The 139361-nt window shown below is 45.9% G+C and overlaps 4 protein-coding genes and 1 long non-coding RNA gene across 9 annotated transcripts in view; 4 read left to right on the top strand and 1 right to left on the bottom strand.

Moving 5' to 3' along the window:
* The first annotated feature begins 22934 nt into the window (after positions 1–22934).
* Positions 22935–48002, top strand: LOC120398950 (carboxymethylenebutenolidase homolog). Its single transcript, XM_039526755.1, has 6 exons — positions 22935–23069; positions 34473–34695; positions 35600–35707; positions 41062–41204; positions 42798–42889; positions 47762–48002. Exons 2-6 carry the CDS (start codon positions 34481–34483, stop codon positions 47939–47941), a joined length of 738 nt encoding a protein of 245 aa, XP_039382689.1. The 5' UTR covers positions 22935–23069; positions 34473–34480; the 3' UTR covers positions 47942–48002.
* A 1435-nt stretch (positions 48003–49437) lies between these two features.
* LOC120396659 (carboxymethylenebutenolidase homolog) lies at positions 49438–78032 on the top strand. Of its 4 annotated transcripts, none has more exons than XM_039521684.1 (6): positions 49438–49559; positions 63933–64155; positions 66153–66260; positions 69782–69924; positions 70475–70566; positions 76921–78032. In XM_039521684.1, exons 2-6 carry the CDS (start codon positions 63941–63943, stop codon positions 77098–77100), a joined length of 738 nt encoding a protein of 245 aa, XP_039377618.1. In that variant the 5' UTR covers positions 49438–49559; positions 63933–63940; the 3' UTR covers positions 77101–78032. The 4 variants fall into 4 exon arrangements, with proteins under 4 accessions (XP_039377618.1, XP_039377617.1, XP_039377615.1 ...); XM_039521683.1 differs by lacking the exon at positions 49438–49559 and adding an exon at positions 50653–50701; XM_039521681.1 differs by lacking the exon at positions 49438–49559 and adding an exon at positions 56034–56197.
* Positions 78033–85063: 7031 nt separating this feature from the next.
* Positions 85064–95924, top strand: LOC120398619 (carboxymethylenebutenolidase homolog). 2 transcript variants are annotated; one of them, XM_039526158.1, is made up of 6 exons: positions 85064–85230; positions 87393–87607; positions 90840–90947; positions 91972–92114; positions 93250–93341; positions 95687–95924. In XM_039526158.1, the coding sequence occupies exons 2-6, from the start codon at positions 87393–87395 to the stop codon at positions 95864–95866; spliced, it is 738 nt and encodes a 245-aa protein (XP_039382092.1). In that variant the 5' UTR covers positions 85064–85230; the 3' UTR covers positions 95867–95924. The 2 variants fall into 2 exon arrangements, with proteins under 2 accessions (XP_039382092.1, XP_039382093.1); XM_039526159.1 differs by lacking the exon at positions 85064–85230 and adding an exon at positions 86284–86589.
* A 30746-nt stretch (positions 95925–126670) lies between these two features.
* LOC120399352 lies at positions 126671–127546 on the bottom strand. Its single transcript, XR_005595104.1, has 2 exons — positions 127413–127546; positions 126671–126713 (listed from the first exon to the last, which is right to left on the bottom strand). It is a non-coding gene; the product is annotated as an uncharacterized LOC120399352 (long non-coding RNA).
* A 3951-nt stretch (positions 127547–131497) lies between these two features.
* LOC120397284 (serine/threonine-protein kinase SBK2-like) overlaps positions 131498–139361 on the top strand; it is a 12354-nt gene continuing 4490 nt past the window's right edge. Inside the window, exon 1 of the mRNA XM_039522980.1 lies at positions 131498–131605. Within this exon, the coding sequence (XP_039378914.1) occupies positions 131498–131605 (108 nt within the window). The remainder of the gene's footprint in view (positions 131606–139361) is intronic.

Here is a 139361-nt window from a genome sequence, read left to right as displayed (position 1 = left end):
CCAGAAGAGACCGTCCAGCTGGGATCCCTGCAGGACTGATAGGGCCTCGCGCAGAGGTCATGGTGAGGATTGAAGGGGCGGAGTGTAAAGCCGTGCTTGACACTGGATCTCAAGTGACTATTATATTTCAGTCATTCTACCAACAGATGCTTAGGCACCTGCCTATACAGCCACTGACTGGCATTGGTCTGTGTGGCCTCAGCATGGATGAATACCCTATCAAGGGTATGTCATAGTGCACCTTGAATTCCCAGAGGAGGTTGCTGGGGTAAGGGAAGAGGTAGACACAGCTGCCTTAATATGCCCTGACCCTAAAGGGACCTCTGATGTGTCTGTGCTGATAGGGACCAACTCCAGTCTCTTCAAGGTGCTTATGGATTACTGCAGACGACGGGCTGGGGACCAGTACCTGAGTACCCTGATGATCCATACGCTTTGTGCTGAAGCCTATAGGAAGATTGAGAGTGCTAAAAAGGAGACATCTGAGCTACCAATTGGGGCACTGAAGTACATGGGCACAACCCCCTTAGTAGTACCTGCAAGGACAGAGCAAGAGGTGCTTGTCATGATTACCAGGCTGAAAGGCAGTAAAGGGGCATTAGCAATGATAGAGCAGCCAGTTGAAGGAGAGCTCCCGGAAGGAGTGCTGGTCCCCAGTGGAGTCATAACCCTACCTGCTGAAGCCCAGGAAAAGGTGACTATACTGATTGCTAATGAAACAAGTCGAGATGTTGTTGTGAAGCAAGGACAAAAGATAGCAGACCTCTTCGAGCCTGAATCAATTGTGAAATCCCAGTGCGAGACTCAAGTTCCAACAATAGACCCAGCAAAGTTTGACTTTGGAGATTCACCATTGTCGGAGGAGTGGAAAGATCGCCTGAGGAGGAAACTTTGTGAAAGGCCCAAGGTGTTCTCACTGCATGAGTGGGATGTGGGATGTGCAAAAGGAGTAGAGCACAACATCAGACTACATGACTCCCGACCTTTCAGAGAGAGATCTAGGAGGCTTGCTCTCTCCGAGATGGAAGATGTGCGACAACATCTTCAAGAGCTGGCTGCAAATGGCATCATTACAGAGTCCCGCAGCTCATACGCCTCACCCATTGTGGTGGTCCGTAAAAAGAATGGGAAAATCCGGATGTGTATTGACTACCGCACCCTAAACCGCCGTACTGTGGTTGACCAGTACACAATGCCTCGAGTCCAAGATGCTTTAGACTGTTTGCTGGGAAGCCAGTGGTTCTCTGTGTTGGATCTTCGGAGTGGATACTACCAGATCCCTCTGGGTGAAGAAGATAAGGAAAAGACAGCCTTCATCTGCCCATTAGGGTTTTATCAGTTCGAACGCATGCCCCAGGGGATTTCTGGAGCACCTGCCACATTTCAGCGTCTTATGGAGAAAGTTGTGGGAGACATGAATTTACTGCAAGTGTTAGTTTATTTGGATGACTTGATTGTGTTTGGAAGAACTTTGGAAGAGCATGAAGAAAGACTTCTTAAAGTGCTTGATAGGTTGGAGGATTATGGTTTGAAGCTTTCAACTGACAAATGCCAGTTCTGCAGGACCTCGGTGAAGTATGTGGGCCACATCGTGTCCCAAGAGGGTGTGAGTACTGATCCTGATAAAATAGAAGCACTCACTACATGGCCACGTCCAAGCAACTACAGAGAACTCAAGACTTTCCTTGGGTTTAGTGGCTACTACCGTAGATTTGTGAAAAACTATGCTACAATTGTAAAACCCCTCAATGATCTTACCAGGGGATATCAGTCCAGCAAGAACAAATCTAAGACCAAGAATAAAGGGCCTTCTGTGCACAGACACTATGGCCCCTTCGAACCCTTTGGGCCACGGTGGAATGAGAGATGTGAAAGGGCTTTTCGAGAAATCATTACTTGCCTAACTCATGCCCCTGTCCTAGTCTTTGCTGACCCAAGCAAGCCATTCATCCTGCATACTGATGCCAGTTTGGAGGGTCTGGGAGCAGTACTGTACCAGGAGGTGGAAGGCACACGTAAACCTGTAGCCTTTGCCAGCCAAGGACTGTCTGATAGTGAAACACGCTATCCCACTCACAAGCTGGAGTTCTTGGCCTTGAAATGGGCCATCACTGAGAAATTTCGAGACTACTTGTATGGTGCTCAGTTCCAGGTGTGGACAGACAACAACCCACTGACTTATGTATTAACAAGTGCTAAACTGGATGCTACAGGGCAAAGATGGGTGGCCGCTTTGGCTAGCTATGACTTCAGCATTCAATACCGATCAGGGAGAAGCAATGTAGATGCAGATGCATTGTCCAGGCGTCCACAAGCACCAGGAGTTGATGTGATACCCACGGATGGAGTGAGAGCTATTTGCAGCGTGAATCGCAGAGGGCTGGAGGCCCATGAGAGCCTTCATGGATGCGTTGCTGAAGCTCTGGGCCTGCCCCCTGAATGCGTGCCTTCTGCTTCGGTGAACTATATTGCTTTGGACCAATCTCCCTTGCCCGTGCTCAATGCGGCTGACTGGCAGGAAGCCCAGCTGCAAGATATTGACATTCGTGATACACTACTTGCCAAAAGGGAGGGGCGAGGCCCAGCTGCGGTTGTCCCACCTACCCCAGAGGGCAAACTACTATTGAGAGAATGGACCAAGCTAAAACTGATTCAGGGAGTGCTACACCGCGTGATCACAGATCCTCTACAAAGGCAACGGAACCAACTAGTGCTGCCGAAAGAGTACAGAGGCCTGGCCATGAGGGCCCTGCATGATGACTTTGGACATTTAGGGATGGAGAGGACCCTGGAACTTACCCGCAGTAGGTTCTATTGGCCCCGGATGGCTGAAGATGTTCGCAGAAAATGTGAGACCTGCGCTCGATGTGTTCAAAGGAAAACTCTGCCCACGAGGGCTGCATATCTGAAGAACATCACCAGCAATAAACCTCTGGAGCTGGTATGCATTGATTTCTTGTCTTTAGAAGTGGACAAGAGGAATATTGGGAACATTCTAGTAGTGACCGACCATTACACGCGATATGCGCAGGCATATCCCACACGTGATCAGAAGGCCACCACTGTCGCTCGAGTACTATGGGAAAAATATTTCTCAGTTTATGGATTCCCAGCCCGGATACACTCGGATCAGGGACGAGACTTTGAGAGTCACCTTCTGAAGGAGGTGCTGAGGATAGCAGGAATTAAAAAGTCGAGGACAACGCCTTATCACCCGCAGGGTGACCCTCAGCCAGAGAGGTTCAACCGAACCCTGTTAGATATGTTAGGGACTTTGCGGCCAGAGCAGAAGGCAACCTGGAGCCAACATGTTGCATTTCTGGTGCACGCCTACAACGCCACCAAGAACGATGCTACGGGAGTCACCCCATATCTCTTGATGTTTGGGCGAGAACCAAGATTACCCATAGACCTGTGCTTTGGTGTATCAGAGGATGGCGATAGCTATGAAACCCATCAGCAATATGTATCCCGACTACGAGAAAAGCTGCGGGATGCTTACCACTTAGCTACATCTGCAGCTCGGAAGAATGCAGACCGCAACAAACATCGATATGATTCTAGAGTACGTCTGCAAGAGCTCCAGCCAGGGGACAGAGTCCTGCTGCGAAATTTGGGTATTGCTGGCAAACACAAGATAGCTGACAGATGGAAAGCAATACCTTACTTGGTGATGGAAAAGCTAGGAGACCTGCCGGTCTACAAGATCAAACCTGAAGAGGGTCCAGGGCAGACAAAGACCGTGCATAGAAACCTTTTGCTCCCGGTGGGGGAATTGGTAGGCAGCCCTTATGAGATGGACCACAACAGGGCAATTGGGCAGAACGAAGGTGCTGTACCAAAGCCACCTCCCAACGTGGACAGCCGGCCTCCTGCAGCTAACCTACCCCTACTCAGCACATCTGAGAGTGAGTCTGAGGAGGAAGACACAACCATGGTGTATCCTAGGATGAAGACAAGATTGCAGTCTCGATCAGCTGAATCAAAAGAGACTACCTCCTCTTCCGCCCTAAACCCCATGGCAGAAGTATTTAGGCCCATTCCTGACACTCCTGAGCCACTGGTGGAACCCCCGTGTAATGACTTACACAGATTATTGGACAGTGGCGAAATACAGATGGAAGATGTCCCAAGCACCTTCGATCCTCCACGGTTAGAACTAGAAATGCAGGGGCCTATGCCAGTATCCGAGGGGAACTCACAGGAAACCTCCCCATCCGTCACTCAAGAGGATGTCCCCCCTACCACAGCAACAGAGATTCTCCATAGGCGAGACAGAGTAATAAGACCAGTGAAACGGCTAACTTACGATGCACCTGGGGTGATTAGTGAGGAGCCAATACATTTAGCACACAGGTTTGTGAAAGCTAAAGTGGGCTATCTGAGGCCCTTTGGAGGACCAGTAAGTTGGTATAGTAGGGAATGTGATTTGTCGGGACGACAAATTCTCGGCTGGGGGGAGGATGTAAGCAGAGTCAGGATGAGATCTACCCTGACATCTGGTGGTACATTATGAGGAGTGGGCAAAGGAATTTTAGGAATGTGCATTTGCATTGGAAAACCCACTCCTCTTAGCATAACACACAGCAGCATGGGATGGTTATTTTCACACTGTGGAATCCCCAATTTCTTTGTTATTGGGGCAGGAAGGAAAAAAAGGGGCTGTTACCTTAATTATGTGAATGAGGAACTATGAGACTGCTTTATGACAGAAATGACTCAACCTACATTAAATAGTACTTGCTAGCCAAGGGACATGGGTTCCAAAACCCAGTGAAGAGAGAGAGGGTGGGGACTGGTGTGTGTACCTGATGGTATGGGCCCCTTTTGAGGGCCTGGAACACCAATTGCACTTCCTCCTCTCTCCACTGTTAAAGAGCAGAGCTAATTTTTGAATCCTTTAGGAGTCTATCTAGAGGTTGCTGACCTGAATTCACATTGGGCCATGTGGCACTGGGGCTCTCCTACTACAAGTTGAAATCACTAAGAGCTGAAGTCACTAAAAGAACTAAGCTTACTGAGCGGAAATCACTGAGTTAAGTAGTAGGAGAGCCTGAAGATCTATCACCAAGCAGCTGGCAGAGTGGAGCAGTCTGCAGCACGTTGGAGCAGCCCATGGAACAGTGAGCAGTGTGGAGCGGTTTGTGGGGGACGGCTGACGTGGTTCACGGGTCTGCTGGAGGAGCAGCACAGCTGGTGGTGTGGAGCCAGTCCTGGTGAAGGCTGCAGCAGAACTCCACGGAGAAGCGGGGCAGTCGGCCCTGGCCCACGTAAGGTGTCCCTTAGCACCCTGTGTGTGCGACCCCTCCCCCCATTTCCACCTGGGGGGGGGAGGGAACTCTGCAGATAAACTTTTGAACTCTGGGGTGGCACTGACCAGAGACTGAGACTTTTGGGTTGTTGGACTTTGGGGTGATTGGACTTAAGACCCTAAGGACAGTGCCAAATGTACTTGGAGGGGGGTTTTGCTTCTGGTTTGTTCCTCTTTTATTAAAAGGATTTTGCTACACTCAGACTTCGTGCTTGCGAGTGGGGAAGTATTGCCTCCTGGAGGCGCCCGGGGGGGTGGTAGGTAATTGTCCCAGGTCACTGGGTGGGGGCTCGAGCCGGTTTTGCATTGCGTTATTGAAACGGAACCCCTGGATACTGAACCCGGCCCTTGTTGCTGCCAACTCAGAGGGGCAGAAGGGTTACATATGGAAACTGCCTAGCATGTATTGTACACCATCTACATTTACAATAGACTCAGAGGCACTAGTACAGGCATTCCAAGCACTAGGCCCAGTATTTCTGCTCCTTGCTGGTTCTCAGTAGAAACTCAAATACACATCTAGTAAAGGAGGATTTACCAAAACTTGCAGAAAAAGAGTTGGCATGTGCCCTATATATAAAGTTGTAGTATCTAATTACAGGATGGAAAGACCAGAATTCCTAACTAAGCCCCTAGAGGGCAGTAGGAGGAAAGATTAGAGCAGTCTGAACCCTGGTATGTGTTTGCTGAGACAGTTGACTTGTCCTGCATTGCTTGCTCAGAACAAGGAAAGTGCCAATCCATGCTTTCTCTGATACGTGTATGAAAGGGAAAGTATTAAGCACTAGCATTCCTGCACTCTTAACAAAGTACCAGTAATATGCATGTATCCTGCTCTCTGGATCCCCCGAAACATGCAAGGAAGGGAGAAAAACAATTGAAAGACTCAGTTCCTCCCCAAAACACATGGGAAAAGCAGTAGCAAATCCACATGCTTCCTAACAGCAAGATATATGGAAGATAAAAGCCCACCATTTTCCACCAGCATAGCCTGAGAGGTAATGCTTTCTGTCACAGGACATACTGTCCCTTTAAGAGCAGGACTGGCCAGCACAGCCCTACTGCATATAGGGCAAGCATGATGGGAAGAGAGGTATTGAGGCTGCCAAATACATAATGGTGTCCAGCTGCACAGCCACTGCACTGTGGGCAGCCAGTCACAAGTACAGTAACTAATTCAGATTACATGGCAGAGAGGAAGAAATGTCAAGAAAAGTCTGAGATTGCTACAGATTTTGAATTCCATATTGAGATGAGCATCTCATAAGCAATCTGTTACACTGATAAAATATTGAAGCATTCTAATGCAAACACTGTTATCATCCTTCCTTCTGTTCTTCCAATTTGTCTGGTATTTTCTTCCCACCCAGTTTTAGTTCCTTAATAAGTCATTACCTATTGCTTCTAAATCACTTGATGCCACCTGAATTTTCTGTTATGGAGCTGACATTTCTCACTTATATTGATAAGAGGTTAGAAATAGCTCTCAGAATGGGTTTTTTCCATTTTTCTTCCTTCCACCTGTACCTTCTCTGTTCTGTGTTTTCATCTCTTCCCTTCCATTTTTGCCTGTTGTGCTTGATTTGGAATGGAAGTGAATTTTGCTGTTGATTTCACTAGGAGCAGGACTGGGTCTTTTCTTCATCCCTTGAGTTGTTTCTCTTCTCTATTATCTGTGACTGTTACTTCATCTTCTACTAATTTCTCTCTTCAGTCAGTTTTCACTTTTTGCTTCTGTTGCACTTGATTCCACTAGAGCATGGTGTGCAATAACTTTTAAAGGGAAACCTTTGTCTTCCTTGCAAACAACCCTTTATTGCAAATTGTAACTACTGTAATTTTCCTTCTAGATGCAGAATCTGCCCAAGAGTCACAAGCTAGCAGGGGAATTTCAAATATCACAGTGCTGGGGACAAGCCTGTGTCATGCATATTAGCTGTCTGAACTCAACATTTCTGACCTCCTCATCCATGCCCAGCCTGTATTACAATAGTGCTTTAGATTTGAAGGGACTGTAGCTAACCTGCATCAAAGGACTCCAAAACAATATTCCTTAGACAGAAACAATATAAAAATATAGCTCTGCATTATAAGCGTAGGGTATGTCTCACACTGGTCTGGTGAGGCTTGAATAACATTTAAGTGCTTTGAAGTGTATAAATGGCAAACATGGTGTATAGTTACTATTGTTGGCCAACAGGAATTATTGCCACATTTAAAAAGAAACTCAGTAGAGCTACAAAACTTATTTTGGCATTACTTGCCTGTGTTTGCAGGACTCTGGTCTTGGTTAGTTATTGTCTTGCCCTCTAGTGGCTAGTCTAAACAAGACAAAGAGAATATAAATCCCAAATTTCTCTCTCTCATGGTAGAGGACAGAAGTCTGAAGCAGAATATCATTAATTCCAATTCCCACAGTGCATATGTGTGGCTTAAACCATATCTGACTTGGACATATATGCAGCCATAGCTTATACACACATGCAAAGAAATAAACTAAAATAATGAATACTGTAACTTCCAAAGAGTGGCAATATAACATTTCAATTGTATAAGTAATTTGTAGCAAGGTTGTATGCAGTGTTGTTGTAACCATGTTGGTCCCAGACAGGGTGACAAGGTGGGTGAGGTAAAAAAAAACTTATTGGATCAAATTTTGTTGGTGAATTGGTAAGCTCAAAAACTTGTCTCTTACTAACAGAAGCTGGGCCAATAAAAGGTATTACCTCACCCACCTTATCTCTCTTGTAGTAATGTTAGTAATACATGGCAAAAAAATTACTAAGTAGAAGTTTCTTGTAAATAAAGATAATACAAGATTTTGGTTACTAAGGAAAAACAATACTAAAATTATTAATTTAAAAATAATAAGAAATTTGGTTTTTTAAGGTCCTGATCCTGAACACACTTAAGAACATGATGAATATTATGTACTTATATAGTAGAACTGAGTGAATAATTTATTTTTTTCAATTTAGTGGCTAAACTGGCAAAAAAATGGTAAGTTTTTAACCAAAACTGATTTTGTTTTTGTTTTACCCAATGAAATGAAAAACTGGGGGGGGGGGGGGAAAATCATTTGGGTCAAATGAAATGTTTTGAATGTCAATTTTCATCTACTTTTCAACATTTTTGTTTTCATTTTTTTAGCCGAAACTATTTGTTGAATTTGACCCTACTTTGTGAATAATTTTTGGTGCCCCACAAAATGCATTTTTCTGAAAATGTACTATTTGCAAAAATATGTTGGCCATGTAGTACTGTTGCCCTTTTGCTGAACACTAGCAGATTGAGGTCTTGCAGGTCAGCTTTTCTTTGTTGAAGACAAAATTGGTGATGCAGAACAAAGATCTCTTGTAGTGTAACTGACTTCTTTACAAATATAACCCTGGAACAGAAATGGTCAAGACACCACAAAGGCAGTTCCTTCTTGCAGAAACCTCAGCTAAGACACCACTGTCCAGTCTCCAAGAAGCTTCTTTCTTGATCCTGGTTTCTCTTGGGCCTTGTATAGACTAGGATTTTAAGGTGGGATGTTAGCAAATGTTGGCATCACACGTGCTAACATCCCACCTCTAAGTCCTAATGTAGACTAAGCCTTGGGCTTTCCTGTTTACCACACTGTACTCTTCTAGCTTTGGCCCCTGAGTTTTTCACCTTGGTAACCTCCAATGCAAAACTCTTTATCTCGGATAATATGGTCTGGTAAGGTGAGCCTGGGAGTTGATTCTCTTTTGTGCATCTGCTCTGAAACACAAATGAACCTTAGGGCTTGTCTACACAATCTTTAGTCTACACCAGCGGGATGTAAATTCTAGTGTGCACTACTAGCATGTTGCATACTAACTGGCCTGTGTGAACCTCGCTAGTATGCACTAAAAGCAGGACTACATTCATGAGTTCTAGGGAATTTCTGATGTGCACCAGCAGGGTCCATATTGGCCAGTTTGTGCACTATGTGCTCGTGAGGACTAACATTTACACCCCTCTGATGTGGACTAATGCACCTAGTAGACAAACTCTTAAAACAGGTTTAACTGCCCACTTAGACAAAGGACAGTAATTTAACCCATGCAATCCCCTTTTAACAAGTCTGGGTGAAATGAATGCATTGAGTTTCCTTTAACTCTTGCCATGGAGAATTTCATTCTGAGTGCTTATAATATGCATGGCATTAGCACCTGTTGCCATAACATGAACCATTACCATTATAATTGACTTGCAGAATAGTCAAATCATTTACCACACCTAGTTAAACTGCTTACTGGACATTTATTTTAATGAAAAACAGCATCTCTCAGCATAACTTGCTGTATTTTGCAATATGTCAGCAAATAATCAGAGAACCCAAATCTTGCAAGTGCTGTAACTCCTAACTATATTTGCTACATAGTCATCTGTTAAGATCAATGGATATGACAGATGTGTCACACACTTCATAAAACCTTAAATTTCTCATAACTCTTGGCAATGACTCAGGTAAAAAGGCTGACATATTACAGAGCTTAACTTCCTTGTGCACTCTTTAATTATAGGCGGTGCAGGTGGAGACGCTTATAGTTAAGATTTCCCAACACTTCCCAGCAGGGGCGGCTCTAGGCATTTTGCCGCCCCAAGCACGGCAGGCAGGCTGCCTTCGGCGGCTTGCCTGTGGGAGGTCCCCGGTCCCGCGAATTCGTCGGCAGCCTGCGGGAGGTCCGCTGCAGCTGCGGGACCAGCAGACCCTCCTCAGGCTTGCTGCCCCAAGCACGTGCTTGGCGTGCTAGTGCCTGGAGCCGCCCCTGCTTCCCAGGATACAATCCTGTTTCAGTAGTTTATAACAGTGCCAGACTTAAAATGTTTGAGCTGAAACGTTCTATGCCAGGTGTCTTCTAGGGCTGTAATCTTTTGAAAAGTTTCAGATAGAGCAGTTCATTTGTTTCTGAAAATGAAGTTAAAGAAAAATCTTATTTTGCCCATATTAGAAAAAACTCTGACGATCATCTTTTGAGGAGAAGCTCTAACATCTCTGTCCTTTGGAGCAGGGATTTAAAACTTGGTGGGAGGCCCAGGAGATGTGTTAGGGATGTGTCTTTCACCATCCCTGTGAAAATTCACCCAAATAAGCTCATGCTTAAATAAATTTGTTAGTCTTTAAGGTGCCACAAGTACTCCTGTTTTTTTTTTTTTTTTTTTTTTTTTTGCGGATACAGACTAACACGGCTGCTACTCTGAAACCAAATAAGTGGGTGAATAATGGCAGTTTGCACAAACTCAGTAGCAATTTGTTAGTTTGGCAGCCAACATCTCAGAAGATTCTATCTGTACTGGGCATGTTCCTTCCCCTCACAGTCCCTATGTGAGACTCAGACTGCACTTGTGCCATCCCCACAGAGTGACTGAGCATGCTCCAACCCAAGGCTGCAGGGGCTGAGCAGCACTTTCCCTGCAGTTATTCCTCCTAGCTTCCCAGAGGGTGCTATAGGTATGTCTACACTGCACCCTTCTTATGGCAGGGTGTAGAGAACATACACTGCATGCCCCGCTAGCATGGGTATCAATAGCAGTGTAGTTAGTCACAGAGTAAGGACATGCCTAAATCCTGTGGGTATGTACCCTACTCGCCCAAGCAATGCCTCCCCTATCTACTGCTGTTTTTAGCAGTGTAGTGTCCTGCTGCCGCCTCTCTTTCCTTGTCTCAGGGAATAGCTCCATCAGCAGGAATAGATTCTGGCAGTGGGAAGGCAACAGGGAAAGACACTGGCAGCTCCCTGTTGCTGGAGCCTCTCTCTTTCACAGGGAGACGCCAGCCGCAGGGAAAGGCTTTGTCAGTGGAGAGGCAGTGGGGAAAGGCAGCAACCTACTGCTGAGCCTTTCCCTGCTGCCTCCCCACTGCCAGATCTTTGATTGGCACATGTAGCCACAGACCACAGTGTGGATGCAGCCTGCTTTTCACTGAATATGCCACCACAAAAGGCACGCAGCGTAGTGTAGCCTATGGCACGAGGCAACAGAACTGAGAGCAGGGAGACTGTCTGTCCGGTGAGCTCAATGCTGCTGTTGCTGGTGCCCACCCAGCAGGCTTCACTTCAGTGCAGAGGGATGAGAAATTGGGGAAGAGGGGATATAAGCTGGGGAGATGGTTAGGAGCAGGAGACAATAAGAGGACAAGGATGGGAGCACAGGGAGGCAACAGATGGGGGAGATAGATATGAATAAAGGAGGGAGAAAGGCAGGAGAAGTGAGAGGAGCAGGAGCTGTGGAGGGGTCAGGAGGAAAGAGAAAGTGTGGTGGGGGGATTTGCAGAGCCAAGGGGAACTGCAGCCAAGGAGGTAACGGGCAGGAATTGGAGACAGGGAGAGTTGGTTGTGAGGGATGGGGCAGAAGGGTCTGTAAACAGAAACTGGACTTGAACACATTCCTGAATCTCAACAATCCTTTTCTGTCTAGCAAATAGCTGTGAAATCCAATGGCAAAGTGTCTCATTACCCACTAGTGGCTGGTCTACATAGAGGATAACAGTCTACTACTGCTACTGGTTACTCTGTTAGCTGAAGTAGCAGTAATCTGTGCTGTGACTTTAAAAAGCTCAACCCTGCTGATAACCTGTGAAGGGAGCTCAATATGATTCCACATGATGGAATTCTTGTTTCAATTTTTAAGATTTAAAAAACCCTAGGAAATTGCATTAAAGAAAGCTATGTTGCACCTTAATGATCTCTTAAAATCAAACACTCAAAATTTAGAAATTGCCTGTGAAACCTTAATTCAGCCCTCTTTTGAGTATGCATTATGATACAGTCTTTATTTAGATGATCACATATGATTTTCCCACAGCACCCCTGCCTCATTCAGTGCAAAGGATTGATGGTGCTCACTGAATGGGTAAGCTATTTATCTTTATCATCTTTCAGTGCATTTCTATACACCATCCAAACCCTACTCTGAATATTATTAATTTCTCATGGGCATTTTTATGATGTGCTTGTGGTATCGTAAGGTAAATCTATACTGTAGCTGGAGGTATAATTCGCAGTTCAAGTAGACATACCCTCATTAGGTCTGACTGAGCCAGCATGCGAAAAATAGAAATGTAGCCACGGCAGCATGAGTAGTGAGAGGGACTAGCTGCCACAAGTAGGTACCTTTGGTGTCAAACAGGCAGTGGCGACTCCAGGCACCAGTGCTCCAAGTGCTTGCTTGAGGCGGCAAGCCCCGGGGAGCGCCCTGCTGGTCCCTGCGAGGGTAGCAGTCAGGCAGCCTTCGGCAGTGCGCCTGCAGGAGGTCCACCGGTCCTACGGATTTGATGGCAATTTGGCACTGGGTACGCTGAAACTGCGGGGCCGGCGGACCTCCTGCAGGCAAGCCGCGGAAGGCAGCCTGCCTGCTGTGCTTGGGGCAGCAAAAAAGCCAGAGCCGCCCCTTCAAACAGGATTGTTTCCAGGGTGTCTAGCCCTTCCTGCTGCTCCCACTCTGTGAAAGTGCACTAGCTGGGAGACATACACCTATAGTTCTTCACAAACATTAACAAATTTATCTTCACAGCACCCCTGTGAGGTGAAATGATACTATAGTCCCCACTTTAAATATGGGCAGCTAAAGCACAGAGATTAAAGACAATTGTTAAAAATGTCAGTATAGGATGACTAATTTGAGAAGTCTATAGCTTGTTTTTCCCCCCCACAGTTCTTACTATTTTATGTGTGCTGAGAACAGAGCTCCCACTGAACTCAGCTGGAGTTGAGTGCTCAGCACTTTGACAAATCAGACCCCAAGAGTCTCAAGCTGGGTACCCAGCAAGTGAGGAACATAATGGCCACCTGGGAATATTTTGGATCATGACTTGCCCAGCATTACATGGGAACTCTGAGGCAGAGGGATAGACAGAGTCAATTCTCCAGTGCAGCATTCAACTGCCTTAATCATGAAACCATCCTTTCACTTCCTGCAGTCATAGAATCATAGAATATTAGGGTTGGAAGAGACCTCAGGGGGTCATCTAGTCCAATCCCCTCGGGCCACTCCCATTGCGCCTCATTGCCCCCAACCGGCCCCTCGCTCTGCGGACCGCCCCCCATCACATGCCCTATTTCCCCAATGGGGGCCCACAAATATGTTTGGCGCCAGGCCCACAAAAAGTTAATCTGGCCCTGCTCCCAGCCTCTTGTATACAGCCATCTGAGGTCTGATTGGGGCATGGCCCAGCTGCGGCTGCTTCCCCAATCAGCCTAGTAGCCAGTGATGAGCTGCCAAAATCTTAGGAACCGGTTCCTTACTGGGTCTTCGGCGGCACGGCTCCGGCGGCTGAAGGACCCACCACCGAAGACCCGGTAGGGAACCGCCCAGTGAGTACACCCCCCACCCACATCCTGCCCCAGAAACCACAACCCATAACCCCCCCTGCCCTGCTCCTTGTCCCCTGACCACTCCTTCCCAAGACCCCCAACCCTAACTCCCCCCCAGGACCCCACCCCCTGCCAAACTTGCCCCGCTCCCTGTCCCCTGACTGCCCCGACTCCATCCACCACCATCCCAACAGACCCCAGGAACTCCCACGCAGCGCCTACCCAACCCCCCCTTCCCCATCCCCTGTCTGCCCCCCCAGAACCTCTGCCCGAACAACCCCTCCTCCCCCGCCCCAGTCCCGGCCCTGGCCCTGGCTTCTTACCCCTGCCGGGGTCGGGACCGGCGCTGGAGCTGCAGCCGCGGGGCCCAACTCCCCGGGCTGGGCCGACACCGGGACCGGAGCCGGAGCCGCGGGGCCCGACTCCCCAGCCCGGGCCGGCACCGGGACCGGAGCCGGAGCCGCAGCCGCGGGGCCCAAGCTGAGCCGGGTCCGAGCCGCGCAGGCGGGACCAGCCCGAGCAGGGGGTGCTTGGCTGGGACCGGGCTGGGGCGCTCCGCCAGGACCAGGAGGAGCCGTCCCGCCCCCTCCCCCACACGCCTGGCTTATCTGCCTGCTCCTTTTTTCAGGCTTCCCGCGAACATTTGATTCGCGGGAAGCAGGGGAAGGGGAGGAGAAGGAGGGCAGAGAGTTCAGGGGAGAGGGGGAGGTGAGCTGGGGCCGAGGCCGGGCAGACAGCTGCCCGAGCCTTTGTTAAATTTAAAAGCTTTTTAGAATCGGTTGTCCTGGAACAACCGGTTCTAAAAAGGCTTCTAAATTTAACAACCGGTTCACGCGAACCGGCTGGAGCTCACCACTGCTAGTAGCTGCTATCCCTGCCACAGCCCTCTCCCAGGGCTGGTTTAAGCCCTTCAGGGCAGGAGTGGGGTAACCACCCCACCACATCACCATATTTGGTGTTGCAAAGGAATTTTTCCCCAGGTCAGATTGGCAGACACTGGGAGTTTTTTGTCTTCCTCTACAGAATGGGGCATGGGTCTCTTGCAGGTTTAAGCTAGTGTAAATGGTGAAGTCATTAAACATGATTTGAGGAGTTCAGTAACTCAGCAGAGGTCTACTACAGGAGTGGGTGGGATTCTGTGGCCTGTAATGTGCAGGAGGTCAGACTAGATGATTATGATGGTCCCTTCTGACCTTAGTCTATGAGCTTTTTATTACAATCTCATTTTGGGGGAAGTCTGCAGCCTTCTCTGTGCCTATGACCTGAAATACAGAATACAATAAGAAGTAACTTTGTCTAGCTCCTGGCGTCAGGTAAGTAAAAGGTACCAATTTAGGCCAAGTGTGAGTACTGTAGCTCCACCAACCTCCCCCTAACCCAAGGTAGCAAATGCCATGACAATTGTTAAATAAATTGCAAGTAACTTTATTATTGTACATAAAATCAGTGCTAAACAACTGAGTTACTAAATCTTAATTACTGAATGGACATGTTCTTTTATGACTTCTAAAATTAAATTACTAGCTTTATTCTAGCCCCAAATAAACCTCACCGGAATATAATTTACAAGCAGTCTTTAAGCACTCGGTGTTGCAATGGGTTGGGCATGCCCCAAGAAAGAATATATACTGATTTTTCAGGTAAGTTAGTAGAACTTGTAGGAGTGCTACATGTTAAGAAGGCCATAGTACCTAAGAAAACCATCCAATCCATCAGACATACAAAACCACCCACAACATCATGAAACCTAGCCATAAAATAGCTCTGTGCATAACAGAGATTTAAACTAAGTTATGCTCTCAGTAATTGAATTTCCTCCTAAAAATGACCCCAACAGGGGAAATGGGCCTTCTGTCCTTTGCTTCTCTGTGATTTTATAAAGGCCCTTTTTGGTAGGGCAGCATGTGCTTGTTTGGCATAGACTGGGATTTGACACTGATGGCTTTGACTGGGATAAATCCCTACCACAGACAAGCCTTTAGCAACCAATCCTGCAATCATATGTTTACATGAGTAACTATAAACACAAGTAGGTCCATTGAACTCAGAGGTATTACTCGTGGGCATAAAGCTACTCCCATGCAGTATTTGCAGGATAGGAATCTAAAGCTGAGCAATTAAGGGAAGAAGGGCTTTTTCTCAGACTGTTCAAAACTTTTCAACACCTGCTTAACATAGACGTCTGTTATTCTGATTATTTATTAGATACTGGAGTTTGTCAACAACCTGACCCCTTCGGTTAGGATACAAAAGACTGAAAGTTCATTTAGGAGATGGAAGACCAATAGGTAATCAAGAGTAAGGGGAAAGTCTGGGCAGGCCTTAGAATTAGCCCATATCTTAACCATTGGTGTAGTTGCACTAGTCGAAACCCCTTGCATACGCAAGGAAAGCCATGAATTGCATTTGTGGATCTTGCTTCTGCTGGAAACCAGGGTAAACTCCACCAGTGCAAATGTCAGCTCTCTCTCTGAGCTGTAGTAGCTACCAATGACCAGACTTGAGGCTAATTCTGAGTGCGGACAAGGCCTCAGTTAAAGGACATGAAACTTTGCATCCCAGCTGACAAATCATGCAAACTCTCCAAAATTTAAGGGAAGCCTCAAACACGCAATCCAATGTCTTTTTGGGGTCCCTGAATACCATATAAGCTCTTCCTCAGAGTTCTCCTCTCAGGAATCTTAGATTTAGCAGAAGGAGCTGAGGAGTTGAGGCCATATGACTGTTATAACCTGGGCTTTGAATGATCATTGCCTCAAGAAGGTACTAGTTTGTCCTTTCTGGGCTCTGCTTTCCAGAAGATTCTGAAACTCTGGTACCAGGCAATGCATCCTCCAAGTGTGAAACTGCAGAGGCAACACTCCCAAAGAACCACTGCTCTCTCCCTCTGGTAATTTAAAGCCCCACTCTTGAGAGGACAACAAGAGTTAAATTTAAGGCAATGTGGTTGTAATTGTTGTAACTGAAGGTGGAATTTTCTCTGCTGTTGTTCCATCAATAGTAATGTTTGAACAGGAAAGAACCCAGGGACCTGAGTAAATTTCCAGGGCTGGCAGTTGTAACAAGGCTCCCAGTTATCCTCTCAATGACTACTGCAACTCAGGGCCTGTCTACACTTAAAATGCTACAGTGATGCAGCTGCGCCGTTGTAGCACTTCAGTGTAGAAGTGTCCAATGGGAGGGATTCTCCCTTTGGTGTAGTTAATCCACCTCCCCAAGAAGTGGTAGCTTGGTTGCTGGAAGAATTCTTCTGCCGACCTAGCACTGGTTTACACTGTGGGTTAGCTTGGCACAGCTACGACTCTTTCATACCCCTACTGTACCAATGTAAAATCCTAGGGTAGACCAGGCCTCAAAGTAGTTCAGTTCACAAGTTAACTGCCCTTCTCTACCACACACACATTTTAAAGGTACTCCAAAGGTGACATGGCTGTGGGTGTGTTTGAATTATAAGAAGGCCTGAATTATTTCATTTTTTTATTTGTAAACACTACTGTTTCCTGCGTGTTTTTTGGATCAGAAATTCATCTACCTTGCCTGGAAGAGTTATTGGTGACAGACGAAATAGTGAAAGGATGACATCCTGGGAGGGAATAGATTGAAAGCTGAATAACAGAGAAGGGAAGGGATTTTTAGTCACTTTTGGGTGTAGTATTTATTTTTTCAGTTTGTTTTGTATAAAATGACAAAAAGCTGGGAAGAAATAAAATGACAGGTAAGTGACATAATAGGCATATGACATGCAAAAATATGTTAAAAGACATTTGTTTAGATTGCAGAATCAAGCACTAATGGGTTTCAAAATGCCTGTAAAAAGGTTGCCCATGCAGACAGTTCTGGTCCCTTGTGCATTTTCCTGTTTGTGTTTAGAGGACCAACGATCACCACTTCCGATCTTGGTTGTGGGTGTCTATTCTAAACCATGGAGCTACTACCATTGTTGACTGTATAAAAAACTCTTTCTAATGTTGACAAGCTGCCTTTTGTTCACAATAACCTCATCTTAAAAGGCTGTGCTATTTTTTTATCAAACTTAAAAAAAAAAATCCAACCTGAAGCGGACACCAAGCACAGTCATTTCGGCACCAAAGGTTAGTTTGGCAAATTGGTGAGCTACTGAATAATCTGGAAAATACCTGCAAAGCATTAGATAACTTTAATAAACATAATTACATATGCCCCCTGAAGTATTAAAATTGTCCTGCTGCTTGGTTGTCATTAGTTACACCTCCTCCCCTTGCATAAAGGTGAGAGTTCACAATACGCATCCTCTGAGAGTCCCAAAACATCCTTTGGCAAAACTACACTGTTGACTCATATTTAGCTTGTGATCCACTATGATCTGCAGATCCCTTTCTGCAGGACTCCTTCCTAGGCAGCCATTTCCCATTTTGTATGTGTGCAACTGATTGTACTTTCCTAAGTGGAGTACTTTGCAGTTTGTCCTTATTGAATTTTCTCCTGTTTACTTCAGACCATTGCTCCAGTTTGTCCAGATCATTTTGAATTTTAATCATATCCTCCAAAGCACTTGCAACCCCTTCCAGCTTGGTATCATTCACAAACTTTATAAGTGTACTCTTTATATCATTATCCAAATCATTTATGAAGATATTGAACAGAACAGGACCCAGGAACGATCCCTGCGGGACCCCACTTGATATGTCCTTCCAGCTTGACTGTGAACCACTGATAATTACACTCTGGGAACGATTTTCCAACCAATTATGCACCCACATTATAGTAGCTCCATCTAGACCAGGGATAGGTAAACTTTTTGGCCCGAGGGCCACATCTGGGTATAAAAATTGTATGGCAGGCCATGAATGCTCACAAAATTGGGGGTCAGGGTCTGGGAGGGGGTGAGGGCTCCGGCTGGGAGTGTGGGCTCTGGGGTGGGGCTGGAGATGAGTGGCTTGGGGTGCAGGAGGGTTCTCCGGGCTGGGACCGAGGGGTTCGCAGGGCGGGAGGGGATCAGGGGTGCAGGATCTGGGTAGCACTTACCTCAAGCAGCTCCTGGAAGCAGCAGCATGTTCCTTCTCCAGCTCCTATGCAGAGGCATGGCCAGGGGGTTCTACGCGCTGCCCCATCCACAGGCACCACTCCCGCAGCTCCCAGAAGCAGCGGCATGCCCCCTCCTATGTGGAGGCATGGTGCCAGCCAGGCGGCTCTGCATGCTGCCCTGTCCGCAGGCACAGCCCCTGCAGCTCCCATTGGCCGCAGTTCTTGGCCAATGGGAACGGGGGGGGGGCAGCGCTTAGGGCTGGGCAGCATGCGGAGAGACCTCTGGCTGCCCCTATGTGTAGGAGCTGTGTGGCAAGCCCCTGACCCCGCTACCCAGCTGAAGCACGGCAAGCCCTTGATCCTGCTGCCCGGTGGGATCTTGGAGGCCAGATTAAAAGGCCTGACAGGACAGATGCGGCTCATGGGTCGTAGTTTGCCCTCCCCTGACCTAGACTGTACTTTGCTACTTTATTTATGAGAAGGTCATATGAGACCATATCAAAAGCTTTATTAAAGTCAAGATATACCACATCTACTGCTTCACCCCCATCCACAAGGCTTGTTACCCTGTCAAAGAAAGCTATTAGGTTGGTTTGACATGATTTGTTCTTGACAAATCAATGTTGTCTGTTACTTATCTTATTATCTGCTAGGTATTTGCAAATTGGTTGCTTGATTATTTGTTCCATTATCTTTCCTGGTGCTGAACTTAAACTGAGTGGTCTGTAATTCCCTGAGTTGTCCTTAGTCCCATTTTTATAGATTGGCACTATATTTGCCCTTTTCCAGTCGTCTGGAATCTCTCCCGACTTCCATGACTTTTCAAGGATAATCGCTAATGGCTCAGATATCTCTTCAGTCAGCTCCTTGAGTATTCTAGGATGTATTTCATCAGGCCCTGCTGACTTGAAGACATCTAACTCGTTTCAGTAATTTTTAACTTCTTCTTTCCCTATTTTAGTCTCAGACCTTACCTCATTTTCAGTGGTGTTCACTATGTTAGATGTCCAATCCGTACTAAACTTTTTGGTGAAAACTGAAACAAAAAAGTCATTTAGCACTTCTGCCATTTCCACATTTTCTGTTATTGTCTTTCTCTCTACATTGAGTAATGGTCCTACCCTGTTCTTGGTCTTCCTCTTGCTTCTAATGTATTTGTAGAAAATTTTCTTGTTACTGTTTGTCTTTAGCTAGTTTAATCTTATTTTGTGCCTTGGCAATTCTTATTTTGTCCCTACCTGCTTGTGTTGTTTGTTTATATTCATCCTTCGTAATGTGACCTAGTTTGCACTTTTTGTAGGACTCTTTTTTGAGTTTCAGATCATTGAAGATCTCCTAGTTTACAGTTTGAATAGTATTTATACTATTTATAGTAACAGCATTTAGTGTAAATTAAACTTGACATGCATAAATTAGTTCCATCCCCCCAGACTCCTGGTAAATTGGCAGTGCAGTTCTTATACCTGAAAAGTTAATGGGTTATTTTGGAATGGTAAGGGCTGAAACAACTCCCAGTTACCTTAGTCTTGCTTTGTGTGTATTTTCCTATTCATGAACAAGGTAGATTAATATTGACTGAAAGGTAGTCTGAAAACAAACTCTGGCCTGGCAACCAGACCAAGTGTGTCTCAATAGCTCAAGAACTTGGGTCTTGCACAGAGAAACCCTAACCTTCCCCCTCACCCCCGATTAGCAACTGAGGGCATAGTGTGGGTATCTGTGAAATAGTTCACAGTTGCCCTAAGGCATTAACGGCTTCAGGCTTTTGCTATTGTTTTACATAGGGATTTGGGTAGTAACATTTGAAAACATTTCTTGAAATTAGCTCGTCATACTATCATATTGGGGTCATAATCTATGTGGTAGGAGACCGGGGAACAAGTCCATCCCCCAGCTATATTACTATTAAGTCTTAGTTATTGCAGTTACTGATGCTGATAGCATATGACGAGTTGCTGGAGTATACATAGCAACAATGGAGGGGGGAACCAAGTCTGTCTAAGGCACATTTAGGCCCAGGGCTAAAACTAATGGACAGTCCTAATGTGGGCTTGATCATCCTCATCACTTGGCATTTTTACATGACAGGCCATAGCATTCTACTTGGTCTGGGAAAAGTAACCAGTTAGGCCCAGGTGGGGCTCTTTTGGGTGTAGAGGATATGGCACCACCTGTCATCCCTACACGGGATAAAGCAGATAAGATCACTGCACCTGAAGAGACATTCTCATCTGGGAATGATGCATTTCCAAATCTTTCTTCTGAGAGGGAGGATGGTGAGACTCCCATGGTGCCAATTAATCATGAGGCAGGGGAGCATTCAGGAGCAAGAGAGAATTAATTGGTAAAGCCAGTGAAATAAGAAGGGCCATAAATATTGTCACAATTTCTGGAGATTTCTATAATGCTGTCTCCAAAGGCAACCAGCACCTGTCGAATATAGCACCTGGTAAATGGCAGAAGCCAAAATCATGGGTGTGTGGGAGTATTTTTCCACTGACAGTGGAACTACCTGTGCATCTTATCTGATGTATCAACAGACAGTGTAACATGAAACTGGCACCCTTTATTCCTCACACACCCAAGCGTACTTCCTTTTGGAAAACCACACCCATGGTACCTCATTTGTGGGGAATGACGTGAAATACAATGTATCACTGTGGATCTTCAAGAAAAGAAAGGGTGAACAGCACCACATCTCAGGTGGAGGAGAGCCTGTCATCAGAGCATGTCTGAACAAATGAAGCCCTTAGCTTTCCTCTCTCCCCAGAAGCCTGGGGAAAGAGGTGGAGTTTGCCGAGTGCCTTGAAAAAAACAGATACGGCAGCTAGAATTCTGCATATTGTATCAGCACTATGGTTCTCATAGACCACTCCATTCCAGCTGAATAGATTCAACTTCTGAGTGTCAGACAGTGGGAACCCCTTGGCAGCATGACCCCAGATGTAGAGCTCCTTGCCAGAGAAGGTCAGACTGACTGCAAACGTGATGGTGTTGAGATCAAAGTGTAAAATATACCTTTTCAATAAGATCTCCTTCTTCTCCCCCCCCCCCCCCCCCGCCTCTCCTTTCCAACAACAGAATCTTAGGATCTTAGAATGTAAAAACAAAAACAAACAAACAAGCAAACAAACATCATGCAAAGTCACTCTCCTGCCAGGGAAAAGAGAGAAGTGCCTTTTGTTTCTCATATTGTGCACCTACTTTTCTTCCACACTTAGGTACCATGGTGCTACAAGCAAAATAAAATTGAAAAATAAAAATAGCTGTGTGGTTCTTAAACCATGGCGTGTGTGTCTGGCCCACTGGAGCTCAGTAAAGCATTGCTCATGATTTGTGGAGCGCTGCTGGGTCCAGTGGTACTGGCTGTCTTCATTTCTAGCTGCCACATTGCACTAAAGAATCTAAAAATACATGAAATAGTTTCCTAATATTACTTTTCCATACATTACACTTGCAGCAACCGCAGTAGTTGTTTATGTGATCATAGCTGGGAGGGAACGTGGTCTACAGGATTCTGAATGGGAGGGGAGATGCTCCATGCAACAATCTGCTCATGAAGATTTGGCCTAATCTACAAAAAGATTTGGAAAGCTCTGATCTCCCTAGAAAAGATATGCCTGATTGACCATTGTTCTGCACCTTAACTAGTCATTTATACCAGTGCAAAGTGGGTATAAAATGCTTCCATACTGATTTTGCAGCATCCTGTATTAACATGCAGGGTGTAAATGATAACACATAGTAAAGGGCCACAATGAAATGGACCTGAGGTGAGCACTGTGATGCCCTCTAGGCTTTCTACCTATATGTGTCCACCTAGGGTCAGAAAGACAGCAGAAGGTATTCTGCACAAGCAGAGTGACCTCTGATAAAGATACTGTATAAGATCCCGAGTCTCTCTGATGTGCTGTGAGATGTGTCCATGAGGAGCATGCTGGTAGTAACCAGGTTATTCCATTAGTCTGCCTGCTGCAAAAAAGAAAACTATTGCTGAATAGTACAAGGAAAATAACAATGTCAGAGTCACCCTGCCAGAATAAATGCTGTGTGCAAGGGCAGATAATTACCACATCCAAGAAATATTTGAGTGTGAGACAATATAGGAAGGGGAATGTTCAGTACATGCAGTTTAGCTGACTCCAACCTGTCTAAAAAAAGTTAAAGGCAGTGTGAGCAACAAATGAATAGGAATCCAGACAGCTCCACCTTGCTTCATGAAGGTGTGTCTCCTCCCTCTTTGTGTCTGGGTTACTAGGGTGCTGGGTTCTCAGCCGCCTCCTCCAAATTTCACAGGAGAGCTGCAGCGTGCTAGAAGCAGCAACAACGCATTGGCAGCTGGTTTTTCTCCTGTTTTATTTGGAGACATTGAGCAGGTTTCTAGCTTAAGAGAAGAAGGGAGTGATCTACTCTTTGGGATCGAACTGCAGGTAATGCACAGAAAATCCTTCCACTAAGAATGTGTTGAGAGCAGAGAAATGCAGCAGCTGCTCCAACTGCAGGACAGGTCTAATGGGGATGGGGGGCACATTTGAAACCATTGAGAGGTTGGAAATGTCTCCTTGAAAATGACCAAAATACTGGACAAAATCACCACTGTAAAATAAGATTTTTACTTCTCTTGCTGTAAGCAGTGAGGGTTGGACAGGTGATCCAGAGTAATGGAGACAGCCCTTCAAGGGGTGTTTGACTCATTCTGGGGAAAGGGCTGAGTTTCATTTTGAATTATGCTCTGTAGGCTGGGGTGTAAATTTATGTCTATATACTCCCCTAACCCACAGCAGATTTCCCATTGATGTCAATGGCTGGGTTTGCACATAGATCAAGGGTAGAATGTGACTTTATTGAGTAGTGAAATGGCTAGGTTTTTTTCTAATAATAATTTAATAGTTCTTCAGCACTATTACATTAATTTAGTTGAAATATATGGGCCCAATGAATCAAAGAGGTTAACATGACTCTGTCAGTGTCCAACATTAAATAGTGTTAAAGAAGGTCTGGGATTTGGTATACAAAGATCTCAGCCTGCTTAGTACCATGGCAAGGATGCCATTAAAAACTCTTTTAGTCTTTTATTAAAGATACAGAAAAGGAGGAAAAACAGTTAAAGTATTTGAAATGTAAAGTATTCAATAAGACTTTCACTTTACCAATACCCCTGTTTCCCTTACCTTTAGCTGGAGAGAGTCTTCAGTAGGAAAAAAGCCTTTGTTTGACAGTCTCCTAGATGGTAATAGCTGTCATTTTTGGGGAAAAGAGAAGAAGTTAGTTGTTATTGCTGTTGCTAAAGTCCAATCCCATTTCTTAGGCTATGTCTATGCTATAAGGTAGTGGTATGATTCCCCTGCTCAGGTGCACATATTTGCGGTAGCTTGGTGAGAACTAATGTCAATATAAACAGAAGTGTAGCTGCAGTAGTATGGGTAGCAGCAGTGGAGGAGCCATACCATTTTCAGGGGGGTTTGTACTCAGCATGGCTCAGCCATGCCTCTATTGCTCCTACCTGGGCTGCCATGGCCACATAGCTACTTATACTTGCAGTAGCTGGATGAGAGCTGGGACAAGCATGTGTACATAAGCAGGGGAATCACACCTCTACCTCACAGAGTAGACACAGCCTCAGCCAGCTAGTGCCGTGGTAGCCAGTTCCTGACCCCAGTCATTTTTTTTCAGACTCCCCAAAAGGGAGTGATGGGTGGAATAGCCCATCCCTTCATTATTGTGTCCACCAGTTAGGCCTAATTTCTGACGAACCAATTTTGGTTCACTGATTTTTGGTCCCACATTTCACTTGTTTACCAGGCATGATCTTAACACAGTCCTTGAATTATAGATTCATCGATTACAAGGCCAGAAGGGCCCATTGTGATCATCCAGCCTGACCTCCCATACAACACAGGCCGTAGAACTCCCCCAAAATAATTCTTAGAGCATAGCTTTTAGAACAACAGCCAGGAGCAGGCTGGGGGTTGGGGTGCAGGGTCTGGCCAGGAGTTAGAATGAGGGATGGGGCTCAGGGTTGGGGCAGGAGGTTTAGGTGTGGAGCGCTTACCTGGGACAGTCCCCATTTGGTGCGAGGGGTGCATGTGGGAATGTGGGGGCGCGTGTAGGAGCTCCCATTTGGTGCTCAGGGTGGGGGTGGGGATGTGGGGGGTGCAAGAGTCAGGGCATGGGGTGTGGCGGGGTTGGATATGATTGAGGGTGCAGGAGTCAGAACAGGGGCTGGAGGTGTATGAGGAGGTGCAGGGGTCAGGGCAGAGGACTGGGTGTGTGTGTGGAGGGTGCAGGGGTCAGGGCAGAGGGTTGGAGAGTACGGGGGGTGCAGAGCAGAATGCTGAGTGTGTGTGTGGGGGGGTAAGGGCAGAGGGCTGGGGTGCTTGGCTCATGGGGGTGCTCCCAGCCCCCTGCCATGAGCGCCTCACGGCAGGGGGCTGGAGGTGATATGCCCCGTTCCCACCCCTTTCCCCAAGGCCCTGTCCCCACCTCTTCTCTGCCTCCTCCCTGGAGTAGTGAGCATGCTGCAGCTCCACTTCTCCCCCTCCCTGTTGCAAGGGTGATCAGCTGATCGGTGCAGGGAAGGAGAGGAGGAGGGGCAGGAAAGCAGCACTCTGGGGGAAGAAGCGGGGGAGGGGGGAGCTTGGTTGCTAGCAGGACCAAGCTTCTGCCTCCATCCAGCCGCTGTTCTGGGGTTTCGGCTGCCAGCTCCTGCCAGCCAGGGTCTCAGCCCGCTGCCAGCCGGCAGCAGGTGCTGAGTGGGACCAGCGGCGGGACCACGGCTGGAAAGAGACCAGCAGCGGGAACCCCAGAGCAGGGGCAGGCTGAGCGGCTCAGCCTGCCCCTGCTTTGGGGTTTCGGCCGCCGGCTCCTGCCAGCCGGGGTCTCAGCCCACTGCTGGCCTGAGGTTCCTTCACCCCGGCCAGCAGCGGGTGCTGAGTGGGACTGGCAGTGAGACCCAGCTGGCAGGAGCTGGCAGCAGAAACCCCAAAGCGGCAGCAGGCAGAGCGGCTCAGCCCGCCACCATGTGCCATGAAAAATTGGCTCATGTGCCACCTTTGGCACGCGTGCTGTAGGTTGCCGACCCCTGGGTTAAAGGCTAGTTACTTTCCAGAAGGCTCTTAAACACAACACTACAGTGATTGAGTTGCAGTTCTCACAGGAGAATATTTTAAACCAAATACCAAGAAAATTCCACATTTTAAAGTTGAGGAAAAACTTGAGTGTTCTGAGGTATATCAGGGCCACTGCAGGCAGGAAAGGAAAATAAACAGGTACAGGCGCTCTGGGCAGCTCTGCCTCTTGAAAAAAAAGTTGGAGGGTCCAATCTTCCAGTCCTTAATCAGGCAGAACTCCTTTTGCCGTCAGTGCCTCCACTGAGAGGTATTAATATGTGCTCCATAACTATACACTTCATACTTAAATATCAGAGTAATCTTATCCAGGGCTACACATTTTATACACATTGGCTCAGGGACTATATTTTCTGGCATATTCTGAACAGTGCTGAGCACACAGATGGTGCCCAGTGAATAACACAAATTATGACAATAATCATCGACTTTATGGACTCTGTGGATGAGATTTCTGTTCTTTTCTCTGTAATTGGCCTGAATACATCTGAAACCCTAAGAATGTGAGGCATAAACATATATGATACTCATGCGACACTTTCTCATTCGTTCCTTTTCTCAAACTCAGAACAAAAAATGACAAAACAAAATGATTTTCAATTAAAATGTAAAATTTCATAGAAGCCATTGTTCTACAACCCAGCCTGGGGGCAGAACCTGCCACCTCTTGGGAATTAAGTGATCTCTTCTCATCTGACTCTCATTCTTGCTCTTTCTTCATCCTTCCTGACCTTTGTGTTGCTTTTCATGCTATCAACCATGACATTCTTCCCAATCACCTGGGACCCATTGCTGGAGTCTCAGAGAACTGGCCTTCTTGGTTTTGCTCCCATCTATCAGAGTCCTCTCTTTTTTGCAGCATGCAGTAGATAGGCTGGTCCAGTGGATAGGGAGCTAGCCCTGAGAGACCTGTATCCCTCCCACCCTCCCACCCCCCCCGCTCCCTGAAACTTCCTGTATGACCTTGGTCAGTCCCTTAGGGACAGAGTTTCAAAGCATTTTAGGTACCCAAAGATGCAACTAGGTATCTAGTGGGGTTTACAAAGAACCTAACCTTCTAGGTGCTTTGAAAATCCCAGTAGGTGCCTAAATACCTTTGAAAATCTGGCCTTTAGTCTGTGTGTGCCTCAGTGCCCCATCTGTATAACGGGGATAACAGCACTGTTCTAGGTTACAGAGGGGCTGTGAGGAGAAATAGGTTAGACATTGTGAAGCACCAGTGATTTCCCTACACCTCCCTGGGTGGGTGTACATCCTCCTTGAATTTCCCCAACACCTCTCCAGTTTTTTGAACTAGTTACATGCCAAAGCTGGTGGCTGAACTTTGCGACTTTGTCCTCACCCACAACTATTTCACATTTGGGGACAATATATACCTTCAAGTCAGCGGCACTGCTATGGGTACCTGCATGGCCCCACAGTATGCCAACATTTTTATGGCTGATTTAGAACAATGATTCCTTAGCTCTCATCTCCTAATGCCCCTACTCTACTTGCGCTACATTGATACATCTTCATCATCTGGACCCATGGAAAAGAAGCCCTTGAGGAATTCCACCATGATTTCAACAATTTCCATCCCACCATCAACCTCAGCCTAGACCAGTCCACACAAGTGGTCCATTTTCTTGACACTATTGTGCTAATAAGCGATGGTCACATAAACACCACCCTATACCGGAAACCTACTGACCACTATATTTACCTACATGTCTCCAGCTTCCATCCAGGACACACCACACGATCCATTGTCTACAGCCAAGCTTTAAGATACAACTGCATTTGCTCCAATCCCTCAGACAGAGACAAACACCTACAAGATCTCTATCAAGCATTTTTAAAACTACAATACCCACCTGCTGAAGTGAAAAAACAGATTGACAGAGCCAGAAGAGTACCCAGAAGTCACCTACTACAAGACAGGCCCAACATAGAAAATAACAGAATGCCACTAGCCATTACCTTCATCACCCAACTAAAACCTTTCCAGTGCATCATCAAAGATTTACAACCTATCCTGAAAGATGATCCCTCACTCTCCCAGATCTTGGGAGACAGGCCTGTCCTCACTTACAGACAGCCCCCCAACCTGAAGCACATACTCACCAGCAACCACACACCACAGAACACAAACGCTAACCCAGGAACCTATCCTTGCCACAAAGCCCGATGCCAGCTCTGTCCACATATCTATTCAAGTGACGTCATAATAGGACCCAATCACATTAGCCACACCATCAGGGGCTCGTTTACCTGCACATCTACCAATGTGATATATGCCATCATGTGCCAGCAATGCCCCTCTGCCATGTACATTGGTCAAACCAGTCAGTCTCTATGCAAAAGAATAAATGGACAAAAATCTGACAGCAGGAATCATAACATTCAAAAACCAGTAGGAGAACACTTCAACCTCTCTGGCCATTCAGTAACAGATTTAAAGGTGGCAATTTTGCAACAGAAAAGCTTCAAAAACAGACTCCAACTAGAAACTGCTGAACTTGAATTAATATGAAAACTAGATACAATCAATTTAGGCTTAAATAGAGACTGGGAATGGCTGAGCCATTACTCACATTGAATCTATTTCCCCATGTTAAACCTTCTGAAAAAGCTGTCTAAATTCTGTAGAGAATCCTGTGGAAATGATGCTATGCAGCATAAGTGAGCAGAATGAGCTTCAGATGCAAGACTTCTTCTTGAAGAAGACTTGCATCACCAGAAAAGCTCATGCTGCAGAGAACTCTGTCTGTCATTAAGGTGCCACAGGATTCTTTTGTTGCTTTACAGTATCCTCACACCTTCTTGTCAAACTGTCTTAAATGGGCTATCTTGATTATCACTACAAAAATTTTTTCTCTCCTGCTGACAATAGCACATCTTAATTAATTAGCCTCTTAGAGTTGGTTGAGCAACTCCCACATTTTCATGTTCTCTGTATGTATATATATCTCCTCACTATAAGTTCCATTCTATGCATCCGATGAAGTGGGCCCATGAAAACTTATGCTCAAATACATTTGTTAGTCTCTAGGGAGCCACAAGTACTCCTGTTCTTTTTGCGGATACAGACTAACACACCTGCTACTCTGAAACATGCCAATTTAGTGCCTGTTTGGAAATTTGAATTGAAATTGAAACATTAATACACACTTTAAAAGCATGTACAGTGTATGATAAAATACGTGTATCTGAAAGTATAATAGATTTGAAAAGTATGAACATAGACTAACTTCCTTATACAGCTGTTGTTTTTTATGACAATGTCAGTGCATTCATTTTGGTGACGTTGGCCAACCTAATAATTTCAAATGATGATTTGTAAGCAAAGTCTAAATGAGCTCTCCCTTACAGCTAATGATGAGGTAGAGGGAAAGGCTTCAGGACCAGATTGTATTTACATTCACACCTAAACTACCTAGGTATCCAGCAAACAGAGCTGTGTTGCTCAAGTGACAGATTTTGCCTGGAGTTGGGTTACAAATCACTTGATGCGGGGGGTGGGGTTGAGAATGAAATGTTGTTGTTCTTATTGTATGAGTAAAGGGCAGTTGAACTGTACTTAGCCTGTGCTGATTGAGGGCATCAAGAGAGAGGGTGGGGACCTATCCCTCTCCACTGTTTAAAGACAGAGCTGATTAGGCTCCACAGATAGTGTTTTGTTCTGTTAAGTGACAACTCAGGGCCGGCTCTAACATTTTTGCCACCCCAAGCGAAAACAAAGAGTGCCGCGCCGCCCCGCCCCCGAGCACCGCGCCGCCCCGCCCCCCAAGCATCACGTCGCCCAAGTCCCTGCCCCCCGAGCGTCACGTTGCCCCAGTCCCCACCCCTGAGCGTCGCGTCGCCCAAGTCCCTGCCCCCTGAGCGTCGCGTCGTGCCGCTCAAGTCCCCGCCCCCCCGAGTGCCGTGCCACTGAAGCCCACCCCTGCCGAGCGCTGCGTCGCCCAAGTCCCCGCCCCCCCAGCACGGTGCCACTCCTCCCAAGCCCCGCCTCCCCCCAGCGCCGCCCGCCCGAACCAAAAAAAATCCAAAAACAAACCCCAAGTGTCACCCCGTCTCTAGGGGTCGCCCCAAGCATGTGCTTGGTAGGCTGGTGTCTGGAGCCGGCCCTGTGACCACTGCAGCTGAAATCACTGATAATCAGGTCTAAGTGCTTAGTCCTGCTGTGGGACAGTGTGGGCACAGTGTTTTTGTGTAAAAGACAGCCCAGACTGCACTAGCAGCGAGGTTCCCCCACTGAGAGCTCAGCTGAAATCACTGAGAGCTGGGTGGAACCTCAAGAGACCAACTCACAGAGGTCACAGTGGCAGGTGGCAGCAGAAGGTGACTGCGCAGGGCCATTGGCAACAGAGTGGTGGAGTGAATGGTAGCACAATGAACAACCGTGGCCAGAGTGAACAGTGAGCAGCTGGAGGAACGAGCAAGGTGCCTTCTTGCCCCCCACCTGGGAGGTGTACTCACGTGAAAGCACCTCTGAACTCTGTGTCTTCACTGACCAAAGACACCACCAGTGAGTGGGGTGCAGTGGAGGGAAAAGTGAGGGGCATGTTAAAGGAACATTTGTTTGTTGGACTATATTTTGGTGACTTTGCTCCAGAATTCTAGATTTGTGACTGGGAATGGAAACTCCTGTTCTTTTAAAAAAAGCAGACAGAATGTTGGGAATCATTGACTGCCACTGCACATTCAGTGGATGTTTTCAGAGAACTATCCACAATGACGCCAAGATCTTTCTTGAGTGTTAACAGCTAACTCAGACTCCTTCATTTTGTATGTATAGTTGAGATTGTTTTCCAATGTGCATTACTTTGCATTTATCAACATTGAATTTCATCTGCCATTTATGTTGCCCAGTCACCCACTTTTGTGAGATCCCTTTGTAACACTTTGCAGTTTGCCTGGGACTTAACTATCTTGAGTAGTTTTGTATCATCTGCAAATTTTGCCACCTCATTGTTTACCCATTTTTCCAGATCATTTATGAATATGTTGAACAGTAATGGTCGCAGTACCGACCCCTCAGGGATACCACTATTTATCTCTCTCCATTCTGACAACTGATAATTTATTCTTACCCTTTGTTTCCCATCTTTTAACCAGTTACTGATCCATGAAAGGACCTTCCCTCTTATCTCATGATGGCTTACTTTTCAAAAGTCAATTTAAATTAAATACTTTTTTTTTAATTTATATTTTTTTAGAAATCTAGACCTGTTAAGTGTTTTGGTGTAACTTGCATTATTCTTATGTTAAATTTGCATCATCCTAACAAAGCATTGACTTTATTCATATCTATTTTATATATCTCATTGGTCCTGACACCCCCCCTGTAAATTTGAACCCCCCTGCCCCCATTTCAATTCCTGGGGAAACCACTGTGAAGCATTCAAATACTATGGTGATGGGGCCACATAAGTACCACAGATAGAATGGGAACTTCTCTATGCCACTCCTAGCCCTTCTCTGGGTTTTGGCCCCTTCTTTTCACCCATCCCCCTCACATTTCCCTCTATTCTGAATGTAAACTTGGCTCAGAAGCCTTGGCTGTATTTCTTCTGAGTCCCGTGCATTCTCTCTTCAGCACACACACACCTGCCCTGCAGAGGAATTCCTGTTTTACAGGCTTATCTAAGGACTTTCATTTCATAAGATCCTTAATTTAATTACCAGCCCTGTTTTCTCTTAATCATGCTACCTCTGTTTGTAAACAAAATACTGACTCCCTGCCCTAGGAGCACAAACTGGGAGCAGCACCTCTCCTCTGCAGATGTCAAATTCCACACTCAGGCTGCTCTGTAGTTAAGAGCTTTGCCTGGGGCTAGGATGTAGAGCTCCTGTACAAAACCTTCGGGGGTGGGGTAGAGCCCCCGTCTTCCCTAAATGGCACCCCTGAGTTGAATGCTGCTCTGAAGAACTGGTGGGGGCATCTTTTGTCTTAATCCCTCTGAGCTTCCATTCCCCAGCTGTAAATTGGGGCTAATAATACCACCTCACCTCATAGAGGTGTTGAGAAAATAAATGTTTATGAAGCGTTCAGTTACTATAGTGATAAACAACACAAATAAGCCCATGAGGAAATTAATAATTCTGTATTCAGAGAGGGTTTGTTTTGAATAACATGCAGTAAATAAGTTCTGGGGTCATGCATTGAACAGTGAGGAGAAAACACAATAATGAGTAGCTGTTCAGTAAGCACCATTCATCCTGTGCACTGAATGAGGCAGGCGGGGTCCTGTAGAAAAAATGGGATGTGATAGCTCAGTGGTTTGAGTATTAGCCTGTTAAAGCCAGGGCTATGAGCTCAATCCTTGAGGGGGCCATTTGGAGATTGGCCCTGCTTTGAGCAGGGGGTTGGACTAGATGATCTCTTGAGGTCCCTTCCAAACCTAATAGTCTATGATTCTATGTAACTAAAGAATGTCTTCTTTCCCAGCTAGTTCTGGTCTTCCCATTCAAATCCTAGTTTTCCCCACTCATTGGGATCCCCTTCCAGTCTCCTGCACAGCCAGCCCAGGCTCCTCTTTGGATCCTCAGTCTTCCTCCCCTTCTTACCACCATACTCAGTCTCTACCCCCACCGCAAGGATCCTTGTCTGTTTCCCCTCCCCCAACAACTCCCACATTCAATTTCTAGGCCCAACTCCTTGTCCCAAATCTATTGTCTCACTGCCACTGCTGTCCCCCCTAGGTCTGGTTTTTCTCTGCCTGAGTCAGGTTGTCTTCTTCTCCACACAGCCTGGGCACCAGCAGGGGCAGCCTTGAAAACACAGGGAAGACAGACTCCCTGCTCTCAGTTTCAGAGCCATAGTAGCCCCCAGCACCAGAAGCAATTGCAGTGAAAGTCCTGCTCAGCCCCTGCGGTCCTGGGACTGAGCATTCTCCATGCTGATGGAATCTTCAGAGAATTTAGCTGCCAAACTCTGACAAGTGTCTACTGAGCACATGTGAACTAAGAGTTTTCAGAGGCTTAGATACTCACTAAATGTGGTCTGTTTTTTTTTATGAGAATGGCAAAAAGCACATCAATGACACAATGGCCACCCCTTGACAGATTTCAAACCCCTGCTCCAAAGCATGAAGATGCTAAACTTTCTCAGTAAAACAGTTGTAAGAAGTTTTTTAACATGGGCAAAAAAACATATTTTCCCCTAATCTGTTTTTCAGAAATGGCTGGACCCTTTTTGCTGAAATTTTCCAAAAAAAAAAAACAACAAAATTGAGCCCGAGGCAGACATTTAGCATGGAAAAAATCAGCCCAAATGGTTTAAGTCTGGCCAAGACCTTCAAATCATGGTCTGATAATGCACCAACCTTAAGTCACATCTTTATTCTAGAATTACCGTTTCTCTGATGTTGATCTCAAATTTACCTCCACAGCTAGAGAGAAACTGTTTGGGTTCGTGATATAAGCCTACAAAGGTTGATGTCTGCCACCACCCATACTGACTATAGTTAAGGGTAAGCTTTTGTCATGGTTATTTTTAGTAAAAGTCATGGACAGGTCGCGGGCAACCAACAAAAATTTACGGAAGCCTGTGGCCTGTCCCTGACTACTACTAAAAATAACTGGGGGGAGGAGGGGCGCTGACTGCCGCGGCGGCTGACAGCTCCAGCCCCTGCCACCGCCACAGGGGCTGAAGTCAAATAAGTCACAGAGGTTCATTAAAGTCACGGCATCTGTGACCTTCGTGACAGGGCCACCCAGAGTGTGGGTCAAGTGAGGCAATTTGCCCCGGGCCCCGCAGGGGCCCGCACGAGATATAGTATTTTATAGTATTGCAAATTTTTTTTTAATGGAAGGGGTCCCCGAAATTGCTTTGCCCCAGGCCCCCCTGAATCCTCTGGGCAGCCCTGCTTTGTGACTAAATCGTATCCTTAACTATCAGATATATACTTCCTGATTTGCAGTTTACTATCCATGAACTTGACCAAGTGTAGGAATACCACAAGATAACCAGTCCAAATCATTACTGACAACTTCTAGCATTTTCTTCATGTGAGGTTCTTACTGATTCACATCAAATTGTGTTATAATGGGTCTGTTTCTCCTTTCACATCAATGGAAATCAGGAGTAACTGCTTTGAAGTTAATGGCATTGCATAAGGGTAAAAAGGAGTGATATCAGAAATATGCCCCAAATATTTAAGTTGTGTATGTCAATCTTTAACTTTGATTTTTTTTTAATCTTCCTTTCTTTATTTTCAGGTTACTAACATGATTGGTTGAAGTTTCTCACTTTGGAACATTACCATTCCATTTTAATTTTCCCTTTTAGGGCTAGTCTACACTTACGAGCCGGGTCGACGCGGTGAGTTCGACTTCTCGGAGTTCGAACTATCGCGTCTAATCTGGACGCGATAGTTCGAACTCCGGAAGCGATAGTTCGAACTCCGGTACTCCACCACTGCAAAAGGCGGTGGCGGAGTCGACCTTGGAGCCGCGGACTTCGATTCCGCGGCGTCTGGACGGGTGAGTAGTTCAAACTAGGGTACTTCGAATTCAGCTACGCTATTCACGTAGCTGAATTTGCGTACCCTAGTTTGACCCCGCTTCTTAGTGTGGACCAGCCCTTAGATATGACATATTAAAGTTATTCATTAATGTTATAACGTCACTCAATGTAATATTTTCTGCAAATCCAACTTGTATTTAATTTGTTTTATGCTAATAGTTTAATATCTTTTTTTCATTTCTATTTTACTTTAGCTTTTCAAATGACTTCAGATGCTCAACCTTTCCTATATGATATTGGAAAAAGAACTGATTATGTGGGCCTTGGACATGAAGAGCAAGTGGAGCACATCAAGGCATATGTTTGCAAACCGTCTTCTGTTACGGACAAAGCTGTGATTGTGATTCATGACATATATGGATGGCAATTCCCAGACATTAGATACATAGCTGATCTAGTGGCAGCTGAGGGATATGTGTAAGCATTATTGTTTTACTGATTTCTTCTCAAAGAGACACACTCAGGTTCACCAGATTCAAATTTCCAAATTGTGTTTTCCATACACAAGGAGAAATCATGTCATTTTAGTCTGAATTACTTATCGAAGAATAAAGGACACATAAAAGTGGTACCTCCCTGACAGATCCCAGTGTAGAATAGGTTTTCTCAGTTCAGGCTGCAACAATTCTTGGAACATAATGGCAGCACAAGCAGAGTTCTGAGAAATGTCAAGTTGCAGTGCACTAACAAAAGGTTGCTGTATTTGAGTGTCCAGCAGTGTGGGTGATTTAAAAAACTGAAACTGTTTTAAACTGAAATTTAATTAGAAATACTAACAAGAAATGTATATTCATGTTAGGTTGTGCAACTGCTCTTTAAAACAAAACTTCTTTGAGCCTAGACAACATGACAATATTTCTTTTAGCTTTCATTAGCAAAGATGTAACATGAGAGAGAGTGAGTGTGCATAGCGATGAAGATTTCTTTTAAATGCACTGGCCTTTGGATTTGATTTTTAAAGATAAGGTGATATAGCATCAGTTAATTTTTCTACAGAAACACTATATTTTTTTTAGAGAGACAAGGTGGGTGAGGTAATACTTGTTACTGGACCAACTTCTGTTGATGAAAGAGAGAAGCTTTCAAGCTTCCACAAAGCTCTTCTTCAGGTCTGGGAAAGGTACTCAGTCTTACTAAACCTTGCTAAGTAATTTTCTGACTACTGGGATAGCATGATGATTAGGAGCTGATACTGACACTAACCATGTGGGTGACCATTATAGGGCAAAATAGGGATGAATGAATATTTCAGTGTCCATAGATTTTCCCTGTTGCTGTTGCCTGGACCTAAAAGTTGACTCAATTTTATTTTTTCATACAGAGCCATCTGCCCAGACTTTTTTCTGGGAAAAAAACCTTGGACATCTGCTGATCACTGGGCTGAGTTTCGTGACTGGTTGAAAGATCGTGATCCCACAAAAGTAGATAGGTAAGCAGGGGTGGCTCTAGCAATTTCGCCACCCCAAGCACGGCGGCATGTTGCGGGGGGCGCTCTGCCGGTCGCCGGTCCCGCAGCTCCAGTGGACCTCCTGCAGACGTGCCTGCGGAGGGTCCGCTGGTCCCACGGCTCCGGTGGACCTCCCGCAGGCACACCTGTGGATGCTCCATTGAAGTCGTGGGACCAGTGGACGCCTGTGGGAGGTCCACCGGAGCCGCCTGCTGCCCTCCAGGCGACCAGCAGAGCGCCCCCCGTGGCATGCCACCCCAAGCGCGCGCTTGGCGTGCTGGGGCCTGGAGCCGCCCCTGTAGGTAAGATGTATATTTATGCTGGAAATTTCAAAGCTTCATGAGCACCTAAACGTAAAGATGTTGACTTAATATAGCAATGAAAGAGAATTTATGTGCCTTTAGGCAGCTGCATGGGCTTGCTCTGATGTAGCTAGATCAAAGCTAGCTTGAGTAATAACAGCAGTGAAGCTGCTGCAATATGGGTGGCTGCAATGGCTGGCCCTGCCTGCCCAGGACTCTGGGTAGATATTCAAATAGCCCCCATCCATGCTGGCTTCACTGCTAGTGTTATTCAAGCTTGCTTTGATCTACTTATCTATGGTGTTGCAATCACTCCTCTGGATTACAGAGTAGACAAAGCCTGGGTGGGAGAGAGCATAACAGGAGTTAAAGGTTGAAAAGTTAGGCCATCTCTGGGGATACGAAGAGAGGAGAGCTGCTGCATCATGTTCTTTCTTGGGGCCAGGTCAGTGCTTCAAGGCTGCCTGGGGGGAACTGCAAAAGATGCCTAATGAAGGGGAAAGAGGGTTACTTCAAAACTGTGTGATCACGCAGTGCTTTTTATTTTTCAAAAGTGTAAGGATGTGGAGGAAGGATTACAGAAAGGGAGGGAAAACTAGGAGTGAAGGGAATTGCATGGATTTCACTTATATGTAAAAGTGCCATGAAAGGTGCTTATTTTTTAACTTACTATTTATCTGACCAATGCCCTGATGGTGCGAGTGTCTCTTGAAAGTAGGATGTGAGTCTGGGCTCTCCCACTTTGTGGAGATGATGGCATAATTACTATAGCCACCCAGGACCAGGGCACACCAAACCTCTAACGCTGGTGTGTACCATGACTGGGGCAAACACTGAAGGGGCTTCAGCTGCTAGACCCTGTGGGTGTTAAACCTGGTGGGTCCCAATAATCACTCCGATGTTTGGCTAAAGTGAAGGGATATTTGGCAAGAAAGGGAAGGGTTGCAGATACCCTAGGTACAGTGACTTAAACAGTTACAGCTGAAAGCCAAACAAAAGCAGTTCCTGTATAGGCCTCTGGGGGCAGTCCAGTCTTCAGGCCTATTGCCAGGGATGCTCTCTCCAATCCAGTCTCCCTCAGAGCAAATAGGAACTTGCAGATTTTCAGGCCAGGATCTGGTAGGGTTGTGTCTCACTGGGACCCCTCTGCATGGGCTCCCTGCCCAGTCTCTGCTGCTCCTCCACAAGTCTTGCACAGACCTGCTCCCAGTGGCAATGTATGGCAGTTGTACCCTGTGCCTCAGCTTTTGCTGCAGTCTGCTCCGCACACAGTTCCTGGGGCTTGCCCCCTGCATCCAGAGTCCCTGCTGCTCTTGGCACTATACCACCACTGCTTCCTCAAAAGGGCCAAGTCTCTTCCTGGGTCAGGGACTTTCCATACAATTTATGCCCCTTCCTCCTGCCGGACCTGGGGAAGAGCACGTGCCATGGTGCGGGGAGTTGATGGGAATGGCTGTTTCCTGCTCATCAGATTCAGGATAGTGGGATGGGGGAAAAGGTTGTAGTTCTGTAGTGGGCAATGTCTCAGGAGGAGGAGATGCTGAGCCTTGCCTGGCTGTGCTTCCAGATGGTTTATGTGCTGCAGAGTTGGGGCCAAATGGAGAGATACAATTCTGTGTTGGGATGGATGCTGTGGGGCTGGAGTTGGAGTTGCCTGGTGGTGCACTGGAGTAATTTCCTCCTTATTCTCAGTAGTGAAGTAAAGGGCTATCAGCTTGGTGTCAAGGCTCACATATCACTCCTCTATTGGCTCCTGTCTCTTCCTTTGCAATGGACATGTCCTCTTCAAGGGTAGCTGGAGTTGCGTCTGGAGAGGTCCTGGGTCACACCAGGGGACTCTTGTAGGAGGGTTGCTCTGGTCTACATATTTTACACAAGGAAGATGGTAGGGGGGAGGCAAATTTTTATTACTGACAGACATACAGATCTCAGACACCTGCTTGAATGACACTGTTGGCAGGGCAAAGTGTCTGCTGTGCTCTGTTAACCTTGTAAGGGCAGTAGGTTGGGCTTCCCCGTGGGATAGACTGTTGTGTTCACACCTGGGAATGCTCTGTCTTTCACTTGTGGAGCTGCAAATCTTGCCACTTGGTGAGGGGCATTTTTGATAAACACCCCACTCTTGGCTACAGTGAGTCTCAGGAGTAGCAGTAGGAAAAACTAATGAGAACATGATCTTGTGAGCAATATAAACATGCTACACCCTGCCCAACATACTGACCTGGAGGCAGCTAGTTCATGTGGGTTGTGGATAATCCCCACCTGCTGGATGGATTGTAGCATCATTGTCTCTTCCTGAGAAAGAGTTTGACCTCCCCTTCTCCCCAACCACAGTTCCTTTCTCTGGCTTTGGCACATACAGATGCTATCTTCTTAACCTCACTGCAGAGTACCAGCCACTTCCCAATGTCCTCCAGATTACTTCTGTGGTGTCCCACCACTTTCAGCCCCCTGGAATAACTCAGTGGTTTGAGCATTGGCCTGCTAAACTCAGGCTTGTGAGTTCAACCCTTGAGGAGACCACTTAGGGATCTGGGGCAAAAATCAGTACTTGGTCCTGCTAGTGAAGGCAGGGGGCTGGACTTGATGACCTTGCAAGGTCCCTTCCAGTTCTAGGAGATAGGTATATCTCCAATTATTATTATTTTTTATATCACCTGTATCCATAGGTACTGAGGCTGGCTTTGATCTTTCTCCAAACTCCAGGTGGAAAGGAGGCAAAGTTTTCCATGAATCAGTTCTTCAAGTAGAATGCTCCCATTCTCTGTCAGCTGTTGTCTGCCCATCTCACATGACACTTTCCTTCTCCAGTTGCTGATAATAGGACTTATTCTCCTGCACAGCTCCTAAGCAAAATATGCAGGATTACCCTAGAACATATTAAAGAGCATGTTTCTTGTGGCAGGGGAATATTGATGCCTGCAGAGGAAATGATCAGCTGAATGCTGATTCAGTGTGTCAATGGGAGGGCTGTCTAACATACATCACATGTATCTGATGCTTCCTTGGCATATCTTCCAAAACATTCACTTTACACAGTGTGTACATACACTAGTGAGTTAGTATCTTGTCATTGCATGCCAGTGCTTGATTTCTGAGGGGGAGCTTTCAGGTCCTTTCTGCAGCTCTTCTTTAAGTACTTTGAGGAAGACATCTAAGTACTTCTGATTAAATGTATCACTTTTAAACAGAAGATAAAATGTAGGTACAGTTATCTGTAGTCCATACTGACATTTGCAACAAACCAGCTCCTGAATTCAGGGAGGCACTGTTAGTTCTTCAGTGTCCATCAGGAGAGTCTGAAACTTCAAGAAATAGACAATAAAGCCAGAGTGACACCCATCTGCTCTGATGACATTGACTGATGGGCCACTAAGCACTTCCATAACCTCTTAGGGGTAGCTCAGTGCAGCTGGCCTATCCCCTACTGCTGCCAGTACAGCTTCTGACTACGCAGATCCCTGAATCTGTGCGTATAACAATATTACTGAATTTTCAGAACAGATAGTTGCTGAACATTTACCTTTTAGAATTCTTTCCCAACACAATGTGCAGATATGTAAGCACTGTGACAGATCCAAACCAGTGGGGTACAGGAGTCTGGTAGAGGGCAAATATACTGGTCACTGGATGAGTAGTTTTCTGTTCCCTGAGTGACCAGAGCAGGGGCTGCACTAGAATAATCAGGAACCTGCTAGAACCAATTAAGGCAGACAGGCTGATTAGAACACCTGCAGCCAATCAAGGCAGGCTAATCAGGGCACCTGGGTTTAAAAAGGAGCTCACTCCAGTCAAGTGAGGGGGAGTCAGAGGAGAGGAAGTGTGTGAGAGGAGCAAGAGGTGCAGGGAGTGGGAGGACTAAGGAGTACAAGCATTATCAGACACCAGGAGGAAGGTCCTGTGGTGAGGATAAAGAAGGTGTTTGGAGGAGGCCATGGGGAGTAGCCCAGGGAAGTGTAGCTATCATGCAGCTGTTACAGGAGGCACTATAGACAGCTGCAATCCACAGGGCCCTGGGCTGGAACCTGGAGTAGAGGGTGGGCCCAGGTTCCCCCCAAACCTCCCAACTCCTGATTAGACACAGGAGAAGTTGACCCAGACTGTGGGGAAGATCACTGAGGTGAGCAAATCTGCCAATAAGCACAGGACCCACCATGGTAGAGGAGGAACTTTGTCACAGCACTTACCTATCAGTTTAGGCACTGAGATTTGAAAATCTTGCTTAGTATATGCAATTACAATAAAAACTTAAAAACTGAAAAATCAGACTCTTCTGGAAAAATAATAAAATGAAAATGTTTTCAAACTTCTTGAGACTTCTGCAATTAAAAAAAAAAGAATTGACATGGTATACATTAAAAACACTTTCCAAATTTGTTATATTAGCCTTCATATGCAGTACATGTGCCTTTTTGTGTAGTAGTTATTGTTAGTTTAATTTTGGAAAAATGTTTAGTTGGATAATTGTTTAACACTCGGTCAAGTGGTCTTGGCTGGAGTTATTTTATGCTACATCACAAAGTATGAGGTGGGTCATAATATAGTCATGTCATTTTTTTACCTAAATAAGTTTTTCATTTTTACAGAATCAAGCTAAGCTCTTCTGCTCCCACAATCCATCATGTAAAATTCTATTCGTGCACATTTGCACTTGCTTGCATGTCTTGTTCTTATTAGTTCCCTTCTGGCTGAAGTAATTCTTAGTCAGTTCTCCTGGAAATGGCACAATAGCTCCCAATTTAGATAATTATTTCAGTCCATGATTAATATACTCTACTTAAGTTCTATTGAAGCAAATGTTTAACTTTAAGCACATGCTTAATTGCTGTCCAATATAGGGATAGTCTTCTGAATTAGGGCCATACTTGCAAACCCATATTTAAGAATAGCAGTACCTAATCTGGGGTTAGAATAATTTTAAATGACAGAAGGAGAAGATGGGGACAATTTTATGTACTTTTGTGTTTTCTTTTTAGATTTTTCAGGTAGCGATTCTACTATAGATTTCTTAGTTCACTTTTGTTTGTGTCTTAGGGAAGCTGATGTTGTCTTGAAGTATCTAAAGGAGCAATGCAGTGTAAAGAAGATCGGTGTCATTGGGTTTTCCTGGGGTGGAATGGCTGTACATCACTTGATGCTGAAAAATCCTGAATTAAAGACTGGGGTGTCCCTCTACGGTAGTGAAGATTGCATGTAAACTTGAGCAGGCTCACTTGATTATGTGGAGTACATATTTTAGATGTTGCTCTATTTAGATTTCTATAAGTATTCAATTTACAGGTGAGCTGCAGATTTAAATATAACTATTTATTTCAGCAATATGTGCTGTATGCTTCCACTAACAAAAGGGACAGCCAGTATTTTAGACGTTCACAGAACAGAAAATGTCATTTTTCATCAAATGTCCTCACCAGCTCCATAACTGCTTGGAAAATTGCAATCTTTTTTCCCCAAAATCTTTGGGGAAAAACATGTGCTAATCTGTGAAATATACTAAGGCCTTGTCTACACTAACACTGTAAATTGTTGTAAATTACACTAATTAAGTTATGTAAGTTACATAACTTACCTCGATGCAACTTATATTGACTGAAAACGGTGTCTACACTATGCTATGTTGATGGGAGAGCGCTCTCTCATTGACTTATCGCATCTTCACCAGACCCACTAAATCAATACCACTGCATCAATCACAGTGGCACCGATTTAGCCCGTAGTGAAGACTAACCCTAAGAAACAAGTATTTCCTGATTTCAACTTGACTGGCTCTATGCTCCAGCAGGGTTCTCTGCAATTTGGCATAATGCATACTGGGATATCCCAGAGCACAAGCAAATAACTTCGGATATAAGTGGTCTGAAAGAAGGAGAAAAGGTAAGTTGTCCGTTGTTCATGTTCATGTGCTGAATGTTCAGCTGAGCCTAGTTAGTAGGGACATTTCAGGAAGTTAGACTGGACACTTGGCACAGATGATGGCAGAGAGGACTTCTGCTGCCTGTTCTAAGGGGAGGAGTACATCTGCCAACTGTTAACAAGTTGCACAATGTGGGAGCCATGTTAGTTCCCTGGTACAGCAGCAACCACGAGTGCTTTCCTTCATCTTGGCTTGGCAAGAAAGGTACAGCGTTTGCTTTCGGATATGGACCTAGTCACATTTATCCATGCCTTAGCCACTTCCAGTTTAGATTGCTGTAAAGTGCTGAATGTCAGTCTTGTGACCGCTCAAATTCCATTGACTGCAGAATGCAACTTCTCTTATCTGCTTTGTGGTGCTTCTTACATATTGGCACTCCATAGACTGAACTACCCCCAATTGGAAGCCATTGCCAAGAGTTGCTGATTTTTAAAGCCCTATCCATCTTGGATCCTGTCTATCCTACATAGCTTTCTCCTTATGCTCCATCCCAAATTTTGGGACGAGTAGGGGGCTATTTACTCTAAAGTTTACTGCCCTCACTGGTCCCAATAACCCACCTTTGTTGACATTCAGGCTATCTTGCCAGGCCCATGTACCTGAATATGCAATCTTTCACTTGCTGGGTTGGCTTGAGGAAAGTTGAGCGTTTTGAGGTTCTCCAAGGGTTTTTTACACTATATTTTACCCTGTGTGATTTTTAAAGCTGATCTACGTGTGCACGTAGCATTTGTGACAGACATTTTTATAATGAAAAATAAATATTGCTGAAGCAAATAGAAGTTTTGTATTTAAATTTGCAGCTCACCTTGAAAGATGTCACATGATTTAAATACTCTCTCAAAATGTGTTATAGGAATAATCAGAGACTCTGATGACAGATATAATTTGCTGAACCCGACATTTTTTATTTTTGGGGAAAAAGATCACACCATTTCATATGACCAAGTAAGTGTTTGTCTCAAAACAGATTTCTCTTTTCCTGACATGCTTTTATCTTATAAGGCAGAATTCTGGCTACTGGATATCTGTGCTGGCCTGCCAGGAAGCCAATGGGGAGGTAGGAGAGCAGAGCAGTAGGATTTTTCTGCCTATATTTTAACTTCTCCTTGAGCTTACACAGAAGCCACTGTATAGCTTCTCTTTCAGGGGGACTGAACAGAAACATGGTGGGGCCAAAGGTCAGCCTCTTTGTATCACAGCAAGCAAGGGCTGAACATATACAGAGAGACTCCAGTGGGTACAAACCATACACTTTAACCACTTGGATATTTGTGCTGCCTCTTAGAGGGCACAGGGTTAAGCCACTGAATTTAGACTCTGGAGACAGAGGTTCAGTTCTCAACCCTGCCCCAGAACTCTCTGAGGCCTTGGCTACACTTGCCGCGTGGGTCGACGCGGTGAGTTCAACTTCTCGGAGTTCGAACTATCGCGTCTAATCTAGACGTGATAGTTCGAACTCCCCGCGCACTCCCGTCGACTCCGGAACTCCACCACTGCAAACGGCAGTGGCGGAGTCGACCTTGGAGCCGTGGACTTCGATCCCGCGGCGTCTGGACGGGTAAGTAGTTCGAACTAGGGTACTTCGAGTTCAGCTAAACTTGCGTACCCTCGTTCGACCCCCGCCCTTAGTGTAGACCAGGCCTGAGAGTGACTGTGAGCAGGTCACCTAGTCAGCTGGGGTATACTGGGAAAATGCACTACGTTAGAAAAGTGGTAATGAATATATTTTACTTAACATGCCTGTAAACCTTAAGCCCTGGCTAGATGAGGAAATATAGTGTGTTTTTTTTTTTTTAAAAGGAATGATGTAAGATTAGCTATAATTAACAATACCTAGCTCTTATATAGGGCTTGTCCTTAGTAGATCACAAAGGAGGTCAGTATCCTTATCTCCAAGTCATAGATGAGGAAACTGAGGCACAGGGAAGGAAGTGGCTTGCTCAAGGACAGGGGCAGAGCTAGGAATAGAACCCAGCTCTCCTAAGGCCCACTCCAGTATGCTATCTAGTACATTAGTACATTTCCTAATATAATGTATTTTCCCAGTGTAGACATGGGTGACCATGCCTTGGTTCCCTCCGTAAAATGAGGGTAATACCTCCCTGCCTAACAAAGGTGCTGTGAGGGTAAATTCACTAATGCTTGGTAGGCACTAAAATATTATCATGACAAGGGCCACATAAGTATATAAATAGGAGTCAAGAACCTGATCTGCACATAAATTCCCTGCCTGTGCAGTGACAGTGATGGCACATCACCACAACACCATAGTTTATGCTGTAGGAATAATCCATAAGTGGGAGAGGACTGGCAGCAGGACATTCTGAAGCCCCAGTTCAGGAGTCCATCCCTATTCAGGAAAGCATTTAAACACATGCTTCAGTGCTTTCCCAAATCAGGGCTTCAGAAAGGATTCCCTGACTCTGAAACTTGCTTCTCACCTTGATTTGCAAGAGCCTGGATTTGGGTATTGATCCTGACACTCCACAAGTCTTAGCTGTTTCCCCAGGTTATTCCTGGGGAGTGGGAGTACTGTACTGGGGATGAGTTGGAGAGAACGAAATGGAGACCTTTTGGGAACAATATATAGGAGACCTATTCTTCTCAGATGTACTTGACATCTTTTCATAAGAATGTTCTTTAATCCATGTAATGTGCCTACAGCATGGAATAGATGCATCAGGAAAATCTAAATTCCATACAAAAACTGCATTAAGAGAATCTTGAGGTGTAAAATGAAACACTTACACAACAGGAAATGCCAAAATTAAGGTTGGATGAACAACTTTGTGCCCTTATCCGTATGCATTAGGACACAGGATGAAATCCATTCTAGTGATGGTATTGACCTCAGTGGGGCCAGGATGTCACCCACATTGTTTAATTACATGATCATTACATTATTTTTGTTTAGTAGAACTCTTGCCTTTTCTCTGGGTAGTATGGATAGTGCTCAGTGAAGGAAGAAGCTGATCTATATTTATTTTTATTTGTATTATTTAAATATGTGGATCCATGCCTCAAATATGGCTGTCCTTGCACTGACTGAACAAAACCTTCATTCACTACACACTGTCCAATTTCTAAGGTGAAGGACACAGTACTCTTCCCTAGCTTCATTCACTACACAATGCTATCTCACCCACCCTGCAAACTGAATAAGGCTTGGGCCCTTTGGCCTGGTCTACACTCAGGGAGAGGATTGATCTAAGTTACGCAACTTTTGACGTACTTAGATAGACTTACAGTGGTGTCTTCACCGTGGTGAGTCGACTGATGCCGCTCCCTCGTCGACTCCACCTGTGCCTCTTGCCAAGCTGGAGTAGAGGAGTCGACGGGAGAGCACTCGGGGATTGATTTAACGCATCTAGACTAAATGCGATAAATCGATCCCAGCTGGATCGATTGCTGCCCACTGATCTGGCCAGTAGTGAAGACATACCCTTAGTATGTGATTACATAAAGACTGCATTGTAGTACATAAACACAAGAGGGAACAATTAAGGTTGCACAGGACACATTACCTTTAATTTTTCTTCTAAGTGCTTTTATTTTTCAAGTTTTATTTAATTTATTTTTTTAATAGAAATTCCTAGATTCTTAAAAAAAGAAAAACAAAAAATCCCCTAAAAGCTTCCATCATCTGCAATGTGCTGCACAGCAGTGGAACTTTCTCTCCTGCACTGTATGTGCTCTGGTGAGGCACCAAACCTAGGCTTCATTCCATACACTTCCCTATTTACATCTGAAAAAAATACATAAAAAGAATGTTCTGACTGCAAAGTAAAGGAAATTTTACAGTTGCTCATGCAACCTTAATTCAGACCCCTTGTGCACAGGAATTACATTCTTTAATTACACAAACACATTATTTTGAGACCCTCCTTTCTCTTCCTTCCAACTAACAGACCTTCCAAACTCTGCAGCAAAGGAGACAACTGCCTCCTTCGCTACCCAACCCTGATTCAGCCCCAGAGCACAGTTCATTCTGTTTACTGAATGAGGCAGGGGTCCTGTGGGAAAAATAGTATGTGATAATGTAGTTGGAGACTGTATCATAATGCATATGCACAAAGAGGCTGAATTAAGATAGCAAAGGGGACCTTAATTTTCTAATTTCTGAGTGGTTGACTTTGCAACCTTAACGTTCTTTTAACATAGGATTGGGTTTTTTTAATGTACTATATATAGTACAAAAGGAAGCAGGACTTCTTTACAATGCTTACATACTCATCTTCATAGATAATACTGCACAGGCATCTGCACAGGTCTACACATTAAAAATGAAATTCCCCTTCACATCTGGCCCATGCATGTACAACTGTAGGTACATCCACACTTCCAGCTCGAGGAGACATACCCACGTTAGCTCTGATCAAGCTAGTGCACTAAAAATAGAATGTAGCTGTGATTGCAGGAGCAGTGGGAGGGTCTTAGACAGGATTGTACTCAAGGCAACTAGTCCCTCCCTTTTGACCGGGGTTTGTCAAGCTGCACCATTTCTGGCCTACTCTGTGACATTCCCAGCAAGCCAGATTGCCTAAATAGGACAGAGTCTGCACTTTGTTTTCTCTTTGAATGCTAAGAACAATGTAATTGCTAGCAATTATGAGTTACCACATCTTTTTCTAATCAAACACATTTATTCTTATGGTGAAAGCATTATAGAGCAAACATAGTAAAAACAATAAAAGAATCTACATACTGCTAAAAAGCTTACCAGAGATCACCTCAACTCCAGCCTCTGGCTCTGGTAGGTATCAGTCCTTCAAAACTCACAACTGGGTTTTCCCCATGGTTATAAGTTCATAACTGTCTCAGGGCTTGGCTACACTTACAAATTTGCAGCGCTGCAGCAGGGTGTGAAAACACACCCTCTGCAGCGCTGCAAATTGCGGCGCTACAAAGCGCCAGTGTAGTCAAAGCCCCAGCGCTGGGAGCCGCGCTCCCAGCGCTGTCCATTATTCCCCACAGGGATGTGGAGTACGGACAGCGCTGGGAGAGTTTTCTCCCAGCGCTGGCGCTTTGACTACACTTAGCGCTTCAAAGCGCTGCCGCGGCAGCGCTTTGAAATGCAAGTGTAGCCAAAGCCTCAGATTCAGAGCCAGAACAACCATGAATAGTTCAGTCTTTCCTTTATACAATGTGGGCTTGTGATACTGGCCTCACATAACAGGTGATTCACAAAGGCCTGTTCCTTAGGGTGTAACTTCAAAGGCTAGATTTTTGCATAACCGGTGGTGCAGAATTTGCATTCACCTTGCCTGAGATATTTTCCAGGAAATCCACTTCACACGTATTGTCCCAAAAGCTCATTCTTATCTGGCACATTGTTCAGTAGAGTCCTTTGATCAATCAGGCCTTATATCGGATCTCCCCCTACAGAGGTTACATACAATCCTGGCCCACAATAATACATAAACTTTGTATTTGGTACAATGAACCCCAATGATACTAAGACTTAATTCACTAAGGTTTTTTAAGGATAGGGGAGGAAATTGCCATATCTCTCAGATTTCAGAGGGGTAGCTGTGTTAGTCTATTTCAGCAAAAACAACGAGGAGTCTTGTGGCACCTTAAAGACTAACACATTTATTTCATATCTCTCAGAGTCATATTTCAAATATAAGTTTTCTTCTTTATTGGTAAAGAGCCTGTAAAAAGAGTTTAGGTAATAAAATCTGGCCTGAGTGTTAGATAAGTAAAGAAGACACTGATCACATCTTCCAGAAAGCCAAACAATGGACAAACTGAGAGTTGACTAGTTAAACGAAAATTAAAAATAACACAATAATGGAAGGATGCTCTGTGTTGCAGATCATCTTACTGGAGAAGAAACTGAAACAGTACTGTCAAGTTGAATATAGAATTAAAGTTTATCCTGGACAAGTTCATGGCTTTGCAGAGTTAAAGCCAGACGATATGAAACCTCGAGATAAACCTTACATTGAAGAAGCAAGAAAGGATATGATGAACTGGCTGAAAACATATGTTTAACAGAAATATAAAGTCTGGTCTGTAAAACAAAATAAAGTAATATATTTGGGGGATTTAAAAGTAGTACTTGATTGAATTATATTTTAAAGAAAATATAAAAGTCCTATTCCTATAACTTTGAAAAAGAAAATCTGTACTGTCTGTAGAGAATTTACAGAAATTAAAAATAGTAACTTTTTCATTTGTAGTTCTTAATGTTTATAATCTGATTTCATACTGAATCATTGTTGAATGAAGACATCATTAAGCATTAAAAACTTGTTCAAATTCAGCCTATCTTAATATAGTTATAATCTGCTGGAATAAGTTCTCCATATTGCATGAGGCATATTCTTTTCATGATCATATTTTAATTACAATTAATACTAATGGAAATCGGTCATGCATTGAGAGTGTGGACTCCTTTGACCTATACTATCATGACAAAAGTGACCATACATCCTAATTTCACCAGCATAGCCATGTTTTTTCTATATGATGTCCTAGGAAGTTTTTTTTGGGACACCTGCAATATCCTACTTTTTCTTTTAATAAGTCAAACATTTTTTACTAACAACTAAAAAAACATACAAGACATATTGCTGTACTGAGCAGAATTTGCTGTTTGTGTAACAGTAAGGAGCAGTCTAGCCGAGTATGGTGAACAGAGAGCGACTGATGTGAAGAGACAAATCAAATTACTGCAGACACTATCAAAAGGTGTTGTTCTGCAAACATGAATGACACCAGTCGAATGTTCATTATAAACTCATTCAGAACACTAAGCCACCGGAAAAAATTCTTCCACTCTAAGAAATATGCTCATGTCATGGTTGAGTCAGAAGCTAGCACTAGTGCACATTTTTTTTTTAGTAATTCTGTACAAGTATTTTGCATCCTTAAAAATGACACCTCAAAAGTGCCTCAGTATTTGATTTTGACAATAAGGTCTCCTTAATCATTTAGATATATCAGATGCCATGTTAGCTTCACTGTTTGTTTCATTCACTGTCAAGCTCTTGCTGCCAAAGGAAAGCCTGAAAACTTCCACCATTTTCTCCTTTAAGCTGTTAAAGTACTGAATTGCCTTAAAGACTTAAAGAACCGCCTTAAAGACTGCCAATACTTCTTTGCTTTTTGTATCACTTTACGATAACATAGGAACCTTTCATCAGCAGCCAGTACTGAGTTTACAATGGTGCCAGGCACCACAGAAAGGGCCCACACAGGTGCCCGGACTGTGGCCCTACCCCCACTCCACCTCTTCCCCTGAGGCCCTGCCCCAACTGCCTCTTTCCCCTGAGGACCCACCCTCACTCCCCCTCTCCCCAGCCCTGCTCCGCATCTTCCCCCAAGGGCCTGCCCACCGCTTGCTCTTCTCCACCGCCTCCCAATCCTGTCGCTTGCACTTAAGGCAGGAAAAAAGTGCCCTCCCATGGCCACCCCATTCCAGTGCCCCTGTTGCCAGGTGTCTGTTTTTTTATTAGAAAGTCTGGCCAATAGTCCAGTTACAGGAGTAACCATAATCAGCCTCCCCACCAGGAGGGTGGGAAGAGCAGCTGCTGTTGCCTGCAGGAGCTGTAGCTCAGCTGGAGAGAGAGAGAATTCACTCCCAAGGACCCTGCTCTGGCTGATAGAGGTAGGTACCAGCTCCATGCTGCCCTGGGGGATCCCATCTGTCCCCCGCCACCCTGCAATACTTGCCCCTGACTCCTACCTTGCTCTGGCAGGGCACTGACACCCCCCACCTGCCCCACTGTGCTTGCCCCTTGCCCCTTTCACACTCCAGAGGCTGAGCCAGGCAGCCCCCTGCCAGCCCAGCCCTGAGATCCCACAGCTCTGCTGGTGCCCCTCACTCCCAACCCACAGCCACCTGATAGCCAGGCCCTGGGCTCCCACACAGCTCTACTGATGCCCCTCACTCCTGACCCACAGCCCAGCCCTGGGGTCCCCCGCCCCAAAATTAAGGAATAGTGATAGATGAAGGCCAAAAAAACAAAAACAAAAACAAAAACCAACCCACCCTTTACAGCGCAGTGAGAAGAGCATCAGACTTTTCTACTGTTGTTACTGGAAGTTGTGCATTTTATCCTCAGCGCAGATATTGAAATCACAAGTTTTTTAACTCTAATCCTGCTCTGGTATATATACAATTGTAAGCAGAGTCAGGATGAGCTCTACCCTGACATCTGGTGGTAAATTATGGTGAGTGTGGAAAAGAATTTCAGGGGCTGATCTTGTTTGCATAGGCACACCCACCCTGCCTAGCATAGCCCATGGCAGCCTAAAATGGTCACTTTGACAGCTGTGGGATCCTCAATTTCTCTGTTACTGGGGCAGGAGGAAAAAAGTGTTGTTACCATGATTATGTGAATGAGGGACTATGAACCTGTTTTATGACAGAGGACCTCACCATCAAGTAAGTAGCACTTGCTAGACAAGGGACATGGGTTCCAAAACCCAGTGAAATTGAGAGAGGTTGGGGGCTGGTATGGGTCCCTTTTGAGGGTTTGGCATACTAATTGCACCTTCTTCCATTGTTGAAGAGTTGAGCTAATTTTGATTCTATTAGGAGTCCATCTAGAGGCTGTTAAGCTGAATTCACTTTGGGCCAATGGTATACCAGCACTGGGGCTCCCCTACTACAAGCTGAAATCACTAAAAGAGCTAAACTTGCTAAGCTGAGTGCTGTGTTAATGAGTGGGGGAGTCTGAAGATCTATTGCTAAGTGGCTAGCAGAGTGGAGCAGTTTACAGCACAGTTGGAGCGGCCCATGGAACAGTGAGTGGAGTGGAGCAGAGCAGTTTGTGGGGATGGTTGGAGCGGGTCAGCTGGAGGAGCAGCACAGCTGGTGGAGTGGAGCCGGTCATGGTGAAGGCTGCAGCAGAACTCCACGGAGAGGTGGGGCAGTTGGCCCCGGCCCACATAAGGTGCCACTTAACACCCTGTGTGCGCCCCCCCCAACATTTCCACCCAGGTGGGGTGGGGTAAAACTCTGCAGATAAACTTCTGAACTCTGGGGTGGCACTGACCAGGGACAGAGACTTTTGGGTTGTTGGACTTTGGGGTGATTGGACTTAAGACCCTAAGGGGAAAAGGACATTACCAAACTTACTTGGTGGGTCTTTTTCTCATGGTTTATATTATGAATCCTGTTTGTGGTGTTTCCCCAATATGATGCCACATTGTTTCCCTCCTTTATTAAAAGGATTTTGCTACACTCAGACTCTGTGCTTGTGAGAGGGGAAGTATTGCCTCCTAGAGGTGCCTGGGGGGATGGTATGTAATTGTCCCAGGTCACTGGGTGGGGGCTCGAGCCGGTTTTGCACTGCATTATTGAAATGGAACTCCTGGATACTGAACCCGGCCCTTGTTGCTGCCAACTCAGAGGGGCAGAAGGGTTACACAATATATAGTTTTGTTTTATAATTATGTAGAGTTTGTTACCATGTCCAGAAGTCTTTGATTTTAGGATGCCAAAGAAATTAAACACTACTCTTTGATCAGATTAAGATATTATTTAGTAATAAATGTAATTAAGGTCTGGCTTTAGAAAGTGTTATGCACTGAATGGTCAAAAATTGTATGGGGTTATGAAGGACCAAACTAGGCTCACTTATGGGGACAAGTTTCATGCATATTTATGCCTGCATTTCTTGGAAGTTGGTCCATGTGATTAAGTTTTCTTGTTTGTCAGAAAGGAAGTATATAGATATATAAAGGCAAAGCATACAATGGCTTCATTCACTTTGCTTAAACCTCTGGGGTGGGGAGGAAGATGGAGAGGATCAAGTGATTAGGAAGGGGGAGGAGGGAGAGTAGTGAGTGGCAGGGTCTGTTGTGGGGGGACGATAGGGTGGGGGCAGGACCTCAGGGAGAAGAAGAGGTTCCGGCACTCCTGCTGTAGTGTCCCAGGGGGGCCCACAAATATATTTGAGGCTGGGCCCACAAAAGGTTAATCTGGCCCTGTCAGTAGCTCCCTCTTCATACTGAAGCAAAGCAGCTCTTACAAAATGAAATGCTAACTTGACTCTTTGACTTCAGAGTAGAAATGGAGTATTTCTAGAGTGATCAGCAGCTGAACTCTTCCCTCAATGGGGAACATAAGAACATAACTAGAGTGCCTTGTGATAAAGGAGGATATTGATATAATAGGCATCACAGAAACCTGGTGGACTGAGAGCAATCAATGGGACACAATCATTCCGGGGTACAAAATATATCGGAAGGACAGAACAGGTCATGCAGGGGGAGGAGTGGCACTATATGTGAAAGAAAATGTAGATTCAAATGAAGTAAAAATCTTAAGCGAATCCACATGTTCCATAGAATCTCTATGGATAGAAATTTCATTCTCTAATAAAAATATAACATTAGGGATCTGTTATCGACCACCTGACCAGGACAGTAATAGTGATGATGAAATGCTAAGAGAAATTAGAGAGGCTATCAAAATTAAGAACCCAATAATAGTGGGGGATTTCAATTATCCCCATATTGACTGGGAACATTTCACTTCAGGACGAAATGCAGAGATAAAATTTCTTGATACTTTAAATGATTGCTTCATGGAGCAGCTGGTACGGGAACCCACAAGGGGAGAGGCAACTCTAGATTTAATCCTGAGTGGAGCGCAGGAGCTGGTCCAAGAGGTAACTATAGCAGGACCGCTTGGAAATAGTGACCATAATACAATAGCATTCAACATCCCTGTGGTGGGAAGAACACCTCAACAGCCCAACACTGTGGCATTTAATTTCAAAAGGGGGAACTATACAAAAATGAGGGGGTTAGTTAAACAAAAGTTAAAAGGTACAGTGACTAAAGTGAAATCCCTGCAAGTTGCATGGGCCCTTTTTAAAGCCACCATAATAGAGGCCCAACTTCAATGTATACCCCAAATTAAGAAACACAGTAAAAGAACTAAAAAAGAGCCACAGTGGCTTAACAACCATGTAAAACAAGCAGTGAGAGATGAAAAGACTTCCTTTAAAAAGTGGAAGTCAAATCCTAGTGAGGCAAATAGAAAGGAGCACAAACACTGCCAACTTAAGTGCAAGAGTGTAATAAGAAAAGCCAAAGAGGAGTTTGAAGAATGGCTAGCCAAAAACTCCAAAGGTAATAACAAAATGTTTTTTAAGTACATCAGAAGCAGGAAGCCTGCTAAACAACCAGTGGGGCCCCTTGACGATCGAAATACAAAAGGAGCGCTTAAAGACGAAGTCATTGCGGAGAAACTAAATGGATTCTTTGCTTCAGTCTTCACGGCTGAGGATGTTAGGGAGATTCCCAAACCTGAGCTGGCTTTTGTAGGTGACAAATCTGAGGAACTGTCACAGATTGAAGTGTCACTAGAGGAGGTTTTGGAATTAATTGATAAACTCAACATTAACAAGTCACCCGGCACCAGATGGCATTCACCCAAGAGTTCTGAAAGAACTCAAATGTGAAGTTGCAGAACTATTAACTAAAGTTTGTAACCTGTCCTTTAAATCCGCTTTGGTACCCAATGACTGGAAGTTAGCTAATGTAACGCCAATATTTAAAAAGGGCTCTAGAGGTGATCCCGGCAATTACAGACCGGTAAGTCTAACGTCGGTACCGGGCAAATTAGTCGAAATAATAGTTAAGAATAAAACTGTCAGACACATGGAAAAACATAAACTGTTGAGCAATAGTCAACATGGTTTCTGTAAAGGGAAATCGTGTCTTACTAATCTATTAGAGTTCTTTGAAGGGGTCAACAAACGTGGACAAGGGGGATCCAGTGGACATAGTGTACTTAGATTTCCAGAAAGCCTTTGACAAGGTCCCTCACCAAAGGCTGTTATGTAAATTAAGCTGTCATGGGATAAAAGGTAAGGTCCTTTCATGGATTGAGAACTGGTCAAAGGACAGGGAACAAAGGGTAGGAATTAATGGTAAATTCTCAGAATGGAGAGGGGTAACTAGTGGTGTTCCCCAAGGGTCAGTCCTAGGACCAATCCTATTCAATTTATTCATAAATGATCTGGAGAAAGGGGTAAACAGTGAGGTGGCAAAGTTTGCAGATGATACTAAACTACTCAAGACAGTTAAGACCAAAGCAGACTGTGAAGAACTTCAAAAACATCTCACAATACTAAGTGACTGGGCAACAAAATGGCAAATGAAATTTAATGTGGATAAATGTAAAGTAATGCACATTGGAAAAAATAACCCCAACTATACATACAATATGATGGGGGCTAATTTAGCTACAACGAGTCAGCAAAAAGATCTTGGAGTCATCGTGGATAGTTCTCTGAAGATGTCCACGCGGTGTGCAGAGGTGGTCAAAAAAGCAAACAGGATGTTAGGAATCATTAAAAAGGGGCTAGAGAATAAGACTGAGAATATATTATTGCCCTTATATAAATCCATGGTACGCCCACATCTCGAATACTGTGTACAGATGTGGTCTCCTCACCTCAAAAAAGATATTCTAGCACTAGAAAAGGTTCAGAAAAGGGCAACTAAAATGATTAGGGGTTTGGAGAGGGTCCCATTGAGGAAAGATTAAAGAGGCTAGGACTCTTCAGCTTGGAAAAGAGAAGACTAAGGGGGGATATGATAGAGGTATATAAAATCATGAGTGATGTTGAGAAAGTGGATAAGGAAAAGTTATTTACTTATTCCCATAATACAAGAACTAGGGGTCACCAAATGAAATTAAAAGGCAGCAGGTTTAAAACAAATAAAAGGAAGTTCTTCTTCACGCAGCGCACAGTCAACTTGTGGAACTCCTTACCTGAGGACGTTATGAAGGCTAGGACTATAACAATGTTTAAAAGGGAACTGGATAAATTCATGGTGGCTAAGTCCATAAATGGCTATTAGCCAGGATGGGTAAGAATGGTGTCCCTAGCCTCTGTTCATCAGAGGATGGAGATGGATGGCAGGAGAGAGATCACTTGATCATTGCCTGTTAGGTTCACTCCCTCTGGGGCACCTGGCATTGGCCACTGTCGGTAGACAGATACTGGGCTAGATGGACCTTTGGTCTGACCCGGTACGGCCGTTCTTATGTTCTTATGTTATGTTCTTAAGTGTAGAAAATTTCTGCTGCACAAGGTATTGGAGAGAGGGGTCAGGAAGCTTTTCTTTATCTGGAAAGAGGCACCGGTGTGGTATATTTGGGAAACCTTGATTTAGATGAAGTACAGCTCCATCCTAATGCAGCAGCATTCCCACTGACAGCCCTTTGTTCCCCAGGGCAGGAATTTTCAAACAAGGGGTGAAAGAGGCTTGTCCCATTTACTTTCACTGGGCCTGGTGTGCCTACATTCCCTAGGCACTTTAAAAAATCCTCCCCCCATGCAGTCCCAGCAGTAGCTCAGTCACATTTCCCTCTGCCTTGCCTCATTTATTGCCCACCCACTGCTGCTCCCACTTCTGTTTTCTAGGCTGTAAATACTGCTTCTTTTTACACCAGTGGGAGTCAGACCCATGCTCTTTCTCCTGGGTGCTGAAAATGGAGGAGTTCGGGCTATTCACAAGCTATCTCCCAGTGAAATCATTTGGGGGTAGCCATAATCACTGAGGCAGCAGGTTGAGGATGACACGGCCCGCCCCCATTAGGAATGAGCATCTGCTCCAAAGACAGAGCCTAGCAGTGATTGTATGGCCGTGCAGCGCTGTAACGCGCTGCACCCTAGTCAGTTAAGGGCACAAGGGTGTCCCTCAACCTCTGCCTGCCAGCCGCTGGGACTGGCTGCCCGGGGTGGCTCACTGGTTGAGTGCCTGGTCGGTCATTCCCTTTGAAGCAGCTGAGCAGTCACCTCACAAGCCGGGATACCAGGCTAGCTGGTCAGACCAATGGTCCAATCTGGCCATTCCTACCTACTAGATCGTTCCATGCTGGGACGCTGCTGGCCCCACCCTGCTTGGGCCCCCTGCCCTCTCCCCAGGGGCGGCCCCAGCACGCCAAGCGTGTGCTTGGGGCGGCATCGGGGGGGGGGCGCTCTGCCGGTCGCCGGGAGGGCGGCAGGTGGCTCCAGCGACTGGCAGAGCGCCCCCCGCTGCGTGCCGCCGTGCTTGGGGCGGCGAAATGGCTAAAGCCGCCCCTGCCTCGCCCTCCTGTTTTTCTCGGTGGTTTGGTGCCTGTGTCATAAGCACTGGAAGCGCAGGCGCCGGGCAGTGGGGGCCGAGCCGAGGTGCTCGGGCGGGTGCCTGCACCTTGCCAGACGCCGCGGGCTGCGGAGTGAAGGGGGCGGACAGGAGCACGCGGAAAGCGCAGCGCTCTCGCCAGGGAACCAGGCAAGTCTCCTCCTCCCGCCCGGCCGCTGCTGTGCGTGAGCCGCTCCCCGCTAGCTGCGCGGGCCGGAGTCTGGCGGCGCTCGGCGGTGGAGGGGGCGATCGGCGCCCTGCGCTCCAGGTGGGTGGCGGGGCGCAGCAGCGAGGCTCCCGCGGGGCCGGAGCCAGGGTAGGGGGCAGCCACGCAGCGGCCGCTCCCCGTGCGGGACGGGGGGAGGGGGGCTTCAGGCCAGCCAGGGCTTGAACCCGGCTCCTGGGATCGTCCCCCGCCCCCGCCGCGCCGCAGCGGGAAGCCCCACGTTCAAGCCCGGTCACAGTGAGCTGGGTGCCCAGGAGAGCCGGGACACGGGCCCGATCCCGCCCGCCTGCCGCCGCCGCGCTGCGGGGGGAAACGCGCGGGTATGAAAGGAGCCCAGCTGTGATCACAAGGGCAGGCAGGAAACACAATCAGCTCCCAACAGGGTGTTGTTGCGTTTTGTTCACACTAAAAGGAAGCAGTTTGGGAGTAGCACAGGTCACTGTGCCACCCCTGGCACCAAGTCGTGCCCTCCTCCCTCCAGCCAACCGAGTTTGGCCTGCAGGGGACCGGCGTGTCAGTGCCCGCTCATGGACTGGGCCAGGGGACACTCAGCGCCTTGCCTGATCGTCAGCCCCGCTATCCAGACAGGCTCTAGGACAACAGAGTTTGCTCTAGGTCCGGACAACAGTGTCTGTCTCTTAACAGCCCCCTGATCTCTTTCGGCTTTTTAATAATGCCAGTAAAATGGGTTTCCTAAGAAAGTGTGTGTGGGGCGGGGGGGAGTGTCACTGGCAAAATGTTTCTGTTGGTTTTCAACTAAGCACAAAATCCACAGAAGAAGGGAGACAGCCAGCCCCGCCCCATACTGTTACCAATCCCAAGTTTAGACTGTCTTCTTGTTGGCAAGTTTTGTTACATTATCATTTTAAAACACATCTTGGAAATATAAATATAGTATCTTTCCTACAGTCTGTATCCCCACAGCAGAATGACAGTGGTGGGAAGGGCTGTAAGTGTGACAGCTCCACCTCGGCTGTCATGGGGACCTCCACAGCTAAAAGCAGGAGTCTCTACAGCTTGCACTCAAGATCCAAGTTTTGTAATCGCAGGCTGTAACAAACTCCTGTCCTCTGTGGATCAGGTAAAGAGGTGGACACATAACTTGCACTGACCAGTAAGGTTACATAAACTAGTTTTGCAGAAGAGCTCACTGGCAGTTTTTCAGTGAAGGTTGGTTGTTTTTCTAATAGCTCTGCTCTAGGAATTATTTTGGGGGAAGTTCTATGGCCAGCACTATACAGGAGGTCAGACTGGAGGGTCACATTGGCCCTTCTGGCCTTGTAGTCGATGAATCAGTGAAACCTATTTGTGCTGTAAGGGCTAAATCCTCCTGCACACACTGAGCTTGATTGGCCAGATTTAGTGCAGGGGATTCCCAGGGGCACTTGGGAGGAGGCAATTATCACCCCTTCCCCTCTCCCAGATTGTGAAGCAGCTACAGAGCCGGGGTGGCTCCAGGCCCCAGCACGCCAAGCGTGTGCTTGGGGCGGCCTGTCGCGGGGGGCGCTCTGCTGGTCGCCGGGAGGGCGGCAGGCGGCTCCGGTGGACCTCCCGCAGGCACGCCTGCGGATGCTCCACCGAAGCCGCGGGACCAGAGGACCCTCCGCAGGCACGCCTGCGGGACGTCCACCGGAGCTGCCTGCCGCCGTCTCGGTGACCGGCAGAGCGCCCCCCGTGGCATGCCGCCCTGCTTGGGGCGGCGAAATGTCTAGAGCCGCCCCTGTACAGAGCTCCTGTGTAATGGCTGCTGTGGCCCTTGGGAAGTTGCTCCCATGTCCCAGCTCTGAAAGCTGGCTGATGGATCTGCATAGTGATTGATCCACTGGTCCCTTTCCTTCCTGCCCCACCTCTAAGCCCCAAAACCTTGTGCATGGGGACAGTCAGGGAACTTGCAGGCAGTGTGCAAACTCCATGTACATGTTCCCCAAATTGCATTCCTTTCCCCATACTCCATTTTTGATTCAGACAGGAGCAGGACTTGCCCAAAGGCAAGAATAAGGTTTTGTTTAATGTGTTGTCACTGTCCTGGTTGCAACAATGAAAAACAGGTTTCACTGATTCATCGATTACAAGGCCAGAAGGGCCAATGTGACCCTCCAGTCTGACCTCCTGTATAGCAAGGCCCTGAATCATGTCCACATCAACATTGTGGTGAATCGGACTTTAGTTAAAGTTAAAAGTGCCAGTATTTCATTAAAGGTCTGCATGTAACAGTATAAATATGCCTTGAGCTCTAACAATCACTAAATGTGAGCTCTGATGGAGCATCTGGTGAGGCGTATTCTGTAATGTAGGAGACCTTCAAATGATGATTCCTTGCTGTTGGTCTTGGACAATAAAGCTGTCTGTTCTGTTCTATTTAGGTTCTTATGACCACCCTCATCACTGTAGTATCTGAGTGCCTACTAGTAGCGCATTAAGCAATGTGACGAACATGTCATGTGTTTGTTCACTCCAGGAAATGTCCACAAAGTGGACCCACAGATCATATACTGGCCAGGAGGAGGATTTCTGAGGTAGTTAGTATAAGCAATTCAGGGCTTTAAATATAACAACTAACCCTTTGGCTGTAATAGATAGGTAGAGTAGTGCATTGGTATAATATGGCCAGAGGGATCCTGGCAGCTCTCTGCAACAGATGAAACCGCTGAATTGTGTTTAAGTTTACACCAAAGCACAGTGCATTGTTGTAATCTAGTCAGCAGTTCTGTGACAAAATGTAGAATGCAGGACCCTCTTCGAAACACCACGGTTAGTGAGCATCAATGACTTGATTGTGGCTAACAAATACAGACACAGCATGATCCTACTCTATTTTTTCACACTCATAAAAGTTTTTATTTGCAAGATCCAACATGCTAGGCCAGGGTTGGCAACCTTTGAGAAGTGGTGTGCCAAGTCTTCATTAATTTAAGGTTGTGCATGCCAGAAAAAGGTTTTGTGTGCCAGACCGGCGCTGTGGGTGGCAGATGGAACCCCAGACCGGCAGCGGGCTGAGACGCTGTCTGGGGTTCCGTTTGCTGGCCCTTGCCAGCCAGGGTCCCGGCCGCCAGCCCCGCTCAGCCTCCTGCCAGCCTGGGTTCCGTCCATCCAGGCCAGCAGCGGGCTGAGTGGGGCCGGTGTCCGGGACTCCAGCTGGCAAAGGGCCGGTGGCCGGAACCCCAGACCGGCAGCGAGCTGAGCGGTTTATCCTGCAGCTGGTCTGGGGTTCTGTAATCCAGCCGGCATAGCGCTGAGTGGGGCTGGCGGCTGGGACCCCAGTTGGCAGCAGCGTGCCACTAAAAATCAGCCTGTGTGCTGCCTTTGGCATGCCTGCTGCAGGTTGCCAACCCCTGTGCTAGACAAGCGCTTCCCAAAGCTTGCACAATGATGTTGCCTTTGGGATATTATTAGAACTTAATAAACCAGCCAGTTCTAAAAAGCAAGGTATGAAGTGTATCCTGGGGGTATTATATGCATGGTATTCATTGTCAAATACGATTTTTTTTCTACCATAGAAACAAATAGAAGTAGTGGTATACCAGGCTACTTAATGGAATCCACTCTCCATAAGTCAGCATTAATTTCAGAGGGCTGGATTTATCTCATGGGAATAATTTATTTTTTGTTAGTTAAATTTTAATGAACCAAATTGTACAAATTCACATTAAAATTAAGTTCATCAAACAAAAACGTAGTTAACAGAAGACACACCCTGTGCAACTCCAATACACATCAATTAAGAAACTGCATTAAATGGATGCTAGCAGCCAGTAAACATGTTCCTCCAGTGCTTCAAAGAGCAGCAGCAGCATTCCAAATAGGCAAGAGAACTCTTGAAGTGCCTCCTATCTAGCAACTTGGAGTCTGTCTTCAGATTGTCTTGGGGACTGTAGTTTCTTCCTAAATGGTGGCAGCTGCTCCCTCTGATGTTTGTTGTGTGCTCCTGCCTGTACCCCTTGTAGGCCAGTGTTTTGTGATGAGAGATTGGCTGGGGGAGCGGGGACTAGTTGCTTGGAGTAATGCCGCAGGGGAAGTAGGCTGAAGGAAGGCATGGTGGGTAAAACTGGTGTGAAGAGGGAATGAGGTGAAGGAGCAGGGATAGGAGATATTCCAGATTCTAGTATTGTTGGGAGTCTGGGACTCTATCTAACTCAACTCCATGTTGAGTGGAACAAAGGAGGTGTTCACCCTCTGCCTAAACTGGATTTCACCAAAATCCGTTTACTGTTTAGTTTTATTTTTAAAGGGGTGGTGTTCACTCACCATTTGAGTGGTGAGGTCTACCTTCTCCAACTGACCCAGTCAGAAACACAGGTCAGGTTCATTTCCACAGCTGCTGAGCTTGAGGCAGTTTCCCCCAGGATTCCCAAAGGCCCTCTCGGCCCCATGCTCTATGATGGTGGAACCGATTTTCAGTAGCTATTAAGTAATAAAGAGGGGTGGCTTCTTCCATTGTTTGTGGGAAAACAAATGTATAGGGGACAGGGCCAGAATAACTGTCCTGTGGGCCCGAAACTATTAGATTTTGTGGGGCCCCTGGATACAAGTCTTTTTCCTAATTTAAAACAAAATGATCACAATTGTGGCATCGAGGCTATTAACACTATACTAAACTTGCCTTTTAATTAACATAAAGCCATTCTGTGGTAACATTTCAGTCTTAAAACATGTAGAATATAGTTGAGTTAATTCAGAATAGCCTACTTCTTACCCTAGAACAGCTGTTACCATATTTTCTTTCTGGGAGGGAGTTTGGTGCAGAAGGGGATTCTGACCTGGGGCAGGGCCAGTGGGTTGGGGTGTAGGAGGTGTGAAGTACAGGTGGTGCAGCAGGGCTCCGGGCTGGTGGTGCAGCAGGGCTCAGGCAGGCTGCCTGCATGCCGTGGCCCCACGCTGCTCCCAAAAGTGGCCGGCTGCTGGCATGTCTCTGCGCGTCCCTGGGATTCCCGGCCAATGGGAGCTGTGGGGACAATGCTGGGGGCGGGGGTAGCACGCAGAGCCACCTTTCTCCTCCGCCAGGGGCTGCAGAGACATGCCAGCAGCCGTCCGCTTCCAGGTGTGGGGCCACAGCAATCAGGCAGCCTGCCTGAGCCCTGCTGTGCCGGGGCTCCCTTTAGCCTGGGGCCCTGGGCTGCAGCCCCTAAAGCCCCTGTGTTAATCCAGCCCTGATAGGGGGGTGTTTGGCTATTCACATCTTTGTGCTTGAATTCTTTATTTCCCTGATATAAAGCCCGGTTCACTTTATATTTGCCTCATTAGCTTCAGAGAGAAATTGCCCAAGGCAGAATTGTGAGGGGAGATTCCCCCATGCTCTCCAAAGGCCCCTGTGGCCCTACTGTTCCCTCCCAGCCTTGTGGGCTTGGGAAAAAGAGAGACCCTCCTGAGAGGAGCCAACTAGAGAGAGTTGGAGGGAAACACAGAAGCTGGTGCTGCAGGGACCTTCAGACACAGCTGATGTCATCAGACTCCTTTTTCACAAGCCTAATTTCTACTTAGTTTGTTAGATGAAAAGTGTAACAGATCTGCTGGCTTATTACTGGGTACCTAGTGCTCACCCTGGCTGAGTTGGCGGGAAAGGATCTAGCCAGAAGACGGCTCTGTAATCAAGGGCGGCTCTATGTTTTTTGCAGCCCCAAGCACAGCTGTCAGGTGGCCTTTGGTGGCACTCCTGCGGGCGGTCCGCTGGTCACGCGGATTCGGCGGCGTTTCTGCGGGTGATCCGCCAAATTGCTGCCAAAGCCGCCAGACTGGCGGATCTCCCACAGCCATGCTGCCGAAGGCGGCTTGACTGCCGCCCTCACGGCGACTGGCAGGCCGCCCCAGGCACACACTTCCTGTGCTGGTGCCTGGAGCCTCCCCTGTCTGTAATATCTTGGGTACAGGAAAAGGAAGTAACACGCTGAGGTTCGAAGGGACCAGGCATGTGAGCAGGAGCAGCAGCCTGGCTGACGTCTGTGTGGAGGAAAGGGTGGGTGCCAGACAGAATGAGAGCTGGGACTGAAAGCTGGACAAGGGGCTCACAAAAGCAGGATGATACAGGGCCTCAGCCAATAGGCAGGAGATGTGAGATGGCTACACATATGGGTGGCCAGAGCATGGTATGGAGGGATCTCAATGAAACAGTTACACTTACAGTGGATTGCCCCAGGCACAGAGCTGGGAACTGTGGGTTGAATTGTGTAGCTGTTAAAGTGAGTGCGCTCATGGTATTTGGTATTTAATAGTTCTCTTCTGTTACACTTGGACTCCATGAGCATTTATGAGGACCCACTTAGGGCTACAGCCTGTTGAGCAAGGTGGCCACTCTTACATTTCTGGAATACCACATGGGCATTTGTAAGAACCAGAGGGTGCGGAATGGCATCCCTGTCCAATACTGGACAAAACCACATTCGGTTTTGTCCTAGTACTGGACAGGGGATAGACCTCTCAAAAAGAGGACTGCCCAGTTCAGTACTGGATGAGTGGCCTCTGTACAGTAACACCTCACTTAAAGTCATCTTGGTTAACATTTTTTTCATTGCTATGTTGCTGATCAGTTAGAGACCATGCTTGTTTAAAGTTGTGCAATGCTCCCTTATAACTTCGTTTGGCAGCTGCCTGCTTTGTCCACTGCTTGCAGGAAGAGCAGCCCGTTGGAGCTAGCTGGTGGGGGCTTGGAATCAGGGTGGATCGGCAGCCTCCCTGTTAGCTCTCCACTCCTCTAAGTTCCCTGTGCGACAGAAGCCCAGCAAGCTATCAATTGCCGGCCGTCTCTCCCTCCACTGCCATGTGCTGCTCCTGCCCTCTGCCTTGGAGCTGCTCCCAGGAGCCTCCTGCTTGCTATGCGGGTGGGGGGGAGAAGAGAGGGGGGTAACATCAGGATGTCCCCTTCCCCTCTGCTCCTGCACCCCATTTACCCCATCTCCATGGAGGGGGGGGACGATGATCACATGACAGGGCTCAGGCTGGAGGGAGCTTCGTGGGAGCAGCTGCTGTCTCAACTTGCTGATCTACTTAACAAGGCAATGTACTTAGAGTGGGGTCATCCTACTTAAAGGGGCAATGCACATCTCTCTCTCTCACACACAGGATGTGTGTCTGTCTCTTTCTGCCATGCTGTCTCTCCTCCCTCCATTCATGATCCCTTGTAGAGTATGTGGCTACATTAATAACAATGGGTTAACCTTTGAGGGCTCAGCTGAAAGCTAGTTCATCATTTAGCAGCAAGGCATTTCCTGGGAAATATCCCACCCTCTTCCACCCTCTGACTTCACCACCTCAACCAAGCTTCACAATCATCATTGCTGTTTACAGTATTAAATTGTTTGTTTAAAACTTCGTGTGTGTGTGTGTGTGTGTGTGTGTCTTTTGTCTGGTGAAAAACATTTCCCTGGAACCTAACCCCCCATTTACATTCATTCTTATGGGGAAATTGGATTCGCTTAACATCGTTTCGCTTAAAGCCACATTTTTCAGGAACATATCTACAATGCTAAGTGAGGAGTTACTGTACTGTAGAGCCTAGTGCATGGAGTGCCTATACCATATGCCTCTGAGCTGGGGGTACACGGCACACCCTGTTATCAGACACCTAGAAGGTACTGTGTACTACGGCAGTTGCAGTGATGCCCTGTAGTGAGGTCAGTTTCAGTACTTTGAGATATATGAATCTTTGTCCTTTCAACTTCACATCAGATTTCCAGATGGCCAATGAAGCGAGGCCTTGCCCATGTGACATTGGAGACAGGTTTGAGTATGGGGGCCTTGGGCACGAAGTGCAAGTTGAGCACATCAAGGCGTATGTTTGCAAACCATCTGCCAGCACGGAAAAAGCTGTGATTGTGGTTCAAGATATATTTGGATGGCAACTCCCAAATACCAGATACATGGCTGATATGCTTGCAGCTAATGGATACATGTAAGCAATTATTTTTTCTTGTTTTCTTCTTGGAGACATTCTCACATTCACTAGGCCCAAATTATGACCTGGTCTATGGTGTCTTCCATACACAAGGAGCAACCTTATACTTTCAGTCTGAATGACTTATTTTAGAACAAAGAAGACAAAAGAAGAAAAAGTGGACTCTTCCTGAGAGACCACAGTATACAGTGAATCTCCTCTGCATGGGCTGCAGCAATTTTCTGAACATAGTGGCTGCACAAGCAGAGTTCTGAGAAATGTCAAGGCTGTTGTGTTTGAATGTCCAACAATGTGGGTGTTTAATAAAATTAAACAGTTTTAATTGAAATTTAATTAAACAATGATAATAAGAAGTGCATGTTCATATAAGGTTTTGCAAATTCTCTTAAAACAAAACATCTTTCAGTTTGAACTACATGATGGTTTTTCTTTTAATTTTTGCCATAAAGATGTAATGGAATATATGCACACCTAGTGCATTGCATACAATCCTTCTTTCCCCTGCTCCCAGCTAGAAACAGATTGTCCCAAGCTTCTGAGGTTCATAGGAGTTAAATCCAACAGTGGGGTACCAATTTCTAGGAAATCCATGTGCTGTGAACAGGGAGTTACTGTGTAATTACAACCACACCTGGGGAGTTGAAACTTGAACTCTATTTCAGAAAAGCAGGCCTCTGCCTAAATTTTGTAATGTTCTGGCTTCGAGTGCTGGCCCCCTTCAGTGGCTTCAGCCCACTGAGGAAAATGAAATTAAAATTAATGGCAGTGAAGGACAATTGTTAAATCTCAAGAAACTGATGTCTGGTTTTGGAACTAGTGCCTATCCTAAAGGCTGGTTGGGGTTTGACACATTCAACCACTAGATAATCAGCAGGAAAAGAATTCTCTGCTTGAATTCTGTGTATGCTCCAGAGCTTGTCCACCTTGGGTCTGTAGCTCAGTATCTCTCCACTGCCCATTAATTTCTGATAGTCTGATGTTTGCACTTCACTCGCAAGGTGGGGAGAGAGTGGACAGCTGGCAGGCAGGCAGCTTTTGGCTCCCTCTCCTGTAAGGTAACTGGCTGAGTACACAGAGATGTGAGCAGGGTGGGCATTCCGTGTAGGATTGGACTGGCACATTACCATCTAGTGGCAGGAACATAGGTGTTTATTTTAAGCGCTCTCCATCCTCCTGCTCATCCCTGCCAGAGCATTGCTGGGACGGAGAGCCCTTGAGTCTGAATTTCAGGGCCCTCGTTAAGGAAAATACACCTGTATTATCTCAACAGGCTTGCTCCTGTGGAGAGGAATCTGTTCAGTATTTGTAGTGCAGTCTCCAAATAATAGTCTGATTTAAGCGACATTACGTATAGCTTATGTTTAAATCTTACATTAAGCTTAAGAATACAGGGCCATCTTGTGTCAGCATTGTTTAAACAGAAATTCACATTAAATTAAATTAAATGGGGACTTCTTTGTAGACACTGATGGCATGATATTGCCCACAGAATCTGAAATGTGGACCCTCAGGATTTCAGCCCTTGAGTTTGGCCATTTATTTCATTCAATCATTCCTTAGGAGGTCAGTTAATAACTATTTTATTGTTTGTATTACTGGAGTACCTTCAAACCCCATCTCAGACTGGGTCCCCCTATGCTAGGCATTGTATTAAACACAGTAAGAAATATCATCTTCCCCAAAGAGTTTTCAGTCTAGATACTCAAGATAGACAAAGGATTGGAAAAAGGGAGTCTCCCTATCCCCATTGTCATGGCAATGAGCGTATGCAATTTAATCATTAAAGGAATATTGTTAAGAAAATCATTTATTTGTATATATTTTTAAAATAATTATTCATACTTTTGAATAATTATTAATTATATATAACAAAGGACAACATTGAGGGGAGTGAAATCACTACCATCTCACAGATTAATGGAAACATTCCTTGGTTTAAAAGACCACTAAACATCTCAGGATTTGATAAGTGAACTTATTGATTTTTCATACAGAGCCATCTGCCCCGACTTTTTTGTGGGAAAAGAACCTTGGAATCCTTCTGATGACTGGTCCACCTTTGGTGAATGGCTGAAAACACGAGATGCCAGAAAAATAGACAAGTAAGATGTCAGAGGGATGGATACTCCATCCCTTGTCGTGGATCAACTATTCTTTTCTTTGATCTGAGATTGGGGTGCACCTTGCCTACCAGCCTGATGGATCATTTAAACCGGTCCACCTTTGGTGGTGGCAGGGGCCAGACTGCTTTAGGGGGGTTGAAGTTGCTCTTCCAGGAGAGAACTCTATCATTTATTGGTAGGACTTTATTGTAGTCTTTTGATGTTGATGCAATAGCTGCAAAACATTGTTTCCTCCTCACAGGTCACCAGGGCTTATAAATGACTTGTGAGAGAGGAGACAGCTAAAGGCAGAAGTCTCTTTCTGAGACTGACCAATTGAAACATATCAGTATTTTAAGATTATATGCCAGAGTGGTGTGGAAAGGTTTCCTTGGTTTCACCATAGTTTCTGAAAAGCTGTGCACTGCATAACTGTCCCAAGTGGTTGACATCTGGATGAATCTTCACTGTCTAAGAGAATTAGTATGTATAGTTAGAATACAATCTTTTTTTACTGTCAAGAATTTTCATATTATTTTGCAGACAAAATTGCTTGGATTTGGATTCAATTGTTTTTTTCAAGGAAGAAAGAACAATAACTTGAGGGGACAGACATTGAGTCTTCTCTGCTTGGGTTTCAGCTAGCATTGCTCACTGAGGTAATGGAGATGCTGAGGTGCTCCATGCTAAAACCTGTGAGTCGGACCCTTTTCCTCCTTGGCGGAGTAAGGCCAATAGGAAAGCACTGGTACATTGTCAGTTAAGATTTTCAGGGTGTCCCTGTGATAGGTGGGGTGAGGGACAGAGCTTCAGTAGCTCTGAAAGATGCTACTTTGAGGCCACTGCTCAAGAAACTACCCTTGATATCAACTTTGCTGAGCTGTAGAGCTGTGTCCCTCTTCCCACTGTTGTGGAAAGGTAATTGAGAAGGTTGTGGTGGGGCTGCTGTGGCAGTTTCTTGATACCTCAGTTGGCCTTGGCTTCTGTCAATCTGGATCTGGGTAAAGGGTAGAAACTGTACTGGTTGCATTAGTTGATAACCTCCTCCTAGCAATGGACAAAGATAGTGTCTATGCCAATTTTTTTAACAGTCTTTTGATGATGAGATTTTCTTGGCTAGTTTATGGGCCCAGGCAGGGTGAATGGAGCTGCTCTTGTATGACTCTGTGCGTACCTCTGAGAGATCCCAAAGGATAGTTTTGGGGAATTGTTCCTCGGCCCCAAAGGCTCTCTCCTACAGGGTACCACAGGGTTTGTATTGTCAGTTCTCTTGTACAGTGTGTACATGAGGGCTATGGGAGGAGAGATAGAGTCTGATTTATTCAGTGTGTTGCTGATGCTTAGAGCTGCATCTCAGTCACATGGTTGGAACAATAGAACAAATTACTCCATGACTAGAAAGGGTCTTGAATGACAGCTAGCTGGCTGCAACTCAATCCAGACAAGATGAGAGAATGTTGGTGGCCAGTGGAAGCAGCCAGAAGAATTGGCAGGACTTGTACCAGTACCTCTCGTGGAGAGAGCATGACTACTATTTATAAAACTGTTGCATTGTTAGATTCTGAGCTGCTCCTGGGTGCCCAGGTACTGGCAGTAGCCAACAGTGTTTTATTCCATTTGCATCTGGCAAGAAATTTTTCTCTGATGAAGGGGATATTGCCACAAATATCCATGCCTTTGTCACCTCAGGATTAGATTGCTGTCGTATGCTCCATTTAGGGCTACACCTTGGGACCGTTTGGAAGCTGAAGCTGGTGCAGAATGCTGCAGTTATTAAGTTGAATGTTGGAAGCACAACTAGACCAGTGCACTGCACTAGCTTCTAATAAGCTTCCAAGGGAATTCAAGGTGTTAGTTTCTACATGTCAAGCTTAAAATGGTTTTGACCTTGGTTGCCTGCGAGACTCTTCTTCCACCCCTACTCCCCTCCCCACCCATGCCATACTGCTACAGCTGTGATCAGCAAAGGTGCTGGAGTTGATGTCTCCTGAGTGTAAATGAGAAGGAGCCGTTGGCAGGGTGCTTTCCATGAAGGTCCTTGGCCTCAGAATTCACTTCCCCCTTGTTTCCTCAGAGCCCAGATTTGTTACCGTTCTGGGTACAATGAAAAGCATCTCTCTCTTGGGATTTTGAGAGGGGGGTGAGGGTTGTCAGGGTTTTGTTAAGCAGTGCAGGGATTATGGAAGACACAACTGATCCACATCCGGCATACTCCTGGCTCATTGCTCTCATTACCTGCTTGCAGGAGAGCATCGTACCTCCTCTGCACAAGACAATGGCTCAGGGGAGGAGGTGTTAGGTGAGGGGTAGGCAACCTATGGCAAGTGTGCCAAAGGCGGCATGCAAGCTGATTTTCAGTGGCATTCACGCTGCCTGGGTCCTGGCCAGTGGTCGGGGGGGAAGAGGGGTGCTCTGCATTTTAATTTAATTTTAAATGAAGCTTCTTAAACATTTTAAAAACCCTATTTACTTTACATACAACTCTAGTTTAGTTATATATTATAGACTTATAGAAAGAGACCTTCTAAAAACATTAAAATGTATTACCGGCACGCAAAACCTTAAATCAGAGTGAATAAATGAAGACTCGGCACACCACTGCTGAAAGGTTGCCGACCCCTGTGTTAGGCTCTGCCTGGCATTTCCTCCCTGTACCTTACATATTCTAAATGTTGGTCCCAATTGGACAGACAAAGTGTCTGGCTCATCACTGGAGGTTTTAGTGCTCAGGAGCTGGTGGTAGAGTCTTGTGTTGGTCTCATACATATTTCACATGCCCAGGTGCAGGGGAGTAGGGACAGCGTCTGAAGTAAAGAGTTGTTTGGGTAGGGTGTAGTCTCATATGTTACATCTTCCCCCTCCCCCACAATATCAGCTCCCTGTAATACCTCTGCAGTGGTCATGTCTCCCTCTGGGCTAGCTGGTGTTGGTGGACTACCTGATGTTTTGGAAATCCAGCTGTTAGAGCAATATGCAGACCTTTTCCAGATTTGTTACACTTCCCTTCCTGCAGTACACCAGACATTTTGTGTAAGAGCTAAATTACAGTTATTATCAACATAATTGTTTAGTTAAGGGCCTTCCCCGGAGACTGCTCTACCACTTTTTTTTAAATACTTATATACAAGATAAGAATTGAGCCATCGTCACAGATCAGTTTTAATTCTTCTGCCTCTGAGGTATGTAGTGTAATAAATTATTCTGTTTCCGCACATTTGTATTTCCTTCCAATGTGTGTGATTCATGTCTTCCTCTCACTTGTCCCTTTCTGGATGAACTAATTATATTAAATACTCATCTCTTTTTGGAAACTGAGTTATGGTTGTCAACCCGCATTTTAGATTATCAGCCCCTAATCTCGGGCTACGATATCTGTCTTTAAAATATATATATATATAAAAATTAAAAACACAGTAGGAGAAGGTGGGGACAATTTTATGTACTTTTGTATTTTCTTTTCTGATTTTCAGGAAGTGTTTCTGCTATGGATTCCTTGGTTCACTTTTGTTTATATGTTGTAGGGAAGCTGATGTTGTCTTGAAGTATCTAAAGCAGCAATGCAGTGCAAAGAAGATCGGTGTTGTTGGATTTTGCTGGGGTGGAATTGTCGTACATCACCTGATGATGAAATATCCTGAGTTAAAGGCAGGTGTGTCTGTCTATGGTAAGTGCAGAATGCATGGGAATGCAATCAGGCTCACTTACATATGTGTAATAGTTCCAACTAAGGTGGCCAAGAGTGCTTTCTTTCATCTTGAGTTGAAAGAAGTTGTGACATTTCCTTTCAGGTATGGACCTACATTTCTCCTTATGCTCTATCCCAAAAGCTGAGTTCAGCTGAGTTAGCCTTGCTAACAGTCCCAGATTATAATTCTTTGGCTATTTCCAATAGAATTTTCTTCCTCCATTGATCCAAAGGAGCCCACAGGATAACTTGCAAATCTTATTAATTCAGATATTCAGTCTTTTGCTTGAGGTGTTAGTTCAAAGGGGATTTAGTCTCTTGAGTCTCTCAAAGGGTTTTTTAGCTGTGTTCTAAATTGTGTGATTTTAAAGCTGATGTACACCTAGTATTTGGTGCAGAAACATTTGAATAATGAAACAGAAATGAATATTGCTGAAGCAAAGAGAAACTTTGTGTTTGAATATACAGTTCATCTTGGAAGCTGTATCACTACATTTTAAACACTTTTTTTTATTTTTCCCCCCCCCAGGAATAATCAGGGACTCTGATGACAGATACAATTTACTGAAGCCTACATTTTTCATTTTTGGTGAAAAAGATGAAGTCATTCCTCTTGACCAAGTAAGTTGCTTTTTTAAATGAAACCTCTGTTGATAAGTATTATTTTCTTTTTTGGACTTGAACCCATCCCGTCAGTCTTGGAAGCTGAAACACAGAACAACCTGGTGGTAGTGCATGAAAACCAGAGAGTGAGAGAAGAAAATGGAAATTGACTAGCTTTGTTTCATTGTCTAAGCTGAGTGAAGAACTAAGAAAACAAATCAGAAAATGGCATTTTAAAAGTTTTGCCCTTTTCCCTTCCGAATTGGTATTAGTAAAACAGGTAACAGCTTTTTCCAAAATCTCACCCCTCTCTTGAGATGTCATAGCATTTTTGATCCTTTGGAGTTGCTAAGGCTGTCACCTTGCTGTAATCGGGAATGGGGCATTCTCTGAGCAGACTCGCTGGCTATGGAACTCACATCCCACCTTGGTTCACAAAAGCATGGATTTAGGCAACCCTCATGACACTGAAAGACTCAGCTGTTTTCCCAAGCTTTCCCTAGGGATGGAGGTATTGAATAGGGACTGAGATGGGGACAGCGGGATGAAGGCTGTTTGGTGACAATGATTGGTTTTTGTAGATGTATTTGACATTTGTGTTCTGTGGACCCCTGCCTCATTTACTACACATAGCTTCGGTAGTGACTGATGCAGTATTCTTCCCCAGCCTCATGTACTGAAAGAGACTGAGGCCTTGTGGAAAAAATAGTATGTGATCATCTAATTAAAAACTATATTATGATGCATATGTACAAGGGGGCAGTGTTACTGTTGCATGGGCAACCTTAAATCTGGCATTTCCTAGCTTTTGAGTGCTTCACTTTCAAAGTATGGTTATTTGAATGTAAGGGTGTTCGTATGGAAATAGCAAGACTTTTTAAAAAAGAAAAAGAAAATTATCTCTTGTGCAACTATTTTCTAGACAGCTATAGCCTGTCCAGCACTATTTGAGTGCTTAATAAGGCAATGAGCCATTGCCTCATTCCATACATTATTTTCATATATCATGTGGAAGGAGGCATGACGCCTTCAGAACCTTGCATGCTTCCATACACATCTATACATTATAAAGGGAATTCTGCTCATTCTGCTTCCCCAGGCATGTGCAACTCCAGCAGTGGTTCTCAACCTTTCCAGACTACTGTACCCCTTTCAGGAGTCTGGTTTGTCTTGTGTACCCCCAAGTTCCACCTCACTTAAAAACAACTTGCTTACAAAATCAGACATACAAGTACAGAAGTGTCACAGCACACTATGACTGAAAATGTGCATACTTTCTCATTTTTACCATATCATTGTAAAATAAATTGATTGAAATATAAATATCGTACTTACATTTCAGTGCGATACCTGAGCCTGTTTTTCACTTGTGAGCCTTGTCCTTGTGGGAGGCAGTGACATGTCTGTTCACTCTCCCAGTCATTGCAGTGGTCCCAGATGAATTTGCATAAATTCCAGCTCAAATCATGTCCGTCCCCCCCACCCCCCCAAAGAAAAAGTCAGTTAATCTAAAAATGTCCTCTCCACTTGAGTTTGCCTTTATACTTTTGTGGCATGGTATGTGCTTGTTGATATCTGGTTTCAGGGTATCGAATGTAAGAAATCAACTGAGTTTCTCCACTAATATCCATGGACTCATCAAACTGAAGGGCAAAGGCTTTTGCCATTTTAAGTTTCTCTACAAGTTGAGAGACAGTATCCTCAGCCATGTCTTCTATTCTGTGACACAGTGTCATTTGATAAGGGTACTTTCTTGAGAGTATTGTCTGCTTTTTTATCAAGCATGTTTCCTACAGGTGCCACAGTGGCAGGCAGAATCAGATCATGTGCAGTTGTGTATGGCTTCTTTGCTTTTGCTACAAGAAGGGAGACAGCATATGAAGCTTTTAATGCTTTTGTAGAAATAGTTGAAGTTTTTTTTAATTTTAAGCTGGCCAGTCTGGAACTCAGAAAGCTTTTCTTGAAAATATTCTACTGGTTTACTCACGTGCACAGAGTGTTTTGTCTTCAAATGTCATTGCAAATGCGCCAGCTTCATACTGTTATTTGATAGTTTTAGTTTATCCTATAATACAAACCAGTGTGCATGCACAAAGTACATTTTCTAAAAGCCTTCAAAATTAAAACTGGTTTTCATAGAACTACTGACATTCGTATTGGTGATTTTAGGAATTGAGTCACTGCCAAATTTCCCATTTCTACCACCTTCTGCTGAGCTACTCAAAAAAAAGTCTCAAATGTTTCTCCCTGATCTCAGTTGCACTTGCTTCATACTAAAAGTTGGCTGCAATGTTTTTGCCTAAAGTTTTCAGTATCGTTCACTCACAAGTTGTCAGATGTGCCAAACTGCAGCCCATCATTATAAACGTCTGTAGAAAACCCTTTAGAATAAGGATCTAACAGTGGCCATACTTGGTCAGATCAATAGTCCATCTAGCCCAGTATCCTGTCTTCCAATAGGTGCCAATGCCAGATGCTTCAGAGGGAATGAATAGAACAGGCAATCATCCAGTCATCCATTCTGAGCTTCTGGAAGTCAGAGGCTAGAGACACCTAGAGCATGGGGCTGCATCCTAACCATCTTGGCTAATAGCCATTGATGGTATCGTCCATGAACTTATCTAATTCTTTTTTTGAAGCCTGTTATAATTTTGGCCTTACAACATTCCCTGCCAACGAGTTCCATAGGTTGACTGTGCGTTGTGTGAAGAAGTCCTTCTTTTTGTTGTATTAAACCTGCTGCCTATTAATTTCATTGGGTGACCCCTGGTTCTCGTGTTATGTGAAGGAGTAAATACCATATCCTTATTCACTTTTTCCGCACCATTCATGATTTTATAGGCCTCAATCATATCCTCCTTAAGGCGTCTCTTTTCCAAGCTGAAAAGTCCCAGTCTTTTTAATCTTTCTTCATATTGAAGTTTTCCATATCCTTAATCATTTTTGTTCGCCTTCTCTGTACCTTTTCCAATTCTAATACATCTTTTTTGAGATGGGATGACCAGAACCGCTCACAGTATTCAACGTGTGAGCGTACCATTGATTTATATAGTGGCATTATGATATTATCTATCCCTTTCCTAATGGTTCCTAACATCCAAAATGTTCAGGGGAACTATCCAAAATGACTCCAAGATCTCTTTCTTGAGTGGTAACAGCTAATTTAGAGCCCATCATTTTGTATGTATAGTTGGGATTATGTTTTACAATGTGCACTACTTTGGATTTATCAACATTGAATTTCATCAGCCATTTTGTGGCCCAGTCACCCAATTTTATGAGATCCCTTTGTAACTCTTAGTTAAGTCCAAAGCTGACTGCTATCTTGAGTAATTTTGTATCATCTGCAAATTTTGCCACCTCACTGTTTACCCCTTTTTCCAGATCATTTATGAATATATAGAACAGCACTGGTCCCAGTACAGATCCCTGGGGAACACCAGTATTTATCTTTCAATTCTGAAAACTGACCATTTATTCCTAATCTTTGTTTCGTCTCTTTTAACTAGTTACTGATCCATGAGAGGACCTTCCCTCTTATCACATGGCAGCTTACTTGGCTTAAGAGCCAGATGAGGGACTTTGTCAAAGGCTTTCTGAAAGTCCAAGTACATGGTATTCACTGGATCCCCCTTGTCCACATGTTTGTTGACCTTGTCAAAGAATTCTGATAGATTGGTGAGGCATGATATCCCTTTACAAAAGCCATGTTGACTTTTCCTCAGCAAATGGTGTTCATCTATGTGTCTGATAATTCTGTTCTTTACTAGAGTTTCAACCACTTTGCTTGGTACTGAAGTTAGGCTTACCAGCCTGTAATTGCCAGAATCGACTATGAGCCTTTTTAAAAAATTGGTGTTATATTAGTTATCATCCAGTCATCTAGTACAGGAGCTGATTTAAGTGATAGGTTACTGTAAGGTTTCTCAAGTCTCCTCTGGGGCACCCCCTTCGGTGGCAGTGGGAACTTGGTGCTTGTGCCAAGTGGGGCAGTTAGTCATCCTGGTTTGTGGCCAAGCTCTGGGTATGTGCTAGCTCTGGCCTCCTGGATGGGTGCTGGGCCAGTAAGAAGTCTGTGGTTCTGGGCTCCTGGCTGAGGCGATAAATACCCAAGGGCTGAGGCCTTCTGGGCATGGGCTGAGTAAACAGTCAACAGTTCAGGCCCCTTGAGTGTGGGCTGAGCAATAACCAGGCAATGGCTCAGGCCCCTTGGCCTAGGGGTTAGCAGCTGGACGAGCGCAGAGTATGGAGCAGGGTAAGGGGACCTGGGCCCACCTTGCTCCCCTGGGTCCAAGCCCAGGGTCCTTGAAGTGATGGGTGATCCTGTTGCTGGGTTGGTGGGGAAATGTGAGGTTGCTGCTTCACCTCCTGGCAACACAACAGGCCCAGTGTCTCCTTTCCCTGGCCTGTTTCCTACTGGTGTTTGCTTGAGTTGCTCCATGGTCTCTGGGGCCTGGTTCCCTGTCTGCGCGCTGGATGTCTCTCTCTGCGTGTCTGGTCTGGATGCCTTGCCTTTTCCCCAGGCTGGCTTCCGAGCATCGTTGCCTGCCTCAGCTGGTTGTGAGCTCTGTGGGTGTTTCAGCTTCCTGGAAAGGACATCTGGTTCCTTCCCTCATCTAGCCCCCACTGCACTGCCAGGCCCTGCCCTTATACTTTTTGTCCCGCCCCCACACTTCCTGCAAGAGGGAAGGAGCGGGGTTAGCTGTGTCCAACAGAGTGAATTAATGCCCTCGGTGTGGGAATAAGGCCACTCCACCTCATTACAGTTACATACCACACTTAGTAGTTCTGCAATTTTCATGAATGAAAATGCTTCTGCAGCTTTAACTTTAAACATTGGTACATATCCCACCTGTAACAAATAACAATATGTGATCTTTGCATTAACTCCTCAGAGGCTGTTAGACTTGTCAGTATGTTTTGTATATATGACCGCATGCCTGCATGAGCCGCACTGAGAACGCCACACTTGGGACAGAGTGCAAGAAATAGGGCAGACAATCCCCCCGAATGGTGGTTTAGTCTATATTTAGATTCACTAAGCCAGTAACAAAAGAGCTTCTGTAGCACCACACTGGTTAATAACAAACCAAGAAGCCTTTAAGCATTCCAGCCCCTGGCTCCTATCTAGGCAAACAAGTCCAATATAGTGAGAGGTTACTGAAAACCTGATTCACTATATGTGAAGGACCAGACACTCAGCCCGAGGGCAGTATGAGTCTCAGATCTTACCCAATAATCACGTTGATGACAGTTTTTTTTAGCAACTAAAAACTAAAGGTTTAATAATATAAAAAGAAAGAAAAGAAAGAAAGTTATTGATTGGCTAAAGGATAATATTACATACAAGTGATTTTCACTGTTCATAGGTCAGGATCATAGCAGTGATGGAATAAACGGGTAGATTGTAAAAGTCTCTCTGGAATCAATTCAGAGGGTTATAGTCTAATAGGCAGTTCAGGTGTAGAGTCTGTTAGAGTTTTTCCATGAGAATTCCAGGATAATCCAGGTAATTACCTGGAGATCTTGGTCCTATGGCTTAGCCTTAGACTTTCCCAGCTTAATGTTTAAGCAGACCTGAGATGACAGGATCAGGCCCAAGGCTTCTCTTTTATAGCTCACTAGCACGTTGACAAGCCTCCTCACAGAAATTGCCACAGCACGACCTTCCCCTGAGGAAGAATAGGCAATGCAGATAGTTTATTGACATTTGCTTTTAAATTAATTTTCTATTTTCTATGTATACACAGGTAATTTAGTTACACTATAAGACAACAGACGGTCACTCATTATAACACAGATAATTAAGCTGAAGACAATGTAGATAATATTATTAGTTTCCTGTAGTATCTTGCATCTTTGACCTTAAGGTTAACTGAACCATTTGCATACATAATGTCAGGCAATAAAGACATGAAAGGGAATTAGCTAATTTGGTTACATTGTTAAACTTCTAAAAGAATATTGGTAAACACAGACAAATACACTTAGTATCTACCCTTGATTTCTATACCTACAAATGAATGGGTTAATGATTGTTGGTCTAGTACATCTCTTTGAAGTTCACATATAAGTAAATTGTCTTGATTACAATTGTAATGTTGCCTGCTAAATTGTTATTGGACATACACAGGTTGGCTGATCTGTCAGTGTCACAGTATAATTTTATAGAGTCCTATTTCAAAGATAGCTTCTCCTCTAGTTAAAAGAACCTGTATAAAGAGGTTGACCTGATTGTGAGATTAGTAGAGAAGGGATCAGGGGAGGGATACATCATGTCTTTCAAGGAGTCAAATATTAGGCAAGATGAGAACTGGCAAGATACACTAGGTTAAATCAATATCACTTACAGAAGAATGTTCTGTGTTACAGGTCACCTTACTGGAGCAGAAGCTGAAACAACACTGCAAAGTTGATTACAGAGTTAAAACTTACCCTGGGCAAACTCATGGTTTTGTACATCGCAGGAGAGAAGATATTAATCCTCAAGATAAACCTTACATTGAGGAAGCAAGAAAGGACATGATCAGCTGGCTAAATAAATATATTTAACAGAAGCATACAGCCAGACCTGCAAAACAAAACACTTAGTATACTGTGACAATCATTTGATTAAATTATATTTTTAGTGGGAAAGCATTTTCTGTAATTATTTTAGGGATAAATATTTGATAAATTATATTTTAGGGAAAACACATATTAATAGAAATCTGACAAAGAACATTGCAGAGACTTTTTGACACTAAAATGAATTGTACTTTTCTTTTGTAATTATTAACATGATTTCAAGTTGAATTCTTTTAAATGATTCTCAGATTTAATTTAGCTTAATATTGTTATAATGTGCTGGGAAAAGTTCTCCAAGTTCCTTGAGGTTTATCCTCTTAACATTTTTGGTTAGTTACAATTAACTGTGCATTGTGGCCCCAATTCAGCAAAGTATTTTTTTAAACATGTGCTTAAATCACCAATTCTTTGCTGAATCCAAGCCTGAGAGATTAGAGTTGTTTGACCTGTACTCTCATGACCAATTTGGATTTCCTAAATGTCATCAGTGGAGTAAATTTCCCCCCAAATTTGGGGGGTGGACAGGGCAACAACAAAGAACTGCTTTCTCAGATGACCCGTGGTCTTTCCTTTCTCCATGAGACTCCTGGCTGCCACTTGGCCTACATTTACCCCAGGTTAGGAATTTTCAATGATAATGATAATGTAGTGCAAGTATGGGGACTTCTTACTGTGGAAATTGCATACTATGGTTGCTATTAAACAAGAAACTTTTACTGTATCATCTTATCTACCTTATTGTAATTTGATGCACTGTTTTCCATTTCTGGCATGTGATATCATGGTGGAAAAAAAAAACTTAGTAAAATTGAAGGATTTCTTCCTAATGGCAGCCTCTGAGTATAAACATACAGCATCAAATAATTCTGTGTTAATATTGTTGTATCATTTCAAAATAATAAAGAAAACTAATTCTGTATTGTTTGTTCTAGTTTTTCTTTCCTTTTTCCCCTTCCTGCTTTCCAGTTTTTTCCTTTTTAAAACTGAGTGCTGCAAAGAGATCCATTTGCATGGACCATACCTCAGTCATTTCAAGAGCAACAGACCCCCTTGCAGGATCAGTGCCTCATACTGTGTATTTTTATTTATTATTTCGATTACAGTAGCATCTAGGGGGCGAGTGAGAATAGCACAATGTAGTAGAAAGAAAGAGTCTGAAGCATGGGCCTGGTGCAAGGCCTGAGGCCTGAACCAAAGTCAGCAGAAGTTATGCTATGAGCAATAGTCAGGCCCTGTCAAAAGCAGAGGATTGCCTTCAAGCCAGTGTCTGGTACAGGAACTTGGTACCAATATTGCTAGCATTACTAAAACACACTGAATATGTAAACACATTCCAACAGGCCAGCACAAGAACACCCCCAACCTAGCACACAATAAAATTATTTGAGAAAAGTGATGATTAGTGATATTTTGTCTGAACCATTAGGAGTGAAAGTACACAGACTTGTGGTAAACAGGAATGTTTTGTCTGAAACATCAGGAGGAAAGTACAAGGGGAGGTAACAAACATGTCATGAAATGCATAAGGTGATGCATAAGCTGTTTATACTAGATGGTTTGTCTCAGTCTATAAATGTCGGAATACCTTGCCTTAACCCTTCGTCCAGCCTGGGGGCAGCGGAAGGTCCCGCCACTGACTGAGCTGCGTCCATTGCCATGGGCATACATGTCTTAGTAGCCTTGTAGAGTCTGCCAGGTGCTATTACTGTGCTTCGTCATCAATAAACCTGGCCGGGTGCCTTCGCTACTAAACCAGGTCTTGTGGTCATTGGGCAGTTCGATTGAGGTCTGCTGTGCCAACTGTCTGCGCAGAACTAGGACAGCACACAAAGAACACATGCACACAGCCAGACATCTGATGACATTGATGACCTCCGACTACTGAAATGGTATTGTGCTATTTACGCTTCATATTTAGACAGACACTCCCTGCCCCAAAGGGTATGTCTACACTACAGCTGGCAGAGTGCCTCCCAGCCCAGGTAGATAGACATGCACTAGATCTATTCAAGCTACAGAACTAAAAATAGCAGTGTGAATGTTGTGGCACAAGTGGTAGCATGAGCTAGCCACCCAAACTTGGACCTAGGGGGTTGGGTAGGCTTGTACTTGGGTGGCTAGTCTGATCTGCTGCCTGTGCTGCAACATCCACTGATATTTTTAGCATGCTAGCTCAAGCAGAGCTGGGGTGTTTCTGTCTACCCAGGCTGGGAGGCATGCTCCCAGTTGCAATGGAGACACACCCAAAGAGTTTACAGTCCAAATAAACAAGACAGACAAAGAATAGGGGAAAGGGCTATCAGTATATGTGTATATATATCAGCCTTTTTCTCACTATTCTGGGTTGTCTCTCACAAAGCCTTGATGGTGGCAAGCAGCAAACTCCTCCAGTTGCTGTTACCACTCAGGCCTGGTCTAGACTAGCCTGTTATTTTGGAATTAGCTGAGTTATTTTGAAAAAAAAAAAAAATTCCGTCCACATGACCAAACGGTTTTTTTCGATTTAAAGGGCTCTTTAATTTGATTTCTGTACCCCTCTTTGGCAAGTGGAGTAGTGCTTAAATTGAGATTGCAATTCTGGGTTAAAGGTATTGATGCAATTTGACGTTATTGGCCTCCGGGAGCTATCCCAGAATGCTCCCTTGTGACTTCTCTGGACAACACTCTTAACTCCAATGCACTAGCCAGGTGGGCAGGAAAACCCCGGGAACTTTTAAATTTCATTTCCTGTTTGGTCACCAGCAGCACAGGTGATCATCAGCATAGTCCACCATCACAGGCAACCATGCAGAGTCCACCATCACAAGAGATCACACAGTCCCAGATTCGCAGACGAGCTCCAGCATGGTCCAAACGGGAGGTACTGGATCTCATCACATGCTGGGGAGATGAGTCTGTTATGGCAGAACTAAGTTCCAAAAAAAGGCCCTCCTTTTATATGGCAAACCCACCAGGCATTGCTTGCTGTGGGAAAGGGGGCGCAGCAGTTTGAAAGCATTGAAATGAATGTAGAAGAAGCAGAACGCCGCGTGCTGCTAGATGAATTCTGTTGCCCGGCCGTGTGTGATGGCTTACTCATACAAAAGTGCCCCCTTTGTTCTCTGCAATGTATGTTTTAAAATACTACCCTCCCTTTTTCTCCTCCCACAGGTGCAAATGTTTCAACATGGCTCCTATCTACTCCGTCCCAGAGGCTGGTCCAGATTAGAAGGTGGAAAAAACTAACTCAGGAGGACATGTTTGCTGAGCTCATGCATCCTCCCGCACTGATAGGGCCCAGCTGAATGCACGGCGGAAACAATTGCAGAGTCCCATAAAGCATTACAGGAACATGAAGAGAGGAGGGAGGTGTGCGATGAGAGCAGGCAAGATGCTACGGTCAAGCTCATGGGGGAGCAAACTGACATGCTCCACTGTGTGGTGGATCTCATGCGGGAAAGGCAGCAAGACCACAGACTTCCGCTGCAGCCCCTGTATAATCAAACTCCCTCCTCCCCAAGTTCCATAGCCTCCTAACCCAGATGCCCAAGAACACGAGAGGGGAGGCTACAGGGACTCACACACTCAACCCCAGAGGATCACCCAAGCACCAGAAAGCTGGCATATGTGAACTTTTGATTTGGTTTCTGGACTTGTCCTTCCCTCCTCCACCACCCCCGTAATCCCCCTCTCCCCTGCAGTCTACCTTCTAATTTCTCTCAATGCATTGTGCCATAAATAATAAAGAACAATTTTTAAACAATTTTGACTTTATTTCCTTTCATATATATAGGGTGTGGGTAAATTCAAGAGAAACAAACACAACTGTCACACCGTACACTAGCCACTCATGAAACTGGCTTTCAAAGCTTCTCTGATGCGCAGCACGCCCTGCTGTGCTCTTCTAATAGCCCTGTTGTCTGGCTGTGTGAAATTGGCAGCCAGGCGAGTTGCCTCAACCTCCCACCCCGCTATAAAAGTCTCCCCCTTACTCTCACAGATATTGTGGAGCACACAACAAGCAGCAATTACAATTGGAATATCGGTTGTGCTGAGATCTAACCAAATCAGTAAACTGTGCCAGCACGCTTTCAAACGTCCAAAAGCTCACTCCACCACTATTCTGCACTTGCTCAGCCTATAGTTGAACTGTTCCTTACTACTGTCCAGGGTGCCTGTGTATGGCTTCATAAGCCATGGCATTAAGGGGTAGGCTGGGTCCCTGAGGATAACTACAGGCATCTCAACATCCCCGACAGTAATTTTCTGGTCTGGGAAGTAAGTCCCTTCCTGCAGCTGTTCAAACAGACCAGAGTTCCTGAAGATGCGAGCGTCATGCACCTTTCCCAGCCATCCCACATTGATGTCAATGAAACGTCTCTTGTGATCCACCAGTGCTTGCAGCACCATGGAAAAGTACCCATTGCGGTTTATGTACTGGCTGCCACGGTGTGCCGGGGCCAAAATGGGGATATACGTTCCGTCTATCACCCCATTGCAGTTAGGAAATCCCAGCGCATTAAAGCCATCCACAGTGGTGTGAACATTTCCCAAAGTCACTACCCTTGATAGCAGCTGTTCAATGATTGCGTTGGGTACTTGCAGCACAGCAGCCCCTACAGTAGATTTGCCCACTCCAAACTGATTCCCAACTGACCGGTAGCTGTCAGGCATTGCAAGCTTTCACAGTGCTATGGCCACTCGCTTCTCAACTGTGAGAGCTGCTCTCATTTTGGTGTCTTTGCGCTTCAGGGCAGGGGACAGCAAGTCACAAAGTTCCATGAAAGTGGCCCTACACATATGAAAGTTTTGCAGCCACTGGGAATCATCTCAGACCTGCAACACTATGCAATCCCACCAGTCTGTGCTTGTTTCCCGGGCCCAGAATTGGCGTTCCATGGCATTAACCTGGCCCAATGCCACCATGATCTCCCAATAGACACATGCTGTGCATCTAGGAACGTCTGTGTCCATGTCCTCATCAGATAGTAATCGCACTGTCATCGCTTCCTCGCCCGGTTTTGCAAGTACTGAACATACTGCTGGATAATGCGTGAGGTATTTACAACGGTCAAAACTGCAGCAGAGATCTGAGCGGGCTCCATGTTTGCCACGCAATGGCGCCTGCACGGGTAATCTTTGAAAAAGGGCGCAAAATGAGCTGTTCAGTTCAAGATGGCCAATAAAAGGCAGTAAATGGTTGTCTGCCACTTTCTCCAGTGGCAATGGCCAAGAAACGGCAGGAAATTGTTGCCTTCTGTAGCTTCCAGGGGAGCCCAGGACAGACAACATGGAAAAAGCGGCAGAAGCTGTGCGGCTCTGTTCACGATGGCTGAGAAACAGCAGGAAATGGTTAGATGAAAGAGTAGATAGAAAGAGGAGAGGACATTCGAAGTGGATTCAACATACCAAGAGACAGGTGGTGCACCGTGCTGCACCGTCTGCTGGCAGCATGCTATCTGCCGTAGCTTTCACGGAGGGAGGAGCGAGTGACGGTACACACCCAGAAAAACCCGCAAGAATGTTTTTGCCCCATCATGCACTGGGAGCTTAACCCACAATTCCAATGGGCAGCAGAGACTGCGGGAACTGTGGGATAGCTACCACAGTGCAGCGCTCTGCCATTTGATACTAGCCTCGGTACTGTGGATGCGCTCCGCCAAATTCACACGCTTTAGTGGGGACACATTACATCGAATGTATGAACTCGATTCTGGAAATTCAAATAAAATAACTTCAAATTAATTTCATACTGTAGACGTACCCTCACTACCGGTGTGCCCTCTAATTTTTCCCACCCATGTGTGGAATTAATTTTGTTATGTGCACCAACATGAAGGTGATGTGTGGTACACATCACCTCCATATTGGTGCACATAACAAAATTCATATGGTGGGAGTGGGGCAGAGGGGTTTGAAATGTGGGAGGAGGCTCAGGGCTGGGGGCCAAGGGTTGGAGTGCAGGGGTATGAGGGCTCCAGCTGGGGATGAGAGGTTTGGGGAGCAAGCTTCCCCAGGGCTATGGCAGGGAGAGAGGACTCCCCCCACCTCTCTCTCCCCACAGCAGCACCTGGGGCCACTGGTTGCGGTAGGTCCAGGGCTGGGGTTGGGTCCAGGGGAGGGGCAGATACCATCCGGGCAGATTTCTGCAGCTCCTCTGTGGCCCTTAATAGGCTGCTGCATGGCTGCACAGCTCATAGGGAATTTAGCTCAGTACACCTGCATGTGGAGCCCCATGCCCAGTTAAATTGCATGAATGCTCTCAGAGCTACTCATGAATCACACAGAGGAAGGCACCAGTCAAATCCTGCCAGCTCCCAGCCTTGTACCTCAGGAATACACCATCTTGCACTGCTCAAGACCCTTTCTTGAGCAATGCAAGTTTATTAATTGATTCACCACTTCATCAGTGGAAAGTGGATATACATCAGCCTTTGTAAACCAGAGCAGATTTACCAAGCACTTCAGGCAAACGCTACATATTACAAGAAGTTTATTGATTACAAAAGATAAATTTCAAGTGATAGGCAAAAAAGTCAGAGTGGTTACCAAAATAAAATATAAGCATGGAGTCTAAACTCTCAACCCTATTAGATGGGGTAACATCTAGATTAAGCAGTTTTTCTCACCCCACCTGCTACTGCCGTTTGGTTATAGTCTTTCATAGGCAGCTTTTCTCTCTTAGCGTGGGGACCAGTCTCTTCAGCTCCAGCATTCTTGTTGCTTTCAGCATAAGTGGGGGAGAAGAGAAAGGACCAAGTCTGTGCCCCCTGTGTTCTGTTTTATATGCTTAGTCCATGTGCTTGGAGAACATAAGTCAAGGAATGTCTGGTGGGCATTGCTGAGTCCCCAGGCAAGGCTAAGCAACTTTCCTGGTGTGGCCTTGTGCAAGTGAATTATTGAATTGTAACTCCCTTGCTGGACAATGGCTGTTGATGGTTGTTCAACACCCACTCTGGCATTGGTTACCCCCCGGTTATTATCTTTGGGGAGTTAGTATCTGGGCGCTTTCCAAACCCACAGCATATTTTAGTGGCAACCATACAACACAATTATCATAACTTCATATGCATTAATGATATACAAATTTAGATGGAACAGTGGGTTTCTGCAGTTCATAACCTTTCCCATGATACCTCACATGACATGCTTTATATGCAATATCACAATTATATACAAATGATGAATATGTGGGTTACAGGGTGCTCCCCCAGGGTGTAGTGTGTCACAGTGTCTTTCTTTCAAGCCCTATTTTCTTTCATCCTAATTGGAAAGGCGGGAGGGCGGGACTTGAAGAGACCAAGTCTCTTGCATGAGGTAGGGGCCTTGGAAGCAAGGAGGAGTTTGAGTTTGATGTGCTACCACCGTTGAGAAAAGCCAGTGAAGTTGGTAAGAGAACCTACCTCCTCAGTTGCCCCTCCCCTGTTTGCTCAGAGGCATTTTCTACTTACTGCTGGTGTGTGCCAGGGGACCCTTCCCACTGTGAGAATTGTGGCCCGGGCCTCTCCCCAAGTCTTCAGATAATTTTCACTGCCTTTTCATACATGGGAAATGGTACAATCTATGTATAGTGTCATAGTGCATCTGTATGTGGTACAGTGAGGATTGATGGACACCACTTCCACACATTTTTATCCAGGAGGGAAATAGATATATCTCTATTAGTCTTATTTCGCCTTCAGTTACTCTAGTGTAAATCAGGAGCGTCTCTCCTCAATTCAACAGTTACACCAAGTAAATAAAAGAAAAATCAGGCCATATATTTAGAAAAATAGTGTATGGATTGTACACTGTATTACAGAACATGTTAATCTTGTGACTAAGCCAAAAATTAAACCTAGAACCAGCACAGCCTTTGTTTAAGATGAAAAGGTAAGATAACTGAATACACACCCGGTTAAGTCCCGCGGATAATATTATGATTCATTAACTAAGATCTGGCAATACAAGTCCAGGGTCAGGACGAATGCCAAACAACTTAATTGTCGGGACTTTTTCAGTCTTCCTGAACAGCCTTGTTCCGTCTTCCTGAAGTTAGACAGTTTTAAATAAATTACCCTCAAAGAAAAGAATTGCTGTATTTTTAAACAGCAACAGAAGTGAATCAACTGCTCAGCCAAGTACAAGACACCAAAGGTTAGTATTTAATCTAATCTACAATTTTAGGTGGAGGGAAAAATTCCAAAGTACATATGATTTACTGTTTTAAAAACAAACTCAGAGAGCTGCAGCACCATGACACAGGGAAATGAAATGGAGATTGAGATATTTCAGATGAAAAAAAGGTTTTGTGTAGGCTTTGCTCTAATTTCTTTTCACTTTGAGTTGCTTTATATACATCTAATACATTGTATGTGGGGTAAGTTGTTTTTCAGAAAACACTATGGAACATGGGCAACTTTTTCAGTGACTCAGGCCAAACAAACCAAAGAAATCCTGAATTGATTTCAGTCCTCACAACATCATTTTGTAACTCTCCCCCCCTCCCCCGTGATGTAGATAGATGTAGGCATGGTAGGAGTGTGTGATTTAGCATGTTGGTCTCCTGTCACACTTAGCATATGCCTTCCCTAGGCTAAAATATGTTTTTGACGTGTCACTAAGACATTTGTTAAAATCCTGGTGGTGAGCTGTGGAAAAGAACTTCAGGGGCTGAGCTCTTTTGCTTGGGAACACCAATCCTGCCTAGCATATGGGATTGCTTGCCCAAATGGTCACTTTGGCAGCTGTGGGATCCCCAGTCTCTTTGTTATTGGGGCAGGAGTAAGAAAGGGTTGTTATCCTGGTTATGTGAATCAAGGACAGTAGAACTGTACCTGGCATTTTATGACTGAGGGACTCACCCTCAACTAAGCAACACTTGCTAAGCAGCAGACATGGGTTCCACAGCCCAGTGAGTTGAGGAGTAGTAGTGGGGTTGTGTTCAGTATGGGCCCTTGCCTGAGGGGCTTAAATGCTATGCTGACCCTTCCTCTCTCCACTGTGTAATAATAGAGCTAATTTAGATTCAAGTAAGAGTTTTGTTACATGCTGCAGAGCTGAAATCACTGATACCTAGGTTTACACATTAGACCTACTCTGAGCTAGTGGTTCTGATGTAAGAAGGCTATCCAGGTGCATTAGCTGTGAGGCTCCCCTACTAAGTGATGAAATCACTGAAAGCTGGATGGGTTGGTTGGGGGGGCTGAAGACATATTGGTGAGTGGCTAGAAGAGAGGTGTGGCTGGCTGGTAAAGAGGCATGGCTAGCGGAGAGGACTGTAGCAGAACCCCACAGAGAGGTGTGGCAATCGGCCATTGAGGGCCTGGATAGCAGAGAGTATAAGGTGCCTCCATACCTCCCCCCCGTCCACCCATGCTGGGAGGTGAACTCTGCAGATGAACTTCTGAATTCTGGGGCTGCACTGACCAAGGACAGCATCTGTGAGTTGGGTGACTTTCGAGTTGCTGGACTTAAGACCCTGAGGGGAAAAGGACACTGCCAAACTTCCTTGAGGTGGGTCTTTTGCTCATGGCTTGTGTTATGAATCCTGTTTGTGGTGTTTCTCCAACATAATGCCACATTGTTTCCCTCCTTTATTAAAAGGCTTTTGCTACACTCAGACTCTGTGTTTGCGAGAGGGGAAGTATTGCCTCTTAGAGGCACATGGGGGGTGGTATGTAATTGTCCCAGGTCACTGGGCGGGGGCTCGAGCCAGTTTTTCACTGTGTTATTGAAAAGGAACCCCTAGATACCGAACCTGGCCCTTGTTGCTGCCAACTCTGACAGGCAGTACCGGGTTTACAATGCCATCATTGGTGCCATGGCGCCGGGCCCAGGCTCCAAAGAGGCCCTGGCCCAGCCCGCTCTTCTTGGGCTGCAGTCCAAGGCCCCACCAGCTCTTCTTCGCCCCCCGCCTCTGTCTCGCACCCAGTGGCAGCCAAGCTCCCCCCTTTCCCAACTGTTCTCTATCTCCTCCCCCAGCATGCTGCATTCCAACAAGCACCTAGGAACCCTAGTCATGGACCAGGACTCCATTAACCTAGGTGCTGTGCAAACACAAATAAAAAAGCTGGTTTCCTGCCCCCACGGGCATATATGCTAAGTAACCAAATTAAAGCTCTCTGTGAAATACAACAAAAACGCTGCTGTTTGACAAGTATTAGAAGTTCATGCTTAAAATCAATAATATGCTTAACATTATTAATAGATTCCATATTTTATGGTGCCATCACCACAGTGTATTCAGACATTTTCTGCATGTGTACTTAAATATTAATAGTTTAATATCTTTAGTCCTTTCTATGTTTGTATCCCAGATGGCCAATGAAGCGAGACCTTGCCCATGTGACATTGGAGACAGGTTTGAGTATGGGGGCCTTGGACACGAAGTGCAAGTTGAACACATCAAGGCGTATCTTTGCAAACCATCTGTCAGCACGGAAAAAGCTGTGATTGTGGTTCAAGATATATTTGGATGGCAACTCCCAAATACCAGATACATGGCTGATATGCTTGCAGCTAATGGATATATGTAAGCAATATTAATGTTTTCTTCCTAAAAAGACATTGTCAAAGTTGCTAGGCCAAAAATGTTCTCATTTTTTTTTAAGAGTACACATGTATGAAGAATTTCAAATACTTTGCTAGTATGTGTTTTTTCTAAAGACATATGTTATAATTTTAAAACAGTGCAAGTAGCTGATCACTAATGAGTAACCTTACAATTGGGGCTGTCAATTAATTGCAGTTAACTCATGCGATTAACTCAAAAAAATTAATCACGATTAATCATAGTTTTAATTGCACTATTAAACAGTAGAATACCAATTGAAATGTATTACAGTTGATGTTTTTCTACATTTTCAAATATATTGATTTCAATTACAACACAGTATACAAAGTTGACAGTACTCACTTTATATTATTATTTTTACTACAAATATTTGCACTGTAAAAATGGCAAACAAAAGAAATAGTATTTTTCAGTTCACCTCATACAAGTACTGTAGTGCAATCTCTTTATCAGTGGCTGGCAACCTGCGGCCTGCCAGGATAATCCCCTGGCAGGCTGCCAGACAGTTAGTTTACATTTGCACAGCCACCCGCAGCTCCCAGTGGCCGCGGTTCACCATTCCTGGCCAATGGGAGCTACGGGAAGCAGTGCAGGCTGCAGGGACATGCTGGCCGCCACTTCCCACAGCTGCCATTGGCTGGGAAGGGTGAACTGCAGCCACTGGGAGCTGTGGGCGGCCATGCAAATGTAAACAAACTGTCTGGTGGCCTGCCAGCAGATTACCCTGACAGGCTGCATGTGGCCTGTGGGCTGCAGGTTGCCCACCACTGCTCTTTATCATGTAAATGCAACTTACAAATTAGATTTTTTTTGTTAAATAACTGCATTCAAAAACAAAACAAGGTAAAACTTTAGAGCCTACAAGTCCACTCAGTCCTACTTCTTGTTCAGCCAGTTGTTAAGACAAACAAGTTTGTGTACATTTACTGTAGATAATGCTGCCAGCTTCTTATTTACAATGTCACCTGACAGTGAGAACAGGCATTCACATGGCACTTTTGAAGCTGACATTGCAAGGTATTTACGTGCCAGATATACTAAACATTCATATGCCCCTTTATGCTTCGGCCACCTTTCCAGAGGACATACTTCCATGCTGATGACGCTCGTTAAAAAAATAATGCATTAAATACATTTGTGACTAAACTCCTTGGGGGGAGAATTGTATGTCTTCTACTCGGTTTTACCCGCATTCTGCAATATATTTCATGTTATAGCAGTCTCAGATGATGACCCAGCACATGTTGTTTGTTTTAAGAACACTTTCATTGCAGATTTGACAAAACACAAAAAAGGTACCAATGTGAGATTTCTAAAGATAGCTACGTCACTCGACCAAAGGTTTTAGAGTCTGAAGTGCCTTCCAAAATCTGAGAGGGACAAGGTGTAGAGCATACTTTCAGAAGTCTTAAAAGAGCACCACTCAGATATGGAAACTACAGAACCCGACTACCAAAAAAGAAAATCAACTTTTCTGCTGATGGCATCTGACTCAGATGATGAAAATGAACAGGCATCAGTCCACACTGCTTTGGATGGTTATCGAGCAGAAGCATGGTGGTTGAAGCATGAAGAGATATATGACTCTTTAGTGCATCTGGTACATAAGTATCTTGTAACACCAGCTACAACAGTGCCATGCGAATGCGTGTTCTCACTTTCAGGTGACATTGTGAACAAGAAGCAGGCAGTATTTTCACCTGCAAATGTAAACAAACTTGTTTGTCTGAGCGATTGACTGAACAAGAAGTAGGACTGAGTAAACTTGTAGGCTCTAAAGTTTTACATTGTTTTATTTATGAATGCAGTTATTTTTTGAACATAATTCTACACTTGTAAGTTCAACTTTCATGATAGTACCTGTATTAGGTGAATTGAAAAATACTATTTCTTTTGTTTTTTACAGTGCAAATATATATAATAAATATAAAGTGAGCACTATACACTTTGTATTCTGTGTTGTAATTAAAATCAATATATTTGAAAATGTAGAAAATATCCAAAACTATTTAAATAAATGGTATTATATTATTAACAGTGCGATTAATCACAATTAATTTTTTAAAAGCATGCATCCGACGAAGTGGGTATTCACCCACGAAAGCTCATGCTCCAATACGTCTGTTAGTCTATAAGGTGCCACAGGATTCTTTGCTGCTTTTACAGATCCAGACTAACATGGCTACCCCTCTGATACTTGACACAATTAATTTTTTTAATCACCTGACAGCCCTACTTACAATAATTAGCCAGTGTGTAGATGCATAAAGAAGGAAAGAAGGAAAGCAAAAACAAACATCTGATTTTTCAAGTTTCTGAGATATTATTTAAAATATCGGTACTGTCTTGTAAACAGTCTTGTACTTGTTGGTCCCAATTAGCATTATTCATAATGGCAAAAGTCCTAGTGAAGAAAAATGCAATTTTGCCTAAGTATGAAGTGCTGACTCAAGCCCTATAAGAGTACTGTATTCAGAAATATAGTAAAAACATATAGTCATTCCCACACTATTAGGTTAACATTACTTAAAGCTCAAATTTATATTCTTGTGAATTGTAGAATATCTGCAAAACTGATCATCGGTTCTTAGGATATTTTAATAACAGTTGAGAGCTCATCAGATTCCTTAATTTAAAAAGTCTAATAGGTCAAAGTAAACTGCCATGCTCTGGAAGTTCTCTCAAATCGTTTTATTAGATGTAGACAAGTAATGGGAACAGATTTGTATAATAATTATGTGTGATCATCATGGAATAAATAGAATGAATGCACATTAAAATACAGGTTTCAGAGTAGCAGCCATGTTAGTCTGTATCCGCAAAAAGAACAGGAGTACTTGTGGCACCTTAGAGACTAACAAATTTATTTCAGCATAAGCTTTCGTGGGCTACAGCTCACTTCTTCGGATGTATAGAATGGAACACACAGACAGGAGATATTTATATATACATGCATACTTCCACCTTTTCATGTTCTCTGTATGTATAAATATCTTCTGTCTGTGTGTTCCATTCTATGCATCCGAAGAAGTGAGCTGTAGCCCACGAAAGCTTATGCTGAAATAAATTTGTTAGTTTCTAAGGTGCCACAAGTACTCCTGTGCTTTTTTCATTAAAATACACAGACTGTCCCATAATTATTCCTTATTGCTATTCCATGGACCTAAAATTGTTTTACTTTTTCATATAGAGCCATTTGCCCAGACTTCTTTGTGGGACAAAAACCTTGGGAACCTTCTGATGACTGGTCCACCTTTAATGACTGGCTGAAAACTCGAGATGCCAGCAAGGTAGACAGGTAAGATGCATATTTAGTAGACTGCATGTACACATGGCTTTCATTGATAGGAGATTTGCCCTAGTAAGGGCTTCAGGATCAAGTCCTAAAACATGATGGACCAGATGCAGCTTGGAGTCATAAAACACAAATCCCATGGAAATCTGTGGGTCAGATTAGTAATTATGTAAATGGTGGAGTCAATGGCAAAGTAGTGACATTTAGCAGGTGTGCAAAACAACTATAATTTATACATGTCAGGAGTGGAGATGAAGCCATCGAAGGTAAGGAGGCGGGAACCCTATCAAAAGGAGGCAAGATAAAGCAGGCTTCTCCTACTTTAACTTAGGTCACACTACCCTCATGCTTCCTAGGGTCACGAAAGACTACCAAGTTGATGTAACTTACATTTGTATTTCACACCCATGAAGTCCCAGATCAGTGTAAGTTACACTACTCTCCCACTCTACTAGTCACTTAAACTTGTTTTTTTTACCATTTACACCTAACTGCACTTCACCATTTACACCTATTAATTCACCTCTGAATTTCATTCAGCATTTTAAAAATTTATTGACTTCATGCAATGTTTACTTCCCTTGAAACAGTTCAAGCTATCATTTTTAATAATTTGATCATAAATGGTATTTTCTTAAAGGGGCTTCACTTAAATTTTATTAATGTTAATTGATAAGATAAGAAATCTGGTCCTTTGTATTTATAGAATCAATTAAAATTCTAACCACTAATATATGTAAAGTAAAAGATTGTTCTGATTGCACCTCATTACACATTCCATATGTTATTCATGCATTATGCTGTTTTATTCTCTAGGATGAACTAATTCCATTAAATATTCATGTATTTCATATAGTTGCCAACTCATGTTTCAAAACTGCAGTTTAAATTCCGGAGTTGTTTTAGAACATACTAAAAACCTAAACAAAATTAGAAATGACTATTTTATAAACCAATTGTATTTTCTTTTCAGTTTTCCAGGGAGTGCTATTAGATTCCTTAATTCACCTTTCTTTACATGTGTTAGGGAAGCTGATGTTGTCTTGAAGTATCTAAAGGAGCAATGCAGTTCAAAGAAGATCGGTGTCATTGGATTTTGCTGGGGTGGAACAGCTGTACATCACTTGATGCTGAAAAATCCTGAATTAAAAACTGGGGTGGCCATATATGGTAAGTTTAAAATGCATGTAAACTTGAGCTGACTCACAATATAGCATCTAGTTTAACTATTACTGATATAATCCATGGCAATTTAATTTATGTGCTGTGGATTATGGGAAAAGTTGGGAGAACTTCCTGGGGGCCTTAAAAGGTCATTTTGCTGCTCTGATTTCCTGGTCAGCCAAGTTAATTAATTATTTCCATATGATTATTTTTGTTGCTCTGTGGTCATCACTTGTGAATGTATGTCGAATTAATTGTCAGAGCACGCAGATCTTTTTCTGTGATTTTTTATTGTTCTTTAAATGTAAATAAATAGTAAAATACAAATACAATATAGACTGCCTAGTGATTTGCATTAATATTTCTGAATATATTTAAATTGAAATCAGACCTGTATATATAATTAAGAATGCTTATATGTATCTTTGTAGCTCTAGATCTATGAAGCTTTCATAACAGAAAAAAATGTGAAATCAACTTTGTATAGTCTGCTACAACATGCTGATTCTTATACCATTTCTAACTGATGATAAAGGCACATCACATTCAGCACAATTGTGTCTCAACCATCTGGTCTGTGTCAAAACTAGATCTGAAGACTTTTTCAGTGGGGCAAAATGCCAGGCACACACTGAAGGCTCAATGTAATATATACAATTTTCACAAAAGATTGACCCAAGCTGTTAAGTATGGATTTTGAACAGGACCTGAATCAGATGTTCCCACAGATCTTTGGGTTCAGTGTTGCAGTGTATGTCTACCCTGGCAAAAGCCAGGTGAGTAATTCCCCACCAGTGCAGCTCCAGCAGGGGTATTAATGATGGAAGTTGCAGGATAGCCATCCAAACCAAGGTTAGACAACACGGTAAAATGCTTGTCTACAACACAGGCTTGTCCATTGTTGTTACTAGTGGAACTGCACTGATGGGGAAAAATGTGTAATTTTTTTTGCCAGTGCAGGTCCAGGTAGACCAGTTATAGAGCTGGGCCAAGACACTGGATCTGGAGCCTCACTTCCCCAGAGTTGGAAGAGAGGAAGTTCAGATCCCATATCTCCATCTGTAACTTTCATGTTTTGATTTAGTGTTAACCATTTTAAATTGCTCACTATAAACATTTTAAATGTATTTAATTTTTCTAGGAGTAATCAAGTACTTTGAGGATAGATACAGTTTGCTCCACCCCACATTCTTCATTTTTGGTGAAAATGATGATTACATCCCTCTTGAACAAGTAAGTTCACTATCAAACACATTTATATCCTCATTGCTTTTTAAACATTTATTTCATATGATAACATTTTGTTAAGATAAATTAGAAAATTAATTAGTATCTTTTTTGCCTCTTAAAAAGGATATAAAAATGCCTGTTATTGTTCTCACAAATTGTTTAAAGGCATACTGTCAATGTTTCCCATCTCTAAATATAGATTTTATAAAATAAGGGGGTCATGGTAGAAGAGAGGCGAGGAGCCATAGACGGAGTCAAAAGGAAGGCATTCAGCAGGCTCAGGAGATGAAACCCTCCTTAATCAAAATGAGACTGCAAACAGTCAACATTAGGTCAACACCCTGAATTGGTGCAACAGGGGTCAACAGTTGCAGAGGGATAGCTCATTCCTAGGCTTTCCCTCTTCTTCCTGCTAGCTCATTCCTAGCTCCATCCCACAAAGGCCAAGAGAACCGCTCCTCTTCACTAGGCTTTCAAACAGTTTATGAACTCAAATCAGAGGGCAAAAAGCCCTGCAAACAGCTGGGGTCAGATCCTCCTCTGGCATAAGTCAGCATAGCTCTGATGAGGCTGAAGTGATTTATATCACTTGAGGATCTGGTCTCCAGGTTCTCTGTTTACCTCAGGGAAATCCATCCTCCATCAGGGCAGCCAGCTCTCTGTACCCTTCTTCGTTTTTATTCCTTATTCCCCTCCGAGTCATTCCCTCCTGCTGGAGCCCCCTCCCTTCAGGGGAGACATTTCTGGCAATTTTGCAGTTTTCCCTGGAAGGGAAAACTAACTAGTGTAGTTTCATTGACAAAGCTGAGAGATGTGCGAAAAGAAAACAGGGGCTGATTATGAACCCTGTAGTGAGGCAGAGTGGCCTCCCTCCGAGCCTGAGATCCAGGGACCACTACACTCCCCTTGGCAGGCAAAGCTGGGCCAACCCCCTGGTACCTGAAGCAGAGGGGAGTGGAAGAAAGTGTAGAAGGAGGGCCCAGCAGCTCAGTTTGGCTGGAGCCATGGAAGGAGGCAGACGTTTCCAACCAGCTGCAGAACTCCAGAGCTGAATCAACACTGTGCTGCACCCTTCCAGAGGAGACCAACCCATGATAGGAGTTGCCAGGACTGCTGTCAGCCCTGTATCCCGAGATGATGGAATACCCTGCACCTGGACTGGGGTAGGAAGCAGCCCAGAGAAACTAGACTTTTTAGTCCATTTTTGTCACTGGAGCATGAGTAAGCATGTTTCAGTTGGATCCCACTGACCCAGTGGCAGAACCCTCCACCACTGTTAGGGCTCTGGGCTGGGACCCAGTAGAGTAGGGTGGGTCCAGGTCCTTCTACCCACTGCTGCCAGCCCCACCCTGTTCTATCTGTGTTTTTCATCTAACGGCATTGTTAGTAACTAGACTAGGATGGCCAGACAGCAAGTGTGAAAAATCGGGATGGGGGTGAGGGGTAATAGGAGCCTATATAAGAAAAAGACCCCAAAATCAGGACCGTCCTTATAAAATCGGGACATCTGGTCACCCTAAATTAGACATAGATCTGGATTCCATGTAGGCTAAAGTTCAAGGCTTAAGCTTGGCTCAGGCTGTGGTTCAACAACACTAAAATACTGCAAGTTTTTTTTGTAACATTTCAGATCCATCTGAACCAGAACACTTATATAGGCACAGTGCTCAATATTTTCCAAATGGTAGTGGCATTCCGCTGTATGGTGCGGATGAAGGGCAGGGCCACCCGCAGCGGGGCCTCAGCTCCAATGATGTTGTTTTTTTTTAAAGTGTATAGAATCCCAGTAGGAGGGTGCTGAGTAGCCTCTGCAGGAGCCAAAAGGAAGACATGCTACAGGCTTGCATCCACTTTTAATTATTTTTTCCATTAAAAATCATAGGAGCAGGTTAGACTCACAAGCTTTGAATCTGTGCAACTTCCATCTGCCCAAACACAAATTCAGAGCAACTCCAGTTTTGTCCCATTTCTCGGTCCAGTCTCCACTGCTTGCTGTAGTGCTTGCTACCAACTGGGCTACTCCATGGTAGTAAGCCCCACATCATGAAACAAGTGTTTATATCTTTGCAGAGACCTTTGAAGATGCTATTCCACTTACCTATACATTTTGTGTAATTTTGTACAGTCATAGTTCAACTATGGTTTCTCCTCTTACTAGAAGAAAAGAGCCCATAAAAATACAATTGGGGTAACAAATCTAGTCTGGCCCAAGTGTGATATTACTAAAGAAGGCACTGAGATGAGGATACATCACATCTTTCAGGAAACTAAATAATGGGCAAGCTGAGAACTGGTAAAAATAATAGGTTAAATCAATGTCACTAATGGAAGGATGTTCTGTGTTACAGGTTACCTTACTGGAGCAGAAACTAAAACAACACTGTAAAGTTGATTACAGAGTTAAAATTTACCCTGGACAAACTCACGGTTTTGTACATCGCAAGAGAGAAGATATGAACCCTCAAGATAAACCTTACATTGAAGAAGCAAGAAAGGACATGCTCAACTGGCTAAATAAATACCTATAACAAAAGTATACTGCTAGATCTGTAAAACACAATCCAATAATTTGTTAGGCAGACTTTAGAGCACATTATAATTCTATTTTTGGAAAAAATAAAAATAATTTTAAATTTAATTAGAAGATTAAAAAAAGATAAATAGTTCATTATTTACTTTTCGGCAGTAACACTTTCTAACAATTTTTATTTGTATTTTTGAATGTCCTTTAATAAGTTGATGCCAAAATATTTTCAAGTGTATAACTCCTTAAATCTAGAAAAAAGTTTTGAAATCTGACCTACATATCTTAAGATTGTTATTATGTGCTTTGAGATATACCCCTATCTACGGGTGTCATAGATTTGTTCCCCACTTTGAACTTCACTGTCCAAAAGGTGGGGACCTGCATGTACCCTTCTAAGCTTAAATCCTAGCTTAGATTTGATAGCGCTGCCGCCAACCAAAAATATAGTGTTTTGGTACACTTTCCATTCCTCCCAAACCTTCCCTGGGAAATCAGGACAGGAACCCCTTGGTCAGCTAATCCCCAGGTGGAGACAGCTCCCAGACACAAACACTCTGGACAAAAACAGAGCAGTGACTTACACACTTAAAACAGTTTACAATAAACAATTTATTAAAACCTTAGAACAACTATACACCTAGGCAATTGTGCAATTATGAGCTCAATACTTAAATCCTTAACACTGTGTACACACTTAGTACTGGGTTAGGTAGGGGAAAAATAGGAGGCTAGATAAGCAAACTGCCAGAAATTAGAAAACAAATACTGCACTCCAGGCGCAGCTGACCAGCAGAGCAGACACCAGAAGCATGATGAGGTCCCAGGAACAGGTCCAAGGCGACAACGAAGACGACACGACACGAGCTAGCTATACCGGGAGGAGACCCTGGCCGAAAGGTTGATCAGGTCCTTCAGCTGACACGCAGATACTCCACACTACGAGCTAGACCGGGAGGAGACCCTGGCCAAAAGGTTGATCAGGCCCTTCAGCTGACACGCGGACACTCCACACAGATTTTGGGGGGAAATCTAGTTTTATAGAAAGGGTCTCACTCACTCGTGTCAACATCTGATTGGTCCCTGGTTCCCCCTCCCTCCAGGCTTCGAGCTGTTGCCCCCCACGCCGGCAGGATTTGCACACGGCACACTGGGGTATCTGGGCAGAATTAGGTCTCTGTATACAGTACTCTGGAGTTGCTGGGCAGAAGTAGCCTGACCTCCAGACGACCGGGCCCAAAAAGAGTGGGAAAATGCATACTACGGAGTTGCTGGGCAGAATCAGGTCTTTGCACACTGCATTAGCCTGACCTTTAGACGGCCCAACAGAAAAAAAAGCAGGAAAGTACACACAGCACTTTAGTGTTGCTGGGCAGGATTAGGTCTCTGCCCTTTCCTATGCAACAAGAACCTGGTCCAAGATGGAGGCTGCCTTGTCCTTTTAACAGGACAAGATGGCCGTGGACCGACAATTGGCCATACAGAGCCATAACTGTGTATCAGGTTGCGACAGTCTCTTTTACCTGTAAAGGGTTAACAAGCTCAGTGAACCTGGCTAACACCTGACCAAAGGACCAATCAGGGAACAAGGTACTTTAAAATCTCGGTGGAGGGAAGTCTTTGTTTGTTGTTCTCTTTGTCTCTCTTTTTTTAATTTCCATCTCCTTTTTTTTTAACTTCCTTTCCCTTTGTTTTATCTCCATCTCCTTTAGTTTTATTTCCAGCTCCTTTTTAGATGCTTCCTTGGCACTCATTTTTTCTGCTTTCTGGTGCTGGCCACACCCCTCTGCAGTTCACTGAACTGGGATGCTTCAGCTCAGGGCTGCTTGTTACAGAGATTTTCTAACACTTTCTATACCCGAATGAATTAGAAAAAAAATAAAACACTTCACTTGCAAATGTCTTTTGCTGGTGTTTGTTGACTTACAGCTTTTAACTGGACTTCTTTGACTGAGAAGAGACCAGAAAACTGGTTTGTGACTTGTCTTTTGCAAACTGTTAATTACCCTCCAGCTAAGCCCAGCTGGAAATCCTTTCTAACAAAGCCTTGTTAGAAAAACCTTTGTCTGTTTGCCTTCGGGGTATCTCTCCTTCACTGCTTCCCCAGCATCTCAAAGGAGGAAAAAAAAATCTGGCTTTTGGTTCCTAAAAAATCCCACCACTGCCACCATGTCATAGGTTTGTTCCCCACTTTGAACGTTAGCGTCCAAAAGGTAGGGACCTGCATGTACCCTTCTAAGCTTAAATCCTAGCTTAGATTTGATAGTGCTGCCACCAACCAAAAATATAGTGTTTTGGTACACTTTCCATTCCCCCCAAACCTTCCCTGGGGAACCCAAGACCCAAACCCCTTGGGTCTTAACACAAAGGGAAATAAACCATTCTCCCACCTTCCCGCCTCCCAGACTTTCCCTCCCTCGGTTATCTGGAGAGACAGCACTGATTCAAACTCCTTGAATCTAAAACAAAGAGGGATTCACCTTCCCCCTCCTCTCTTCCCCCCACCTATCCCTGGTGAGTCAAACTAATCCCCTGGAGTCTCAAACAAGGGGAAAAATCAATCAGGTTCTTTAAAAAAAGGCTTTTATTAAAAGAAAGAAAAAAACATAAAAACTAACTCTGTAACACCAGGATGGAAAATATTACAGGGTCTAGCTTATAAAAACTAAAGGGACTCCCCCCCCCCCCAGCATAAGTACAAGTTAAAGCAAAGAGGTAAAATAGCCTTCCAGCAAAATACACATTTGCAAATACAGAAAACAAATAAAAGACTAATCCGCCTTTTAATTAATATTCACTATATTAAATAGAAGAGACTATTTTAGGAAGCTTGGAGAGCCTGGAAGTATGTCTGGCCCCTCTTAGATCCAAGAGAGAACGGACAACAACACAAAAAAAACAAACAAAAACTTCCCTCCACTGAGATTTTAAAGTATCTTGTTCCCTGATTGGTCCTTTGGTCAGGTGTTAGCCAGGTTCACTGAGCTTGTTAACCCTTTACAGGTAAAAGAGACCTTAACCCCTAACTATCTGTTTATGACAAAGGGGTTCATATATCCCTTGATATTTATGAGTAATTGTAATAAAAGCTAATGATAGTTATGTAAATGCACTAAGAAAATCTTCACCTACAGCCATTTTACAGTACGTTGAGCTGTGGTGTCGTCAGCTCTACGCTAGCCAGGGTTATACTTGGACATTATTTAGATGGAAGACGTCCCAGGAAAGTGGCACCAGTGACTCAGCAGTTAGTACCACTCCTGGTGAAGCAAACAGTTACTAATTCTCCAATGCCAGCATGGTGTTAGGGCCACTGTGCTGCTGCGGCTATTGTTTTTCTGATAAGATGTTTAATCGAGTCTCTTGTCCCATGAACTTGTTGCAAGATCTAGAGAAACTATGAGAAAAGGTGTTGATGTGATGGTGTCCCCAGGGTGCAGCCTGGAGTTGGGGTACTGCTGAGCCCTCTGTCCCACCAACCTGGGCTCCCTCTCACACTGTGATGCTGTGACAAGCTGCAAACCTCTGTTAGGTGCTGCACTCACAAAGACATCACAGGCAGGGACACACCCAACTGAGTTACATGAATGCTTCTTCTAGCCACTCATGAACTAACAATAGTTCCCCCCAGCTCTCCAGTGTAGGACCCCAGAGCTGTACCGTCTTGCCCTAGTCAGAAGCCTGACCAATGTAAGTTTATTACCCAGGCCGCCCCTGCCCCCAATATGGAGAGGGCATGCATAAGCCTTTGTAACTAAGTTGAGATTTCCCAAGCGCTTCATCCAAAACACACTGGTTTAGGTAAAGTATAAAACAGATCTATTAACTACAGAAAGATAGTTTTTAAGTGGTTATAAGTGGTAGGATGGAAAATCAGAGATAGTTACCAAAGAAAATAAAAGATAAATGAACACTCTAAATTTAAGCCTTATTTCATTCGGCAGTATTTAGATCAGCATTTTTCTCATCCAACTGGATGTTACAGTTCTTAATACACAGGATTCCCCTTAAGCCTGGACCAGTCTCCTCAGATGATCTTTGTCTTCTTGGCATCCCAGTTGTTTCTGGCATAGATGCGGGGAGGAGAAAAGCAAAAACATGCTGCAACATGTCCTAGTGAGCTTTGCTGAGTCACAGTGATTGAGTAAACGCCCACTGTGTGGACTTGGGCAACTATCATTGAATTGTAAATCCTTTGATTACAACTCTTGTGCTGATTAATGTTTGTGGAGCACCCTTCTGGGTGGGGTCCTTTGTATGTCACAAGCAAACATACAGCATATTTCAGTAACAACCATACAGCAAAATCTCAAACTTTATACACACTAATGATATACATATTTGGACGGAACATTGGGTTTCAGCTTGTTAGGCCTGAATAAAGATGTAGCACAAAAACCAGTTATGTCAATCTGACTGAAGTCAGCATGTTTCATAAAGCCCTGGGAAATAACTCCTGTCTTCCAGTGTCTGGTGCTTGGCAACTATGCTGATAAGAAAGTTGCTGGGGCATCACAACTTGCTTACATTATAAAGAAAGACAGATGTGCTTTGTTATTAGGGTTTGTTACTAACCAAAGGGGGGTGGGATATGGGTTGTGTGAAGTGAATAATTTATGACGTAATAAAACTGTCTATATAAGCTAATACTAAGCTGTAAAGAGGGGGCTGGTTCTTTTCGGATACGAGCTGTTCTTTACTGATACGTGCACTTGTCAATAAAGAACTTTTGATCGGACCTTGCTGGTGTTGCCTGTCTCACTGCGGTCAGACAACGAACTTTGCTGTTGGGGTTCGAGTCCCTGACAAGCTGATCATGACCTTTCATATGATATCTTACATGGCATGCTTTGTTTGAAATATTACAACCACATATGAATGATGAATATGGGGGTTACAGAGTGTCATTTTGAGGTACAGGTGTGTCACAGTTGATTTAACCATGTATTTACCTTAGTTTGCTAACATATCCGAAAACGATAACTGCCTTATCCACACAAATTTTGCCATGTGTTAGTTACCATGTGGTAGGAAAAAAACATTTTCCAGTGAAGACAAGGCCTAAGTATTATGTCCAATTCCAGCATGGAGCATTCTATTTTGCCTACACAAATTCCCGCTATAATTTCAGTAGGAGAAGCTATATTTTACTTACTTTATTTATCTTTTAAAGGAGAATATCCTGATTTATTGTATTACTAGTTGTGTTAAATGGCTGTAACATTCCTCCTTAGTCGTAGGGATGGAACATTTCCTATATGCCATGTAGATAGATTTGATAGAAGTCAAAAGTCAAGAAGGCAGGAAACCTGTACAAAAAAATAACATATGATCATAATGTTCATATGCACAAAGGAGGCCAATTAATGTTTCATATGCAAATTAAACTTCCATTTCCTAATTGTTGAGTGCTTGACTTTGTAGGTTTAACTTTCTTTTTGTGTAGGTTTTTTTGTTTATATTCTGTTAAAGCAACATTATTGAATGCCTGTAGTCTCACACATAGAATCTTTCTGCCTCCCTGGTACCCAGATTATGCCTGCTAGCATCACATATACATGATGGAGTAGGTTTGCATTGTCAAGTTTTAATTCAGAGAATCTATTTGTAGACCAAGTTCCTGATACCCATTCTGTCTAGGTACTCATTAAGGCCCACATCAGTCATAGAGCTTCACATACATTAATTAACACCCCTGTTAAGGAAAACTAAGGCACAACTAGAAACTGAACCCAGATCTCATGCATCTTACTATAGTGCCATAACCATCTTTCAGGAAATTATTTCAAAATTGGTTCCAGATATCGGCTTTAAAAGTGTTGCCTTTTCACTGCATTATGTTTCCCCTTGCCCATGCTCAATGAGGTAGGGTAACCAGAAGAATGATCAGATTAGTTATTGTAAATAATATGTCCACTAAAGTAGCCCTGCTTTTTTCTGTCAGTTATCAGGGAACAGGTTGTGATTTTTTACAGATTTATTCTTGATTAGTAAGCTTCCAAATTGGGCCAGGACAGCATGTGCTTCCCACCAGAACACATGAATGTTTTCTTATAGGGGCACTCCGTGTGCATCCTAGCTCCAGAGCACTCTCTGTGCTAGAGATGCCACACTTCCTGCATACAGCCTTTGGTTTCTTGTGACACACTTCCTGCTGAGAAGCAGAAATAAAGGAGTCCAGCTCATGGCAATCACAGACTGCAGCTAGAGAACTTCAGGAAGTTTTGTTACCTTATTTCTGTACATAATGTCTCTTCTCAATAAAGGGTTTATCTTGACACCAGTCTGCTCACCGGTAAGATACTGCACGCTCCCTGCTGTCGGCTTGGTTTTCTGGACAGGTCTCTCAGGCCTCTCCTGGCTGCTTGGGAGGCACCTACTAGAGGAGCTTCTCTTTGCAATGGAAGAGGTTTGGGTTGTGGTGCAAGTAGCCATGCAGATCCCTTTAAATACCTCTGTCAAGGCTGATTTTCCACTCTGGCACTTTGAATGCAGAAGGTGGCAGCCCACAAGAATTCTAAACATTAATACTGGCCACTCCAGGCTTGTATTAAACTCCCAAGGTTACAGCTTTTCTCTACTTTGGATGGGTAGATGCTGCCACCACCCAAAAAAAAACCCCTTTGAACCCAGGAAGGCGCACTTGGGAATTCCTCCCTGTGTGGTGCCCTCAAACCCTTTCACACCCGCTCCTGGGAAGAGCTGAGAAAGAAAACAAAGGAAATCAGCTGTTGCCACCAGCTAATGAAACAACATGTGCACAAACCTCTTAGGACACAAAAACCCAATCCTGTTCTTAAAAAAGGTAAATTTTCTTTAAAAAAAAAAAAAAGAAAGAAAGAAAGAAAAAAAAGGAAAAAAAGAAAGAAAAATATACCTGGAACTTAGGCTATTGCTAGATTTAAAAAGCGCAAATATAATAATTAAGCATCAAGAATGGTTTTCTTGAGGTCCAGCTTAATCATTACAAGCAAAACAAAAGCATTTGGGGGTTAGCACAGAGAAGTCCACAAGCCTTACAGAAATAAGAGAGAGAAATATTTCTAGACACTTCCTGATCTACTTACATATCTAGGGTTTCAAATTGAGTAGTTCCTACGTATGATCTGGTGATTTTTCATACCTGGTTCACAGCTTTTTACAACATAGCTCCAGCCCTGTCTCTACTCCATACCCTCTCTCCAGAGAACAACAACAGACAGACAAAGGGAAAGTTTTTTCCCAATTTTAAAAAGTTCTAGCCTTCCCATTGGCTCTTTTGGTCTGGTGCCCACTCCCTTCCTTTTACTTTTGGACTTTTTTAACCCTTTACAGGTAAAGCAAATAGAGAACAGCCACTAACAGGGATTTTCTAGCTAACTGGCTGGGTGTCCATAAAAGGAAGCTACCCCCCCCTTCATTTATCACAATTTTGCTCAAAGACTGCCTTTAAGGCACTCAAACAGATAAAGAGGGGTAGCCAAGCAAAGTCCATAGACTTTATTTTTTCCTTTCTTTATCTATGTGTCTTACTATGTTTTCCTCAGTTCTTGTCAGTCTGTTTTTCCCTCTGCATGATTTTTCAATATCATGTAATAGTGGGTTTTCTTCTTCTCCTCCCCTCTGTCTTTTCCCTATGTTATGTTCTCTTCTTCCTTCCCCAAGTTTTCAGAGTCTCTCTCTCTCTCCCCCCCCTTCCCCTCCCATGGCCTTGTCTAAACTAGGATTTAAGAGTGTGATGTTAGAGCAAGTTATCTAGCTTGATCTAAATAACACCTTTCTAAACCTCTAGTCAAGACGAAGGTTTGGTTTACACTTGAAAGTTAAGTTGATATGGCTCCATTAGTCAGTGGTGTGAAAAACCCACCACCCTCACTGTAGCTATGTTGACCTAACCCACAGTGTAGATGCAGCTACGTTGCTGGAAGGATGCTTCTGTTAACCTAGCTACCAGCATGCAGTGCAGAGAGGTGGTGTTTCTGTACTTCTGTTGCTGTAGACTGTGTCTCCACTATGGAGTTATGCTGGCATAGCTACAGTGCTGTGGTTATGCTGACAGAGCTATGGTGCTGAGGTTATGCTGGCATAGTCTCTGTAGTGTAGACATACCTCAAACAACTGTATCCTAGCATGTGCTAAACTGCCCAAGTTAAAGCCTAGGGTCCCCTCACTGCCAAAAAAAAGGAGGGTTTTTTACAGTGTGGTAACTAACATACATTAGCTATCCCACTGTCATATCCTAGTGGAGACAGTCACTGTTGTTTTTATCATGAGGTAGCTAGAAGAGGTCCACACTATATCTCCTTCCATGGTTGACCTTGCCTAGCTATCTCTTGGCAAAAACTACAGAGCCATGTCACCACTAAAACTTGACAGCAGGATAGCTGACGTATTAGTTATCCCACAGTAAAATAAATCCTCCTTTTTTGGTAGTGAAGACATAGACTAATGTGTTAAAGGCACATTGTCTTGCCTACACGAGGCTGTTAATATTTGTTAGCTAATGTGTTAACTAACATCTTCCAAATCCAAGTCTCTGTATTCTCCCCACTACCAGCATCTTTCACATACATTTTCCTGTCATTCCCACTAAAAACTCATACATGCTTCTGGCAACATTTGTTAAGGTTGCAAAACAGTCATAAAAAGGACAAAAGTTCACTGTTTTAAAACTTATCATAAGCAACGTCGCTACATCTAGCTTCCGACCCATCAGTGACAATGAGGCATGGTTCTTAGAGTGGGGGATTTCTTCCAGCAAGTTAGTCTCTTAATGTGTTTAACGTGAAACACTGATCATGTGTCATCAACTTTCTTTTTGAGCAAAAGAACCATTTGATAGTGCAAACACTCAGTTAACCTTCCTCTTCACTCTGAACATTGCTTATCAGTGAACTCTTGGTCCACTGGACTATTTGTTCCTGGTAAATACAGAGCAAATTTTACTTGATACTTGACACTAAAAAACACAACAGACATTAACAAACAAGGAGGTTAATTGTAATTATCCAAGTGGATCCCCACTGCTAATGTGCACATGCACCAAGTGCATAAGTTCAGAAGATTCTGATCAGCAGTATCCATCGGGGCTGCATGTGTACAGGCTGTCCTCACCCCTCCCAACCAAGAGGCATATAAGGTAATGCAGCCCCAGCTGTCAGTCAGTTCCTTCATTAATGTAAGTAGTCCCCAGACTAGGAAGGGAGAAGGTCTGAGGAGTCCTAGAGAGAAGACATCTGTTACCAGAGTTGTTGAAGGACATAGTGGGCGGAATGACACTCCTTTGCAAATTACCTCTGGGTTTCACAGTGTGATTGAGGGGACACTGAGAAGAAGATTCATATGGTGTTTTCTGGGCTGATAAATTGTCTGAAGCCAGCCTTGGAGAGGGTATGGGGAAAGTCTGGTAGAGGCATCATGTAGGTGCTGGATACCATGTGACTTGGAAGTCTGAGACATAATCTGGCTGTGGTTTGTGTATTCACTGTAGGTCAGAGAAAAGAAGATGAGATGCAGGATAGATTGAAGCCTGTTCTGAGGCAGATAAGTTTTGCCTCTTTGGAATTCTGGGATGCACTTACCAATGCCAGAGATTTCATCAGGATCAGTGCTGAATTTGTGTAGTTATTGTAAATACTAGGGTCTGAAACAGATTGATGACTGTGGTGAAGAAATGGTTTGAGGGGATTTTTCTCAAATGAACCAACTTGGTGTCCAGGTCAGAGTAGATGTGGATCCCTAGACATCTCTGGTGGGCTGCCACCTAGGATAGGCATTTAGGATAGGCTGAAGGGAAGGAAGGAAGGAAGCATAAGTATTTGCTGTGAGCTGGGTTTATGGCAATATGAAAATAGGTGTCTTCAAGGTCAAGAGTGGTGAACCATTCCTGAGGTTCTAGAAAGGAATGATGGAAGCTTAAGTTATTATCCTGAATTTCATTCATCTTATAAGATTTTTTAGACTACCATGATTTAAAGGAATTTTTTAAAACCCACTTTTCTGTCAGAACAAACTGCTTAGCTGACTGGGGCAGACCCTGCAGAGTTCTGACTTGCAGTCTCAGGGGTAACAAGGAGCAAAGAGGTGGTAGGGCTGCATTCCGTTGTATGTTGTTGGGTGAGAGGCAGGGTAGATGTGCAGTCCCAATGGATGATGCTGAACAGCAACTTCCAAACTCACACTACACACCGGACCTAGAGAGCCACACAGACAGTACTTGAAGAACAACCCAACATTTTGACTGATGAAATGAAAAACCAGGACACCTCATGGCTCCTGAAAGAAGTTTCTTAAACACTAGTACATCTTAGGAAAAAATGGGACTATCCCATTAAAAGCAGGAGATTGTGATGATCCTGGTGCCTGCTCAATTCCTGAGTAAGGGACTGAAGTTTCCACCTCCCTTCCAACTGGTGCCCAGGAATCAGCAAGTACCCTCAAAGAGGGAAGGGGAATAACTTGAGAAGGAGCTCTGAGGGGGACCATGTCAGCTCTTGTATTATTCCAGTCTGAACACTGTGAATTGCTAGAGACTGATGTTCCCATGGTACCTCTGATAGCATCTGTCTGATGTACTAATGCCACAATGCCCAACGCACCTATCAGGTAAGGGATTTAGTCTCTAATGACCATTCTACCCTGTCTTTTGTGAATGAGGACTTTGCTAAGCCACGAGAGAGACTGAGACTGAAGAAATTATGAGATAATCACAATAATGCATCAGTCAGAAAGATTCCACTATCCCAAACCGCCACTGAAAACCATCCAGAAATGTTCTACACAAGCACCAAATACATTCTCCAGCCAAATCACTCAAAATGCACTTGGCTTTTAATCCCATGGAGCAACAGTAAAGTACAGCACAGAGACTCCTGAAGAGGATTTGTTTGTAGCATAAATGTCCAAGATGGAAGAGACTTTGATCCACTGTTTTATTCCATTGCTTTTTCCAACAGAGGAAAATATTGACTAGCAGCTGCAGTTGACTGTGCCCTGGATTTATCATTAACAAACAGGGCACCTACTTGGCCAGTGACAATATGTGGCTGTGGGCTAGAAGCTGTTGGACAGCAGGGAAAGCCGTTTTTTTCTGTGTTAGCAAAGAAGACTTTGTTCTGTTGGTCACACCTGGAATCTACTTTGATTACTGCACCCCATAAAGCTCAGTAATTTATGTTCAAATTCAGCAATACTCTATTTGCTATCATTGGTACAGAACTTTTGTGCTTTAAAATACAGATTGTTTATTGTAAATAAAGGTTGTTCCCTTGGCACTGTCTCAAATCTGCCCTGTGGCTTTGTATTAAGAGTTATATGAGTTAATACACTTGTTAATTTGTAACACTGGTTCTCTGATCCACTACCCCTTGATACACACACACAATGCTCCCTAAAGGGAGTTGTGAGTCTTTTGAGAGGTGAATAAGAGAACTTAATTTACCCCAAAATTTCCTTTCTTCTAGCAGGAAAATCTGCAGATCCATGACAATGGTCATATCCACTGTATCTTGCAGCTCCTTGGAGGCAGAACCAGACCTGACAGTCTAGGCAAGCTGGGAATGGCCACACCCCTGAAGACACTGCCAGTTCAACATGCTTCCAAAGCTGCTTCACACAGCTATTATTCCTTTAACCATTAATGAACAGGTTATTGAACGCAACAAGAAATTCATACCAATGTTTTTCTATTGTAAAGCATCTTTAAAATTCTGCACCAGTTACTGGCAGACAGACAAATGAGCACCAAAGAGACAAAGGTGGGATAGCACAAGTCTTTCCTCAGAACTGAAATATGTATGCTTGGTGGGATAGAGCTATGGAGTTTTCTCCCACAGGAAAGGCAATTTTCAGGTTGTTAAGATAAACTTTCTTCTTTGCTGGGGAAGTCTGCAGCTCTATAGCAACAGGATTTCTAATAGGAGTGTGTAACCAGGGAAAGGAATTAAAAGATTAATAACTACACACAATGTAGAGGAGACAGGTTTTCTATTTTAAAATGGTTGCTAGGGGGAGCAGAATACAGAAACTTCTAAGAAGCCTACACATTTAATTTGTAAAACTTAGTCAAGGTGTGGGCAGCTGATCAAGTAGCTGCCCTACATATCTCTTTGCATATCGCACATTATTCTTCGGACTAGGATACTGTCATGCCTTGGAATGAATGTAAATGACCACACAAGGAGAAATGAAGGTTTCTGCCTTTGTAAATTTTGGAAATAACCATTTTAGCCATCTATTAACTGAAGCCTTAGCTATCTTTATTTTCTGCTCTCCCTCCCAACCCACCATTCTTTGGATGATGGGGGCACAGAACAGAACAAGTACAGCTAGAGAGCTTCTGAATGGCTTAGTTTGTTAAATGTAGATTTTTAGAGCTCTTCTTGTGTGCAGAGTATTTCAGAGTGTGTTTTGTATGTGGGAAAAGAGTTATGGCCTGTGAAACAGAGAATATTTTAGAGATAAACACACTACATTCACTGTTAGCACAACTATTCTTTGATGAAAGGTGCAATACCTCTGTTCTACCAGTAACATCCCAGTCTCCAAAATCTTCTTGCCAAAGTGATTGCAACCAGAAAGACAGAAAATATTTTAGAGAGAGAAAAATATAACAACACTTGTAATAAAGGATTAAGGAATATTTAGTACAAGATTTCAATCCCTTGGGAGAGTTCTCTGTACTAGGGTAGCTCTGAGAAATCTAACGTACTGATATGACGAAATTTTGCTGTCACTAACATGCTGGAAAAGGTCACCACTTAGAATTTTAGAGTCTGGGGTTTTAGGTGCTCTGCTCATGCAGCGTCTACACCCCCTTGGATGCTCCATAACTTACCCTCCCACCCTGCACCTGTTGGGGCAGATACCTTTAGCCGTGGCCCAAAGATTAGAGACAAACTCTGCTCAAAGCTGTCTGAAGTGTTGCCAACTTAGCAATTTTGTTGCTAGATTTAGTGACTTTTGGTTTCCCTAGTGAGGAAATTAGTGTCAAAGCAACCGGTGACAAATCTAGCGAGTGTCACTGAAAATTACAGTAACATTCAGAAGGAAGAAGTCGCCAATTTGCTGCTGGCTGCCCTCAACTCTGAGCCTGGGGCGGGAGGTGGTGGTGTCCTGACTGGAGACAGCAAACCTGCCGAGCTGTGGGAGGCCTGAGCAGTGGCAGCCAGAGACATCAATCTGCAGGTGTGGCCCAGAGGCAGACCTCTCTAGCCCACAGCAGGACTCTGGACCAGACCCTGAGCCATGTGGTGCCCTGTCTCCAGAAGGAGACCAAGAGTGGGGAAGAGCTGCTGGAATTGCTGTCTACCAGTTACCCCGAGGACACTGAGAACCCACAGACTACAGAGCCACACCAATAGACTATGGTAAGAAGTAGCCCAGGGGAACCAGACGTTAGTCAGATTGTGCAGTTGCAACACGAGTCAGAGTGTTGTGGCACGATTCCTGCTGACCCAGTGGTGGGATCCCCTACCACTCTTAGGGCCGTGGGCAGGGACCCAGTGGAGTAGGGTGGGCCCAGGTCACTCTTCCCCCCTGCTGCCAATCCCACTCCTGGGGTGGGATCCTACTCAACTTAGGCCGGAAGGCTGGCACCTGAATTGAGGCTTGCCCCAGCCAAAAGGCACTAGCGTCTAGGCTGTGTTTGCTGCCTGTCTTAGCTAGGAGGCTAAGCTATAGACTGCTTAATTGCTTTCTGTTCTGCCCTGCTTAGAAAGCTAGAGCCCAGGCTGTAGTTACTGCCTGCCTTAGCCAGAAGACTCAGGCTAAAGACTGTTTATTGCTCTGCCTGCCCAGAGGGTCAGAGCCCAGACTGTGATTAGTGTCTGCCCTAGCCTGTAGGGACTGTTAATTAGCTTGTGTTGCCTGACACAGCAAGTCAGAGTGGCCTCCCTCTGAGCCTGAAATGGAGGGACCACTGTACAGGCTATGACATTCTATACCTTGTGGGAGCACCTTGCAACCCCTATATTCCTCATTTATATAGAATTGTGATCTTGCATATAAAGCATGCCATGTGAGGTATTGGGGAAAGGTTATGATCTGGTGAAAGTCACTATTCTATCTAAATATGTATATAATCATGGCATATGAATATAAGAAGAGTCAGGATGAGCTCAACCCTGACATCTGGTGGTGAATTATGGTGAGTGTGGAAAAGAACTTAGGGGGCTGATCTTGTTTGCATAGGCACACCCACTCCACCTAGCATGAGCCCATGGCAGCCCAAAATGGTCACTTTGACAGCTGTGTGATCCCCAGTTTCTCGGTTATCGGGGCAGGAGGAATAAAGTGTTGTTACCCTGATTATGTGAATGAAGGACTATGAGACTGTTTTATGACAGAGGGTCTCAGCATCAACTAAGTAGCACTCGCTAGACAAGGGACATGGGTTCCAAAACCCAATGACTCAAGAGAGATAGGGGATGGGCTCTCTTTTGAGGGTCTGGTCCCACTCTGTTGAATAGCAGAGCTAATTTTGATTCTGTTAGGAGTCTAGCTAGAGGCTGCTGAGCTGAATTCACTTTAGACCAATGGTGCACCACCACTGCGGTTCCCCTACTACAAGCTGAAACCACTAAATTACTGAACTGAGTGCTGTGTTAACTAGTGGGGGAGCCTGAAGATATATTGCTAAGTGGCTGGCAAAGTAAAGCAGTTTGCGGGGACAGCTGGAGTGGTTCATGGGATGGCTGGTGGAGTAGAACAGCTTGTGGGATGGCTGGAGCAGCCCACAGAACAACGAGTGGAGTGGAGCAGTTTGTGGGGATGGCTGGAGCAGCTCATGGTATGGCTGGAGGAGCGGAGCAGCTGGTGGAGCAGAGCTGTTCATGGTGAAGGCTGCAGCAGAACTCCACAGAAAGGCAGGGCAGTTGGCCCTGGCCCACGTAAGGTGCCCCTTAACACCCCATGTGCCCCCCCATTCCACCTAGGCTGGGGGGTGTGTAAAACTTTGCAGATAAACTTTTGAACTCTGGGGCAGCACTGACCAGGGACAGAGACTTTTGGGTTGTTGGACTTTGGGGTGTGTAGTGAGTCGGTGTGGCTCCCCTCCTGCCCGGCAGAGAGAGCTCCCTTGCCAACCCCCCAGTGGGCGGAGCTTCCACCATCAGTCCCCGCCCCCTGGAAGTCAAGGGGCGGGGCAGGAAGTAGAAAAGGAGAGCACCAAAGCTCAGTCAGACGGCAGCCGCCGCCCTGAGCAGACGTGCCGGCCGGAGCTCCTGGCTGGGAGTCCCCCTTGGCCCGAGGCAATTGCCCTGCCTGGCCAGAGCTTCCCTGCGCCCACTAAGACGAGGAACCTCCCTGGAGCCGGTACTGGGAGGAGCCCCCAGGATTGCCGAGCGCCCGCTACGACGAGGAGCCCCCCAGGCCCTGCTGTTACCCGGAGGAGCCGCCCGAGCAGTCCTGGCCCAACTTCCCGGAGGAGCTGCCGGACCTGCCGCCAAGCCCGGGTCCAGAGGAGCCGATGCAGATGGACTGGCCTGAACCCAGTGCGACCGACGAGGTAGGCCCTGAGGGGGGAATGGAGTGTAGCCCGGGGGTAGCCGACCCCTGTCAGGCTGCGGGCACCGACGTGCCCATGTCAGTGTGTTGCGGCCAGGATCCCCACTGACTGCCGCGGATCCATGCCGCTGCTAGGGCCCCGGGCTGGGACACAGTGGAGTGGGTGGGCCTGTGTCCCCCCTGCCACCCCACTCACGGGTGGCAGTCTCCCCCCTCACACCAGCACCCCGACCCAAAGGTCTGGACTTACCAGTTGTTTGCTCAGCTCCTGACTGAGGACCTGAGTCCCTAAACTGTCCTGCTGCTGCCCAGCCCCTGCTCCAGAGGGCCTGGGCCTATTCTGTCCTGCTGCTGCCCAGCCCCTGCTCCAGAGGGCCTGAGCCTATTCTGTCCTGCTTCTGCCCAGCCCCTGCTCCAGAGGGCCTGAGCCTATTCTGTCCTGCTTCTGCCCAGCCCCTGCTACAGAGGGCCTGGGCCCCCTAACGTTGTTCCCTGTCACTCGAGCAGACTAACAGGAGACAAGAAGTGAGTTGGAGTGGCTCCCCTCCTGCCCGCTGGAGGGTCGAGCCCCGACCAACTGATTACAGGGTGATTTGGACTTAAGACCCTTAGGGGAAAAGGACATTGCCAAACTTAATTGGAGGTGGGTCTTTTGCTCATGGTTTATGTTATGAATCCTGTTTGTGGTGTTTCCCCAACGTAATGCCACAGTGTTTCCCTCCTTTATTAAAAGGATTTTGCTATACTCAGACTCCGTGCTTGTGAGAGGGGAAGTATTGCCTCCTAGAGGCGCCCAGGGGGGGTGGTATGTAATTGTCCCAGGTCACCGGGTCGGGACTTGAGCCGGTTTTGCATTGTGTTATTGAAACGGAACCCCTGGATACTGAACCCGGCCCTTGTTGCTGCCAACTCAGAGGGGCAGAAAGGTTACATGAAGTTATGAGATTATGTTGTAGGGTTGTCAATAAAACAGGCTGTAAACTGGGGAATCAGCCAGATATTAGCTCCCCAGGGATAACAGCAAGGAAAGTAACCAGTGCCCAGGTGGGGTGTCAAACAAACCATCATCAGCCATTGCCCAGGAAGGGAGCTACAATCCAATGACTCACCTGCATAAGGCACACCAGGGGAATTGCTCAACCTTGCCTGGAGACTCAGCAATGCCCACCAGACATGCCTGGAGTTCTGTTCTCCAAGCACATGGACTAAGGGTATAAATCAGAACACAGGAGCCCCAGGCTGGGGCTCCTTTCTCCTGCGCCCATCTATGCTGAAAGCAACAAGGACACTCAGAAGACTGAAGAATCCAACAGAAAAGACTGGTACAGGTTTAAGGGACAAACCTGTATATTATGGGGGGTGAGAAATATTGCTTAACCTAGATGTTGCTCAGTCTACTAGGATTGAGAGTTTAGACTGCGTGCTTATATTTTATTTTATTTTGTAACTACTCTGACTCTCTGCCTATACTTATAATCACTTAAAATCTATCTTCTGTAGTCTATAATTTTTTAGCTGTTTATCTTTACCAGTGAGTTTACCTGCTCAGGTTTACAAAGGCTGGTGTATATCCACTTTCCATTGATGAAGTGGTGAACCAATTAATAAATTTGCACTCCTTATCTTGAGCAGTGCAAGACGGTATTCCTGAGCTACAAGGCTGGGAGCTGGGGGAATTTGGCTGGTGCCTTTCTCTGTGTGATTCATGAGTGACTCTGAGAGCATTCATGCAATCTAGCTGGGTGTGGGGCTCCACATTGCGGTTGTGCTGAGTGATAACAGCACCCAGAGGGTTTTGCTGCTTGTCACTAGCAAAGCATGGTGAGACACAGCCCAGGCTGGAGAGTTAAGGGGGCATAATAATCCCGGGCTGCACCCCGGGGATCCCATCACACCAGCCTATCACACAAAGCTGCCCAGTTTTCTGTCTTTCTGGAATGCAGTGGCATTGTCATAGTCATAACCCATGGCGCTGAGTTTGTGTGTATAAGCAGGCAATCTGGAACCAGGCAGTTCTTCCCAGTAATGAGAACCTCACTCCAATTATAAGAGTCTGTCACACCTTGCCATGCTCAGGCTCTGCCGCTGCTCCTATCTATTCAGAGATTTTCCCCCAAACTCTCCTCCACTGGCACCTTTTTGTACTTGCTCTTGTTCTTGTAAATGCTCCCATTAGCCCAGCCATTTCTGAAAACACAGGGGGAATCACAGTCCCATTTAAAGACATTGCTGTCCCTGGGTCTGAGTGGCTAAACAGGGACTGTGTTGCTCAAGGCTGGGCTTTTCTAAGGGACTAACGGAGCTAGTTGCCCAATTCCCACTGACTTCCAGTGTGGCCCAAGGGAGTTAGACTTCCAGTGGGAGTTGGTCACCTAACTCCCTCAGGCCCCTTTGAAAATCTTGGCCTTAAGCAAGAGGGTTATTATAGAGCCCTGACAGCAGCCCCAGAGTTCTGTCTGAAAGACAGGCTCAGTCCTAAACCTTATTTTCCCTCCATAGAAACTTTCCCTGAAAAGTTCCCTTTGGGCTGAAATGAGCCTCCCTTGCTCTCAACGCAAAGATACGGTTCCACAGATGGACAGGAAGGATCTGGCTAAACATGTAAGGACTTGTTTGTAAGCTTCCAGGAGAGGAGAACAGTACAAAGGACCCTTGCATTTCAATAACACTGGAAACAATCCCCACCCCACCTCCACCCCCGCTTCCTTCTTCTCCCGAGGAAGCTGAGCTGCAGATGTCCTGGTTTCTGTGGCAAAGTGATCAGCACGACCCAAAGGGATTGAGACTGGGACAGCTCTTTCACCATAGGGAACAGACCCATTACTTGCCCCTAATAAGGGGAGACAGGGTGTAGGAGCATCCTGAAGCTTTTGGTTCTTTTGCTTTGCCAGTATTTGGATGCCTGTTTTGGGGTGCTCATCTGGAGGCACCTAGAATCTGATTTTCAGAGGCAGTTCCCCTTGTCTCCAGTAGGTATTGTGAACACTCAGGACCTTTGCAACTCAGGCCTGTGGTATCTAATGTTGGGGTCCAAAATTAGGGGCCAAAAATGGCCCCTAATGTCTGAACTCTGTAGTAAAAAAAAGCCTTGCAGATTAACACTCTCACCATTTTCCACTGCAGCAAAACATAATGGAACCATGGAAGGAAGAGAACACAGCTACCACAGACCATGAAATAAGGATCATGTTTATCCTGGACATCTCACTAAAGTAGCAGCTTCAGGAAAGAGGGCAGTACACCTCACAGTCTCAGGTGTCCATCCCTTTAGACAATAGGCAAAAGGTTCTATTCAAGGGTCATCATCCTCTTCCAAAGCAGGAGAGACAGCCCTGAGTCAAGAATGAACAGCAGCAGCCTCAGCTGTTGTAAAAAAGAGAAGAACAGGAAGTTCTGGAAGTTAACTGATGAGCTGATGTATTTCAGCATTTGCTAAACATACAATGGCAGAGGAGCTCAGGGAGGTTCAACCTAGCATGTGCTTTTAACTGGCCCACATTCCATGTGTGCTTCATGCAATCAGAACTATTTCTCTCATTGTTTAGTATAATAATAGATGTCTGTTTCATCTGCAACAATGTAGCTGCAGAAATATGGGAGCAGGATCTAATCTGTGCCAGGATGCAGAAAAGGCTGCAGTTACAGCTGGTGCCCAGATAAGCAGGATAATCATACAGCAATAGGCAATTTGTCACATAACAACTTGGAGATATTTTAATGTAATAATTACCAAAGACTTGAATTAGACTGAATGATGCGCTGCTATATTTGCCATTCCGGCTCATTCTACCGGGAACATTTGTTGTGTGTCAACTGCAAATCCACCCTCCTGGCACTATGACCATAAACTTCTCTTTGTCGGATAAAACAGAAACCATGGAGCGCATGGGTCCTTCCCCAGGTAGCTGGGTGCCATTAGAGCTGTCAGTCACCTCAGCAATATGTGGCTAGATCGCCATTAACCTGCAGGAACAATTGGGAGCTCTGGGAACCCCCAACTTTCAGGGTCCTAGAGCCTAGGCTTCAGCCCAAGCCCAAATGCCCACACCACAAATAAATAGCCCCTTAGCCCGAGCCCCTTAGTCTGAGTCAGCTGGCACAGGCCAGCCACAGGTTTTGAATTGAAGTGTAGACATACCCAGATGGCTGGAGAGCTACATTGACTGTCGAAGCTGACATGCCCTGTTCCCGGCCAGAACACCAGAGGCAGCTGAGATCCAGTAAGGGGGAAGCCAGATCTACAGAGCACAACAGGGCTTCCCACCACCACTGATGGGTAGCCAAACACAAGGAGCCCAGCCCCACCAGTGGGAAGCGAGCTTGGTGGAGCCCAGAGTGATGTGAGCCTTAGGAGCCAAAGCTGGTGCGGGATCCAAACCTGAGGAGCCCAGAGTTCTGAAGGGGCAGGAAGGACTCCAACCTCTTCTGAGCAGGAGTGTTGCCCAAGTAGCAGCAGAACCTGGGGGAGCCAAGCTGGAGGAGCCCAGTGAAGCTCAGCAGAGTTGCAGAGAATATCCAGGCCCCTCTATGGGGGAACCCAAGGATCAAGAGTCCAACTATGGGGAAAGCCAGGTCAGAGAAGTGCAACAGAGCACAGCCTGGCATCCAAGCCCCCTGAAGGGGGCATCAAGTCCCAGAGCTGAGAGAAGCCCAGCAGAGTCCAGGGCATGTCTAAGTCCTTCTTCAAGGGAGCCAGGTCAGATGTGGCTGGGAAACATCTAAGCCCCACTCAGGAGCCAACCACCCCCGAGCTGAGCCCCAACAAGTAAGAGCCATTTGGGAACTGTAGTGTGATTTGGGTGTAAAAATGAATTAGTTGGTGCAAGTCACACCCAGCAGCATGTGAGTGAGCCCCAGGATTCTGCTATCAGCAGGATACAACCAGCAGGAGAGTAGCAAATTGTTATCCTGGTGTAAATTTGGGACAGGCGAGCCCAGCCAAGGTGGAACCCTCAGAGGAGTCCAGTAAATTTGGAAGAGCCCCTGAGAGTATCCAGCCCCACCCAGGGTTACCCAGGCCTCAAGGAGGGATACCCACGCCCCAGGAGCCCCATGGATCCCAGGGGGTAACCAGCCCCACCCAGAGGTATCCAAGCCTCAGGAGCCTAGCAAGCCACACTAGCATGTTCTGAACATCTGCACAATCTGCTGTGAGTTGCATCTCATTTTGGTATGTCATTTTTGCATCTCAGATGGGCGGAGCTTTATTTGTGGGCAGAACTTGGAATAGCACCATGACTTTTCTTTATTCAATTTGAGCCCATTTCCCAGAAGGAAGGGAGGTTGCTAGCAGGCAGAGCACGAGAGCACTCATTCTTCTCCCCATGGGCCAGGGCAGGGAAGGGGAAAATACAAACACTACAAAAACATCATCACCAAAGGAAAGGGAGAGAAATGGACATATCCTCTACCTGTCACCCTCTCTCCGGGGCATCTCCTCTTGCATTCACGTCTCACATGTGCAGAGCCACCTGGGCATTCTCAAACAGCCTGTCCAGCAAAGATCTGTCAAAAACCAGCAGAGCCCAGCAGGCCTTGCCCACTGAAGAGACTCGAGAGCTGGGAGCTCCGCACTGCTCCAGAAACACAATAAAACAACAACAAACTATAACTTGGTGACAGTCAGGAACCAAGACAGTGGGAACAAAATGACCCTTTTGTACACGTGACCCTTAAATTTACCAACAAGAGCAAGCCTGAGGCTCAGTGTTCAAACTCCCCTCAGCACAGGGTGCCCAGGTTCAGAGCAGCTAAATCAGGGCACAGTGTGCTCTCTGACTCTGAGTAGCAGCACAAATCTTTAATTTCTGTGGTTTTTGTTTTGTCCAATAATTGCTTAGCTGATTATCACAGAAACTGATTGTTGCATTGAACTATTGCCTGTAAAGCTCTGTAATTCCTGTGCAAGTTCAGCAATACTCTGTTTGCTACATACTTTTTGTGGTTTAAAATATAGATTGTCTACTCAGGTTTGTGGTAAATATAGTTCCCCTGGCTGGCATGCAGTCTCAGATCTGCATTTGGGGCTTTGTATCAAATGCTGTTTCAGTTAACACTGCAATGGGATACAGGAAATTCATCCATGTAATGCCCACTACCATTAAAGAGTGGGAGGGGGAGTCTTTGGAGAGGAGAATACATCCTGAGGAGTAGGAGGGGTCAGTTGCATTCATTCTTGATGACACTCATGGATATATGTGATATGGTAGCATGCAGCGCACCTGATGTGTCCAGAAATCTGATTCCTCCTCCTTGGTTAAGAACCTGCTTGGAGCAGCACTGACTCCTTCTGGCTTATGACCAGAAATAGCCTCAGTTACAGCAATTATTGGGACACAGACTCGTTCTGGGAACTGCAACTTCTGGTCCCCTGGCTCCCTGTGGCCCTGATCAATGACCTCGTCTGGCGGGCACTTCCTGGAGTTTGACTCAGCTGATGGGCTGTGTTTCTCCCAAATGCCACTGCTGAGAGCTCAGCACACTGTCTCTTCCCTTCAGTGATGTGTTGCAGGGACCTGACCTCAGAACAATCCAAATCTAGTTAAAATCATAAATCAGGAGAGAAAATGGGCTGACGGTTAAAAGCTGCTGTGTCTCCACAACATCTCCAGCTTGGTACTCAGCAACAGCTACAGCGCTGGTCCTGTGTGCCATTGCAAAGAAGAGAAAATGCCTTGTGTGCAGATACATCCTGTGCCAACAGGGTCCTTTCTGCTCTGCCCCTGTCTCAGGCCAATCTGCCAGCATATCCTCACCCACCCACTGCAGGGCTCTGTCCCTCTAACTCCTTTCCAGCTATGTCTCAGTTTTCCTCCCTAAGCCCTGACTGCACTAGCATATTTGTGAGAATCTCCCCACAGGCGCTATCCCCAGTGCAGCTTACCCAGAAGGAGCAGTGGTGGAGTGCTAGTGCAAACCAGCTGCTGGCATGTTAATGCCATTTTGTTAACACCGAGTGTTAGAGAACATGGTGGTTAAATCAGCAATGGCCACTGTTCACTAGCACTCCCAGCATTGTGCTTCTAGGGAAGCTACATTGACAGGAGATCATCCGCTGCACACTGGTTTAGACAGGCCTAAGGGGTCAGTTTGATGCTTAAATACCTTTGAGGATCTGGGCCTAACTCCCACTGAAATCAGTGGGAATTAGGTGCTTAAATATCTGTAAGGATCTAAGCCTTAGAGCTTGATCCTTTTGGTCATCCAGGTGTTAACCTGGCCATCATAACCTCAGGCACCCAAAAGAAGCTGAGGAAGGATAATTTAGCTACTGGTTAGTCTCACAACTAGGACTGTGCAGAACTAGGATTAGGAAACAGCAGGGGTGTGTGTGTGTGTGCGCGCGCGCGCACGTGTGCACACGCACTGCTGTTATAGGCACGTATTCCCAAAACCCACAAAGGAGAGAGACTGGCAAGAAAAAGCTAGTGAAGATGTGTGTGAGGTTTCCAAAGGCTCTTTCAGGTGATTAGCTCTTTGGGGCAGAGAGGAATTTGCTGTTGTGTTTGGAAAGTGCCTGGCGCACTGTGGGAAGCAGTGCTGTGTCTGCGTGTGTTGTACCATTGATGTTATAGGCAAATAAAACTAAAGTGTGTGAAAGAAAAACTGGCAGGAAAAGCTAGTGAAGATCCTCCTCTACACTATGCAGTGTCATTCTGAATAGTCAAAGTGAGGCTACACTTGTCAGAGCACAGTATGTGATGCACCAGTTGTGCTTTTTTTTATTGCCTATCTGTCAGATAGCATATTTCAGTCATTAGCATTAGGTTGCCCCAGTAATTGCTGGGAATTAGTAAAACCTAGCTCTTATATAGAGAAATTCTACTACAGGTCACCATCACTGAGCTGTACAATTCCCTCTCCTCATGCTCTGAGCATCTCCTACCTGATATGGAGTCCTCAGGAAACATATGTTAATGGAGTTGATGTAGGTGCACCCAGTATTCATCAGTCCCTCCCACAGCAAAGTTTCTATGTGAGCAGTATTTTGTTCTGGTGGTAATTTCTCCCAGAACTGCAGTGAAACATATGAATGGGCCAAGGGTCTCCAGACTGTGTTGTCATTGCAGCCAACACTAAGCAGTGTTCCCAGGGAGAATGATCCAAAGGCAGGCTGATTGGATAGTGCTCTATATGGGCTAGTGGCAGTGTGTTCCTTGGCTGCTGAGGTACATCAGAGGCTTGTCACAGGGGTGGGTGGAGGTTGGTAGCAGTTAGGGCATCTCCGGGCATGTTGGGAGCTGGGAGAGAGATAAGCCCTGGACAGGGGCAGTAGCTGGAACTTGGGGAGGTGAGTTTGGCACATCTCCAGGGAGCTGAGAGACTTTTCATCAGCTCAGGAGGGATTTCATGCATCAGTTTACGCCAGCATGGGTGGGTGGGGCTCTGAGGTAGGGACCATACTGCTCCCTCCCAACAGGGTAGTGCTTTGGAGGCTTACTTTCTGGACTCTGTGCTTCACAGCACAGCTCAAGGTCTTGTTTTCTCCTCTCACTGGCCAGGGAGGGCAGAGCTGGGACCAGATTTGCTCTCCCAGGAGTTTATAAAACCCCCTTTCACAGGGTGAGAAATGTTCCTAGAAATATCCCTTAGCTTCCTACCAGGGCTGGCTTTAGGAAGTGCGGGGCCCAATTCGAACAGTTTTGATGGGGCCCCAGCAGGGATTACTTAAAAAACAACAACAACAACAACAACAACAATCCACACATGTAAAAAAACACGTGGGGCTTGTACTCACCGGGCAGTGCTTCGAGTCTTTGGCGGCACTTCGGTGGCAGGTCCTTCACTCACTCCAGGTCTTCGGCAGCACTGAAGGACCTGCTGCCAAAGACCCAGAGAAAGCAAAGGACCCGCCGCCAAAGTGCCACTGAAGACCCGGAGCGCCGCCAGGTGAGTAAAAATTTAAAAAGCGCTTCTAGCCAGGGAAGGGATTCTCACTGGGCGCGGGGCCCGATTCGGAGGAATTGGTGGAATAGGCCTAAAGCCGGCCTTGCTTCCTACTGATTATCTGGGAACCAAGCTGTAAAAGGCTCTTGTGCTCTGAGGGCCTTTCTCATCCACATGGGTGGGATTGGCCCCTAAGGGCAAGGCTGGTTTGAATGCTGTTCCCAAAGCAGGCCTAGGACACAAGCGGGGACAAGCTAGTCAGGGAAAGGGAACCAATAGGCTGCTCAGTCACTGACAATTTAGATGGTGGGTCAGGTTCTCTGGGAAACCTCCACACACAAAAAACCCCATTGACCGGGGCTGAAGCTGAGGATCTGCAGGCACCAAGGGACTGTGCTGGGAGGGTGAGATGGGGCTGTAAGGTGGGGTCTTACCCTTCAGCTCTGGCTGTCCTGGGCAGGGAGTGGTGGCTACACACTCACAACAACACTGTGTGTCTCAGGAGTTACAATACAGACATTTTTACAGGTGTAACCCTTCTGCCTGTCTGAGTTGGCAGCAACAAGGGCCAGGTTCAGTATCTAGGGGTTCTGTTTCAATAACAGTGCAAAACCAGCCCAGTGACCTGGGACAATTACATACCACCCCCCCTGGGCGCCTCTAGGAGGCAATACTTCCCCTCTTAGCACAGAGTCTGAGTGTAGCAAAATCCTTTTAATAAAGGAGGAAAACAATGCGGCATTACATTGGGGAAACACCACAAACAGGTTGCATAACACAAACCCAAAAGTCTCTGTCCCTGGTCAAAAGTTTATCTGCAGAGTTCTACACCCCCACCCCCCACCAGCTGGGTGGAGGGGAGAAAGGGGCACACAGAGTGTTAGGAGGCACCTTATGTGGTCCAAGGCCGACTGCCCCACCTCTCCGTGGGGTTCTGCTGCAGCCTTCACCACGAGCCATGCCACTCCACCAGCCATCCTGTGAGCTGCTCCTACCATCCTACAAACTGCTCCACTCCACTTGCCATCCCACCTGACACTCCAACCAGTCTGCAAGCTGCTCAGCTCTGTCAGCTGCTTAGCAAGAGCTCTTCAGGCTCCCTTACTAGTCAACACAGCAATCTTAGCTCTTTAGTGATTTCTGGTTGTAGCAGAGGAGCCCCAGTGCAGGTGCACCATTAACCCAAAACAAATCCAGCACAGCAACCTGTAATTAGCCCCCTAATAGAATCCAAATTAGTTCTGCTATTTAACAATAGAGAGACAAAAAATGTAATTAGTATTTTATGCCCACCAAGGGTACCCATACCATCAAATACAAACATCTATCCCCAGCTTCTCTTTGATCACTGGGTTTTGGAACCCATGTCCCTTGTCTAGCGAGTGCTACTTAGTTGATGCTGACACCCTCTGTCATAAAACAGTTTCATAGTCCTTCATTCACATAATCAGGGTAACAATGCTTTATTCCTCCTGCCCCAATAACAGAGAAACTGGGGCTCCCACAGCTGTCAAAGTGACCATTTTGGGCTGCTGTGGGCTCATGCTAGGCAGGATGGTGTGCCTATGCAAACAAGATCAGCTCCTGAAGTTCTTTTCCACACTTGCCACAACTCACCACCAGATGTCAGGGTAGAGCTCATCCTAACTCTGCTTACACAGGTAAGTTCCCAGAAAGTTCCCATGCCTGGAGCTAGTCAATCCCATGATCCTCTCTGCCCCAGCATTCCCAAATGAATCAACCAAAGTGGGATACCGAAATTCAAGCCTGCTCCAAATCCCCAAAGCCTGCCTGTGGTCCTGGCAAGGGGAGCAGAGCAAAAGCACAAGGAATTTAGGGCTGTCCACAGTGCCCTCAAGAGCACCATTGGGTGTGAAACCCAAGGCAGTAGTGGGTCTGGCTCTCTTTAGTGGGACTAACGACATGGGACACGTCTCTGCTGCTGTGTGAAAGACACTGGATGCAAGCCAGAGGGCATATTTTCAAACATCAGCCTTTTGCCTACAAAGCCCTAGAGATATCAGGACCTCAGGCCACTCCAGGCACAGTGCTGTCCTGCTGTCTCCAAGCCACTGCTCAAGGTGGAAGGAAGCTACTTTGCAGAAATGTCAGTGCACAGGAAGTATCAACTCACCAGGCACAGCAGAGTGAGGCTCAAATCCTGCACCATCGCAGTGCCAGCTCAAGGGCCCACTGCCATGCCCAGGGCCTGCTGCCTGGCCAGTCCCTTACCTTGCCCGGGAAGGAGGCTGCACTGTTATATAGGGTTGCCAGGCATCTGTTTTCCAATGGGAACGCCTGGTTGAAAAGGGACCCTGGTGGCTCCGGTCAGCACCACTGACTGAGCTGTTAAAAGTCCAGTTGGTGGTGCTGCAGGTCTAAGACAGGGTAGTCCCTACCTGTCCTGGCACTGCGCTGTGCCCTGGAAGCAGCCAGCAGGTCCGGCTCCTAGGCAGGGGGGCCATGGGGCTCCACGTGCTGCCCCTGCCCCTGCCCCAAGCACTGGCCAGGAACCGCAGACAATGGGAGCTGCAGGGGGGGCAGTGCCTGTGGGTGAGAGCAGTGCGCAGAGCCTCCTGGCCCCTCTGCCTAGGAGCTGGACCTGTTGTGGCTGCTTCTGGGGCACAGCACGGCGCCAGGACAGGCAGGGAGCCTGCCTTATCCTTGCTGTGCCACAGACCAGGAGCTGCCCAAGGTAAGCCCAACCCCCTGCCCCAGCCCTGAGCTCCCCTGGAATCCCCTCCTGCACCCCAAACCCCTCATCCCTGGCCCCACCCCAGAACCTGCACCCCCATCTGGAGCCCTCACTCCCCTGTACCCCAGCTCAGATCCCCCTCCCACACCCTGAACTCCTCATCCCCAGCCCCACCACAGAGCCCACACCCCCAGCCCAGAGCCCGTACACCCTCCTGCACCCCAACCTCCTGCCTCAACCCGCAAACCCCTCCTGCACTCCGAATCCTTTGGATCTCCCGCCAGCCTGGAGCTCCTTCCCATACCCTGTACCCCTCATTTCTGGCCTCACCCCAGAGCCTGCACCCCCAGTTAGAGCCCTCATCCCCTCCTGTGCCCAAAGCCCTTGCCCCAGTTGAGTGAAAGTGAGTGAGGGTGGGGAAGAGCGACCCCCGGAGGGAGGGGGAATGTAGTGAGCAGGGGGTGGGGCCTTGGGAAGAGGCGGGGCTAGGGTGTTCGGTTTTGTGCAATTAGAAAGTTGGCAACCCTAGCACTGGGCTGGGCTGAGTGGCCTTTTTCTAGCCCTAGTGAACTTGAGACCTGTATAATTGGAAAACCCCCTCTGATTGGCTGCCTGCCCTACTTTCCCACCTCCTGGGGCACAGCAACCAATCAGAGGTGCTGCAGGAACAGCTCTCTCCCTTCCTCCCTCCCTCTCCCTCTCCTCAGCAGTGTGAAGAGACTCTCACAGGACAAGGGGCAGGAGGAGCAGAGCTGCCCCAGGCTGCTGGGCTCTTTAGCTTCCTCCTCCCCCCACCCCTCCCAAAAACATGGGTTTGGGTTGCTGAGGGGAGGAGGAGGCTAAAGAGCCCAGCAGCCCAGGATGGCTCCACTCCTCCTCTCCTCTCCCCTCCTGTGAGCAATGGGGACAAGTTGATACATCTACTCCCCTCCTGCAACAGCCAGCAGGGAAGGGGCAGAGGGGGGCTGGAGGCCTGACCTGAAGGGACTAGGGGGACAGGATTGATTTGGAGGTTGGAGGCAGAATTACTTGCTGGGCAGGGGCTAAGCAGATGTAGGGTGTGAGTTGCAGCAGTGGGGACAGAACCACCGGACCCAATACATTTGGGAGTATTGGCCACACTTATTATTTCACACACACACACAGTGAGTGGGGTAGTTTGAAAATCAAAAGACCAAAAAACACAATATATTTCAGATAAATTCTCATGATTTGTTGGGGTTTGACTCATGGGTTTTGATCTGTGGAGCCTGGCAATACTGGGACAGCCTCCCTCACCTGGGACAGCCCTCAGATATCCATGCCTCACTCTCATCAGTAACTGCTCACCTCATCAATATGGAGCATTTGCTTGTCATTGCCTAGGACGCTCATGGGGAAATTGAGTCACTGACATGGGAAGGGATGCACATTGTCACTCTGCAGCTCAGGCACAGAGCCAGGGAGAGAAGTCAAGAGTTCAGGCTCTCAGCTCCACCCACCTTGCTGTCACCCCTAAATCCCACTCCTGTTGGGGGCCTGATGTGGCTGGGAGCCCATGTCATTCATAAACACATTTTGCAGTGAGGCTTGGCTGGTGGGTTCCATTCCCAACTAGACACAGTGCAGTTAATTGCCCTGCAAGGTGCCCACAGGGAGTCTCTGCACATAGAGGGCAGGGAGGGGATCTGTGCTGAGACCATCTCCCCACTCTGGAAGAGTGCAGCTGCCCTATGGCCCTTGCTGGCCCCCATCCCATGCAGCCTGAGCCATAGCGCAGGGCTGGGGCAATGCAGGGGGGTGCTACTCTTCTGCAACTCTACATCCACAACTGGACCTATCAATGGGCCATTTAGCCCCAGGGACACCATGGATTGAGAGCTCTGCACGTGCGGCCCATGCCTGAGCCCAGGGAGGGGGGCACAAGGAGAGCCCACTGGGACAGAGAGAGTAAAATGCATCCTGTAAGGTGCTGTCTGGGCCATAGGAGATGGGTGGGATGAGTTCTTGGGGAGCAGGATGCTGGCTCGCACTGCACTCTGTCACTCTGGCTGGTGGTGGGGGTGGGACCCTGCCTTGCACTTTCGGGAAGGGGGCCAGCAGATTCCAAAGCGATGGAATAGAGAAAAATGACCTCACAGCACAAATGGCCTGTGCAGCTGGCAGCAGCAACTGAGAGCCCTACCTATGCTTGGGAGCTGGGTGAGCACACGACCCCAGCCCCGCTTTCATGGGAACAGAGTGATCACCCCCATCCTGCATCACTGTCTGGGACAGTTTGGCCTCCTGCTGGCACTGGGCAGGGGTGCTGGCAGGTCAGAGGTATATTAATAGTAGGAGAAGGGAGAGAGATGGGGGGAAGCCAGGGGAATCTCCCCTGCCCTAGCTTCAGGCTCCAAGCAGGCTGGTGCTCTCTGGAAGGGGGGAGCAAATGCAGCCCACCCAGCAGAGCTGAGCATCATGGGACCATAGAGTCTGTACAGAACTGCCAATGGTGTCATTCTATGCAAAGTCTAATAGCTTGTTTGCATATATGTAAATAGCTTAGATATTACCATAAACTTCATCTTAAAAATAGTTTTAGTGCTGGCAAAAGGCATCAGCATGAGTGTCGTGGTACACAGAGCTCCGTTTGTATGCAGGACAGCTTTCCGCACATACAGCTCTGCCAGCTGCCCCCAGCATTGGTATGGTGTGGAGGTGCTGTCACTGGGGATCACCTGAGCAGCTTGTTCTCAATAGCCCAGACAGTTCCTGATATCTCTGCTGAGTTTGCTTGTTTGTGCAGAGTGAGAATGGGGGTGAAATTGTGAAAAGGGAGCTGGAGATGAGATCCGCCAAACTAATTTCACACTGGGGCTACTAATTGGCCATTAGCTAGGAACAGCTGTTAGTGCTGTTGTACAGGGCTAGATTCACACTGGGGAATAGCAGATGAAAGGCTCTGTAGCCCATTGGAAATGTGCTGGGTAAGTCCCAGCTGTTGCTAATGTCACACCTGCCAGAGAGAAGCAGTTTTCTGTTTTAAGGGGCAGAGTTAAGGTTGTCCAGCTAGCTGAAAATCTTTTCCTAGCCTTTGGATATTTGACTTTGCAACCTTAATGTTCTTGTAATGTTGTTTATTTGTGTGCAACTTCCTAGGTTCCTTTTTCATACAAAGATAAACACAAATTCTATTAAATGTAACTATAATGACTTCTTTATTATGCATCATCAGCAGGATTTGAACACTGAGCCTTCAGTATTGACTGCTGCACTTAAGCTACAGAACTGAGTACATTTGCTGGTAGCTGAATATCCTGGGCAGTGGGAACCAAGTGCTGGATCTGGGATGTTGTTTGGGGGTACCTCCACCCTCATATAGTGGCAGTTCCCGGTTGTTCCTGATGCAGTATCTGTTGCTGCTGCTGTTTTTGCAGTGTAGCTGCATGTCTGGCTCTTGAGAATGTTCTTGTTCAGTTATTATTTTGGTTGCTGTTGCTTTTCTGACCAGGAGGTCCTTAAAGGACATTTGGTCACCAATTTGATGACATTTGTTGTACTTCAAATGCAACAGGAGACCACATGAAGGTTGTTATCTCCTCCCCAATCCATAGAAGGTGTCGATGTCTCCTCCACAAATGGAAAATTAAAGAATCACTAAATTGTGATTGTGATGAAGTTCAAACTATGCAGCACATTATAGACAACTACCTCATTCATACTTAGAGTGGTGGCATAAGGGGATCCACCTAGCAACCCCAGAAGTATTAGAATGCTTTTTGAATGCTATAAGAAAGAAGATGAGTTTGGCTGCTGCCTATGTTTCCTGAGCAAGAGATGGAAAATGGTGATCGTTAACATGTTATATCTTAGCCAAACACAACAAAATTTCACAGAACAAAGAAGAGGCAATGTTGTGGCTCAAGGACTTTTCTGCTGCAGAATATCAAAGCTCAGCAGCACCAAAAGGCAGCAGTAGCAGTGGGGGGACGGACATGGGGCACTTGCTTGAGGATTCTCTGCAGCTTGAGGTCTTCAAACCACAATTTGAGGACTTTAATAACTCAGACATAGGTTAGGGGTTTGTTACAGGAGTGAGTGGGTGAGATTCTGTGGCCTGCATTGTGCAGGTGGTCAGACTAGATGATCATAATGGTCCCTTCTGACCTTAAAGTCTATGAGACTGTAGATGGGCCTGACTCACCCCTGTGGTGCCTCCTGCTGGTTATCCCAGGAATTAGCTCAATCCAGCCCAGAGCACCCTCCACAGGCCAGTGATCTGCCTTCCAGCTACCGGCCCCCATATCCCTCCCTGAACCCCAGTGCCCCTTTAACTGGGTCTCCCCCTCCCAGGAGAACCCCCACCCCACTATCCCCACTTTGCCTCAATATTGGCTACTGCCCAGTCTCCATCTAGGCCCCATTCACTGGGGCAGACTGCAGTATCCGCCACTCATCATCAGCAAAGCAGTTTGGACCTGCTGCCTTTGCCTACCCCTGGGCTGCCCCCTGCAATCCCCAGTACCTCTTGGCCTAATGCTAGGCCACAGCCTGGGGCTTTCCAGACTGGGGCTCCCCAGCCCTGCTCCACTCAGGTACTTTGTGTCTCATGCCCTGCAGCCGGGCCCTTCTCTCTCTCTACAAGCAGAGAAAGACCACTTTCTCCTGGCTTCCCTGGCCTTTTTATACAGGCCAGTTGTGGCCTGATTAGGGTGTGGCCCAGCTGCAGCCACTTCCCCAATCAGCTCAGCTTTTAGAGCTGCAGCTTTCAAGCCCTGCCAGGCTGCTTTTTAAACCCCTCAGGGCAGGAACGGGTAACCAACCCACTACAGAGTCTATGAGAGCTCCTCAAAGAAAGGAATCTTTTATAATGGAAAATTTTAGGCAACCTAAATATAAGGATACTAACAAACCCCCTATACTATAAATCCTGCCCTGCCCATGAGTTATCAGCAGGGTTTGAGTGCAGGATCTGTAGATCTACCACATAGACCACCTCCAGTTCAGGCATAGGAGCAATGGCTGGTGAATTGATGTTATCCAGCCATAGAGGAAGACACAGCACACACTTTGCCAGTAGGATACACAACTCTGTGAGACACCAGAGGAATGTTGGCTGTTAGGATTCCTGAGCTATGCTCATGGCTCTGGGTGCAAATTGTGGTCTAGTGGTTAGAGACAGCGTAGTTAAGTACATAGTTTGGACCATTCCTTCTGAAAGGCAGTATGACACAGTGGCTGAGGGCAGGTCTACACTAAGGGCGGGGGTCGAACTAGGGTACGCAAGTTCAGCTACGTGAATAGCGTAGCTGAATTTGAAGTACCCTAGTTCGAACTACTCACCCGTCCAGACGCCGCGGAATCGAAGTCCGCGGCTCCAAGGTCGACTCCGCCACCGCCTTTTGCAGTGGTGGAGTACCGGAGTCGACCCCAGCGCTTCCGGAGTTCGAACTATCGCGTCCTGATTAGACGCGATAGTTTGAACTCCGAGAAGTCACCGCGTCGACCCGGCTGGTAAGTGTAGACTAGCCCTGAGACTTGGCTTTGTAATATCAGAAACCTGGGCTTTATCTCCAGCTCTGCCTGTACTGACTGTATCCAATCTCCCAGTTACCTGAGTGGTGAAGTTGGTGCATGACAGGACAGGTAGACATGTGAGACCTTAGTTGGTGATAAAGGTTGTGGGAGTGCACAAAGGCTGATTGCAGTCAATAGAAGAACAGGGGCTAGAACTCCCAGCCTGCATCTCAGTGCCTCAGCCCCCAAATACAGCACATGATGTTTCCTCTGAGCTCCGGGAATGCGTGACAAACCCGCTGCATGTATGAATGTCATACGAGATGCATATCATTCAGCAGCTTTGCCCCGGCTGCCACACACTGGCCCGCTGCCCTGCCCCTCAGTTTGACTGACAGTGCAATGGCAGCTCCATGGAAAGAGGAAGATGTGGGAAATGGGGGTGAATGACACTGGGGGCCGGTGCAGAGGCCTCACAGAGCTCCTGATGGACACTGGAGTGGAGTGCCCTCTGGCATGGCTTGAAGCACCAAGTGAACATCCCCTCCCTGCTCTTCACTGACATCATTACTGCCCCACCAGCCCAGCCCATCCAGCCTGGATCCCGGCTGCTCCTGTCCCAGAGTCCTTGCTGTTTCCCTGCAACCTGAAGTCCCATACAAATCTACCTATCCATCTATCATCTCTTTGTGCATCACTATGGTAGCTGAGCCAGTAATGGGATCCCTTGCAGCCAGGTCAAGGACCAAACAGCCATGGAAAGTGAAGAGTGACTCTAGAGCAGGTACCTCCAGGTGCGGGTTGTTTAGTGGTTAGAGCACCAAGGGGGGAGGGGAAGGAGAGGAGGGGTCAGGACTCTTGGGTTCTATTGCTGGCTTTGTCCCTTAATCACTGTGTGACTTTGAACAAGCCCCAAGGCCAGTGTTCAACAGTGGCCTCTGATCTGCATCTTAAAAATGGAGGCATCCACAATCAGAAGCCATATTGTTCTTACCCTTTCTGTGCCTCTGTTTCCCCATGTGTATATTATGACTGGGTTGTTAGGGAGCTGGCAGGGCCTGTGTACAATGCAATCAGGCAGCCCTGTCAGGGCACCTCCCTACCAGCTACCCAGCATGTGGCTCTCAGACACCCAGCCAGCCAGCTCCAGGACCCCCATCCTTTTGCTGTGGTTGCTCAGGTCCCATCAGCACAGGAGCTCCCCAGTTTCCATGTTGAAGGCCTTTCCCCATCACATGGGTGGGCCCAGGCAGCCTTCAGGCATGGGACGTGGAGGGGGAACTGCCCTCATCAGCCCCAGCTGCCACGGGATCTTTGCTGCATCAGTCACTCAACCACAACACTCAGAGTCCTTCTCTTGCCCAGGTGCAGGGGCAAAGCACTGATCCTGATGGACTGTGCTCCTCTTGCCCTCTGCTTTCCTGACCTGGCTGTGAGGCATGGGACGAGGCTGGTTCCCCCAAGGGATTGTGGGTCCGTAACAGGCCGGGTGAGTCTCTCCTCACTGCCTTCCCATCAGGCAGGGCACCCAGTGCCAGGCCCTTGGTGAAATATCCCTCCCTCTGGGCAGCACACAGAAGGGCTCAGTCCCTGTGCTGGAGCAGAGCAGCCCCAGAGTCCTGGGCACTTGTGCTTGCAGAGGCCTCCTGGCTCTCCATGGTGAGAGACAGACTGCCCCAGACAGCGCTGCCTTCACAGGGATCCCAGAGCAGTGGCAGTGAGAGCTGAGCATGGGCAGGTCACCTGTGCTGCTCTGGTCATGCAGAACAGGGAGCAGAGCACTCAAATGCCATGCGAGAGCCACAGCACTCACCCCATGCCAGAGACACAGCTGCACGTACACAGGCCTCACAATCACTAGCTGAACAGCACACAAGCAGCACTGACCATCTGCTCCAAAACACAGACCCCTGCCCCAGAGTCAAGTGCTGTGATTTGGGTCAGGTCAGTGTCATCACTGGGAGCAGATTCTCTCTCTTCCTACAAGTCCATGATGAGGAGAAAACAGCTGAGCCCTGGCCAAGGAGACAACCTCTGCACAGGAGCCAGCTGGCTGCAGCTATGGGGTATACCCCTGGGCAGGTCAGTGCAGCTGCCATTGGGGGTTTCCATCTTCCCTGTGGCACCAGCAGATGCAACTGTCGGTGTGAATTGGCTGGGCCCACTGGGCCCCACTGTGGTTACGAGGCCCCTGCCACTTTCAGCCCCTGGGGCTCCCCAAGGCAGATAACTGTGACCAAAGGGTCTTTTGCTGCTCAGGAGCCATGGTGCCGTTCTGGAGAGTGGTGCTGTGCTCTTCCACAGGGGGTGTGGCTCCAGAAGGTCCCTTCCTTGGGCAGTGTCCCACAGCAATGACCATGTACAGAAAATCACTGTCTCTGCAGCATCACTGAGGGCAGGGGGCAGGGCCGGGTGGGGATTTGAAGAAGGATATGGAAGGGAGCTGATGTGGTGTCCAGTGATTACTCAGGCCTGGTCTAACTACACAGTTAGGTCAGTTTAACTACATCACTCAGGGCCCAGAAAAATTTCATGCCTTGTGTGATGTAGTTAAGCCAACCTGAGCGCTGGTGTAGACACCACTTTGGTGACAGAAAGAATTCTTCCATTGACTTAGCTACTGCCTCTCGGAGAGGTGGATTTACTACAGCGAGGGAAGAATCCCTCCTGTCTCTATAATAAATGGTCATACTACCACACTACAACAGCGCCTGTAAGAGCTCTGCTTTATTCTGTGTCAGGTTCCAATTTGCAACTAGCTGTGCACAACAAGCGCTTCACAGCGCCTTGCCAGGAAAGCTCAAGCCTTAAAGGCACAGTCCCCAATTCCACTGATCGAGCCCCAAACCGCAGATGCCCTCTCAACCCAGAGCATCCCTGAGGTTCATGGGATTAAGATTCCGTGGGCAGCAGTAGCCGCATTCCAAGCGCTGTGAGGGCAGAAGGCCCTGTATCACCCTCCTTTCCATGTGCCCTATCAGAGAGATAATACATGAGACACCTCCCCTCTGCTGTCACCTTCAGAGCAGAAGTAGCAAGTCCCCCAGGGCCAGAAATATGGGGAGGGGGCGGAGCGTCACGCTTAGCCCCGTAATGCCTGACAGCCCCTCCAGCTGCGCAGCACAGACTGAGCTGAGCCCTGCAGCAGCAACAGGAGAAGCAGGACAGCCTGCAGCAGTCAATACTGTGCTGCTGGAGAAGGTGAGAGGCTTGGGGCAGGCGGGGGAGTGGGGGTCATGCAGTCCAGTCACTGTCAAAGACAAAGGATAGGCACACAAAGAGGCATGACTAGGTATCCCCAAAACCAGCGCCAGAAAGCAGGGATAATGCACTGCACAACATGGAGCCCAGCAGTTCCAGACATCTGGCAACCAGTGCCATCTGATCAATGGTGAGATTGTTACGTGGCTTTATCCGGTGAGATCATTATGCAGTTCTGCCTGGTGAGATAATTTAACAGCTTTGTCCTGGTGAAATTGTTTCACAGTTCTATCCTGGAGAGATTGTTAGATGGGTTTGTCCGGTAAGATTGTTACGTAGTTTTGTCCGGTGAGATTGTTATACAGCTCGGTCTGGGTGAAAATGTTACACAGCTTTGTCCCAGTGAGATTATTACATGGTTCTGCCCATGGAGATTAAGAACTGGTTCGCTGACTGATTTTAAAAAGCCGAAGATAGATTATTAGGCCAGAAGAGACCACTGTGTTCATCTAGTCTGATTCCCCCTAGAACTTCCCTGAATTAGTTCCTGTTTGAACTAGAGCATATCTTTGAAAAAATCTTTCAATCTTGATTTTAAAATTGCTAGTGTTGGAGAATCCACCATGACCCTTGTTAAATTGTTACAGTGGTTAACTACCCTCATTGTTAAAAAAAGTACATCTTATTTTGAGTCTGAATTTGTCTAGCTTCAGCTTCCAGTCATTGGATCGTTTTATGCCTTTGTCAGCTAAATTGAAGAACTCATTATCAAATAGTTCCCCATGTAGGTACTTACAGCCTATAATCAAGTCACCGCTAATTTTCTCTTTGATAAACTAAATAGACTGAGTTCTTTAAGTATATCACTGTAAGGCAGGTATTCTAATCAACATACTTCTTGAACTGTGGACACCAGAACTGGAAATGGTAGCCCAGTAGCGGTCAGACCTGTGCCAAACACAGAAGTAATATAACCTCTCTACTCTGCTCTAGATTCCCTTGTTTACACAGCCAAGGACTGAATTAGCCCTTAGAGCACAGTATTGCACTGGAAGCTCATGTTTAGTTGATTATCCACCATGATCCCTAAGTTGTTTTCAGAGTCACTGTTTCCCAGGATAGAGTCCCCCATCCTGTAAGTATAGCCTACATTCTTCGTTTCTAGATGTATGACTTTACATCTGGCCATATTAAAACACTTACTGTTTGCTTGTACCCAGCTTACCAAGCGATTCAGATAGCTCTGTATCAGTGACCTGTCTTTTCATTTACCGATCCCCCAATCTTTGTGTCATCTGCAAGCTTTATCAGTAATACTTTGAAGATTGCTTGTAGGTCACTGATAAAAATGTTAAATAGCGTAGGGTCAAGAACTGATCCTTACAGGATCTCACTGCAAATGACCCTCTCAATAATGACTCCCCCTTTAGTATTACTTTTTGAGACATATCAGTTAGCCAGTTTTTAATCCATTTAATGTGTGCCATATTGAATTTGTATCAATGTCATGTTGAATTTGTATGAATAGTTATCAGTGGGGAACCATCATGGAATGGGGGTGTTTCTAGAAGGGTTCCACAGAAATTAGTACTAGGCCCGACGCTATTCAATATTTTTATCAATCTCTGGAGGTAAATATAAAATCAGTGCTAATAAAATTTGTGAGTGATACAAGGATTGGCAGAGTGATAAATAAAGACAAGCACAGGGCAGCGATACAGCGCAGTTTGGATCACTTGATAAATTGGGCCAATTCAAACAAAATGTTTTAAAATATAGAGTTCGGCAAAACAATTTTGGTGAGTGGTACAGTCACCACAAAAAATGCATTTTGGGGGCATCAAAACTAGTTGTGAATTTAGGTTGAAGTTGGTGAGTAGTTTTGGCCAGAAAAGAAAATGTTTCATTTTGATTCATTTTGAAACAGTGTTTTGTTTTAAATTTAGCTATTTAAAAAACAAAACACCAAAAAGGGTGAAACACATCTAAAAATGATCCATAACAAAATGAAAAAATGAAAAAAAAAATTTGTATTCAAAAGAAATGTTTGGTTTAAACAAAACTGACCCCCCCTTTTTTTTTTGTTTTGATGGGAAAAACTAAAACCCCCTCAGTTTTGGTTCAAACTGAACAGATAATTATTTTTTAGATTTTTATAGTTTGGGTCCTAAACCCCAAAATCAATTATTCACTCAGCTCCATTTTAATACAGCCAAATGCAAAGTTATACCCCTAGGAACAAGGAATGCAGGCCATGCCTACAGAATTGGGGAGTGTATCCTGAAAAGCAGTGACTCTTAAAATGATTTAGGGGATCATAATGGACAAGTAATTTAGCATGAGCTCCCAATGCAATGCTGTGGGAGAAAGGGCTAATGAAATCCTTGGATGTATAAATAAGGCAGTAGAGTGTAGGAATAGGGAGGTGATCTGTATCTGGCATTGGTGAGACCAATACAGGAATACTGCATCCAGTTCTGGTTTCAACATTTTAATTAGGATGTTGAAAAACTGGAGAGGGTAAAAGAGCCACAAAAAATGATTTGTGGATTGGAGAAGATGCCTTAGGCCTCCTCTACACTAGAAAATTAGATTGGTTTAACTACGTTGGTCTGAAAAATCCACACCGCTGAGTGGCATTGTTAAGATGACCTAAGTCCCTTAATAGACAGTGCTAGGTCAATGGAAGAAATCTTCTCTCAACCTAGCTGTTGCCTCTCAGGGAGGTGGATTATATATGCTAATGGGGGAACCCCTCCTGTCAGCTTTGGTAGTGTCTACAGCTGTGCAGCTGCAGTGGCACAGCTGTGCTGCTGTACTGTTTTAAGTGTAGACAAGCCCTTCGAGTGAAAGACTTAAAGAGCCCAATCTGTTTAATTTATCAAAAGGAAGACCAAGAAGTGAGTTGATTACAGTGTACAAACACCTCCATGGAGAAAAAATATAGGATACTAAAGGACTTGTTAATCTAGCATAGAAAGACATCACAAGAACCAGCTCCTGGAAGCTGAAGTCAGACAAATTCAAACTGGAAATAAGACACAAATTTTTAACAGTGAGGGTGATTCACTATTGAACGGAACAAAAAAAGGGAAGTGGTGGATTGTCCATCTCTTGAAGTCTTTAGATTAAGACTGTACACATTTCTGGATGATAAAAGGCAAACACACCATATCACCTGTGGGTGAACACTTTTCACAAAAGGATCACTCCATATCTGATCTCTTGGTCCTCGTCCTTAAAGGAAACCTGCACAACACCTTCACAAGATGAGCCTGGGAACTTAAATTCATAACTTTGTTAGACACTAAAAATCATGGTTTTAATAAAGACACTGGATTTATGGCTCATTACAACACTGGATTTATGCCCCTCCCCTTTTTTGTCATATGACTGCAGGAGTGTTTAATGGGCCCCTTCATCTTGAATTTGTTCCACTTTGTATATAGCTGTAACACTCTGAGGCCTGGTCTACACCATAACATTAGGTTGTCTTAACTATGTTGCATAGGGGTGAAAAGCCACACCCCACGGCAGTGTAGTTAAACCAACCTAACTCTCGTTGTAGACCACACTAGGCTGACAGAAAAATTCATCCTTTGACCTAGCTACCACCTCTTGGGGAGGTGGACTACTTATGTTGATGGGAGAACCCCTCCCATTGGCATAGGTAGCGTCTATACTGAAGCACTACAGTGGTGTGGCTGCAGTGCTGCAGCTGTGTAGCTGTAGCATTTTAAGTGTAGATCTAGACAGAGTACCTTTCCCAGACCTGAAGAAGATCTTTTTGTGCCTCGAAAACTTGTCTCTCGGAAGTTGGTCCAATAAAAGATATTACCTCACTCACCTTGTCTCCCTGGAAGATATGTTTTAGCCAGACAAGTTATAGAGCTTGATACACAGGTAACTGTGTGAAAGTGTGAAATTCTATGGCCTGTGATACATAGGAGGTTAGACTACATGGACCCTTCTGGCTTTAAAATCTATGGCTCTATGAACGTATGGTTACATAATTCTGTCTCAGTGAGATCATTACATGGCTCTGTCTAACTTTGGCTCCTGGGATGCATGGAGTGCCCCTTTTTTGACACTCATGTGGCAATCAGCCTAGTAAAAGCACAAGGACAATGTTACCTACCCAGGAGTAGATTCCTCTGGCGATAACTGTGGGGTGAGGGTACTGGCTGAGACTTTGTATCCCCATGGCTCTCTCCTATGCACAGATTCTCAGGAGCATTTTCTAAGAATGGGGGATTTTCCTGGAGTGACCTTGGCTTGCATTTTATATCCTCCCTCTTCTTCCCAACCACTGCTGCACCAGCTAGTGCTCTCCAGATGGGCCCGGCGCCGAACATGTGTGGACCCCCCTGGTGAACGATTGTAAAAGACAGGAGGGGAGGTCGGTCCCTGGAGCAAGGCAGGGGCTGGGGACAAGCACAATGGAACAGGAGGGGAGTGGACAGGATCCTCCCCTGGGTGCTGTGGAACCTGTACCTACCTCTCTCTGCTGGAGCTGGGTCTTCAGGAGCCAGTTCTCTCTTTCTCCAGCTGAGCTGCAGCTACTTCAGGCAACAGCAACTGCTCTTCCTGCCCTCCTGGCGGGGAGGCTGATTGCAGTTACTCCTGTAGGGCTAGTCTACACTTACCAGCCAGGTCGACGCGGTGAGTTCGACTTCTCGGAGTTCGAACTATCGCGTCTAATCTGGACGCGATAGTTCGAACTCCGGAAGCGCCGGGGTCGACTCCGGTACTCCACCACTGCAAAAGGCGGTGGCGGAGTCGACCTTGGAGCCGCGGACTTCGATTCTGCGGCGTCTGGATGGGTGAGTAGTTCGAACTAGGGTACTTCGAATTCAGCTACGCTATTCACGTAGCTGAACTTGCGTACCCTAGTTCGACCCCCGCTCTTAGTGTAGACCTGCCCGTAGTCAGATTTTTAGTGTCTGATCAGCAGTACTGACCAGACATTGCCAGGTCTGCTTTTTGACTGGACTTTCCTGGTGAAAAACGGACACTTGGCAACAGGGGCACTAGAATGGGGGTGGGGCAGGGGGCCATGGCCCCTCACTTTTAGCCCTCCCACATTTTTCCTGCCGTAAGGGTGAGCAACGGGGGGGCGGAGAGGAAAGAGCAGTGGGCAGGGCCTTGGGGGGAAGAGGCCAAGCAGGGGCAGGGCCTCAGGGCTAAGTGGGGGTGGAGCACGGGCAGGGCCACAGGGAAAGGGGTGGAGCAGGGGGATGGGGCCACAGTCTGGGCAGGGGTGGTCTCCTCCATTTCTAGGGAGCTTCCGGTGCTCTTGCCTGGCAACCATAATGGGTCCCTTCAGCATGTGGGCCTAGCACAATGGTGCCATTGGTGCCACCGTAGACCTGGTACTGCTCTCCAAAAAAGTCAGAGGCGGACAGATCTGTAGGTGCATGGAGTGTGGGATGTACTCAGGACCTACAGTAACTAACAGTAACCAATAATAATCGTTCATCCTACAGCGCCTATTTTTTGTTCAGGAAGGAGCTGAATTGCAGCTGTCTATGCAGTTATTGCATTTAATACAGTTCCAAGGACAACACAGCCAGACCATCTCCCATCCTCATGTACTACCTCAACTCCTAACCTGCCCAAGGAAGAGAGGTGGGCTAGATCCCAGGAGTGTGGCTCCCTATCACCCTGTTCTAACCCACTAGATCACACTCCTCTCCCAAAGCTGGGAATAGGAGCCCTGACTCCCAGCCCTGGTGCTCTAATCACACAGCCTTCCATGTAAGCATTAGCTGTATTAGCGATAATAATAGCATCGCTAGTGATCAGCTGAAAAGAGAGCGACGCAGTGTATGAGCAGGAAAGGGCAGGTGACCTGCCAGGCTATGGGGAAAGCAGACAGAGGCATGCACAGGGCAGGGAGAAGCAAAGGGGCAGTGCCATCTCTTGTGTGGGAGGTGGGTGCACCAGGAATATGGGTGATGTAGTGCTTCTCCAGGATGGTGTTTGGGGAAGAATTCCTCCCCTCAGCACAAGGGGTGGGTAAGGTTAGCTGGACTCTGAGGGGTAGCTGCGGTGATGCGGGCTCAGGCTGTGCTGCCCAGGCAATCAGCTTTCACCTGCTCCCCCCAAAAGGCCTGCATGTAAGGATCAGCAGGCAAATGGGTAGGGTCCTGCTGTAGGGTCAGGTCCTCATTGTCAACCCCAGCAGCTCAGGGCTCCGTGCAGCAAGTGCTGCTGTAAACTGGAGAATATTCAGGGGGAGGAGGGTCTCCTGTGCTGACAACTGGCAGCAGTGTCTCCAGGGGGGTTGGGATACAGCCCAGAGGGGGAATGGGGAGAAGGGATGGATTCATAAAAGATCTAGCCTTTCCCCAATTCCAGCTCAGCTGAGGGGAGATAAGCCCTGGCTAGGGGCTCTGGGGTCCTCATCCTCAGCTCTAGTTGTTGCACCATGTGCTCTGCAAATTGCAGCTTGTGCTTGCTGGCGTGGCAGGTGCCACAGAGGGTAACAGTGTTACCTGCTCAGCGCCTGGCACAGACCCACATCAGAGTGCACAGAGCCATGTTGGGAGGCTGCCAGCTGCAACCTGGCTCTGGTTCTACTCACCCCTCACCAAGGCAAAGAGCACTAGGCTAAACCCTAACCCTGTGACACCAGGCAAGAGTGGTGCTGCCCCTCTAGAGCTGATGACAGGAGAACCGCCAGAGGCAGGCCCAGCAACTCTGGAGGAGAACTGCTCTGGTAGAGGCTGGGCAAGCTACAGGCCTGATGCTGCAGGCCCTGTCCCTGAGGCAGTAAGGGCCCAATCCCACAAACCCTTAAGGTGTGTGTGTAACCTGAACTTCCTTTGGTAAAGACATTCCCGTGCACACAGGCTTGAGTCTCCCCAGTGACAGTGACATGTTCCCTGGTGGATCCATTTTCCTGAGATGATCATAATCATTTTAATTCCTACACTCTGAACCCAGCCCCTGTGCCCATCCTCACCAATGGGCTCACACCTGTCAGTGAGGACTCCTCACCTGGGCAAGGGCTGCAGCTGATCCTGAGAGCAAGCAATGCTGAGCCCCAGCCCATACAACAGGGTTTGGTGGGTTCTGGGGGTCCTGGCTGCTTCTGTCAATTCTGGGTAAATGAGGGGGGAGGGGTAGGAAGGGTGTGATTTTTTTGCACCCCTGACTGGGGGCAGGTTTCCAGAGATGCTCTTAGCTGTGCTCACTGAGAAGCTAGCCCCAGCTGGGGATGCTGAGCCCCATCACATCTGGCCCTGAGCTCTTGTGCAAATCTGGCCCTTAGAGCTTTCCCCAGCTCTAGCAATTTCATGGCTAAATCACTAGATTCCAGAGCTCTGGTGTAATTTAGCAACAGCAGAGGGTGCGGGGAGCATGGAGGAGGCACAAGCTTTGGCTTCTGATTTAGATGAAGCGCTGTAAACCCAAGGGAAAAGGCTACAGACCTGTTATTCTTGCTCATTCTCCCAACGCTGCACCTGCCTGTATAGCAGCATGCTGCCCCTCACTCAATAGAGTCAGAGTTTTTCAGGGCAAAGGTCCCAGCAGGCCGTGGGGCTCTGATCTCTTGTGTCTGGCTTAGACACTTGGGGCAAGGGGCTCTGATCTACCAGTCCAGTGTGTACCACAGTCCAGCCAGGTGACTAGTGCTGCTACCTAAGGCTGGGACCTTGTTAGCTTGAGCTATAGAGGATGGTCTGTGCTGCTGGCTCAGGATCTTTGCCCACTGAGGTGCTGTGACTGGGGGGGGTCATTATAGAGACCA

This window comes from Mauremys reevesii, linkage group 2, assembly GCF_016161935.1.
Source record: "Mauremys reevesii isolate NIE-2019 linkage group 2, ASM1616193v1, whole genome shotgun sequence".
Classification (NCBI taxonomy): Eukaryota; Metazoa; Chordata; order Testudines; family Geoemydidae; genus Mauremys; species Mauremys reevesii.
This window is presented reverse-complemented; position numbering and strand designations above follow the sequence as displayed.

Excerpts from the sequence above, each read along its gene's own strand:
- LOC120398950 (XM_039526755.1), top strand. The coding sequence starts at position 34,481 with ATGACTTCAGATGCTCAACCTTTCCTATATGATATTGGAAAAAGAACT. Across the intron at positions 34,696-35,599 it reads GTGGCAGCTGAGGGATATGT|AGCCATCTGCCCAGACTTTT; the intron begins GTAAGCATTATT and ends TTTTTCATACAG. Across the intron at positions 35,708-41,061 it reads GATCCCACAAAAGTAGATAG|GGAAGCTGATGTTGTCTTGA; the intron begins GTAAGCAGGGGT and ends TTTGTGTCTTAG.
- LOC120396659 (XM_039521684.1), top strand. The coding sequence starts at position 63,941 with ATGGCCAATGAAGCGAGGCCTTGCCCATGTGACATTGGAGACAGGTTT. Across the intron at positions 66,261-69,781 it reads GATGCCAGAAAAATAGACAA|GGAAGCTGATGTTGTCTTGA; the intron begins GTAAGATGTCAG and ends TATATGTTGTAG. Across the intron at positions 70,567-76,920 it reads AAGTCATTCCTCTTGACCAA|GTCACCTTACTGGAGCAGAA; the intron begins GTAAGTTGCTTT and ends TCTGTGTTACAG.
- LOC120398619 (XM_039526158.1), top strand. The coding sequence starts at position 87,393 with ATGGCCAATGAAGCGAGACCTTGCCCATGTGACATTGGAGACAGGTTT. Across the intron at positions 87,608-90,839 it reads CTTGCAGCTAATGGATATAT|AGCCATTTGCCCAGACTTCT; the intron begins GTAAGCAATATT and ends TTTTTCATATAG. Across the intron at positions 92,115-93,249 it reads AACTGGGGTGGCCATATATG|GAGTAATCAAGTACTTTGAG; the intron begins GTAAGTTTAAAA and ends TAATTTTTCTAG.